We start from the raw sequence: 141828 nt of genomic DNA, 5'->3' as shown, positions 1-141828 counted from the left end.
TATGTGTGTGTATGTGTGTGTGTGTGTGTGTGTGTGTGTTGTGAACCAAATAGTAATGATTGAGTAAGCAGAGGATTCCATATATGGTTAAGGAAGTTGTTTAAATGTGTTTTTACAGTTGCGTTTTCTGACATCTATGTATATGGAAGGTGTTTCAAAGGAAGAAAAGCATCAGGGCTCATGGAGTTTGCTTCCTTTACCTTCTTAAGTTTAAAACAAAACACGTAGTGAGTGCTGCAGCTGTCATATAGGTGTGATACCGGGGGGCTGAGAAGTGCTATGTCACCATCAGAAGGGTAACAAAACAGATTCCCCCTTTTTTCATTTCCACAAAGAGGGAAATGGTTGATGATATAAAATAAATTAAATAAAGAGCTTATTTATTTTCCTCAAATAATAATGAACATGGTGTTGGATCTTTTTTAACAGTGTAAGTTTTGCAGACATCACAAGTTGTTCCTCAGTTTTACAGACCTGCAGTTTGGTTGGTTTTTCACAGACTTGAGTGTATACAACATGTTTTAAGTAAAAACATGGGATAATCTAGCCTAAACAAATGGATTGTGCCATTTTACCCCCAAACTACACAAGGTTTGAAGTTCAACAAGAGTATTTCTTTTGAAAAGTGGTTCAGCAAAATAGCAGTTGAGAGTCCCTGTCAAAGACTGATTGGGGTTTTTTTTGTTTACATATGGTAAAATTACACACAATTTTTATAACATCACCTCCTTACCACATAATAGTAATGGCATTATCAACAATAAGAAAGTATTTCTCTGAGATTCACATCTTGTGACGTGATCAGAACCCCTCCCTGAGCAGTTTATTAGTGGCCAAATGCTCATGAAGGGCCTATTTAAGGACATGTCCCATGGCAAGTGAAAACTTGTGCACATCGCATCTCTGCTTGTGTGAAGACAACACTTCACTAGACACCTGCTTACGCTCACTTCTCTACACTTTGTGGAAATGGCTCTTGTTTCTGGTAAGTAGGAACAGAACATTTTTCTTTTAAATGCTATTTAAGAAATTCTACTAGTGTTTCCAAAACTGTTCTGAGATGCCTAGAAGAATCCCAGGAGCGGGAAATTTCAGCAGCAGCTCTGTAAAAGAGACCACAGTTCTTAGGTAATGCATTGCAGACATTGACATTTAAACAATATTCCTGTATTGTCTATGAGACAAAGAGATGTATATATTTTGTATAACACAGAAAAGTTTGTGATTCTTCTGTAGAGGAGCAACATCTATTTGATGAGATCCCGTGCCAAAGGGACAACGAATGCTCTCGGCCTGTTGCTGTAAAGAAGAAATCTTCCCCCAAAACCTCTAGAAACTCTTGTAAGTATCTTTTTCTAAAAATGTGTGAAATTAAAACTGTTGTTTAAATAATTCTGTTTTAATTCCAACTTGTATCTATTTTTAATTTATTAACATATATTAAACAGGTGAATTTCTGTCGACGCCACGGGCATCAAAAAATAGACTGCGTTTACATAAAAGGCAAAGAGACGAATCATCACCAGAGTTGTTCCCACATACACCCAAGAGCTGTCACGAGGACTCTGATAGCCAGAACTCAACCATCCGAGAAGATCTCAAACAGTCAGTACTCTTTATCTAAAATGTGTGAAATAAAATATAAAACTGTTTCTCAAATAATTCTGTTTTAATTTCAACTTGGATATGTGTTTTGTATTTGTCAAACAGGAGAATCTCAGACAACACCATGGGCACCAAGCAACAGGAACAGACTGCGTTTGCATAAAAAGCAAAGAGGCAAAACAGTACCAGGAAGACTTGTACAGAACACCACACCACCTGCATCGCCAATTACGATCACAGACAGTCTAGACATAGGGGACATTGGCCATGAAGATTTGAGAGATGCAGCAGGAACAACCACAAATAATTTTTTTAATTCCGCCCCTGTTGCCGAGGAGTCAGATATCGAAAACTGGACGGAGGCCCAGATCCAGTGCTACGACGCATATAGTTTCAGCGCGGATGAGATCCAGACAGCAGCAACAAACAGTAAGACAAAATACACCACACCTTTGGTACAAAGAATTGACCCCCACTTCAAATTAGGACTTATAAATATGCTCAAAATGAACAGGAAGGTCTGGAGAGACGTAGTAAGGCTCAGCTACAAATATGCAGATTAACTAAGAGTATGTTAATTAGTGACACCAGAAAACTAGGTAATATTTCATTAAAACAAATGAGAAAAAGCCATAAAATTGAAACGGAAGTCATACATCTCAGAAGGGAAGTAAGGATGTTACAAGCAAAACACGATAGGGATACTGGGCTTCTCCACACTAAATTTGAAGACATTATTAAAAAGCTGAGCCCCTAGACTAGCCTACTCATTGATTGTGTCTGATAGTGCCACTTTATAGTATAGATTAATCATGTCTCGTAAATGCGTACGCAAATCAAAACATGGCAAGCGATGCACTATCATAATCACTGACAACGAAAGCGATAGTAACAATGATTCTACATTTTCCTCTCCTCTCAAGAGCTTTGTCAGATATAGAGGATGAAACCGATCAAATGTGTAATGATTCATATTCAGACAGTGAAGAAAACTGGCTTGAATATGAACCATCATCACCACTCAAAAGCTTATCTGATGTTGAACGTGAGTTTGATGCGATAGAAGAGGAGGATGTAGAATTCACCACAGCACACAGTCTTCATCTTTTGCAAAATTTGGGTATACTGAAAGGAAATGTCTCAGATTTTCTAGAGCCAGATCCTATAAATCCCACACCTCAGATGAGAGGTGTGGGATTTCACCTTTTCTGCGTCTCACAAAGACATGGCGGTTGGAACCAAAGATCTCAAATTTGGACTCATCAGACCAAAGCACAGATTTCCACTGGTCTAATGTCCATTCCTTGTGTTTCTTGGCCCAAACAAATCTCTTCTGCTTGTTGCCTCTCCTTAGCAGTGGTTTCCTAGCAGCTATTTGACCATGAAGGCCTGATTGGCGCAGTCTCCTCTTAACAGTTGTTCTAGAGATGGGTCTGCTGCTAGAACTCTGTGTGGCATTCATCTGGTCTCTGATCTGAGCTGCTGTTAACTTGCCATTTCTGAGGCTGGTGACTCGGATGAACTTATCCTCAGAAGCAGAGGTGACTCTTGGTCTTCCTTTCCTGGGTCGGTCCTCATGTGTGCCAGTTTCGTTGTAGCGCTTGATGGTTTTTGCGACTCCACTTGGGGACACATTTAAAGTTTTTGCAATTTTCCAGACTGACTGACCTTCATTTCTTAAAGTAATGATGGCCACTGGTTTTTCTTTAGTTAGCTGATTGGTTCTTGCCATAATATGAATTTTAACAGTTGTCCAATAGGGCTGTCGGCTGTGTATTAACCTGACTTCTGCACAACACAACTGATGGTCCCAACCCCATTGATAAAGCAAGAAATTCCACTAATTAACCCTGATAAGGCACACCTGTGAAGTGGAAACCATTTCAGGTGACTACCTCTTGAAGCTCATGGAGAGAATGCCAAGAGTGTGCAAAGCAGTAATCAGAGCAAAGGGTGGCTATTTTGAAGAAACTAGAATATAAAACATGTTTTCAGTTATTTCACCTTTTTTTGTTAAGTACATAACTCCACATGTGTTCATTCATAGTTTTGATGCCTTCAGTGAGACTCTACAATGTAAATAGTCATGAAAATAAAGAAAACGCATTGAATGAGAAGGTGTGTCCAAACTTTTGGCCTATATATATATATATATATATATATATATATATATATATATAGCAAGGGCCTTACTTTAGAGAGGTTGCCATCTTGCGCCACCATGTATGTAGGGCAGACCGAGCGGACAATCCAGCCAGCCAGAGAACGCGTTTCGCAGACAAGTGTGAAGGGGGAGAGAGAGAGAGAGGGAGTGACATACAGCGAAGGGCCACAGGCTGGAGTCGAGCCCAGGCAGCTGTGGCAGCAGCCTTGTACATGGGGTGCCTGCTCTACCACTAAGCCACCGACACCCCGACATCTATACATGTTAATAAAAAGCGTACCCCATTGTTTTCCCGAAGGATAAGCAGTCATGTCTTCAAGATCTGCCTGAAATTGTTGATCTATTTTATTTCCGAACACCCAGATTCTCTTAAAATGTATTGGGGCTGTTTTGTGAAGGGTGTAACATTCTGTTTTAAGAGCCAATTTTCTAAGTCAGAATCTGCTAAATGAATACCGGTACTTTCAAACACTGCCTGTTTTAGCCTTGGTATACTTCCATATCCTCCAGCGCTTTCTGGCACATAGTATATTTTTTTCATGACCTTCTCCATGGTTGGTGTTATAAGAATGAGTAGCAGTTGACAGTTTTTTAGGGCTTTTATTTTTTGTCATCCCATCATGCCTAGTAGGACACAATTGTGTCAAATTTTCAGAGATTTTTGAACAGCAGAGTGCAGTCTTTCGTTTTCCACTGGATACCTGTTAACGGAGAAATAGGGTAGTTGACCACTCCTGCAAAACAGCTTCCGCAATGTCTTGTATGTCTTGCTGAGAAGGCAGTATGTTACCAAGGCAAAACAATACACATGCTTGCGCAACTGCGTAATTTTCATTAAAAATCTCGTTTAATTTCTTCCAAATGTCCTTCCACACGATAGGTCTCTCCAGACACTGAACCTTCCCATTGCGCTGTGTACACGCCTTTCGAATTACTTAATTCCTTACAAATTTTGTTTCTGAAATGGTCCCAGTCTTTGGCAAAAAAACCCCGACGTGTGGGGTAACTCTCTGGTGTAGAGATACACCGCCCCCTGGTCAAACAAGTATCCGGAAACCCTGAAGTCTTTTACATCCCACTCATACTTGAGTGCCCATGCTTTTTGGTCCAAAAACTGGGCTAGATGTGTGGGAGCAGCCCTTTTCTTTTTAAGAGCTAAAAGCAGCTCAGCATGGCTTATAATTATGCGGCGTGTTGGCGTCATAGAATTAAAAGACGTACCTATATTTTCCATCTTTGTAGAGTATAGGGTCTCAGACAGGAAATGCAGAATACAGCGCCCCTTCTGTATAAGGTTCTTGTGTTTAAATCACAGATCATCAGCGTCCTCAGTTGAGGTTTGTTACAAACAGACACATGGTTGGACTATATAGCAGTGACAAACCACACCCCGGACATTACTATACACATCACTTCCTAAAAAAACGCCCCTCCTCAACACGTAGTGGCAACAGCTCCAAAGTGTGGAAGGAATGGAGCTCCAGTAAAATCGACAGCTGTCGGCAATCAAAACCCTTGTTTAGCACATGTCCAGACACGTTGTAATATAGTTGTACAATAATTAAACAACTTACCTTGACCAAATAGAGGAATCAAAACAGCAAATGTTCTATAGTTAGAGAGGGTTAGAGAGAGGTTGCTTTTTGAATACATCCTCTAGCAACATTTGCATCAGCGGCCTTGGGTAAGTTTTTGGAGCACAATGAATCCTTTATCCCGTCTGGTTCTTTAAACTTCTCAAACACTGTTTTGTTAAAATAACCAGCAGGATAAGGCTCCCATTGCATGTCCATAACATCATCGCTAGCACTGTAGTGTCCACTCTGTTTATCGGAAACCATTGGAAATTCTGCCGGAACTGTGCCGCAAAATATACAACCGCCACTGTTCGCAATCGGTATCTAGCACATGTCCCCCAATAGGGTTATATAGTCATACAGCAACAAAACCACTCAGTCAGTACCATTTGTTTCACAACACACACACACACACACACACACACACACAAAATCAGTACCATCTGTTTCACAAAACACACACACAAACACACACAAACACACGCACAAACACACGCACACACACACACACACACACACACACACAGATCTGCAATAAAGCAAAGTGCCATTTAAGACAACACATGCAACAATTAAAGATTCAAAGATGAAAGAGTTCTGCTCTGAGTTGTCCATGATTGTATCAGTGTCAAAGATTCATTGCTAGCTTCCTCGTTTTCCACTTGTACCGTACTTCCTGTAATACCAAGATCAAGGATGACAAAAATGTGTTAGACATTTCTTTTTGTATTGTTTTATATTTGCAGCTGCTCCTGGAAATATGGCTTCATTCCGCCGTTTTTATATATGCTGGTTGGGTCAGATGACTTTACATTGCAGTTAGTTATGGAATACAAATTACACAGCTTCACAAATATTCCTTTCTCTCTTTAATCATCTCAAAACATTCTCATTGCAAAATTAAGTGCATATTGTATATATGCTACTCTACAGCAGGAAACAGCACTTCAAAATAAAAGCATTGTGTTGGAAATTCACTGTACTTGAAAATAAAGTGTATTTTTTACAAACTTGACACATTTACGAGTCACTTGCGATCCATTCAGAATGGATTCGCGACCCACCAGTTGGGAACCACTGATCTAGGGGTAGGTGAAAGCACAAACTTTATTGGCTGCAGCTGTTACAGAGTGGTGCAGGAATGAGTCCGAAAACTGGGAAATGAGTGAGCATTTTAGCACTCCTGGTTCCCTCATCTTGAAGTCAGTGGGTTTTTGGTTAGATGCCTGAAATAAAGTCTGTTTAACACAAGCTTCAGAGACTTTGAGGTTTTGGTCTACACGTAAAATATGTCAGTCAATACCCAAATTATAAATTTTGAAGCCTTTATGCGTCTTAAAAAAGACAGTTGCTAACAAGTGGCTAAATGAGACCACAGAGCATCATCATGCCAAACTCACCCTTACAGCCTCGTTATGGTGAGGACATTGAAGTCACCCGACCATAGTGTTGTTTGTTTATAGCCCAGCGTTAGCTTTTTCCTCATGGTGATTGCATTGATGCTTCAGAAATAATAAAAACTGTGTTCCTGTATAAAGACTATCCTGCTAAACAAATCCTGTAAGTATCACAAACTTTTGTTTGTCACAGAGTTTATTTTCTGCAATTATCCAAAATCTTACTGAAAAATCCCACAGGCTTTTGTTGAGGGAACCAGGGCAATGTTAACTTCTGTGTTGGTCTACAAAAGGCCGTCATCTCTGCACTACTCTATGGGGCTTTCAACTGCATCACATGATACACACACACATACACACACACACACTGGCTGGAATGGTGGTGGATCATCTCATCATGACAGAGCATTATTGCCAAAGCCAAAGCATTATCAAATTGATGATCTCAAAACGTTCAGCAATGTTGAGCCGTTTTCTCACAGATCCACGGCAGTAAAGTTTTACATGACCGGTCATTCCACTCGCCGTTAAGTCTGATATGGGCACAGTCCTCTTCCCTCCACTCTGGATTTCCACTATCATTATCAGGCTGGTTGTTTCCCCAGTTGCTAACAGGTTAAATAATGAACAAGAGAATCATGATACTGTAAATGTCTGACACAATCACAGTTCCTGTATTTAAATAATCACCTGACCTCATAATAACTCATCAATTCACCAATTTTGGATAACAGTTTATATAACATGACATAATTTATGAAATCTATCAGCTTGGGTTGAGTCCCATTTCATTATCTATAATAAATCTGTGTACAATATTTATGCATGTGCAGCAGCTATGAATGAAAGAAATGTCTGTCACACCATCAAAGCAATGGTGACTTGTTTACTTTCGGTACTTCCTCAAATCTGTCAGTAACACACACACACACACACACACACACACACACACACACACACACACACACAGTACCTGCTCTGCAGAGCTGTCTATCACCACCAGATCTGCTCCTCTGCCTCTGCAGTCTCTTCTGCCTTCATCCCAGGAACCCCTCCCAGAAGAGAGGAGATAACAGGCACCACTGAACATCCTCCATCCTGCAGGACACGTTTTCTCTGTAAGATACAAATAAGAGACATTACAGATCAACAAGACTTGTGTCAACAGCAGGTAAGGACTCTCTAATGATGGTCATTTGGTTGGTGTAACCTTTTGGGACAGACTTCTTCAACTCTTCAGTCATTTCAGTGATTCTGGCTTTCAGCTGGTCTCTTTCTTTAGTCAGGGAAGAAATCTTTTTATAACTGGCGTTGAGACTTTCAGTCAGGTTGGCTTTGATCATAGAGAGATCTGGAGCTGAGCCATATGCTGAGACATGGTCTGAAATAACCAAGAGACATTTCACTAAAACACAAACCACCTTTTGCATTCACACGATGCCTAATGTATATCACAAGACTACATATTTCCTTATTTTACCCCATGATTGTGAAAGACTATCATACCAATCTAAACCAACACATGCCTCATGAAAGTGTTTAGTAAAACTGTGGCAGACTTCAGGAAGTGAAGTATATTTTCCACTGCAGTTTATCAGTAACATCACTTGGTGTAATTCAAGATAAACATCTCCCACAGAGTGAAAGATCTGTGTTGGGCTTTTAACCCATGCTGCAATCATAATAGACAACATTACACATACAAAAACCATGAATAAAAACACAAATACAAAAGGTATTGAATAAATAAAATTAAAGCTACAAGCAGCAATGAATGGGCCCTTGCACCCTCTCACATGTCAGGGGTCCCTGCATGTCGCTGGTCTGCGCCTACTTCCTGTGGCCAGTAGGTGATGCAGTTATTTTGGCATGTAAAAGTCCTCAGGCCAGGACTCAAGCACGAGCAATTTGGGGCCGATTGGTGGATGTACACTCAAGTTACAACAACTTTCTGTTTTATGGGGAAACACAAAATGGCTGCCACACCACACCACACCACAGCAACACTGTTTACAGTCTGTCAGTGTGGAGGTCAGGCACATCAAAGGCTGAGAGAATGTCCTGGCCGACACATTGTCACGAAGTTTGTTGTTTGTATGTGAATGTTGTCCGTGGCGCTCCCCCCATTCATGTTTTTAGGGTGGGGGTGTGATGTGCAGCAGCCTGTTCTCTCTCTCTCTGTCAGCCTGGTCTCCCTCCACCCTCTGCCTGCTGCGCACCTGAGGGCAATCTGCACTCAGGTAGAGAGAGGAGGAGGTGATAAGAGGGACAGGGAGTGTAGAGACAGGAGAGGCATGGCACATGGCACACAGACAGCCGATCAGGTACTGAGGAGTTGTTTTCTTCCTCCATCGTTTTCTGTCCCCCAAGCAGGTTCTTTTCCCCCATGCTTGTTTCGGTGCTGGGGTTTTGTTGTTTTAGTTTGGGCTGCAGATTGCCGGTAGTCACGTTATTCGTCTCTTTTGTTTTCTTTAGGTTTAATTCGTGTTTAAGATAGTTTAGGAGGAGACACTGGGAGCGACGGCCCACTGTGTGGTTGGTCCAGCGTCTTCCCTCCTTTTGTTCCTTTTGACCAGGTTCTCCAGTCCCTTTTGTTTCTTTTAGTTTGTTTGTGCTTTTGTTTAATGCTTTGGGGGTTACACAACAAAGCTGGTTGGTAAAATGTTGTAACATCCTCTTTTTATATGTTGCAGCCTCCTGCCCCTATTGAGCCGGGTTTTGTCACTGTTTGTAAAGGTATTTAGATGGCATAGACAAAATCTGAAGCTGATCTAATTGATTCACTCTCACAGAGAAATTGAAGAATTATTACAACCAAGACCTGGTTTTATATAAACTGTAGTAAGTATTTCAGGAGCAGAGGAGGAAGTGACAGGAGTAGTGAAGAAATGAGTCCTAAAATCCAGAAACGAGTCAGGAGGGACACTAACAACTCAAAGTACACGTCAAATAAAATTTCTCCAAACACGTTTCTTGTTATTTTAGGTAGTTATTATCACGCTAATGTATGTTCAAGTGTCCATTTCCCCCGATAAGTTGGTTTTAATTCGTTATTTGATTCTATAAACATTCTGACCATCTCGAGCTTTTATTTTGGTACTTCCGGTGACCGGCAGTGTGAATTTGCATATTAGCTAAATATTTAGTTTCACCCAGAACATTTAGATTTAACATTTAGATTTAGATTTAGATTTAATATTTAGATTTAACATTTAGATTTAGATTTAGATTTAATATTTAGATTTAACATTTAGATTTAAATTTAGATTTCACATTTAATATTTAGATTTAACATTTAACATTTAGGTGCCACATTTAATATTTAGATTTAACTATTTAATATATTTCTAAGTTAACAAATATTGCTGTAAATGTGGTAAAAGGTGACGTTAAAAAATTCACAACACTTTTTTAAACATTGTTTGAAGCTAAATGTGGCAAAATGTTGATGTTATTTTCAGCGTGAGCCATTTTACAAACGGCACCCCATAAACAGCCTAATTCATAAGCATATAGCCTAGTAGTCGAGATTAAATCATATAAACACATTAACAAATTAACGATTGTTTTCTATTTAAAATTAAATGCTACATTACCATTAATAGTGAGATTTGAAAGTGATGTGGGTATGTCCATCATAGTGGCATTTGAAGGATGGAGATTGACAGATTGAGCACTGCTTGTTGGGACATTTGGAGACGACAACATGTTGCTCCAGTCTCGTCTCTCCTGCGCTGATGGAGCCCAGTAAGCCTGCAGGCTGCTCTCACACCGATGTCCCGTGACGGTCATGATCTGACGAGTTTCCAGGTGTCTCATCTTCTAAATTATTTAATTCTTCCGGTGTCACCTCCTTGTGCCGTTTCTCCCTTTTCTTTTCATTCTCTAACCTCTCTTCTGCATCCCAGTCATCAAATTTATCAAATTCACCAAATAAATTTAACGATAAAATCACTCATGATGCCCATTGTAATCCGTTGCCTCTGCTCTGAGTCTCCGTTGCTATGGTTACAAACTAGCAGTTGAGCCAGCGCAATAATTGAGAACCTGTCATCAGGCAATTTGACCGGAACATCTTTTTAGCTGTTCTATAACACCTTTTAACGGACACCCTGCAGCCAATCAGAATTGAGTAGCCTAATTGAGTATTCACCCAGACCATGGTATAAATTCAGTATAATGTGCAACTTGAATTGCACATGCTGTGCATCAGCACTGGTATACATACACCTGTATACAGATACATGCTAAAAATCCCAGCATCCTGCAGATACAAAAAATCATTCTGACTTTTCGGAGTCCGACCATTTACATGTTGATGTACATGTTCTCTGTCTTTCATCTTTAATTCATTCCACTTTGAATTTTTATGACCTCTGCATGTTTTCAGCCAAAGATAGCATTCAAATGTATTTCATTTCTTTCAGTGTCAGTGGTATTGATACAATATTTTCAGCCCTTTTAGAGAGTTTGACAGTACTACAGTTTAGCTGCAAGCTGTAGCTGTCCAGCATTGCTAGCAATATCTTTAAGGTCTTTAAGTCCAGTTCAGACCAAAGATTCATGACGAGACAAGTTGAAACATGCAGCTACTTGCAATGCGCCGTTTTGCAACATTCTAAAAACCTGCCAGTTCACAGCAGTGCAACGAGAGGAGATGGTGTATCATCTCTATGCAACAGCTCTCTGTACTTCTGTTCTGATTTGCAGCTTTTCAGGTTTATTTTGTGGCTGAATATAATTTGTAGCTTCTTAAAATATGAATGAGGATAGTGATAGTGAGATACTGGCCACAGCTGCATTTGTAGTGATGAAACGAAAAAAAACGAGCATCAGATGGACTGTGTTCATAATAAACACACTACAGTAATGTAAATAACCAGTGCCAATTAAGTGACCCACCGTCCAACACCGGCACAGTGTGAGGAGGGAAACAGAGGGCTCATCAGGGACAGAGCACCTGCCGCAGCAAGCCAACATGCCATCTGCAGTCATTTTGACTTGACCAGCAGACTCTGCAACAAGCAAATCAGCTGTAGAAACAGGTGACGTGCTCTACATTCAAAACCAGCCGCCAGCGATTTGACCAGCGGAGTCGCGGGTGACCGGAGAGTTCACACCACTGCAACTTTTCTCTACAACATTCCGAAACGCTTTTGTCTTGTCACAAATCACTGGTCTGACCTGGGCTTTAGGTAATGCACCAACCAGGTAACAGGAGCTCACAGTGCAGCTCTGGTCAGAGAGGCTGAAATGTGGCTGGATTTTCAAAATAAAACCCTTCCGATGGTACCAGGAGTTTACCAAGGACCCTGGACAAGGCTGGATTTTCAGGATTTTTTTTTTTTTTTTGGTGGGCATTTTGCCTTTTTAATGGACAGGACAGGTACGTGTGAAAGGGGGAGAGAGAGAGAGGGGAATGACATGCAGCATAGTTTTTCACAGACTTGAGTGTGTACAACACATTTTAAGTAAAAACATGGGATAATCTAGCCTAAACAAATGGATTGTGCCATTTTACCCCCAAACTACACAAGGTTTGAAGTTCAACAGCATGTATCTGTATACAGGTGTATGTATACCTGTGTTGATGCACAGCATGTGCAATTAAAGCTGCACATTATACTGAATATGTATTACTATAACAACCCAATCATCAGATAAATGTTGGTACTGTATGTCTCTTCAAACCACAGATACATTACATTTGTACAATGTACAGTGGGAAGTGTAGTTAACATGTAGTTCGGTTAAGACACAAAGACTACTCAGTTGTGGTGAGGAAAACATCATGTTTTGGCGTAAAATATCTCGTTCTGTACAAAAATGTACAATCCCAACATTTTCTTCAGGCAACTGGGCTGGTCATGAAGTTTGACCCTGAGATGCACTTATGATCCTAAAAATGGCCGTCACTGTTTCCTCTAGTTTCTCCCATGAACTGTTACTTCCCCCATTTTGTTGGTACATTAAGACTTTACATTGACATTCACAGCTCTGGGCTATTTCCAGTCGTGCACCTGCAACGCACCTTACTAGTATAAACCCTCTCTCAAGTTTCCCTGTAGGTACCATGACATTACAAGTCTGTTTAAGCCAACTTCATAACAAATAACCATTTTATACAGTCTATGCAAATAACATGCATACACTATGTTTATTTCATTGTTGTTTACTTCATCATTTCACATAGCATAGAATTGCTCAAAAACTTCTCCTTTTAAGGAGAAGAAAAAAAGCATACATTTATACTTTTTCAAAAGATAAGAGAAACCACTGAATCTGACAAGACTCACTTTGGTCACTTGCATGTGACACACCCTGTGCTGCAGAGCCGACTCCTCAGATAGTCATTGGCATCAATGGAGGAAGTTTATGAGAATGTTGAATATGAGGAAGGTGTTGAATTCAAAGGAACCCCCAAAAAACAGACAGGTAAGAATGTTTAATATCATCATTAGTTCTGATTTATCATTTTCTATATTCACTGGTGTTCTCTGTGTTCAGGCTCCGAGGTTTCAAAGAGATTTCCTGGAGCTGCTGTCCTGTTTCTGGGGCTGCTCAGTGTTCTCCTGCTGGCTGGACTCATCGGCGTCTGTGTCCACTGTGAGTTTAATTTACATTCCTGTAAATGCTCTCCCTAGATTTCACACTCTTTTCACTTTTTCCCACTTTTTAAAATTATTATTATTTCTGATCTATTTTTGTTTGATTGACTTTCTTGTATTAATGCCTCATTTATGTTTGTTTTTTTCTGTTAAAGTAGTTTCATTTTCAATATCTTGTCAGTTATACACAGAAAAAAATCAAACCCTAGCAGCCAACTCAACAAAACAAGGACTCATTTTGGTGCCATATTCCAGTGGTTTCAAACTTTTTGTGCCCAAGGCACACCAAAGGGCAAGCCAAAGTCTCAAGGCACACCTGTATTTATATCTGTGTACAATAGCTTCTATAACGTGTAAAAGATATAAAAGCTTCAGAATTAACAAGTGGGGTATTCTATGTCGTAAACAAAATGAAATTCTCTTGATCTTGTGTTCACCACAGATCCTATTCCAAGCATTGAACAAAAACCCATTAAAGACTACTGACTTGAGATGAGGGGACTGGGAGTGCTGCAATTCTGACTCGTTTCTGGATTTTAGGACTCATTTCTTCACTACTCCTGTCACTTCGTCCTCTGCTCCTGAAATACTTACTACAGTTAATATAAAACCAGGTCTTGGTTGTAATAATTCTTCAATTTCTCTGTGAGAGTGAATCAATTAGATCAGCTTCAGATTTTGTCTATGCCATCTAAATACCTTTACAAACAGTGACAAAACCCGGCTCAATAGGGGCAGGAGGCTGCAACATATAAAAAGAGGATGTTACAACATTTTACCAACCAGCTTTGTTGTGTAATCCCCAGGGGCCTCATTTATAAAACCTGGCGTAGGATCCATACTAAAAGTTTACCTACGCTGAAAAGCTGAAAAGTGCGTAAGCAAAAAAAAAGTCGGATTTATAAAACCATGCCTACGCACACCTGCAAGCACTTTCCCTTTATAAATCACAGTCCAACCGGAAAGTTGCGCAGCAGGATTTGATTCATGTCCCTCCCTCTCCACACCCACAATTCACCATGTATGGTCATGCAAATTACCTCATGAATGTGTTTTGCATATAAATAGGCATGATGGATCCACGGCATTTCACGCTGAATCATGGCAGCAACCAGAAGAAAGAGGAACTTTTCTGAGACAGAGATCGAGGTGCTTGTGGATGAGGTGTCAGCGAGACGGGAAACTTTATTCGGCGGCCATTCAAGTGGCATTACCAACAAACGAAAAGCCACTGAATGGCACGCTGTGGCCATGGCAGTAAGCGCGGCTGGCACAGAGCGCAGTGTCGCCGAAATAAAAAAGAAGTGGTCGGATTTAAAGGTGGAGGCAAAAAAAAAAGTGGCTTTGCACCGCCGGAGCGTGGCGGCTACAGGTGGGTCCAGAAAACACATGAAACATGCACATGTGGTGTAAGTTCTGAAGCACTGAGGGATGGCTGTGATATCCCAGACCTATTCGCACAGGATTTATTATTAATTTCTATTTCCTGAATAGAACAGAAATCTATAAATTGAATTTATATCAATAGACAATAAAAGAAATAGGCATACCTGTCGGATAATTCCCTCTGAACGAGCCCGTTGCTAGGAAACCCAACGCTGTCAGCACTTTAATGTGTGCCGGTATGGCGCGGTTCCGTGGGTTGGTCGCGCAAAAATTGGACTCAATTCAACAATCAGATCCAAGAGCAAGGCTCTAGGTAGTCTGAAACGGCTCATTAGCCAGTCATCATCATGAGCCAGGAAATCTTCCCGATCTCGGAATACCCTCTCCAGTCGGATCCGTCCATTGGCATGGTCTTTGAGAAGTGCAAGTGCATCCATTGTGCCTTATTGCGCACGGCTGCCACTGAATGGCTATTTATATGCGCTCTTTCCATTAACCAATCGTTCTCACCTTGTCACAATTGTCTCCAAAATGTGCTTAAGCAAGGTCTGTAGTTTGCTTAAAGTTACGCACATTCCTACGCTAGTCTTTTTTTTATAAATCCCAATTCTTGCGTAAGAAGTTGCGTACGCACTTCCAAGCCCGGTTTTGTGCGTAAGCAAGCTTTATAAATGAGGCCCCAGAGCATTAAACAAAAGCACAAACAAACTAAAAGAAACAAAAGGGACTGGAGACCCCGGTCAAAAGGAACAAAAGGAGGGAAGACGCTGGACCAACCACACAGTGGGCCGTCCCTCCCAGTGTCTCCTCCTAAACTATCTTAAACACGAATTAAACCTAAAGAAAACAAAAGAGACGAATAACGTGACTACCGGCAATCTGCAGCCCAAACTAAAACAACAAAACCCCAGCACCTAAACAAGCATGGGGGAAAAGAACCTGCTTGGGGGACAGAAAACGATGGAGGAAGAAAACAACTCCTCAGTACCTGATCGGCTGTCTGCGTGCCATGTGCCATGCCTCTCCTGTCTCTACACTCCCTGTCCCTCTTATCACCTCCTCCTCTCTCTACCTGAGTGCAGATTGCCCTCAGGTGCGCAGCAGGCAGAGGGTGGAGGGAGACAAGGCTGACAGAGAGAGAGAGAACAGGCTGCTGCACATCACACCCCCACGTAGGCTGACCAAACGTCCTCTTTTGCCCGGACATGCCCACTTTTCACATCCTGTCCGGGGCGTCTGGGGGGTGTTTATAAATTGATGATAATGTCCAGTTTTCCGTGTGTGTGTGTGTGTGTGTGTGTGTGTGCGCGTAATCCCCGAGAGGCTGCCTTAGCGGCGGATCTCCAACACTCACAACGAGGAAGCAGCAGACACCCGCATTATTCTGAGCTTCCAAGATGCCAAAGCGTAAGTGCAGCTTCACAGATGAATTGCAGAAAAAAATCCCAACTTACTGTCCCGACCCGGTCGGGATATATGGGAGGCTAATTGCACCGTGTGCAAAGCTGGCACATATGTTTCCGTGTCTAATAAAGGTGCCGATGACCTCAAAGTTGGATTTTCTAATACAGAAGAGGTATTATTTAGAACATTATTTCATATTATTTGTTCATTAAGACTTGAAAAGATAGCTATTATTTTACAAGGTGATTTTTCTAATACAGAAGAGACATTATTTCATTATTTCATTCCAGAGATTTTACATTTATTTTACATTTATATTTAATTTTTGTACAATTGAAACTTGTAAAAAAGATTATTATTTTAGGCATAATAAAAGCAAGTTGAGTAACCTCTGAGAAGCCTATCTAAATTTCTGTCTTTGAGAGATATTATTTTGTAATATAACTGAATTTTCTATCCATACATTCATTCATTCATTCATCTTCTAACCGCTTCATCCTCTTGAGGGTCGCGGGGGGGCTGGAGCCTATCCCAGCTACATCGGGAGAGAGGCGGGGTACACCCTGGACAGGTCGCCAGACTATCGCAGGGCTGACACATAGAGACAGACAACCATTCACACTCGCATTCACACCTATGGACAATTTAGAGTTACCAATTAACCTAGTCCCCAATCTGCATGTCTTTGGACTGTGGGAGGAGTGCCCGGAGAGAACCCACGCTGACACGGGGAGAACATGCAAACTCCACACAGAAGGGCTCCCACGCCCGGGATCGAACCGGCAACCCTCTTGCTGTGAGGCGAGAGTGCTAACCACCACACCACCGTGCCGCCCTCTATCCATACATATAAACTTTAAATATATTAAAATTATAAGGCATCTTTGAGTAAACTGCGAGTATCATTTAAGTAGGCTATCGTGGCCGGGGCGAGTGTCCTCCTTTTTTGGAAATCAAAATATGGTCACCCTAGTGGTGTGGTGTGGTGTGGCAGCCATTTTGTGTGTTTCCCCATAAAACAGAAAGTTGTTGTAACTTGAGTGTACATCCACCAATCTGCCCCAAATTGCTCGTGCTTGAGTCCTGGCCTGAGGACTTTTACATGCCAAAATAACTGCATCACCTACGGCCACAGGAAGTAGGCGCAGACCAGCGACATGCAGGGACCCCTGACGTGTGAGAGGGTGCAAGGGCCCGTTCATTGCTGCTTGTAGCTTTAATTTTATTTATTCAATACCTTTGTATTTGTGTTTTTATTCATGGTTTTTGTATGTGTAATGTTGTCTTTTATGATTGCAGCATGGGTTAAAAGCCCAACACAGATCTTTCACTCTGTGGGAGATGTTTATCTTGAATTACACCAAGTGATGTTACTGATAAACTGCAGTGGAAAATATACTTCACTTCCTGAAGCCTGCTACAGTTTTACTAAACACTTTCATGAGGCATGTGTTGGTTTAGATTGGTATGATAGTCTTTCACAATCATGGGGCAAAATAAGGAAATATGTAGTCTTGTGATATACATTAGGCATCGTGTGAATGCAAAAGGTGGTTTGTGTTTTAGTGAAATGTCTCTTGGTTATTTCAGACCATGTCTCAGCATATGGATCAGCTCCAGATCTCTCCATGATCAAAGCCAACCTGACTGAAAGTCTCAACGCCAGTTATAAAAAGATTTCTTCCCTGACTGAAGAAAGAGACCAGCTGAAAGCCAGAATCACTGAAATGACTGAAGAGTTGAAGAAGTCTGTCCCAAAAGGTTACACCAACCAAATGACCATCATTAGAGAGTCCTTACCTGCTGTTGACACAAGTCTTGTTGATCTGTAATGTCTCTTATTTGTATCTTACAGAGAAAACGTGTCCTGCAGGATGGAGGATGTTCAGTGGTGCCTGTTATCTCCTCTCTTCTGGGAGGGGTTCCTGGGATGAAGGCAGAAAGGACTGCAGAGGCAGAGGAGCAGATCTGGTGGTGATAGACAGCCCTGCAGAGCAGGTACTGTGTGTGTGTGTGTGTGTGTGTGTGTGTGTGTGTGTGCGCACATTACTGACAGATTTGAGGAAGTACCGAAAGTAAACAAGTCACCATTGCTTTGATGGTGTGTAAACGGAATATGTGCACATTTGAATCAGGCCCACAGGAATGCTGCTCAGCCTTGCTTTCAATTCTAACAGCTACTTCCAGTTCAACCCTCCGCTAACTGAACAGAGATATAATCATTTGATCATGCCGCTCTTCTAGACCTCCAAATATTACAGGACCAAATAGATCAAATCCAGATAGTGAAATGAGTCATTTTGTGATGTCACACTGGGCACTTTTTACCTGCCATACTTGCCAGCTTCTCAGCTCATTCAGTAGTTTGCCACTCTCCCCGCCTCACCACCACACCTACCTGCCAGCCTATCACCTGTCCACACATTTCCTGCTCCTGCCCGTCCATCGCGCCCACTTCATCAAGCCTCTCACCTGTGGATCATTACCTCCTGGCACTGTAAGGACTCCCTCGTCACAGACTCTCCTTGCCACATTGTTCTTTTCCCTCACTGCTTTGTTGGAACTGACCCTGCCTGTCCCTCATTCTCCTGTTTCGCCTGCTCCCTGGTAAACCACTCTGCCTTCTGTCCTCGACCAAGAGCTCTGCTTCCACCTTCCTGGTTCCTGTTCGCTTGTCTCTGTAGCTGTTTGGAGGGACCATCATCCAGTTCATTGTGCCTGCTAGGGTGGTCAAGCAACAGAACTCCAACAAACTGATCACAATTAACAACATAGATCTGAACTCCAGACCCTGATGCGCTAGTTCCACTCACATACCTGGATATTGAAAACTATCTTGTTTTTGGGCTGAGTGCACAGCACATCCCTCAAAGATTGCACCCACGTCTCACACGGCATGACATACCTTCATATTCTCTGTACCAGGCCACCAGGAAGTGTGGCCAGGAGTGACCTGATATTTAATTATGATTATCAGATTACAACAAAGTTTTGTGTTGAGATAAATAACTGTAAACTGCACACACATACATTGTGGTTAAAACTAAACTATACTGTGGGTTTCTTTATGTTGAACAGGAGTTTCTCAAAAAGTTCACCCAGACATATGCTTGGATTGGTTTGACTGACAGAGTTAAAGAAGGAACCTGGAAATGGATAGATGGAACTCCACTGACTCTGAGGTAAGGCCTTGCTTTGGTTGAAGACATTAACATATGCAACTTTAATTTTGTATAACAATACTAGAATTGGCGGCACGGTGGTGTGGTGGTTAGCACTCTCGCCTCACAGCAAGAGGGTTGCCGGTTCGATCCCGGGCATGGGAGCCCTTCTGTGCGGAGTTTGCATGTTCTCCCCGTGTCAGCGTGGGTTCTCTCCGGGCACTCCGGCTTCCTCCCACAGTCCAAAGACATGCAGATTGGGGTCTAGGTTAATTGATAACTCTAAATTGTCCGTAGGTGTGAATGTGAGCATGAATGGTTGTTTGTCTCTATGTGTCAGCCCTGCGATAGTCTGGCGACCTGTCCAGGGTGTACCCTGCCTCTCGCCCGATGTAGCTGGGATAGGCTCCAGCCCCCCTGCGACCCTCAAGAGGATGAAGCGGTTAGAAGATGAATGAATGAATGAATGAATGAATACTAGAATTTGCTTGATTTGCATTTGCAGCAGACATTTCTTTCATTCATAGCTGCTGCACATGCATAAATATCACACACAGATTTATTATAGATAATGAAATGGGACTCAACCCAAGCTGATAGATTTCATAAATTATGTCACGTCATATAAACTGTTATCCAAAATTGGTGAATTGATGAGTTATTATGAGGTCAGGTGATTATTTAAATACAGGAACTGTGATTGTGTCAGACATTTACAGTATCATGATTCACATCTCTCATAATTTTACCTGTTAGCAACTGGGAAGTGAACCAGCCTGATAATGGTGGTGGAGATCCACAGTGGGGTGAAGAGGACTGTGTCCATATCAGACCTGACAGCGAGTGGAACGACCGGTCATGTGAAACCTCAATGCAGTGGATCTGTGAGAAAACGGCTCCACATTGCTGAACGTTTTGAGATCATCAATTTGATAATGCTTTGGCTTTGGCAATAATGCTCTGTCATGATGAGATGATCCACCACCATTCCAGCCAGTGTGTGTGTGTGTGTGTGTGTGTGTGTGTGTGTGTGTGTGTGTGTGTGTGTGTGTCATGTGATGCAGTTGAAAGCCCCATAGAGTAGTGCAGAGATGACGGCCTTTTGTAGGCCAACACAGAAGTTAACATTGCCCTGGTTCCCTCAACAAAAGCCTGTGGGATTTTTCAGTAAGATTTTGGATAATTGCACAAAATAATCTCTGTGGCAAACAAAAGTTTGTGATACTTACAGGATTTGTTTAGCAGGATAGTCTTTATAAAGGAACACATTTTTTATTATTTCTGAAGCATCAATGCAATCACCATGAGGAAAAAGCTAACGCTGGGCTATAAACAAACAACACTATGGTCGTGTGACTTCAATGTCCTCACCATAACGAGGCTGTAAGGGTGAGTTTGGCATGATGATGCTCTGTGGTCTCATTTAGCCACTCGTTAGCAACTGTCTTTTTTAAGACTCATTAAGGCTTCAAAATTTACAATTTGGGTATTGACTGACATATTTTACGTGTAGACCAAAACCTCAAAGTCTCTGAAGCTTGTGTTAAACAGACCTTATTTCAGGCATCTAACCAAAAACCCACTGACTTCAAGATGAGGGAACCAGGAGTGCTAAAATGCTCACTCATTTCCCAGTTTTCGGACTCATTCCTGCACCACTCTGTAACAGCTGCAGCCAATAAAGTTTGTGCTTTCACCTACCCCTAGATCAGTGGTTCCCAACTGGTGGGTCGTGAATCCATTCTGAATGGATCGCAAGTGACTCGTAAATGTGTCAAGTTTGTAAAAAATACACTTTATTTTCAAGCACAGTGAATTTCCAACACAATGCTTTTATTTTGAAGTGCTGTTTCCTGCTGTAGAGTAGCATATATACAATATGCACTTAATTTTGCAATGAGAATGTTTTGAGATGATTAAAGAGAGAAAGGAATATTTGTGAAGCTGTGTAATTTGTATTCCATAACTAACTGCAATGTAAAGTCATCTGACCCAACCAGCATATATAAAAACGGCGGAATGAAGCCATATTTCCAGGAGCAGCTGCAAATATAAAACAATACAAAAAGAAATGTCTAACACATTTTTGTCATCCTTGATCTTGGTATTACAGGAGGTACGGTACAAGTGGAAAACGAGGAAGCTAGCAATGAATCTTTGACACTGATACAATCGTGGACAACTTGGAGCAGAACTCCATCTTTAATTGTTGCATGTGTTGTTTTAAATGGCACTTTGCTTCATTGCAGATCTAAATGATGTGGACGCTGTGCCAGACTGTGGTGGTAAAGAGGGGACTGAGCCTTTACCTCCATTAACGTCCATGATCGGGACGGTCACTGTTACAGTTTAATGACGCAGGGCGGTGCATCGGGGGGAAATGCAGCAGGACAACAAAGAAATTTAAGGGGTGAAAGTCCAAGTTGGGCGGGTGGGAGATGTAGTGGATGGGTCCAACAAACACCGACTTTCACCCAGGAGAGCAGTGTTTGCATCCGGGAAGGTTAAAAAGCCAAACCCTGTTCTTTTTTCCTAAACCTAACCATGTGTGTTAGTTGTTGGAGGAAAAAAACAACAACCCTCAATTCATGTTGTACTGACGTAGTGCTTTTATTTTGAAAGAGACTGTATGTAAAGGTTAAATTTCCTGTGAAAACGGAAGTGTATTTTAAAAGAAGACAATGCATGTAACAGGCAGAACTTGACACAGCGTCTCAGGACGTCAACAACCAACACACCCAGGGTACCTTTCACATCGTATCTGGACGTGGAAAGTCCATGACCAAACATCAATATGTGACGAGGCAACTGAGAAGGTGGGGCACTTATATTTTATTTTATTTGCTGGATTTTTCGAGCACAACCAAAGTTGTAGAGGTGTTTGAAAGGTTTAATTTATTTAGAATTAGACTTTATTTGCATAGAGACATATAAAATGACAAGTAAGACTGGTTCTTACTTCTATAGTGAATCAAAGGGTGAAAATATACTATTCCCATTTTTCTGGGGACCCCCTGGAACTCCCTTGAGAGCCACCCAGCCAGCATTTGTATGTGTTGGATTGTTTATGGGTGCCATGCCAATTGCCCACATGGGTGGGTTTACTTAAGTGGGCCCCAGGATGAGATGCCCATTTTGGACCCATACCCACTTAGTACCCAGGTAGCCCTATCACAACCATGAGGGGCCCACATAGGTAAAGTCATTGATGTGGGCAGTTGGCATGGGGCCAATACGGAGCCCATGGACAATCCCATACAGGGCCCAAATTCCAGCTCATTTACTACCCACATGGGCCCCACATGCAGATGCTGGCTGGGCAGTGATCTATCCACTGCAGCTATTTTAATAAAGTTCCAGTTTCAGCACTGGGTAATCTGCACAAGATATTTTCGGCAATTATCTCTGACGCTCATCACTTCAGCAGAAGTTGGAAAAAGGAGACATTATAACCACTGGAGTTTCATCACTTACTGTACAAGAACTGTAATCGGTTCTGCTGAGCTGACCTTCTCCTAAATAGTTTGCATTACCATGAGCAATGGAGAGAATCAGTGTTGAAAATTTTACACCCGTCAACCCAAGACCTTCAACAAATCAGACGGGCAAGACATTGAGCAGACGTGTATTATCAGCTGTCATTATTTCTCTTGTATTATTTGGCCTTCTCTTTGTGTTTAGGTCCCAAGGGCTCAGAGAGGAGATTTCCTGGAGTTATTGTTCTCTGTCTGGGGCTGCTCAGTGCTCTCCTGCTGGCTGCGCTCATCAGCCTCAGTGTCCTGTGTGAGTGTGATTTATATTCAGAAGATCAGGTCCTTCCACTCTGAAAGATGTGCATGTTTTCCCTACAAATGTGCTTCACTTTTTCAGTTTTGTGTCCAGTGTTCTTTCTGATTCGTTTGATTCACTGTCTTGTCTTGATTTTGCTCCTGGAACCTGCTGACGCACCAACTCTCTTTATCCTTAATGTTTTTGAAACCATTGCCAAAACTTCTAGAGTGCTACCTTTGATTCTCCTGGATGGGTAGACTTCTCTCGACACAATGAGTAGCATTGTTTCTGCATATGGGTGGATTAGTCTGTGCACATCAACATAGGAGGGAACCCCCCCAAAAGAATCAAGGTGACAGGTTGTATACAAATTTAATCAATACAATTATTTTCTGCAACTACCAATAATTTCTGCACACTTTTCATCTGTAACCGCTTATCCTGTTAGGGGTCACGAGGAGGCTGGAGCCTATCCCAGCTGACACTGGGTCAGAGGCAGGGTTCACCCTGGACAGGTCACCAGACTATCACAGGGCTGACACATAGAGACAAGTAGTAAATAAAGACTACTTACAGCATTAAGATGTGCACACGTGTGACAGTGTGTGTGTGTGTGTGTGTGTGTGTGTGTGTGTATGCGGCGCATGAGTGTGATGTGCGTGTGTGTGTGTGTGTGTGTGTGTGTGTGTGTGTGTGTGTGTGTGTGTGTGTGTTGTGAAACAGATGGTTCTGATTGTGTGTGTGTGTGTGTGTGTGTGTGTGTGTGTGTGTGTGTGTGTGTGTGTTGTGAAACAAATGGTACTGACTGAGTGGTTTTGTTGCTGTATGACTATATAACCCTATTGGGGGACATGTGCTAGATACCGATTGCGAACAGTGGCAGTTGTATATTTTGCGGCACAGTTCCGGCAGAATTTCCAATGGTTTCCGATAAACAGAGTGGACACTACAGTGCTAGCGATGATGTTATGGACATCAATGGGAGCCTTATCCTGCTGGTTATTTTAACAAAACAGTGTTTGAGAAGTTTAAAGAACCAGACGGGATAAAGGATTCATTATGCTCCAAAAACTTACCCAAGGCCGCTGATGCAAATGTTGCTAGAGGATGTATTCAAAAAGCAACCTCTCTCTAACCCTCTCTAACTATAGAACATTTGTTGTTTTGATTCCTCTATTTGGTCAAGGTAAGTTGTTTAATTGTTGTACAACTATATTACAACGTGTCTGGACATGTGCTAAACAAGGGTTTTGATTGCCGACAGCTGTCGATTTTACTGGAGCTCCATTCTTTCCGCACTTTGGAGCTGTTGCCACTACGTGTTGAGGAGGGGCGTTTTTTTAGGAAGTGATGTGTATAGTAATGTCCGGGGTGTGGTTTGTCGCTGCTATATAGTCCAACCATGTGTCTGTTTGTAACAAAAAAAGAAAAGGGCTGCTCCCACACATCTAGCCCAGTTTTTGGACCAAAAAGCATGGGCACTCAAGTATGAGTGGGATGTAAAAGACTTCAGGGTTTCCGGATACTTGTTTGACCAGGGGGTGGTGTATCTCTACACCAGAGAGTTACCCCACACGTCGGTTTTTTTTTTGCCAAAGACTGGGACCATTTCAGAAACAAAATTTGTAAGGAGTTAAGTAATTCGAAAGGCGTGTACACAGCGCAATGGGAAGGTTCAGTGTCTGGAGAGACCTATCGTGTGGAAGGACATTTGGAAGAAATTAAACGAGATTTTTAATGAAAATTACGCAGTTGTGCAAGCATGTGTATTGTTTTGCCTTGGTAACAATTTTAAAGCTATTTCTCAAGACAAGTTCTGTAATTACCTTGTCCGCTTTCATTCTGTTTATGTCTTAACAGGATCTGGCCACTACCACGGTGCTGAAACTAAATCAATCGATGTCAGGCACATCGATCACCCACCACTTTATCACTGTCCCCATCACTGTTTCAACATCTCCTTGCTTAGGCTAGTGTAATATTAATGTGCCTGCCGCGGCTGGATCTGTGAGCGTTTGGTGGCTAAGAAGAGTGTTAAGAGTGGGTCAGCTCAATCTTACAACTCCTTCTTAGTGAAAGATCTTCTTAAGCTAAGAGCGACCTGGGAAACGCGGCCATTATCATGTCAACATACAGGGAAAATGTGTCCAGAGTTTATGACATCTACCGGGAGAGCTAGAGCCATTTGACTAAAGCTGACGTTATTACTGCTGCAGCATGATGTTATTAGGCTAAATATTACATTTCTAACAGTGTCTGAGCTGATTTATTGACACAGCATGCTTGTAGGCTGCTGTAACGTTACAGAGGAAATAACGGGATGTGACTTAATGAGGTGAAAATATCGTTACTGAAACAGAAACAAGCGTTAGTTAGGGGACAAGAGTCAAGAGTCACAAAGACTCACGTATGTTAAAAGTTACTTAGGCTATGTGTCCGGGGTCCTTCGCCTGTGGAACGAGTAACGTGACCACTAACTTCTCCCCAAACGAACGCATGTGTTTCACTAACATTCTATATGTATTATGAAGGATGTCAGACTGGCCAATCAGTGGCAGAGTTGGGCCCGGAGTTTCGACTGACACAGAACCGGCACGGTGCCGTTTCCCGAACCTAATTAAGTAGGCTACTTACAACGACATGAAAGACAATCTGACATTCTGTTTGTTGTTGGTTATTTCCTTTAAAACTACGACTTTATTCTCGTAATATTATGACTTTTTCTCAGTTATGACTTTATTCTTGAAATATTACAAGTTTTTTCTCGTAATATTTCGACTTTATTCTTGAAATCTCCGATTTTTTTTTCTTCAATGTGGCCCTAATACTCCATAATGGAAAACTCTGTTGTGTAATGCTATTAAAAATATGGTGTATGATGCCAACAGTTGACGTTGCGCTATGAGACAGATAGACTGTGTCAGAGAACTAGCAGAGGACTGGTCCTCTATGGTGCAAACGGTTGCTGACAAATATACTGACGTAACATCTACTCTTATTGATATTCTTAATTGTTTTCCTTTAAATGATGATGAATTTCACAAAGGTCATGTAGCTTATTTTTGTGCTTTTAGTATTGATCTGTGTGTATTGACGTTAAACAGAAAACAACCCGTAAATGTTAGTAGTGTGAGGCAGTGTCTTGTAGAATCGCTGATTAGAAAAAAATTAAATGCATTAAATGTTTTGATTTTATAAAATATGTATCAGTGTACAGACATTTTTCAGACACAATTGTGTCCTACTAGGCATGAGGGGATGACAAAAAATAAAAGCCCTAAAAAACTGTCAACTGCTACTCATTCTTATAACACCAACCATGGAGAAGATTATGAAAAAAATATACTATGCGCCAAAAAGCACTGGAGGATATGGAGGTATACAAAGGCTAAAACAGGCAGTGTTTTAGCCTTTCAAAGTGCCGGTATTCATTAAGCAGATTCTGACATAAAAAATTAGCTTATAAAACAGGATGTTACACCCTTCACAAAACAGCCCTAATACATTTTAAGAGAAACTGGGTGCTAGTAAATAAAATAGATCAACAATTTCAGGCAGATCTTGTGGACATGACTGCTTATTCTTCGGAAAGCAATGGGGTACGCTTTTTATTAACATGTATAGATGTGTTTTGAAAGTACGCCTGGGTTCAAGGTTTAAAAAATAAAAATGGAAACATGTCACTGTTGCTTTTAAAGACATGTTAGACGAAGGTAAAATACCCAATAAATTACAGACAGACAAAGAAAAAGAGTTCTTGATCAAAGAGTTTAAAGACTTAACTAATAATATTATTCATTTCACCATGTCAAATGAGACAAAGGCTAGTGTTACTGAACGTTTCAACAGGACTCTTAAAATCAAAATGTGGAGATATTTATCAGCCAATAATTCTATACGTTATGTGGATGTTTTGCAAGATTTAGTAAGTGCCTACAACTCGAGTTATCACCAAAGTATTAGAATGAAACTGGTTGAAGTAACGAACGATAATCAGCACATAGTTTTTGATAATCTATATAAAGCAAGGAGCAGTGATTCGCTTCAATGGAAATTTATAGTACGGTGATTATTTCAAAATTAAGACAGCCTTTTAAAAAGGATATGAGCAAAATTATACTGATGAATATTTTAATGTAACAGATTGCATACCAAGAAGACCCCCTGTTTACAGGCTAAAAGATTACGATGGAGAAACATTACAAGGAACGTTTTATGGATCAGAGCTGCAAAAAAATATTGTGGATAAAGACAAAACTTTTAAAACAGAAAGGGTCTTATCTAAAAAGAAACACCAGGGGCAAAACATGGTGTTAGTCAAATGGGTGGGATGGCTAGATAAATTTAATTCCTGTATTCCAGAAAAACAGGTCATTCAGCTGTCATAAGGGGATCTCGTACGTATTGACAATGACAATGTCTGCAATGCATTACCTAAGAACTGTGGTCTCTTTTACAGAGCTGCTGCTGAAATTTCCCGCTCCTGGGATTCTTCTAGGCATCTCAGAACAGTTTTGGAAACACTAGTAGGATTAGAACCTCTTGTAACATCTTAAATAGCATTTAAAAGAAAGAAGTTCTGTTCCTACTTACCAGAAACAAGAGCCATTTCCACAAAGTGTAGAGAAGTGAGCGTAAGCAGGTGTCTAGTGAAGTGTTGTCTCCACACAAGCAGAGATGCGATGTGCACAAGTTTTCACTTGCCATGGGACATGTCCTTAAATAGGCCCTTCATGAGCATTTGGCCACTAATAAACTGCTCAGGGAGGGGTTCTGATCACGTCACAAGATGTGAATCTCAGAGAAATACTTTCTTATTGTTGATAATGTCATTACTATTATGTGGTAAGGAGGTGATGTTATAAAAATTGTGTGTAATTTTACCATATGTAAACAAAAATGTCTGTGATGTCTGCAAAACTTAAGCTGTTAAAAAAGATCCAACACCATGTTCATTATTATTTGAGGAAAATAAATAAGCTCTTTATTTAATTTATTTTATATCATCAACCATTTCCCTCTTTGTGGAAATGAAAAAAGGGGGAATCTGTTTTATTACCCTTCTGATGGTGACATAGCACTTCTCAGCCCCCCGGTATCACACCTATATGACAGCTGCAGCACTCACTACGTGTGTTGTTTTAAACTTAAGAAGGTAAAGGAAGCAAATTCCATGAGTCCTGATGCTTTCCTTCCTTTATAATGAAAAGATCTGCAATGAAGCAAAGTGCCATTTAAAACAACATATGCAACAATTAAAGATGGAGTTCTGCTCCGAGTTGTCCATGATTGTATCAGTGTCAAAGATTCATTGCTAGCTTCCTCGTTTTGTTCCAGTTAGTTATGGAATACAAATTACACAGCTTCACAAATATTCCTTTCTTTCTTTAATCATCTCAAAACATTCTCATTGCAAAATTAAGTGCATATTGTATATATGCTACTCTACAGCAGGAAACAGCACTTCAAAATAAAAGCATTGTGTTGGAAATTCACTGTACTTGAAAATAAAGTGTATTGTGTGTAGAGTCCGAAAACTGGGAAATGAGTGAGCATTTTAGCACTCCTGGTTCCCTCATCTTGAAGTCAGTGGGTTTTTGGTTAGATGCCTGAAATAAGGTCTGTTTAACACAAGCTTCAGAGACTTTGAGGTTTTGGTCTACACGTAAAATATGTCAGTCAATACCCAAATTATAAATTTTGAAGCCTTTATGCGTCTTAAAAAAGACAGTTGCTAACAAGTGGCTAAATGAGACCACAGAGCATCATCATGCCAAACTCACCCTTACAGCCTCGTTATGGTGAGGACATTGAAGTCACACGACCATAGTGTTGTTTGTTTATAGCCCAGCGTTAGCTTTTTCCTCATGGTGATTGCATTGATGCTTCAGAAATAATAAAAACTGTGTTCCTTTATAAAGACTATCCTGCTAAACAAATCCTGTAAGTATCACAAACGTTTGTTTGCCACAGAGTTTATTTTGTGCAATTATCCAAAATCTTATTGAAAAATCCCACAGGCTTTTGTTGAGGGAACCAGGGCAATGTTAACTTCTGTGTTGGCCTACAAAAGGCCGTCATCTCTGCACTACTCTATGGGGCTTTCAACTGCATCACATGATACACACACACACACACACACACACACACACACACATACACACACTGGCTGGAATGGTGGTGGATCATCTCATCATGACAGAGCATTATTGCCAAAGCCAAAGCATTATCAAATTGATGATCTCAAAACGTTCAGCAATGTGGAGCCGTTTTCTCACAGATCCACCGCATTGAGGTTTCACATGACCGGTCGTTCCACTCGCTGTCAGGTCTGATATGGACACAGTCCTCTTCACCGAACCGTGGATTTCCACCACCATTATCAGGCTGGTTCACTTCCCAGTTGCTAACAGGTAAAATTATGAGAGATGTGAATCATGATACTGTAAATGTCTGACACAATCACAGTTCCTGTATTTAAATAATCACCTGACCTCATAATAACTCATCAATTCACCAATTTTGGATAACAGTTTATATGACATGACATAATTTATGAAATCTATCAGCTTGGGTTGAGTCCCATTTCATTATCTATAATAAATCTGTGTGTGATATTTATGCATGTGCAGCAGCTATGAATGAAAGAAATGTCTGCTGGAAATGCAAATCAAGCAAATTCTAGTATTGTTGTACAAAATTAAAGTTGCATATGTTAATGTCTTCAACCAAAGCAAGGCCTTACCTCAGAGTCAGTGGAGTTCCATCTATCCATTTCCAGGTTCCTTCTTTAACTCTGTCAGTCAAACCAATCCAAGCATATGTCTGGGTGAACTTATTGAGAAACTCCTGTAAACCCACAAGTATAGTTTAGTTTTCATTTTCATTTTTTCTACTTGTAAAAATGTAGCTTTTCATCATTTTATTAATCCGTCATCTCCAGTTTGCTGTAAGCTAAGGTGAATGGCCATTCAGGTGCAGTAGAAGTGTTCAGAGCGGCTCATTAAGTGCGTTACTCTCAGCGCAGGCAGAGCACAGCCCGAGTTTGGCTGACTGGTGGACAGAGCGCACACATCACCAAAACCTCACAGGCAGGTTTCCAGAATGTCAGGCACATTAACAATGAAATAAATACCCACAAAAAACACTATTCAATGCAACTATCTGCAATCAGCACATAAATGTATATGTATGTATGTCTATATCGACTGTCCCGTCACATCTGATGTCAGATCAAAGGGGATTGGCACCGTTTGGCACGTTTGGCACACGTAATGGAAACCCAACCTGATTTGATTAACACAGCTGCAAACTAATGAGTTCACATCCCTCTCAGCCAAACACAAACAGCCACAGCATCAGATAGGGAGTATATATTCAGCATCTGTCATCTTAGAAAAGCCAAAAGAAAAGAAACAGAGTGAGACTGCAAGAGAGAGAAAGAGAGAACGCGTTCGCACCAGAGAAACACTGTCAACAAATTGTAAGTTATGTTCAGGGTCTTAAGGGTTTACGTGCTTCATGTGATTGCCTACAAATGTTAAAATGTTCTTGCTTAACGTGATCTACAAAGATGGAGTACATTATTGCAAAGAGGAGGAGGAGGACGCTGCTGCACTCCTCTACCATGGCGAATTGAGTAAACACTCATTACGCCTTCGCGCCGCACATTTAAGGGCGAGGAGAGGGGCTCATTTGAATGGTGTGATGTGAATCAGCTGTGTAAAACCCACTCCACGCCTTCTCTCCTCCCTCTTTCCAACTTGCGCAGGTAGGAGGGACAAAGGTGGGAAAGAGGAGTAGCTGTGCCGGCGCGCACAGTGTGCCAAACTTGCAAAATCTGCCTGGCCGGTCACACCAAGTGCAGGTGCGCCGCGCCTCCGCCTCGCCCGGTCTGCGAAACTAGAGGTCACTGTATTTGAGCCAGGGAAGCCAGACTGCTGAGGCGCACAGGGAGAGCATCATTTTATTCCCCCCTCCATTAAAAAAAAAAAACAAACAACTCGGGTTCAGTCGGGCTCGGACCCAGTGTTGTATGTGATGATGTTGGGCAAGCCGGTTTCGGGCTTCAAGTCCCTCGGGTCATTTCGGTTTCGGGTTGAATTTTTGGGCCCGTTGAGAACTCCAGTGCTGTGCACTCAGCCCAAAAACAAAACAGTTTTCAATATCCAGGTATGTGAGTGGAACTAGTGCATCAGGGTCTGGAGTTCAGATCTATGTTGTTAATTGTCATCAGTTTGTTGGAGTTCTGTTGCTTGACCACCCTAGCAGGCACAATGAACTGGATGATGGTCCCTCCAAACAGCTACAGAGACAAGCGAACAGGAACCAGGAAGGTGGAAGCAGAGCTCTTGGTCGAGGACAGAAGGCAGAGTGGTTTACCAGGGAGCAGGCGAAACAGGAGAATGAGGGACAGGCAGGGTCAGTTCCAACAAAGCAGTGAGGGAAAAGAACAATGTGGCAAGGAGAGTCTGTGACGAGGGAGTCCTTACAGTGCCAGGAGGTAATGATCCACAGGTGAGAGGCTTGATGAAGTGGGCGTGATGGACGGGCAGGAGCAGGAAATGTGTGGACAGGTGATAGGCTGGCAGGTAGGTGTGGTGGTGAGGCGGGGAGAGTGGCAAACTACTGAATGAGCTGAGAAGCTGGCAAGTATGGCAGGTAAAAAGTGCCCAGTGTGACATCACAAAATGACTCATTCCACTATCGGGATTTGATCTATTTGGTCCTGTAATATCTGGAGGTCTAGAAGAGCGGCATGATCAAATGATTATATCTCTGTTCAGTTAGCGGAGGGTTGAACTGGAAGTAGTTGTTAGAATTGAAAGCAAGGCTGAGCAGCATTCCTGTGGGCCTGATTCAAATGTGCACATATTCCGTTTACACACCATCAAAGCAATCTGGTGACTTGGGTTTACTTTTAACTTCCTCAAATCTGCAATCATAATGTGCACACACACACACACATACAACACACACACACACACACACACACAGTACCTGCTCTGCAGAGCTGTCTATCGCCACCAGATCTGCTCCTCTGCCTCTGCAGTCCTTTCTGCCTTCATCCCAGGAACCCTTCCCAGAAGAGAGGAGATAACAGGCACCACTGAACATCCTCCATCCTGCAGGACACGTTTTCTCTGTAAGATACAAATAAGAGACATTACAGATCAACAAGACTTGTGTCAACAGCAGGTAAGGACTCTCTAATGATGGTCATTTGGTTGGTGTAACCTTTTGGGACAGACTTCTTCAACTCTTCAATCATTTCAGTGATTCTGGCGTTGAGACTCTCAGTCAGGTTGGCTTTGATCATAGAGAGATCTGGAGCTGATCCATATGCTGAGACATGGCCTGAAATAACCAAGAGACATTTCACTAAAACACAAACCACCTTTTGCATTCACACGATGCCTAATGTATATCACAAGACTACATATTTCCTTATTTTACCCCATGATTGTGAAAGACTATCATACCAATCTAAACCAACACATGCCTCATGAAAGTGTTTAGTAAAACTGTGGCAGACTTCAGGAAGTGAAGTATATTTTCCACTGCAGTTTATCAGTAACATCACTTGGTGTAATTCAAGATAAACATCTCCCACAGAGTGAAAGATCTGTGTTGGGCTTTTAACCCATGCTGCAATCATAAAAGACAACATTACACATACAAAAACCACGAATAAAAACACAAATACAAAGGTATTGAATAAATAAAATTAAAGCTACAAGCAGCAATGAATGGGCCCTTGCACCCTCTCACACGTCAGGGGTCCCTGCATGTCGCTGGTCTGCGCCTACTTCCTGTGGCCAGTAGGTGATGCAGTTATTTTGGCATGTAAAAGTCCTCAGGCCAGGACTCAAGCACGAGCAATTTGGGGCAGATTGGTGGATGTACACTCAAGTTACAACAACTTTCTGTTTTATGGGGAAACACAAAATGGCTGCCACACCACACCACACCACAGCAACACTGTTTACAGTCTGTCAGTGTGGAGGTCAGGCACATCAAAGGCTGAGAGAATGTCCTGGCCGACACATTGTCACAAAGTTTGTTGTTTGTATGTGAATGTTGTCCGTGGCGCTCCCCCCATTCATGTTTTTAGGGTGGGGGTGTGATGTGCAGCAGCCTGTTCTCTCTCTCTCTGTCAGCCTTGTCTCCCTCCACCCTCTGCCTGCTGCGCACCTGAAGGCAACTCAGGTAGAGAGAGGAGGAGGTGATAAGAGGGACAGGGAGTGTAGAGACAGGAGAGGCATGGCACATGGCACACAGACAGCCGATCAGGTACTGAGGAGTTGTTTTCTTCCTCCATCATTTTCTGTCCCCCAAGCAGGTTCTTTTCCCCCATGCTTGTTTAGGTGCTGGGGTTTTGTTGTTTTAGTTTGGGCTGCAGATTGCCGGTAGTCACGTTATTCGTCTCTTTTGTTTTCTTTAGGTTTAATTCGTGTTTAAGATAGTTTAGGAGGAGACACTGGGAGCGACGGCCCACTGTGTGGTTGGTCCAGCGTCTTCCCTCCTTTTGTTCCTTTTGACCAGGTTCTCCAGTCCCTTTTGTTTCTTTTAGTTTGTTTGTGCTTTTGTTTAATGCTTTGGGGGTTACACAACAAAGCTGGTTGGTAAAATGTTGTGACATCCTCTTTTTATATGTTGCAGCCTCCTGCCCCTATTGAGCCGGGTTTTGTCACTGTTTGTAAAGGTATTTAGATGGCATAGACAAAATCTGAAGCTGATCTAATTGATTCACTCTCACAGAGAAATTGAAGAATTATTACAACCAAGACCTGGTTTTATATTAACTGTAGTAAGTATTTCAGGAGCAGAGGAGGAAGTGACAGGAGTAGTGAAGAAATGAGTCCTAAAATCCAGAAACGAGTCAGCATTGCAGCACTCCCAGTCCCCTCATCTCAAGTCAGTAGTCTTTAATGGGTTTTTGTTCGATGCTTGGAATAGGATCTGTGGTGAACACAAGCTCAAGAGAATTTCATTTTCTTTACGACATAGAATACCCCACTTGTTAATTCTGAAGCTTTTATATCTTTTACACGTTATAGAAGCTGTTGTACACAGATATAAATACAGGTGTGCCTTGAGACTTTGGCTTGCCCTTTGGTGTGCCTTGGGCACAAAAAGTTTGAAACCACTGGAATATGGCACCAAAATGAGTCCTTGTTTTGTTGAGTTGGCTGCTAGGGTTTGATTTTTTTCTGTGTATAACTGACAAGATATTGAAAATGAAACTACTTTAACAGAAAAAAAACATAAATGAGGCATTAATACAAGAAAGTCAATCAAACAAAAATAGATCAGAAATAATAATAATAATTTTAAAAAGTGTCAGAAAGTGAAAAGAGTGTGAAATCTAGGGAGAGCATTTACAGGAATGTAAATTAAACTCACAGTGGACACAGACGCCGATGAGTCCAGCCAGCAGGAGAACACTGAGCAGCCCCAGAAACAGGACAACAGCTCCAGGAAATCTCTTTGAAACCTCGGAGCCTGAACACAGAGAACACCAGTGAATATAGAAAATGATAAATCAGAACTAATGATGATATTAAACATTCTTACCTGTCTGTTTTTTGGGGGTTCCTTTGAATTCAACACCTTCCTCATATTCAGCATTCTCATAAACTTCCTCCATTGATGCTAATGACTATCTGAGGAGTCGGCTCTGCAGCACAGGCTGTGTCACATGCAAGTGACCAAAGTGAGTCTTGTCAGATTCAGTGGTTTCTCTTATCTTTTGAGAAAGTATAAACGTATGTTTTTTTATTTCCACAAAAAGTTTTTGAGCAATTCTATGCATTGTGAAATGATCAAGTAAACAACAATGAAATAAACATAGTGTATGCATGTTATGAAGTTGGCTTAAACAGACTTGTAATGTCATGGTACCTACAGGGAAACTTGAGAGAGGGTTTATACTAGTAAGGTGCGTTGCAGGTGCACGACTGGAAATAGCCCAGAGCTGTGAATGTCAATGTAAAGTCTTAATGTACCAACAAAATGGGGGAAGTAACAGTTCATGGGAGAAACTAGAGGAAACAGTGACGGCCATTTTTACGATCATAAGTGCATCTCAGGGTCAAACTTCATGACCAGCCCAGTTGCCTGAAGAAAATGTTGGGATTGTACATGTTTGTACAGAACGAGATATTTTACGCCAAAACATGATGAAGTCCGCGAAGTCCATTAATTCCTGATAACGGACACCTCGAAGGGCATGAACCCGCTTATACCATGGTCACTTACCAAAGAAACGAATATTAAATCAATTATTTATGCTTTAATGTGTTTTACAGTTAAAATCATGAGTTTTTCACAAGCCACAGCTGAGCGGACTATTTATTCTCTGTAGCTGACAGGCGTTGCCATAGAAACCCGCTGTGGCCGCAGCGTAGAGAGCGACTCTGATCAGTGAAGGGAAGTGAGATGATGGATAAACGTTAGCTACGTGATATTATTCAGAAGATGATTATTTCAGAAAGCCAGTGCACTTCTTACCGCTTGTGTGTTACAGACTCTGAGGACGATGTGCAAAAAAACCTTGAGATATTACTTTCACAAATTCACTGGTGTTCATTTATAGGCCCAAGGAAATTTGTTTCAAATAATCAACATCCAAATAGTAGGCTAAATCATCAATATCGTTTTTAATTGCAACAGATAGCCTAATTCATAAGCATATAGCCTAGTAGTCGAGATTAAATCATATAAACACATTAACAAATTAACGATTGTTTTCTACTTTCTGACAAATTCAGACGCTGAAAAACTGGTTCACGCATTTGTAACAAGCAGACTCGATTATTGCAATAGCCTCTTTTCCGGACTCCCTCAAAAATCCATCAAACGACTGCAACTCATTCAAAATGCTGCTGCACGTGTTTTAACCAGAAGTAAGAAATATACACACATCACCCCAGTTCTTCAATCCTTACACTGGCTCCCACTGAATGCCAGAATTGAATTTAAAATTATTCTTTTTGCGTATAAGGCACTGAATGGCCTTGCCCCAAACTATATTAAAGAGTTACTTGTGCCATATGAGCCAGTGAGAACTCGCAGGTCATCAGCTAATGGTCTCCACGTTGTTCCCCGTGTGCACACTAAAGCTGGAGAGGCAGCACTTAGCTGCTGTGCTCCTGGCAGGTGGAATGCCCTTCCAAGCAATGTCAGAAATGCGCCAACACTGAGCTCTTTGAAAAGTAAACTTAAGACATTTCTATTTGCCACTGTTTTTAACTAGCCTGTTAATTGGTATTTTTTTTTATTTTTTTTGTCACTAAATACCAGAATCACTATGCACTTTAAATAAGATGCATCCATGTATGCTTGCATACGTTCATGTTCTTGTTTGTCTGTCTGTCTGCGTGCTTGTAAATATGTGCTCATATTTTATGTTTTTATAAATAAATAAATATAAATAAATCTTCTTCTTATTATTATTATTTAAAATTAAATACTGGGCCTACATTACCATTAATAGTGACATTTGAAAGTGATGTGGGTATGTCCATCATAGTGGCATTTGAAGGATGGAGATTGACAGATTGAGCACTGCTTGTTGGGACATTTGGAGACGACAACATGTTGCTGCAGTCTCGTCTCTCCTGCGCTGACGGAGCCCAGTAAGCCTGCAGGCTGCTCTCACACCGATGTCCCGTGACGGTCATGATCTGACGAGTTTCCAGGCCGGCGTCAGAGAGCCAACCTACAGCTGTGCTCCGCAGGCTGTGATTGGTGTAGACCCGCGACTCCTTGTGCCGTTTCTCCCTTTTCTTTTTTTCTTTTCTTTTCATTCTCTAACCTCTCTTCTGCATCCCAGTCATCAAAATTATCAAATTCACCAAATAAATTAAATGAAACGATAGGGTTATGGTTATATATGGGGTTAATATGATTGAGAAAACATTTGAGGTGAGAAAAAGGCAATGCAGTCAAACAATCTTGATCCATATTTAATCACCCTAATTTGACCGCTGGTCACAAGCAGTGACTGACATGACCGACAGCTGCATTAGAGACTCTTCTTGGTTTTGTCTACATGCAATAATGGCATTAGACGCAGTACGAGAAGGCAGAGGAACATGATTGTGTGGACTGTGTGGATACAGTGACAGCTTCAGCAAATATGACAAAATGTTATTTTACCAACTACAGGCTTAAATGCTACGCCATTTTCTCACAGATCCATGGCTTAGAGGTATCACATCGCAAATCATTCCAGTTTTCTCTCATCTTCTTGCCAGCTAAGATTTCTACACAGTCCTCTTCATGCCAGTTATCAGGCCAGCCTCTCCAGTACCTAAAGGAGGTCAGTAAGCAAGTGAATTTTTACAGGAGTTTTCAATTTTCCACAGGAGCCCAAAAACAAAACAAATGCAGCTTAAAGTTTTTCTGGTGAAATAAAAATGTGGGTTTTTGGCTTCCAATAAATGAGTTTAATTTTTCATGTCAAGAAATATTACAGTTATTATTTAGACCAGTGGTTCCCAACTGGTGCAGCCACGGGGTCCAGATTTTTTCCTCAGTCATGAGTTCAAGGTCCACACAGTTTAATATATTCAGTGTCATATTTGAGTCGAGCTAGTTTGCTGTCTCTGTCATGTAGCTGGCTGTTAGTCACTCACTCTACGGCAGGAAACAGCACCTCAAAATAAAAGCTCTGTGCTGAAAATTCACTGTCCTTCAAAATAAAGTGTGTTTTTAACAAACCTGACACGTTTATGAGTCACTTGCGGTCCGTTTGGTATTGGACCCATGACTCACTTTTGGACTGCGACCCACCAGTTGGGAACCACTGATTTAGACAGTCATAAAATAAAATAATAAACTTGGTATCATACATCAAAAGTTGCACATGCATCTGTATTAATATAAGGTAGTGTAAGCCTTACGCAGCAGTCAGTGGAGTCCCATCAGTCCACATCCAGGTGCCCTCTTTGTCTCTGTCATTCAAACCGATCCAGGTGTTAGTCCTAATGATCTGAGTGATGAATTCCTGTTCAAGATAAAGGATATGAGAGTGCTTAAATCTTAATTTAAACTATATCATGAATGCAGTTTGTGGGGATTAAAGTGCTCAGATTACTCTGTTAGTTTAACATCTTATTTTGTTGACTACATTTTAGAGGTTTTTATGTCTTATTGCATCTTACAGATATCATGTTGATTTAGTTTTGTTTTCTACATTTACAAAATACTTTCACAGTGCACAAATTTTATAAAATTTTAGTTCAGTTCAAGCAATTGTTTATTCATTGTCTCTTATTGATGTTAAGTCAGTCTACCTTAACCTTCATTTTACTTGCTTTCCTTATTTGGGGTGAGATCATTTCTTTATTATTATTTATATTTATTTATTGATTGATTTATTTATTTGTGTGTGTTTTTCATTGTTGTTTTAACGTTGAAATTATTACCCGTGTACCTTGGTAAGTTAAGTTTTTAAATTAAAAGTAAAGCGGTTAAATTCAACCTTTTCTCTCCTGGTAATTATTAAAGGGACAGTGTGTAGCATTTTCAGTTGTTTATTGGCAAAAATCAATGTCTGCATTCATAAATATGTCATCATTGGTGTGTTATTACCTCCACTAATAATCTGACTTCTTTTCGTAAAATGAGAATTTCGGATTTGTTTGTACATTGTTGGGGGGTTCCTTGACGTACCGCCATCTTGAAAATACATCTTCCAGCAAGAGGCATATAGCTCTATCAGGGAATAGCCCCGCCTTCTGTGTTTTCATTGAGAGCCAGGCCAGCGCTGTTTGACTGAGAAGCTGAAGGAGAGGCGCAAGAGGCGCTTTGCTACTATCCCAGCGAATTTGAAAGCCTGCACTACTGCAGCATGACAAAGTCCCACTCTTTGAGCATAATGCAGGATCATGTATATGCAGCATCACGGGAGACGGAATCCTTCGTCGCCAAGAAAGCGCAAAAGGGAATCAAAAGGCAGTGTGACCGGCGACTTCAAAAAACGAGGGTCAACATCGGGGTAGCCTTTTCCCAGGTGGAGAGAGCTGCTGAAGGAGAAAGGTTTTAAAAGGGAAGCTGAAGTCGTCATGGTCTTGACTGTCGCTCTCCTCCTCCTCCTCCTCCTCCTCTTCCTCCATGCCTAGCTCCTACCAATCCTCTGCCGCTCCCTCCCTTTCCCTACTGATGCAGATAAAGATCAAAATATAAATGAATAATGTAACCCGACTAATTAGTACATAGTTCATGCTTGCACACTCTGAGGATCACACAGTGTCATAGAGCAATATTATCACTTTGGGAACATTTGTTTGTGTTCGTTAGCAAGTTAATTCACTACTAACTTGTATATAATATAATTATAATTCACTATCTTGCTTTTTGGTACACAGCGGCTACCGTAGTTGCAATATGCGTTTGAAAAAATGAAGCGCTAGAGTGCGCTATTCGTTTGAATGCAATATACGATTTCAACGTTAGATGGGAGAAATTCCTACACACTGTGGCTTTAAAAATGAATTTCATTATCGATAGTAATAAATGGACCTGCACTGGTATAGCGCCCTTCTAGGCTTCCGACCATTCAAAGTGCTTTAATACTACATGTCACATTCACCCATTCACACACCCATACACTGGTGGCAGAGGCTACCATACAAGGTGCCACATGCCATTCAGCTTAAACGCACGCATACACCGACTGAACAGCCACAATTTGGGGTTCAGTATCTTGCCCAAGGATACTTCAGAATGCGGACTGGAGAAGCCGGTGATTGAACCACCGGACTTCTATATCTATATCTATATCTATATCTACATCCATATAGACTGATTGGAACATTTTCCTTGGGATAACATTTTTGGTCAGGGGATAAAGAAGCATACACACTACCTGTTCTTCTAAAGTGTCGATGACGACCAGATCTGCTCCTCTGTCTCTGCAGTCCTGCCTGCCTTTCTCCCAAGAATCAGACCGAGTGGAGAGGAAATAACAGACACAGCTGAACATCCTCCACTCTGCTGGACAGGTTTTCTCTGTAACATGCATCAAACAAAAGACATTAAAGATCAGACAAGACCCACGTCCTACGTTCTATTAGAGAAGTTGGAGGCTGTGTGACTTCTGCTTAGACTCATGTCGCTCTCAGTACACATATACATGTAATTCATCATGTTTATATCATAGTTTATTCATGTTGCAATTACTGTCTGCCACAAACATATTTTATATTCTATAGACATTTCATGCCCTTTTGCATGATTTTCTTTTTACACATATTTAATGATTTTTGTTGGAGGGAGCCTACATCAGCTTCTCTGTAACTATTGTGCATATGACAGTAAATAATCTCCCCTCACTCTGCCTCGTTTGAAGGATCTGTAGTGACTCCTCACACTACATTACCTCTCAGGTCACTCATTAAATAAAATGACCATTTACTTACAGTATTACTAATGTGACACATTGGAACAAAAAGGAAGGCGATATGAAAAAAGAATCCCGCAAAAGTGAAAATAGTGGAACTTAGAAGTCACAGTATGAAGAAGTTGTACTGTCAATTTATCACAATCATAAAAGGAAGTGAAAGTCGTTTGAGTATAGAGAGTTTTTTGGGGAACTGTTCAAGCAAAGATGTTTGTTCACACTGAAAGTTAAGACCTAACTGCATACTTTAACAACTGTTCATGCAGAGACAGTAGCCACATAAAGGTCCAGTGTGTAGGATTTACAAGTATATATTGGCAGAAATGGAATATAACATAATAAGTGTGTTTTCGTTGGTGTATAATCACCTGAAAATATGAACTTTTGTGATTTTGTTACCTTAGAATGAACCGTTAATATCTACATAGGTAGCAGTGTACCGCCTTGTTCATACAGTAGCCCAGAAAAGATAAATGAAACACTGGATGTAGACAGGGAAATTTGTGTTGTCACATCGGCTACCATAATTAGAAGCCCCTACGTGTTGAGCAGCGTTTGAAAAACACTGACGTTTTAATGTGAAACTGCATTATGCAGCGTTTTTTCCTGATTTAAATCCCTGGGTCTGTCTGGATCTTGAGTTCTTAGAGAAAAATAGTGCGCACACATTAGCAGCTGCCAAGTTAGCTGCAGGTCTCTGATGAACTGAACAGGGTAGGAGAAACACTGATTTGTAATGCGAAACTTCTTTATTCAGTGTTTTTACCGTATTTGGTCACCTGGTCTGTTTGTTTTATAGTGGACGTCTCAATGTCTGGATCTTACGTCATCAGAAAAGATTGAGCATAGCGTCAGTTCAGGCAGGACACGATGTCAAGCTCAGCTCACATTCCAGCTACATCAGCTGATCTCAAACAGTCCGATCAGCTGATTGATGGAAGGGAGTCAGCTGATAGATCACATGATTCCTGTCTATGCAACCAATTGGTGAATCTCATTCAGGGCGCCCTATTTAAACTGCTCTGGCCTGCCTACTGTTGCTGCTTCCTCTGCAAGCTGCTTTGCAACCCACCTCCACCCCAGCTCCTCCTTTTCTTGTTGTGTCTGACTTATCACTGTCATTTCTGTTTGTCATTGATGCTGCTCTGTTCTGTTCCTGGTGGGTCATTCCTGCTGCTCTCCCTTCCTTCAGCTTTCCATGTAGGCGCATGGAAGGGCAGGGAGGTGTGCTCTCTCCGCCTCAGGCTTTCTGTGGCCTAGGGAAGGCAGAGAGGCCCCAGAACAGAGCCATACTGCCACATATATTACTGCAAATGGAAATACTTTTCTTTGACTGAAGTGGTCCTGACTTAAGTAGAGTTACCGCCTCACAGTTGAATGCCTCCAAGAACCCATCAAGTTGCAGTTATCGTTTACATCTATGTCTGTGAAAACATGGATGCTTTGACCTTCAATTACCTTATTCTAATCAGCTGATTCTTAAGTCCAAGTGGACGTTTGCACCACATTTGAGGAAATTCACTCAAGGCCTTCTTGAAATATCGCGTATCACAGGTCACAGTGGCCTTTGACCTGTGACCACCAAATTCAATTCAAATTACTCCAGCCAAGGCTGTTGCTGGCTCAGAGGCATAAAAAGGTGAGCGCACATTAGCAGGTACTGGGCTAGCGGTAGGTAGGTCCCCGATCGGCCAAACCGTGGAGGAGAAACACTGATTTGTAACGTGAAACTGCTTCAGTCAGTGTTTCAACCATTTTTAATCATCTGGTCCATTTGTTTTGGAGAGGAGGAGACCTCTGCAGATAGTTCAGCTGATGGTTAAAACGTCCTGAACAATGAACACTGAAGGAATCCTAACAGGGAGTTCCCACTTGGCACATGAGAGAAGTTTCAGCTGGTTACAATCTGCAGACCTCACTGCTAGATGCCATTAATTGCTACACAGTGCTTCTTTTACAACATAACATGGACTAAACTCTGGCTTTTAGCGTTAATACAGATGCTTACAAGACTAACGGACTGTACATAGAGTTTACAGAGTTAAAAGTAGAATATAATCATGGTTTTCTATACATGACGCTGTGGTGGCTCTTGACCTTCATGCAGAACACACACAGGCAAACACTCACTCTGCTTGGACAAAGTCTGGAGCCTGTCCAACTCTTTAGTCAGGTTTGTGAGGGTGGCATTCAGCAGGTCTCTCTCCTCATTACTGGCCCGGAGACGCTCAGTCAGGTTCGCTTTGATAGAAGATAAAACTGCCAATGAATCACGGGCGAAGTCAAAGTCTGAAATAAAGCAAGATTTGTATTGATGTTAGTCAAAACATTTAATAATTCTGCCCTAAGGTCATAAAAGATGTTGATTTGGGTTCAGCTAGTTTTGGGTTGTATTTAGCTGTAGTTTCCGTTCATTTTGGTTACTGCTTGGTCCTTAACAGTTATTAATGAGAGAGGACAGGATGGTGCAAAATGATGGGGGCATGTCAAATAATTTTTTAAGGGACTTGCTTTTCATTTTGGTTTTGGGGAGGGACGTACAACTTTAAATGGGTGTATTTTGTATTTATTTCTCCCTGAACCCCAAAACCTGACAGCATGTTTAAAAGGCACGTCGTCCTTAAAAGAATCACCAAAATTACACCCTTCATCACAGCCAGAAACTGTAAAAACAGAAGTTGTGACTGTGACTCTAAATTGTCCGTAGGTGTGAATGTGAGTGTGAATGGTTGTCTGTCTCTATGTGTCAGCCCTGTGATACTCTATCAGTTTACATATTGATGTAAAATAAAAACCATAATAGCGAGAGCATTCATTCTTTTTGCAGCAGAAAACTGTGGCTTCTTTCTTTTGTGTCATGGTTCACGTCATTGTGCTACGTTACAAGTCGTGCAAAAACGTGAAGCAGCGCAGAGGAATGATTGATAAATCCATCACAAGGCTTTTTCACTCTGCTCATAAAAATGAGCATATCCCAAAAACTAAATAATGCACATGGTTCAAATAAGTCATGGAGTGTTAAGAAATATTTTGTTTATGTTACTACATTAAAAAATCTTTTGGATCAGTGTGTTTTTATTTTGTAAAATCTAATGAAAAAACATGTCAGATTTTTGTATATATATTTTCAAAATGGCACAATTTCAATACTTTTATTAACTATTATAGTTTACTGACTTTCACAACCTTTCAGCTTAGGTTGTACAAATTTCAGAGTCAGAAATCAGAATGTGAAATACTTAACTGATCCTCGAGGGAAACTGTGATTTGTTACAGTCGCTCTGATATAAAGAATAGAGAATTATGAGAAATAAGAAAAAGAGTATGAATAAAAAGTATGTGAATATAAAGCAATAAAATAAAATAGAAATGAAAATGTGCATTATGCTACAGTGTTTAACAAGCACCAGGCAGAAGAAAATACTGAAAACCCATCTCTAAAGTAGAATTTAAAGTAAATAATCTGCTGGAAGCAAGCTGCTTGACTATGACTTTTTATCAGGCTGGAAAAAATCATCTTCATGACAAATGTATTTACAAAACAAAAAATGAGGTCAATATTCAATTATATTTTGTGATGCTTTTCAAGACAGACTCTAAAAAGGTAAGTAAAAAAATTGACAAAAATCAAGAAAGCTGACTAACATTTGGGTGCATCTCTCAGAGCAGAATATTGCTCCTGAAAAATCACAACTTCAAACTGACATTAACTTGAATAAAAAAAAGCAGACTCACAGTAGACACCGAGGCCGATGAGCCCAGCCAGCAGGAGAACACTGAGTAGCCCCAGGCAGGGAACAACAGCTCCAGGAAATCTCTCTGAGCTCCTGGTGGCTGAACACAGAGAACACCAGTAAACACAGTCAACAATACAACAGTAATGATAATAAACATCTGTTCACATTCTCACCTGTCGTCTGCGCTGTTGAAGGTCTCGGGTTGGCAGGTTTGGCATTTTCAACATTGGCATAGATTTCCTCCATCGCTCACGAGGATGCCGGCTCTTTCCCTGAAGGTCCGCTCTGCAGCACAGAATACAGAACATGTAAATGATGACACTCTTGTTGGTTATAATGTCTGTTTTTTTAAAAGAGGAAGTCAGGAGTTTTGCTGGTGATGAATGCAGACAAAAGTCATCCACCACTGAAAGTTCTACACCAGGAACTAAGAAACAAGATCATATTTCTCCTGTTTTAGCTTCTCTGCACTGGCTCCCTGTGAAATCCAGAATTGAATTTAAAATCTTCCAGTACTTTATAAAGCTCTAAATGGTCAAGCTCTGTCATATCTTAGAGAGCTCATAGTGCCATATTATGCCACCAGAACACTGCGCTCTGAGAACGCAGGGTTACTCGTGGCCCCTAAAGTCTCCAAAAGTAGATCAGGAGCCAGAGCCTTCAGCTATCAGGCTCCTCTCCTGTGGAATCATCTTCCTGTTACGGTCCGGGAGGCAGACACCGTCTCCACATTTAAGACTAGACTTAAGACTTTCCTCTTTGATAAAGCTTATAGTTAGGGCTGGCTCAGGCTTGCCCTGTACCAGCCCCTAGTTAGGCTGACTGTCTCTGTCTCTCTGTCTATTGTCCCATATGTATACTATCAGATATTAATATATACTTTCAACATATTGTACCACAGCAGCCAGAATTATAACTATAATATTATTACTTTCATTAATGTTGTTGTAAGCTACTGTCATTACCGTCTGTCCTGCATCTGTCTCTCTCTCTGTCTCATTGTGTCATACGGATTACTGTTAATTTATTATGTTGATCTGTTCTGTACGACGTCTATTGCACGTCTGTCCGTCCTGGAAGAGGGATCCCTCCTCAGTTGCTCTTCCTGTGGTTTCTACCGTTTTTTTCCCCCATTAAATGGTTTTTGGGGGAGTTTTTCCTTATCCGCTGTGAGGGTCATAAGGACAGAGGGATGTCGTATGCTGTAAAGCCCTGTGAGGCAAATTGTGATTTGTGATATTGGGCTTTATAAATAAAATTGATTGACTGATTGACCACTGCAATGATCGTCACATAAACAAATATGATAGAGACACTGTAATCACCTTAATCAGTGAAGACTCTCAGTCATCCAGGTCGTAGTAATCTTATCAGAGGCAGCTGGACTTGCTTGAGTTTCTTGAAGACGTCTCACCTCTCATTCAAGAGGCTTCTCCAGTTCTAACGGACTGGTGCAGAGTTGCAGGGTTTAAACTCTGTGCAGGTGTGAACCCTTAGAGTCGTTGAGGTCACATGTAACCTCTGAGCTTGTGTCTCTTCCTCTCTGTCTGTTCTTGGTCTGTTTGAGGTCTTGGTTAGGGTAGTCACAAGATTTTTTAGCTCTTCCCTGATGTGTTTCTGTTCCTTCACCTTCCCCTCTGTCCTCATGGACACGTTTTCAGCCCGATGGTTCAGGGTTCTGATGACCCCCAGCTTGTGCTCCAGTGGGTTGTCCAGTCAAATGACAGGTACTGGTCTGTGTGTAAGTTTTCCATTTACTCCAATATTAAGGCTTTTGTATTCTTCAATGTGCACTGCATGGTCTAAGAAGGGTAGACTGTCTCCTCTGACATCCTTCCATGTGAGATCTACTTCTGTTTTCTGTTCTGGTGTTGCAGCAAAGTTGTTAAGCTCTCTGTCTGATAAGTTTTTCAACCGCTTCTCATGTATGTCCAGATGTGCTGTGTTGCTGTACTAATTTCTCCAGGTTGTGGTTGTTCTGACGAGACTATAGTGTAAGGAATTTCCGTGTCAGTCGTTCCTTGCCCTTGTTGTGTTGCAACGTCTGTGCCCTCTCAACAAACTCAGAGACATCTTCAAGGACTTCACTGGGTAATCAGTTCTTCAAATATCTGTTCAGTCTTGGATTTAAGTGCATCAATGGTGAAATGAATCTGTCTCTCTCTCTCTCATCGAGCAGCTGGTGCTGAGCCCTCTGAAGGATAGCTGCAGCCTTGTGTCCTTTCATGATGAAACCCAAGGATGTTAGGAATGATCCCATGTTGCCTGCATTTCAAATTGAAACACAGGTGGTTCCTGTAATAGATATTCTTTCGAATTCCTGTACCAGTCGAAGGGCATTCTTCCCAAATTGTTTAGCAACATGTTGGTGAAGATTCTCAGTCATCCAGGTCATGGTAATCGAAAGTGCTATATTGTAGGTAACTTGAGTTTCTTGAAACTGAACTGAGCTGAAGAAGCCTCTTGAATGAGAGTTGAAACATCGTCAGGAAACTCAAGCAAAACCGGCTGCCTACGATAAAGCGCTACAAAAAAAATCACTCAAGTTCTTTTCAAAATGCATCACAGACTTTAAATGACCTCTAAACAGGAGCAGGTGGAAAACCACCAGGACCCCTATTAGAGTCCCTAAGATAAATAAAAATCAGGCATTACTTGTCATTTCATATTTATTTACATTCCCAAATTTAATTTACCATTAAATGCAAGTACTTCTAAGTCAAATTTAACTTTTCAAACACCTCTGCAACTAAGTCTGTGCTGGAATAATCCACTAAAGAAAAAAAAAGTGTCTTACCTTATGGAGATCGCAGTGAGCTCCCAGGTAAGAGAAAACACATAGGAGTGTGCTTGGTTCGTCGTTATAGAGGCAACAGAAGGATGATTCGTTGATTAGTCCATTGAAAGAAAATTAATCATCGACTATTTTGATAAGCAATGAATCGTTTCAGTCACTTTTCAAGCAAAAAAGTCAAACATTTGCTGGCTACAGCTCCGTAAATGTGCGAATTTGCTGCTTTCTTGGTCGTTTGTGAGAGGAAATTAAGAGTCTTTTGGGTTCTAGACCACTGGTCAGACATGAGGAGCAAAGTGAGAATCTCACTTTGAGTTCTGGGGATTTTTTTATTTTACATTTTATTGATGAAACAATCAATCCTGAAAATAATGAGTAGATTAGTTGATAATAAAGTAATCGTTAGTTGCAGCCTTTTTGGTGATCGCTATACATTTTTTATGGCGCTGCTAAAACAACTAGCAAGACCTTTTTGGGAAATGCAACTTACACTCTTGCTGACAGTTTAAAGAGAAGTTAAGTCTATTTAATGGCAGCACACCAATCAAATCCCATGTTAGAAGAGGGATGTGTGGTTTTTTTTTTTTGTTATCATTGATTGTGATAAAACAATGGTGAATACCTATTATCAGACTAATCATGATAAGGACGAAACAGTTACTGGTTCCACAATAAACCAAGTTTAAATTCATGCCAATTAGCGCGACATGTAGGTCACACACCTGCCAAGCTGCAGACCACTGTTTGAGACCAACAAACAGTAAAATCTGTTTTTTAGCGAGTGTTGTGTTTTTAGGGACACATCGCTGTGTTCCCACCAGGGAGAGTGCCACGAAATGCGGTACTTTTTTTAATTGAGACATTGCTGTGTTCCTAGCGAGGACTGTGCCACCAAAAAACAGGGAATTTTAAGTCAAAATATTCATCCGTCCATTTTCATCCTCTTATCCGGGGCCGGGTCATGGGGGCAGCAGGGTGAGCAAAGCACCCCAGATGTCCCTCTCCCCATCAACACTTTCCAGCCCCAAGGTGTTCCCAGGCCAGATGAGATATATAATCCCTCCACCATGTCCTGGGTCTGCCCCGGGGCCTCCTACCAGTGGGTCGTGCCTGGAACACCTCTAACAGGAGGCGCCCAGGAGGATCCTGATCAGATGCCCAAACTACCTCAACTGACCCCAATTGACGCGAAGGAGCAGCGGCTCTACTCCGAGCTCCCGCCAGATGTCTGAGCTCCTCACCCTATCTCTAAGGCGGAGCCCAGCCACCCCACGGAGGAAACTTATTTCAGCCGCTTGTATCTGTGATCTCTTTCTTGCGTTCACTACCCAGAGTTCATGACCATAGGTGAGGGTTGGGACATTTCAGCCAAAACGTTTTCAAATGAGTTTCTCTTTTTCCGAACCACAAGTTAACCACAGCATTGCTGAAATGCAAAGTTTCAACATGTCCACTACATAATACAAGTTCAATTGTAATGTATTCATGGTTTGCAGAAACGTATGACGCCAATATTTTTTCCAGCAGCTGGGCTGGGAAGAGAGGCAAAAGACAACAAAGGTTTCATGCAGAATGAATTTATTATGCTGTTGACAAAAAGAGAAAGTGACACAAAAAGAGAAGTGAAGGCACTCCAATAACATTTTTAAAGATTTTAATTCTGTTCATGATTATACACACACACACACGCAAAAACAATATACCTTCCACCATAACAAAAACATGTGACACCTGATATAGAAAGCAACCTAAGGCCGTGTGTCCACATAGCGTTTTTCTTTGGCACAAAAGTGATCACAGGACTTTTTTTTTTAATGAAGCCCTGCACGTGGGTTTTGTTTATATCCTCCTGAGACCCAAACTCTTATTTGTTATGCATTTTTGATTTCTCCTAGCTCTTTGGGATCAGTAGGACCTGATAAATATAAACGATAATAAAGTCCCAGCGTCTTCAAATGAGTACTTCCTAATTATCAGTGTCTTATCTTGTTACTGTTGCTAAAATTGGTCAAATTTGTTGCCATATCAAACTATACTACTACTCCTATTAAATAAACAAATTTCAATCTCAAAATCTGATCAGGATTTGGACCTTGTTCACTTTTGTGTCGGGATCAGCTGCAGCCTGACTTGGCAGAGATGGCTTCCATCTTGTTTTTACATGGATTAGTGAATTGTGCTCTTACTACACGAGATGGCACAAAAAGTGTCCACGGACGAGGACAACAGGTCCAAGTTTAACATAATTAAGTATAAGGTCAAATATTATTGTATAATCGTTAGCTAGGCAGCTTACATAACGCTACCTTAACTGATGGTTGACTATACAGTTACAAACACAGGTACACACATACAGTGATAAAAGAACATTAACCATCAGAAACATTCAGTGTTCACCGGCTGATGTGCTCCCACAAATGGGCTTTTCTGTCTTTGTAGTGACAGTAGCCTGGCTAAAGAAGCATCAGTGACATCGCAGTGCCTCTCTGAAAAGTTCACAGATTTTCAAATAGAAGCATTTAGAGTGGACGCACAAAAAACCCCCAAAACAAAACAAAACAAAACAAAAGAACGGACAGGCGCTAGGCCGCTGCATATGCTCTCTCCTCATTAGTAACGAGTGAAAAAGACACCAGTGCCAAGAAATAAACGCTATGTGGACACAGGCCCTGATAGTTCAAATCTGTTGTGTGTAATTAGCTTCTGTATTTTTTTTTTCTCAGACAGGCTCTGTCTGCTGCTGGTTTTTACACATTATAGTGGTTTTCACAGGAAAAACAACTGAAGCAGTGTGAGGAAAAAAAAATAGAGAAGTGGTGAACCAGTTCTTGAAACAGCAATATGTTTACGTTCAACAGCTGTATTTTCTAAAAGCACATCTCATGCACATGCAGTATGTTCCAGGTGATTATGCTGAGAAAAGATTTAAACAAATTGTGACCAGCCAACATCAGAAAGATATAAAATAATTTGATAAAAGACCTGCCATTGCATGAGCTAGTTATATCTTAGGTGATAGTATGCAGATACTTATCATTGTTCTCACTGACACTTCGAGTTCACACAACAGTCTGGTCATACTTTCTTCATTTTGAACTTATAGCTACAATAAAGTAATCAAAGGTGCTGAAAGGCAGTGACATATAGATAAGGCAAGGTACGTTCATTGGTACAGCACCTTTAAAGCAAACAACACATGCACTCAACAAGGAATTTTATCTATTTTTGCCTGTATGTCCGTGTGTGAGACACTGGGAGGAAAACTGTGTTTAAATTCAAAGGGTCAGAAGTTCAGAGGAAGCAGACTTCTGCTGTGTGAGCCTCAGTTTTAATCTAATTTTGGACCGGATTATTCTGAGCTCTCTGACGCACTGCTTCTCACCGCGACCTTTCCTTTTGTTCCTGCTGCTCTGCTCTCACAGTGATACTTTCCCTGTCTGAAGGCTTTGTCATAGACATGTGCACATATAAAAAGATAATTAGAAACACGATTATCAGTATATATAGCCAGGAAATTGGTTTTCCCCGAGGAGAAAACTATCAAATCCCCTACCCTAATTAAGGAAACTGCATTACTTTATTTCTATATAGTTTAAAAAGTTAGGTTACCACAGAGCGCCAGCTGTATATGGACATTTAAGGGCATTTTAACTCAACAGCTAGGGATGGGTATAAAGAACTGGGACGAAATTGGTACAGTTGCTGAAATAACAATAAGCTCCTGGATAAACAGTGCTTCTGTAGGTATTCATTTACAGCTCTGTGATTCCCCGCCTCTCACCTAGTGTCAGCTGGAATAGGCTCCAGCCCCACTGCAACCTTGAACAGCATTAGTGGTCATGGATAATGCATGAATGAATGAACAGTTCATTCTGACATAGTCGGCATTTTCCTAACTGTCCCCTAATGACGACGAAGCTGCCAGTCAAAAGTGTGGGCTCTATTTATGAACGCTGTACCTAAAGTCTGGGTTAAGTAAAATTAAAGATTTGTTTCTAAAAACATTTTTACATGTTGGAAAACGTGAAAAGACTGAATTGTACAGTGCTGCATTTTGGGGTTAGACTGTTTAATAGTAAGAAAACTTGGAGGGGAAAGGAAAACGTTCCCAATTTCCAACCAGTCGTATGTCAACCCTCCCTCTGTGCTACAGCACATAGAGCTCCCCTGGCTCACCTACCAACCAGCAGAGGTTTTACATCATTTGGCAGACCCCTGCCAAGAGACTGGGGAGCTTCAGATGCTGCAGCACGGAGGTAGGTTGAACCAAACACTGTTCATTTGCTGCAGTGACGCAGAGCTGGTTGAAAATCCCCACAGTTTCCTTTTAATAACTTACTCAGAACGCTGCTTTGTCATTTTGTCACACTGCATGTACTGCTTTGGCTTATTGCTGCCGATGTCGCTGCCATATTGGGCAGATAAAACTGGCCTTCAGTGGACACACCCCCAGTGTTTCAGTACAGAGACTACTGCAATTTTTTCATGATTTTGAAACCTAATTTTTACACTCAGGAAATTTAGTCATTCAAATTTGTCTGGGAGGTTGATAACACATTGTTCTGTGGTGTGACAAACCCACAACATATATCTATTTTTACCTTATCTTATCTTTGTCTGTTAACTTTTGAGAAGCTCGAGGACTAACAGTTCTTTAGTAATTCATAATCTTGCTGAAGTTTATCTTCTGGTAGTAAAGCAGCATTAAGGCACATCACCACCAGACATCAGTTGACCAGACATTTGTAGCAATAGCTTCTCTCTCATTATATATACAGGAAACTCAAGGAACAATTTCACTTGTTAAAAATAACCACGGAGGGGGCGTCCAGGCGCTCACCTCGTAGAGCAGGCGCCCCATTAACAAAGGCTGTGTCCTTGCCGCAGCGACCCAGGATCGATTGGTACCTGCGGCCGTTTGCTGCATGTCATCCCCTCTGTCTTCCCCATTCCGCTTAATGTGCCCTGTCAAAGGTAAAAGCCAAAAAACAGTCTTTAAAAAAATAACCAGGGTTCCCACACATTTACACAAACCAAATTTCAAAATTTTCCTATGATTTTTCAAGGACCCATTTTAATTTTTTTTCCTTGCCCCACTTGCCTGTCATTTTTCAAACATATCAGATTCAAACTCTATTCAAACATAATTTCAGAGAGATGGATCCCTCCTCAGTTGCTTTTCCTGAGGTTTCTATTATTTTTTTCCGCCTTTGAGTTTTTCCTTATCTGCTGTGAGGGTCAGAGGACAGAGGGATGTTGTATGCTGAATTCTGATTTGTGATATTGGGCTTTATAAATAAAATTGAATTGAAAGTGAGAGATGGAATGCAGGGAGAAAATGAAGAAACGTACCTGATGGTAAACAAGACGTTACATATCGATGCATATTAGAGCTACTATATGTTACGTCGACAGCTACAGAAAATAAATTTGCCTCCGTCACATTACGTGGAACTTTATCTATGGGAGATTACTGTAACAGTTTCAAGAATAGCTGCTGCAATGCATGAGCTTATGAGGATCCTAATAAACTAAACCTGTTTCTATCATGCGTTTCCAGCTGACCACTTGTGTTCAGATTTTGTAACTGCGGTCAAGACCCCCGTGCACAGTTATTGTGTCCACACTTTTGCTAGCTCCTTGCTAGTCATGCTAGCGCTTGTGTCGGTACAGCTGGAGATATCGCTGTCGGCAGAATTAAACCTGACTTCTTCCATAGGGCAAAAAACGACGAACAGTCATGCAACACGTCCTGCAATTTCTCGTAAAATGGGCTAGTGAGAGTGTTAGCATACGGTCAACAAAACAACCACCACATCCTACATCAATGACGTAGTCCTTGTCTTAGACACATCAATACCAATAAGTAAGTATAGGTATCCATAACCAGTATTAGTATCTATATTATAAATAAAACCCAGTGATATCCATCCCTAGTACTGTCAAACAGTTCAAGCTGCAAACCAAAGAAAAGTGCTCGTATCAAACCTCTGCAGGTTCAGACCACAGAGAGGTGAGTAGGAAGGAAGGACTTCGTAGCCCAGCAGCTGACGGGTGGAGGATTCCCAGCTCCAACCAAACTCCAGCCGGCTGTAGACACACGGGTACTGGCGGTCAGCCCAGCAAACCCAGTCCACCGCCCTTTTCACCGCCTCCCACCGCTCAGGCCTGGAAGAAACACTCAGTCATTACCAAGAGAGGTAGCCACTCACAGCGGTTTATAAAATCATCCAGAGCAGGAAATCACAATAAATTATGAAACTTCCACGAACATAAACAAAAGGTTAAATCAATCAAGTTTAATTTCAAGAAGTACTTTAAAAGTCGTTGGTCATCTGAAGGTCATGTTTGCATGAAAAGCTGATTGCTTCCTCTTACAGTTCCTCTTCTGACGATGCAAGCCTTTATGCTCCATCCTGGATTTATCATGTCTTGTGTTTTTGTTTTGTTCTTTAGTTTTTATATCTGTTGTAAGTTGTAACTGACCAATTTAACCTCACGTGAGGAAGACTGAGAAAGACCTGCTTCATTAACATGAGACATCACACCTGTTTTGTCGTGTTCTGAACATGTATCATGGATGCAGTATGTGCGTTACAGTTTAGATGGTATCGACCGATATTCACCTTGCCGACTGCCAGTGGCCTAACAGCAAATTAAATGACATACACTGATGGCAGCGGCTGATGTTTTTCTGTTGTTTTAGCAATTTTGCGTGGACTAAAAAGCAGGACTCCAGACCAAAGAACACAAACTTGAAGTGGGTGCAAGAAGAATATAGTGACTGTTTGTTAAATGGGCTCTTTGATCTCGAGATGGCTGGTAATAGTTGGCGTCCCGATGTCCTGGGGTTAGTGGAAAATGTGTTTGGGACAAATAGAGATATTCCCCAGGACACCTTTGTCACAAAAGGACACAGAGAGCTCTCCTATTGTTTCCCTGATAATGCTACATTGGCGGGAGGAGAGCTAGTTAACGTTAGCTGTTAGCAGCCGGTGGCCGGAACTAACAGCTAAGGGAGGTTGCATTGAGTTACATTACGGTGCGTTCAAGCTCTATTCAGTAAAAATGAGTATTAGGCAAAGGCAAATTGTAATGTTCTCATGATGTGTTCAATATAATCTTGTTAAGTGTAGTTTTTGGCAAGAAATTTGACTAAATACAACTGTTTGAAGGAGACATTTGTTAATGTTTAGATATAAGAGAGGGAATTATTATACAGTATATTATATATAGTAAAAAGCTTTTGAAGCACTTTATGAAAGAGGTATTTTTCACGTGAAAGGATATATTAAATATTGTTACATAAAAATGTATGATTGATGTTCAGTTGAAGAAGATCAGTTGATGTGTTTTTATAAAAATACCAAAAAGTCAATTATATCAGTGTCTTTGCATTGTTTGTCTCGTTTTGGACTGACCTGGGCTGAGTGGAGTCGTCCAGGCTGAAGAGGGTGCGGAGCAGTTTGCCCTCCTCCAGCTTCTTCTCCCTCATCATCTGCAGAACCAGAAGAGTTGCCACCAGCCTCAGGATGTCTGCGTGGGCCTTCACACCTGCACCACACACGGACATGCACACTTTTAACATTGGTGGGAACTAGCGAGAACCAAAGCTCAAATCCTGGCTGAGATATCTGCACTGGTTCCACAATGACAGGATGTTATTTGCTGAAAGAGATGTGAATGTTGTTGTTTTTTTCTCTGCTTTTTGAGCAAGGAGCAGTAGAAAATCCATTCACGTCCATTGTATTGGTGTCAAAGCAGAGGTTAATCATAAAGCTGGATATACGAGAACATCTGCCTCCAGGTTGTAAGCCTCTGCCAACCAGTTAAGCTGTAGTTTACAGTTTTCGACGGAGTTTGGTGACTTTGACATAACGGCTACAGTACCCTGTCGGAAAAGGCCGTCTGATGGCAAGGTTAAGTGGTGAAAATACTCTAAATATAGAGCACATTTACACTGATATTAGTTTTTTTTGGTGGGTGTTTTTTAGGTGGCTAAAACTAGCAGTTTAGTGCCATTTAATTTTATGTACATGATGTGAGAATTTTCTACCCATGTTATTGTAAATAAACATTGGGACACCTGTGTGAAATTTTGGCACAGTTACTGTGTGAATTCTTGAATTATCAGTTAAGACGGACATAATTGTATTTGGACATGGAAAGAAAGACAGACCTCGAATCCCTTTCTTTTACAACTAAGAGACGAGCAGGAAACCTCGGTGTTATCCTGGACTCAGATTTAAATCTGCAGTGCCACATGAAATCCGTAACGTCACCTGCCTGCTACCATTTAAAAAACACTGCTAGAGTCAGAGGAATAATGTCAAAGCAAGACCTTGACAGGCTCACACACGCCTTTATTTCCAGTAGATTAGATCGCTGCAGTGGTCTGTTTGTAGGAAATTCAAAACAAGCTGTTTGGCAACTTCAGCTTATTCAGAATGCTGCTGCTAGCGTCCTAACAACAACTCAACTCCTGTTCTAAAATCCTTACACAGAGAATTGATTTCAAAACATTGCTGCTTGTGTACTCTGTGGCTCAGCACCCAAACATATCTCTGACATGCTTGTGACGTATGAACCCTCTATTTTTCTCTTTACTCTTTTCTGTATCCTCTGTTATGTTTTATATTTTATTGCTCTGTAAAGCACTGTGTATCGCCCTTGTGTATGAAATGTGCTGTACAAATAACGCTGCCTTGCCATTATAGCCAAAATAATGTTTTGTGAGATCACAAAAGACCTTGACCTCCGACCACCACAAGTGGAAGTTTGTGCCGAATTTGAAGAAATTTCTTTACGGTGTTTCTGAGATATCGCATTAAGGCGGGCAGGTATAGACTGCAGTTGACCTTCCAACCCTGGATACAAATTGTGACCACCCCAAGGTACACCTGTTCAGTGATGGTGCTGTTTAATGAGCATCTTGATATGCCAAACCTGTCAGGTGGATGGATTATCTTGGGAATAGAGAAGTGCTCACTACCACAGATATATAAAAAAAAAATTGACTAACCAATTGACCAATATTTGAGAGTCTTCTGTGTGCATGTATAAAGTCCTAGATCTTTAAATTAAACCCATGAAAGTAGGAGCAAAAACAAAGTGTTGGGTTTAGATTTCTGTTCAGTGTATTTGTTTATGTTTTACATTGTGTGATGCCAGAATTGGTGAACATTATCTGAAATGATGAAACTGTTTCCACTCTAAAGGCCTGAAACAGGTTCTGAGAGTTCTCACCTAGAGACTGGATGCCCTTGCTTTTCAGGAACACGTTGGCAAAGAGGTCCACGTCGAGATTCATGAGTTCTCCCAGTTCTGGGGTTAACTCCCAGTAGCCCTCCTGCAACACACAGAAACATTTTTTTTTTTTACTTTTTCATTTCCTGTACAAAGTGGGAACAATGTATGACTCGGAAAACTCAGAGCAAAATGTAAATTATTTTTTTTGTCCACCTGCCACTGCAGCTGATGGATATCAAAATCTACCAGCCAATCAATAGATTAGCATTGTTGTTTTTGGCTGGTGACTGAAGCAAAACTAGTAGCCAGTAGCGTATTTCCCTTGACAATGATGGGTTACTAGCAATCAATGGACCAGAATTGATAAAACAACACTTACTGAATGCTGCATCTCGAAGATCTCTTTCCACTTGATCTCCTGCTCTTTAGGAACTTCTGCCATTCTCCTGTAACTATTTGATCACAGAAGGACACTCTTAGGGAATACTGACAATAGTGAGACAGCTGTTACACATTAAAAAACAAGTACAAAATGGAAGCAATCCAGAAAGTGTTTGAAATATACTATAAATCATTATACACACAGCCACATAAGGCAGACTGACTAACAACTCAAATTCTTGAGCTCATTAGACCTCCGTTGGGTTGGTAAACATCAAAATGAAAAACTGGTATCTGAAATCTCACTAGAGGAAACTGATGGCGTAGTTTTAGTGCCAACAAATGTGCAGGCTGTGATGGATTCCATTGCTCCCCTTTCTGAAAGACTCTTTTAGGCCTGTCATGATAATTACTTTGGTTGGATGATACATTATCCCAGAAATAACTGCGATGAACAATGTTATGGTCATTTTGCAACTGTTTTATGACACTGATATATGATATAATAATAATATAAAACCATAATACTCCGGGGCGGATCTTTGCTGTCAAACCACAAAAAAATGTGATGGCACAACAGTCTCCTTCAGTACATTCTATGCTTTCTTTTGATTTTCACATTGGCTAGTCATCCTGTTTAATTTGTCTTCTGATTAAATTGGAACCGTTAAAACAAGTTGTAGGAAGCCTCTGCAAGTAATTGGTTGCTGGCAGACACTCTGTGCTGCAATAAAATGGTTAATCAGCAGTGCCGTGCACTGTTGAGCCGATGCGCTGCTGGTTCTGCCGGCCTGAATAGAATATAATGTCTATAGCCTTATTGTTGTGTACAGCCTTATAGACTGAGCTGAGTAGTGATGCGTGGGTCGACCCGTAACCCGCGGAGCCCACAAATGGACCTGCAGGTCGGGCAGCAGTGATCGTCTGTTAAATCGGTCTGTAAATGATATTTTGACATTTTTGGCTATTACTGTCATGGCATCCGAAGGTACTGATACGTTGAGCAGGTGACAGTCCGCGGTCGTTTTCAAAACACGCTTGTGTCACGCACTCCAAAAGAAACTTGCTCAAACTTTAAACAATAATTTATTGTACAAAACGGGGGAAACAAACGTTGACAAAAACGGTTCCATAATTCATATTAAATTCAAAAGATAACGAAAAAACAGCTACAAGTTAGAGGGAATAGTGATAAAGTGGTAAAACTTGGCATTGATCCACAGCCTCAGACGGATGCGCTCAAGCGTGCCGCGCGCACAAGCTCAGTTGGTAGGCTATACTATATTTTCACATTTTTAACAATATAATTTAAAAGTTTTGATTTTTATTGATAACCTACATTTACCAACAACAAAAAGACTACATTTAGCACCAAAATAATATGTAAAAAAAAAAAAGTAAAAAAAAAAAAAAAAAAAAAAGAATATCGAATACCAAATTTTCATAACGAATACCTACCCATAGTAACGAATATTCGAATATCCGAATATTTGGGTACAGCCCTAGCAGAAAGATGCATATACTTACATCTATACCAACAGTGAAAACAAAGATAAAGGGCTGAGGCATTGGTTTTAGTCAAGAGGTAGAAAACCTACAACTACCAGAATGCACTCCACCCTACCGGTTCAATGAATGACGTCACTATGTCAACAATCTGAAATATCGTGAGTACCACGGTATGAATTTTTCAAATGATATTAAAAATTATACTGTGAACGAGATGATATGGCACATCCCTACTTCGGAAACAATATGGCGGCCGGCTGGTAACTACTGATCTCATATGACAGTTAAATGGTGCATTAAAATATCTTTCTTTTAGGCATGCAATACACAACTTACTGACAGAATCTTGGTTTATATTTGGTCAGCACTGCTTAGATTTACTGTTTGATCTCATTTTTTCCAGGCTCTTTATTCACAATACAGGAAACATTATGTCGCTGTTAACAAACTCGGTTTACAGCCAAACAGTGCACTAAAATATGTTTTTAAAGACATTTTAGGCAAAAAATAGGCAATACTGTAACAGAATCTTGGTTTATATTTGATCTGCACTGCCTAGTTTAACTGCTATTCGGCATTTAGTCTGAGAGGGAGAGAGGGAAAGGAGAGGGAAGGGCGGCTCCTCTTGATCTGCTTCTACACTCACAGTCAGCACTGGGCAGTCCCAGCAGAGTTAATGAAGCACTCCAGTGCCAAAATAAATGGGATGCTTTTTCAAAGATAAACGGTCTGAAATGGTAAAGAGATTTCAGATCCACAGAGATTAACTGTGAGCTGCCTGACATATGATGAATTCTATCCACCTTATTCCTCAGGGCACTACTGTAGAAATGATTATGGGCGCAACTTCCAGTGAAATAGCGGAAGTAGCAGTAAGCTAGTTAGCCCCATAGACTGTCTGTGGTTAGTCCCAGTGGCTACTCTTAGTGGCTAACTGCCAACGCTGGTTCTTTTCAAAAGTAATTTGCCTCCAGTTTAGCAAACACTGATTTATTTTTTAACAAATATTTAACTAATGTTAACTCAGCATTTTCTAAAATGTCTTTACGTAGCTCTGGTACCTGTTGCACTGTCTGTGTCTGTAATGACTAACAACCAGTCTAAGCTAAATTTTTGTCTTCAGCAACTGTTTGTTAAACATGTAGCCACAACAAAAAGGGACTGTTGTTGTGCAGAAGAAAATGACACGAAGACTGACAAGTCCGTCACTCAACGTCAGTACATGATGTCCCTGTCTTTCCCCGTCTGACTTCATTCTCAACCTACATTAGAAATTAAACTCAGCAACATTAGGGCTGAGAATGTGTCACTGCTTTACCGTACCTCCTTTATATCATATTAAAAAATTAATGTCAAAAGTTATTTCTTTTACTACTACTTTATATTACTATAACTGAAGTCTGAATTCAGCTTCATGTTTCACTCAGAACAGTTTTAATAAACCAGAAGTTAAAAAAAAAACCTGTAAACTGCTTCATTAATGCAGACGAGTGAAGGATTAGCTGAGAAACATCACCTTTATTCACTTTACATGGAGCTACAGTTAATACTGAATTATGTTAACTGTGGCAGATGTTTACCTTAAGCTAGCTCGGGCCATGTTAAAGTTAACAATACTTTAATAGAGCCAGGCGAGCTAATTATGAGCGTGCTCTGTTGATAAGGGGAAAAAAAAACAATGCTTTGAGATGGCCGTCAGAGATGGCAGAGGTGTGATCACATAATCCTGTTTGAGCTATAACAGGTGGTGTGTTACATGTTTTATTTCCCAATTGCTCTTGGAAAGAAGAATAGAGGACTGTAAACAAACTAGAAACTGCCGGTTTCGGTTCAATGCCGGAAGTTGCACCTATAATAATACAATACAATAACAATAAGTAGACAAAACAGGCAAGGGGGACACATACTTGTTGTGGTCATAGGCAATAATTGAGATGGATTACCTCTCTATGAGTCTCTACTTTGTTTTATAGAAAAATCCTGCATGGTATAACTGTATTCTATGAGCTGGGTGAAAAGTGTTTTTACCCATTTCTACAGATCCATCAATTGTTTTTTAAAGGAAATGAAGTTCACTGATTCTGCTGAGCCCTCAAGAGTAACTCACACACATATTGAACATCACAACATAACACTAAAGGCATCATTGGTAACCCATGCAATGGCTTCACCACAATGAATTTAAATTCAACAAACTACATAAGGAGGAAATACTGGAAAGACCCCAAGATCACAGGAAATGTAGCTTCATGTATCGGCAGCCCAGACTACTTCCACCAACTCCTTGTTTTGGAGGCATTTCTGAGGACTTTTACTCTTAGACTCAAAGGAGAGGGGGGAGAAACACTGGGAACATGGTTAAAACCATCTAGACTAAACATTTTTTCGCATGGTGAAATGTACCTGCGTGCTAGTCTTCTCACTCCTGTCAGTCTTCTCAGTGATGTTTCACTGTCCAAGATCTCCACTGGTCTATGTTCACACAAAAACAAACAAAAGTATTAAAAAAACATACATTCAGTGATGTAAACATAAACAGGCTTGTGTGCTGCCCTCCTCTTCCATCCATGTGCATAGATGCAAATTTTCTGAGGACATGTGCAAATAACTTTTAGTTAAAGGAGCAGTGTGTAGGATTTAGTGGCGTCCTGCAATGAGGATCGCAGATTGCAACCATCTGAAATGTCTCCAAGGTGCTGAGCATGAATTATCTGAAAAGTTTTTTTTCCTCTTCAAAACAAATGGACCAGGCGATTTAAACGGGCAAAAACACTGAATAAAGCAGTTTCACGTTAAAATCAGTGTTATTCAGAAACCTTTCGGCTCGGCACAGCGGGGCTGCTAACTACTGTGCCTGACGTGAAAATGCAAATGGCCCCATCTAGAGCCAGTGTTTGGTTCACCCATTCTGAGCTAATGGAGAAAAATGGTGGTGCAACATGGCAGACTCCAAGGCTTCCTCTGTAGATATAAGTGGCTCATTCTAAGGTAAGGAAACGCAACGATTCTCATTTTCAGGTGATTATACACTTAAACAAACTTATCATATTATATTCCATTTCTGCCAAGATATCCCTGCATCCCCCTAAATCTTACACACTGGACCTTTCACATACAAATTTAGTCTGTTTTCATTCCGTCAACCAAAGCCTTGCCATCATTATGTTTATTTTGGCAACACTTTTTCATAAGGATAACAACCAGGGTTTTCTAATTTGAGGCATATCTAAAAAAATGTATTGGGACTCACACGCCCTGTGGAACTGGAGATGGACCATGAGGGAGTCTCTTGCCTAAAGTCTTCTCATCGATTGACTGTACTGTGCAAATTCTCTTCTTCTTCAAAAGAGGTATAGGTGCACCTTGACCCTCTTCAGTGGAACAATAAAAACCTGCTGGTGGAGCATCTGTTTCAGGCAATGAGTTTAGACCAAATGCTCTATATGCAATTGGACCACTACCTGAGATTTTAAGAGTTTGTTGACGGACTTGAGCTTGAGGCAGAGAGCCCCCGAAACTGGCATCTGACTGTTGAGCTGCAGTACCTCCAAAAGGTCCTCTTGTTGTGCTAATTTTCTCAGCAAGGGAGAGGAGTTGAGAAAGAGAGCCCCTGGAACTGACATCTGACTGTTGTTGAGCTGCAGTACCTCCAAACGGTCCTCCTGTTACGCCAATATTCTGAGCAAGGGATTGGGCTTGAGGCAGAGAGCTCCCAAAACTGAAACCTAACTGTTGTTGTGCTTCAGTAACTTCATAAGGTCCTCCTATTGCACCAATATTCTGAGCAAGGGGCTGGACTGGAGGCAGAGAGCCCCCAAAACTGAAACCTGACTGTACTGAAGCTCCAAAACCGATTTCCCCCATCCCACTCGTGGGTCTGGGTCTAAATCCAAAAAGTATGGGCTGTACTTCTTTTGTCGCAGAATCAGTCAGGATTTCCTCCCCAAATCCTTCAAACATGTCCAGAAGATCAGATGAACTCTCTTCTAGGCCATCAGACTCAAGGGCCATCTGACGCCCTAAAGCCTGGGAAGCCAACTGAGGTGTGCTTTGCAAGTCAATATCAGATGCAAGGGAGAGGCCAAGTGCCCTAGGTATCGCTAGGTTCCCTAAACTTCTGCCTGCTCTCAGGGCTCCAGGAAGAGGATGAGGACTTGGAAGAAGAGGAGCATGGGGAGGAGGAGCACCTGTAGGAGGAGGAGGAGGAAGCACTAATGTACAGGGTATATATGGCTGTAGCCTCCGTGAAGAGTCTAGAGGAACACCACCACGGTGAGGAGGAGGAGGAGGAGGAGGAGGAGGAGGAGCAGAAAGACGAGCTAGCTCACTTTTAAACTTAATGGGTAAGCCAACAGATAGAGAGTCGAGGCCCTTGCCTTGCCTAAGTGAAGCTCTGAATGGAGGAGATAGGGGTTGGGAAACTTCCTTGACGGGAGACTCATCAAATCTGTCTTGTACAGAAAGACACTCTGCCACTTCCACGGAACTTGTGTCCTTGAGCCTCATTAGTTTGGTCAGTTTTTCAGGCATGCTTCTGTGAATGACCCTTGCATATTGCTGAGGCTGTACCATAGCTGACGAACGGGGACTCTACAAAAAAACAGAGAAATAAAGAAAACAAAAAAGAAGTCAGAACCTGTTTATACATTCACAAATTTCTTTTTGACCACTTGAAGTTCATTGTAGTTCACACAAAAAAATCAAGTTTGAGATATGAGATATGAAGCAAAGTTTTGGTCAATAACTTTATGCAACGGGCGGCACGGTGGTGTGGTGGTTAGCACTGTCGCCTCACAGCAAGAGGGTTGCCCTGCCTCTCGCCCGATGTCAGCTGGGATAGGCTCCAGCCCCCCCGCGACCCTCAAGAGGATGAAGCGGTTAGAAGATGAATGAATGAATGAACTTTATGCAACAATTTAGCAAATGAATGGAGCAGTATGCATTGTCCTGCTTCAACAAAAACATGTGTATGATACAGGATTGTAATGATGGATCGTTCTCGATTGATATATCAATTAAATGATCAATGATCCAATATCATCAATGCAAAGTAAAAACATTGATCCATATCATTATTTTTAGGATACGCCTTTATTTTGAACAGCACCAGGCAGATAATAGCAAGCAGCCAAGAAAACGATGATGAGGATACATCAGCGGCGTGGAAATATTTGGATTGGGGAGAAAATATGGGTCATGAGACAAAGCACATTTTATTTGTACAATGCCCTTATGAGAATAATATATAATATAAATAATATAAATTACTCAACACAACAACACTAGCTGCTCTGCTTCAACGATGTTCGGCTGAATAGAAGTGTATGCAGGCTAAAATTTAACAGTGCTGTTCTGTCGGGAGACGAAATGACTTGAACCAACAGTGAGTAAGAAAATTTTGAATAATACATAATAATAATACACAATAATTACAATACAGTAATTTGTTTAGCTATGAGTGGAAAAAGTGCACTAGCTGCTAGGCTAATTTATGCAAACTTTGTGATATGGGCAAATATCGTATCGTTGTCCAAAGAATCAATATCGCATCACTAGGGATTTACAGCGCTTGCATGATGTCACACAAATAGTAACTCTATCTACATGATGTATTCGTTGTCCCCAAAAAACAGCAAATGTGCAGCTGCAGTTTGGGCATAAAGGGACTAACCGTGGGTGAATACTGTGGAGAGGCTGATTTCTTTTCCAGTCCTTGCATAACATATTGGTCCATTCCTTCGTCTGAAGACCAATCCTCATCATCATCCTCACTTGCAGACTCATCATCATCATCATCCAATCCCTCTTTCTATAACAGAGAGACAAGTGACAATTAGTAAATCACAACAAGTGAACTTGCACTATCCTTCCCCGATGACTACACAAAAACACAGTGTGATGTTACCCTCGTAGGAGAAGCAAGACCAAGATCCTCATCTTCACACTCTTCCTCAGCCTGTAACAGAGAGACAAAATGCAGCTCATCAGAGTGACAATTAGTAAATCACAGCAAGTTAAGTTGCTCTGTCCTTCCCACATGATTACACTAAACACAGTGTGATGTTACCCTAACAGGAGAAAAAAGACCAAAATCCATATCATTCTCAGACTCAGACTCGGGCTCGGGCTCGGGCTCACACGCATCCTGTAACAGAGAGACAAAATGCAGCTCATAAAAGTGACAATTAGTAAATCACAGCAAGCTAAGTTGCTCTGTCCTTCCCTCATGATTAAACTAAACACAGTGTGATGTTACCCTTACATAAGAACTAAGGTTAAGACTCAAACTCATATCCATATCTTCATACTCATGCACATCCTGTAATAGAGAGACAAAACGCAGCTCATAAAAGTGACAATTAATAAATCACAATAAGTAAAATTGCTCTTTCCTCTCTCTGTGATTACACTATACACAGAGCAACATTACCATAAGAACACGCTCTTCCTCAGGAGAAATCCAGCTGATGTAGGGGAGGAAGTCCACATCTTCCTCCAAGATCAAGTTGGGGATGTCCATGACGCCCTCCTCGGTTGATATCTTGTCCTGAAATGAGGTTGATGAGTTTGGTTTGGCGTTGCGAAACCTTCAAACCTAGGCTAAGCAGGTAGGTGGGAGAAATTAATACAAATAACAGTACAACAAACCCTCTCCTCGATGGCCACGAAGCTGGTGAACTGAGACAGGATGGAGTGCTCTTTGCTTAACTCGATGATGAAGCGCTTCAACTCTGCTTTCTTCCCCTAGAAAAGCCAAAAAAATAAAAAATACAGGTCAACATAACATGTTCAGACGGGACATCTAAACCAAGCTAAACACACACACAAACACAAACCTCGTGTTCGGCTTCATTGGTATCCAGGCTTCCGTCTTCGTAATCCCTGATGATGGCCCTTGCTGTGAGCTTGTGAAGAAGCTGAACACACACACACACACGTCATGATCATCACCTTATGATCCTCATGATAATGACAATCACCAACAACATGCATCAGTATCGGCAGGGTAAACTTGCTGTGTGAAAGTAGCCCCTTTTGGAGCCTTTAATTTAACTTTTAAAGGAACAGTGTGTAAGATTCAGGGGGATTTAGTGGCGTCTAGCAGTGAGGATTGCAGACTGCAACCAGCTTAAACAGTGTTCATTGCTCAGGAGGTTTTTAGCGGGAGCCGAATCATCCGCAGAGTTCTCTCCCTCTCCAAAATAAACTTACTCTGTGAATTAAACCAGAAAAAAAAACACTGAAAAAAGCAGTTACATGTTACAAATCACTGTTTGTTTCATCCCAGCACCTGCTACTGCGTGCTCATCTTTTTACTCCAAAAACTAGAGATCTAGGAATTTCGGAGGTTTTTACAAGGAGCTGAATTATCCACAGAGGTGTTTTCCTCTCCAAAATCAAACAGACCAGGTGATTAAAACCAGTAAAAACACTGAATAAAGCAGTTTAACTACGACGCTGCTTGTAGTGGAGGGGATGCTAACTGTGGTGGCCGACATGAAAACTCAGATTACTGTTGCCATCAGGGTGGAGCTGTGGATGAGCAAAGGATGGATCTGACTCATGGACTGTGGTGATGCCTCGCAGACAGCCTGTCACTCAAGCAGCCCTTAGTTAGACACAACTTCAACCTTTAATAAAATGTACACTGGTGAGTTACATAAAAATTCACCCTGTTGTCATGACAGTTAAAATTAGCTACAGGGACGATTTTTGTACCAGACTCTATATGCTCTGCTGTAACGCTGGGCATTTTAACATGGGTGTCATTAGCAGGACATGTTGAGACTGCTCAGTGTGAATGTGAGTGTGTTCTTACTGTGCCCCTGGTCTTCTGCAGCTCACTGGTTGACACCATCGTTTTGAGCTCCTGACCACTGAGGTTTCCATGGAGGGTGGCCTGTGTGAAGTAACAATCATTTGAGTCATTTATCAGCCAAAAAATATCTGCTAGTTAACAGCTCCTTAAAAATGCTGCTTCTGTATGTTTTATATTATTGTAAATTCAACGCTGTTGATTTTAACTATTGGTCAAAGAAAACAAGCAATGTTAAGATATCACCTTGAGCTCTGAGACATTGCAACAGGTATTTTTACTAGTGTCGGATATATTTTGTGGACTGAACAGTTAATCAAAAATGAAACTAGAATTACTGCCTTGCGTAAGTATTTTCATTGCAGTTTACATTCATGTCTGTGAAAATATGGCTGCTTCACACACATATTCCCCCAAAAGCGCAAATTTTAAGGTGGGCACTCAAGATTAGTGTCACCAATTCAGTATCTGACCAAATGTCTTCCCTTCTGTTCCTGAGATATGAGGCTGAGTAATGGCCAAAAAATGGCTTTACACAGAATATTATGATGTCACAGTGAAGCTGACCTTTGACCTTTTGGATATAAAATGTCATCACTTCATCATTTTATCCTGTTAAACATTTGTGTGAAGTTTTGTCCAAATTAGCAGAAGTCTTGAGTTATGGCCAAAAACATGTTTTGTGAGGTCACACTGACCTTGACCTTTAACGACCAAATTCTAACCAGTTCATCGTTAAGTCACATGAATGGGATGGATGCAAGGTCACAGTGACTCCAAGTGGATATTTGTGTCAAAGTATGTATTGCGTTCACAAGAATGAAACAAACAAGGTCACAGTGACCTTGACCTTTGACCATCAAAATCTTTAAGTTCAGTTAAAGTGGATGTTTGTGTCAAATTTGAAAAAAAATCCCTCAAACTGTTCTTGAAATACTGCATTCACGAGAATGAGACGGATGCAACGTCACAGTGACCTTTGACCACAAAAATCTAATCACTTTATTGTTGAGCCCAAGTGAACGTCAGTGCCAAATCTGGAAAAAAAAAATCTCAAACTGTTCTTGAAATATCACTTTCACAAGAATGAGACAGACAAGGTCACAGTGGCCTTGACCTTTGATCAACAAAATCGAACTAGTTTATCGTTTAATCCAAGTGAAAGTTTGTGCCAAATTTGGGGAAAAAAAAAAAAAAAATCCCTCAAACTGTTCTTGAAATATCACTTTCACAAGAATGAGACAGACAAGGTCACAGTGACCTTGACCTTTGACCACCAAAATTGAACTAGTTTATCATGTAATCCAAGGGAACGTTTGTGCCAAATTTGAAAAAATAAAATAAAATTTAAAAAATCCCTCAAACTGTTCTTGAAATACTGCGATCATGAGAATGAGACAGGTGCAACGTCACAGACAAGGTCAGAGTGACCTTTGACCATCAAAGTTTTATCAGTTCACTGTTGAATCCAAGTAGAAATATTTGCCAAATATGAAGAATTAGTGTAGCTGTAGTGAGCTATCATGTTCATGTGAATGAGATGGGTGCAAGGTCACATTAACCTTGACCTTTCACCTAAGACCACCAAAATCTAATCAGTGCATGACTGAGTCCAAGGGGACACTTGTGCCAAATTCTTGAGATATCGCATTCACAAGAATGGGTCTGATGGACAACCCAAAAACATAATGCCTCTGCTTATGGCTATTGCTGGGAAGGAGACATAACAGATCTATAGCGTATACATATTCATACCATCAACAAGCTGTTTATTCTGTATATAAGGTCCACTATGAGCATTACTTGTAATTCCACTCTGCACTTTATATTTTATACCATACAAGAACTGCCTACTATGGTACTGCTGTATATATTTAAGTGTATTCATACACACTGTTAATACTGTTTGTCCTAATCATACTGTAATCATGTCGTGTGTACCTGAGTGCAGTGAGGCACAAAGCCATACACCAGGGTGTGACAGTCATTGAACAGAGCATGGAGCTGCTTGGGGGCTTGCACAGGAGAGGGCGCTGTTGGGTTGAACTGCTGCCACTTCACTGACACTGAACTGCAGCCAGGAGACGCCATACGCTTCACCTGCCGTACCACCTGCAGCCAAAACAGGCAAAACAGACAAGTTAACAGAGGTTTTTTCAGTCCATGTGATAGTGTGTTTGTCATATTTCATGACATTAGAGCTGCACTAAGATTGGAAATATCCTCCTGGGAAATTTGAGGATACTTTGCATATTTACAAATGACTAACAATATGAAAGGTAAGTAGACAAACAGATAAAGCATGAATGATTACCCATTTGAAGGTATAATAGTGCAACAATACAAAGCCTAGATGAGCCTATTTACAGTAGTTGTGATTTATTACTCCTCATTTAGGTGAAATGCATTTATTAACCTCATTTTGGATTACTGTTTCCCCCCTGTTGTGATTCATTAAAATATGATGAACAATCAAAACAAGCAACAGTAGGCAGGCCAGAGCAGTTTAAAGAGATTTCCCAACTGGTTGCATAGAAGAGAATCATGTGATCTATCAGCTGACTCCCTTCCATCGATCAGCTGATCCATTAGTTGATTAGACTGTTTGAGATCAGCTGATGTAGCTGAAATATGAGCTGAGCTTGACATCATGTCTGGCCTCTACTAATGCTATGCTCAATTTAATCAAAGGTAGCCAGCCTCACCTTTTCTGTCCAGTTGTGTTTGGTTTTAGTGTCGAAGAATTCATAGGCTCCGCCCCCTGCCTGAGCCAGGATTCTGAGCATGTGCCGATTGGCTGTCGAGCTGAAATGAGAAAGAAGACTATTAAAATGTTTGTCTGTGATCAAAGATGCTCAGTGTGCAGAGCATGGTAGCTACTGTTCTACTGTAAATGTTAATGTGTTTGTCTTGACCCATTCAGACCTGAGGCCGCAGGTGAAGAGGCGGCTGTGCTGAACGTTGTCTCTGAGCAGCTGCAGGGTGAGCTCTGTGTTCTGGATGTGACCGTCCGACAGCAACAGCAGGTTCCTGGTGCTGCGGGACGGAGGCAGCAGGCTGAGAGCTCGCAGTGGCCGCCACAGCTCAGTGCTGCCCCCTAGTGGAGTAGAGGACTGATAGGAGGCAGAGGAGCATAACCATAGAAACAGTTTGAAATGGTCATTTGACTAGTTCAACAGAAAATTGCGATTGATTGTGTTGCTTATATTACCATACTTTCCCTGTTTATTTATGTTGCCATGTTTGTTCAGACCAAACTCTTATCGAACTGTAAAACTAAGCAGCGCTGATCAAATATGAAGATTCTATTATTGTGTTGCCTATTCCTCCCCTCACCCACCAGCAGGAGCATTTATTAGTTCAGTGCGATGCGGTTCATTCTGGTAGTTGTAGGTTTTCTACCTCTTGAGCTAAGGCAAATGCCAGCACTTTTCTCGGTTTTCTCTGGTCATGTAGCGCTGATTTCAAAGGTCTTTGTGTCTTTTTACTGCGCACACACAACCCAGCTTTTGAAAAGAAACAGGTGTAAGAACATTTTTCTTTCCTTTTGTAAGTTCACTTTGTTTAGTAGATAATAATATTATAATAATAATAAATAAGATATATATGAAGGTAGTTAAATCTCTGCTTGAACACCTTTCCCAGCTGAAAAAATGGGGGCAGGGTAACACAAAAGTACTTCAAAGGCCCTGAAGACCAAGGTGACTGTCGGGCGTCAGTCAATGTCGGGCCATGGTGAGCGTCCTAGTTGCTGCTGTGTGCATGTTCAGCATAGCTGTCTGTGAATGGAATCACCTCAGTGCACAAGAAGAGAAACGGAAGTGAGGAAAGTAAACAAACAGCTAAAGTCGAGAGGGAGTGAGACCAAAAAAAACCTTGTCACATAGGGTTATATTATAGGAAACATAAGGAAATTACATTTCGTGGTGGAATGTGTTATTGTCCACTGGTGCATGGTTGTGTCGTTAATGTGCTAACTGGCTAACTAGCATCAAGACGGTCTTCTCGTTTCCCTTTTTGAAGATGAATACAGACAACTGCCGTCTGCTGGTATGAAGAGTTTCCTCTCACAGAGGCTATTCTCAGTAGGTGAACGCTGTGACCTAAATCCAGCAATTCTTGATTTTTCTCTAGCAGCAAAGCAACAGAGATAGTGCACAAAAGATGCCTCTCTGTGCTTCTATGTTCCACTGCTCAACAGCTTGTTTGGGTCGTTACTCCAAAACCTTACCTCAGTAAGTTTGCAACTTGCTTTCGGTCTGTTTGATTGTCCAGACATTGGCCTGCTACAAGTGTGGCAATGGCAATGGTATGCTTCCACGTTGAACGACAGAATGAAAGAATCTGCAAGTCATAACTTACCTTGATGAAGCTCTTGGCGTCCTTACGAGCTTCAGTGAGTGGCTGCGCTGTCAGGAAAGCGTCGCTGTGATCTGACAGACAAAGGCACAGTAAAAGTCAGGAAAATTACTTCTGACTACTGCAGTACTTTTGCAAAATATTCACTGAGACGATGATCGATGAGAAACAGATTAAACAGGTTTAAACTACAAACAGAGTTTGGCTTATTCAGAAGAAACTTTAATGTAAAAGGAGACTACAAATGGTGAAAAGTCTCCAGTTCCACTTCTCTTGCACAGGTGGGAATAATCTTTAAAATCACATGATGTAAGGTGAAGTGCTGAAACACTGGTCTGCATGTAAGAGTGTATCACAGATTACCAGAACCAAAGACATGGTGGTTTAATTCCCTAATTTCATTCCCTTTAATGCATGGATTGTGTCCTGTAGTTTTTTTTTCCAAAATGCCTCGAGGATTCTCTTCAGTTTTTATTTATTTAAAGCTGTCCAATAATTCCTTTCACTATCTGTTTTTCTCAGATCTAACTTCTTCCTTAACAGTGAGACAGTTTTACTTTTGTCCCACCTTTCACACTTCACTATCTTTTTAAGGTTTAATCACTATATACACAAAAACATAAAATGATCAAACTGACCTGTGCCGAAGAAAATGACATTGACTCTGAGGTTGTCGCTGAGGGTTTTGAGGACCTGCAGCGCGATTCTCTGGGCCATGCTGAAAGGTTCTCCGTTCATGGACTCAGACGTGTCCAGCAACAGGACGACTTCATCGGATGCCGATGTGGAGTCGGCTTTAAAATCTGGATAGAAAACCAACATGCAGGCCTAGTGGAAGAGGGCGAGAGATGGTTACGAAACAAGAAATAAAGTAACACAGGGTGAGAGAAAGAGAGGAAGACACACAGACACACCTCAGTGTCCTCATCATGGCTTTTCTCTACCCACATCCTGGGCAGGTGGACCTCAGACATAGTGACTGACAGCTGGAAACCTTCTTGACCCAGGACCTGTCCTGGCAGTACGCTCACCACCGCCTTACAGTCTGTTCTCTGTGGGATCACACACACACACACACACACACACACACACACACACACACACACACAGAAAAGAAAAAAGGATACATATGAGAAGGGACGAAGAACTGAGTTCTGACGTCAAAAATCTGCATCGTAAGAAGCCAAAACTCGGAATAAAATATTCAAAGTCTTAAAATGACTTACACACTCTAAATAGCAGACAAAATTGAATTAAAAAATAACTTCTGATATGATGAAGCATAGAAGAGCAGGTAGATTGTTATGAAGCTGTAACACTCAGCACTGGGTTGCACCAGCTATGTGTGCGGTCAGTCGTAGCCTCGTTGAACACTTTCTAAACTTGGTTTAATTTTACACTACAAACATTTTAAGGGTTGCACCAGCTGAAATATTTCCAGTGTTGGCATTACTTGCAGCTTCAATCTTACAATAAGCCCTTAGAAGGTGTAAAGTCCTCAGTTAAGTTGGATAGCTGTTGTTATGGCACATAAGTTTCTAATTTGTAACTACTAATTTATGCTATGGTGGTGCGACCTAGCGTAGTTCGTTTTTAGCCTAACGGTAGCTTTTTACCTCTGGCGACTGCATTCTGGCTTCAAAAATCATAGAAGAGATGTAAAGATTATCTTGCTGAACAACATGTGTAAGTATCATAAATGTTAGTTTGCCACAGAGCTTAATTTCGGGAATAATGAAGGAACCAGGGTGACATTAACTTCCTTGACGGGCTGCAGAAAAACGTCACCCCTGAGCACTCTATGAGACAGAGGAAATGAATGATAACCATGTAACAATATCTGCATATTCTAAATATTGGATTTATAAAATGTGAAAATACCCAAATTACCTTTATCTTGATTTTGTGAGTGATGCACTGAAGGTTGGTGATCTCGTAGGGCATCTCAACAAACATGTCCAGAGTGAACTCTCTGTGGGAAAGAAACGCATTGAACTCTGGCTGCAAACATTTCAGTGTGCAATAAATAACATTATATGGAAGAACACACAGAGGCGTCATTGTTTAATTATTTGTGGATCAGCTAGTCGATAGATCCACTGCTTCACCACATTTCAGCACTGAGCACTCAGCACTAAAGATGGAGTCCGAATTCAGGGAACAAGAATCTCATGGGTTTAAAATTACATTAAACATAAATTTTATGAAAATAGTCAAAACAATATTAAGCTCACCTTGCTTCGTCAGTCACACACACCTTCTCCACAGAGACCTGTTGAGCAATGGAAAACACACAAAAATGCAGACGACAACAGTCATTTTACATTCACAAAACTAAGACAGAAAGAAACAAAGTAAAAACTAAAATTCTGATGTGTGATTTTTTTTAGTTTTTGTTAGGCCTCCCATCCAGGTCTTCGTTACCTGCGTGGTCTGGTTGAGCGCTGCATTCTGCTGCCACGGAGCCACGCTCCCAGGAAGAGAAAAGTGAATGCTCCCGTCCCTGACGATCAGCTCGGACACATAGGTGACCTTAATGAGGACAGTTGCAGCAGGCGGCAGATTTCCCACACTGATGGTGAACACGTCCTGCAGAGAAAAACAAAAATGATGTCACAACTGGCGTAGAGACAGAGACTCAAAGGGGCAAGAGCTTTTTTGGGCAACCCCTGGATATGAAATTCCCAGCTCAAATTATACCCAAAACAAACAAAAAAAATATGCTGTGATGGAAGTGCCAAGAAACACAAATACACCAGTGCATGTACGCAGAAAAAAAGTATTTCAAGTCCTGTGCTACACTGATTGATCAGTCTTATATTTCAGAATTAGAGACTGTGAGATTAAGAGCTCAATTTAGCATGATGAGATGTGTTCAGCTGAGTGCAGAGGGCGGACATACTGGGGCGTCCTGGTCCATGAGGTAGGCTCCATGGCCTTTCGCAATGGCCTGCTTGTACTCCTTGCGAGCCGTCTCTTTCTCCTTTACCTGAGATCCAAACAAACATACAAAACAAGTCAAAATATTTCCAGTCACTGAGCAGTCAGTCAGAAAAGGACAAAATGCCAACATTTGCTCACAATGGGCCTCATTCACTAATATGTGCGTAGAAATGTTCTTACTTTGCGCACAAACTCAGATTCATGACATGTGCACCGGCCAATTTCATACTTGCCAACATTCATATTTTAGTGAATCAGAATCATTCTAAACTGACTGACGCACTATTTTCAATCCACATACTGCCACACCCCCATTTCTCTACACAAGGACAATTGTTCCAGCCCGATCTGTTATTTGAAACTGGGAGGGTATCCAATGACTCAGATGCTGTTCCAGGGAACTGCATAGCTGCAGCAAAACTTTTCTTGGCAGTAGAAATAGCTAACAGGCCACTCTGTGCTCTCTCCTGAAGGCGCGGCTGCACTATCTTCCTGCAAGGCTAAATATCTGAACGCCTGCTTAGAGGTTAATCAGAATGTTTTATATTCAGTAGTCAGCTAACAACTAACACAGGCTGGCATATGTATATAGTTACTAATAATATAATTACTACTTAGTTAGGTTACCTGTCCCACCACATGTTTCCCATTGATGAAAGCTTCAAATCCACACACTGCTGCAGAATCATCCAACGGGAAGACATACTTTGCCTCAATGGGCACAGAGCTCAGATTGGTGTAATGTTGGAAAATGATGACCTAAACAGAGGACAGAAGAGAAGACATGTTTTAAGGACAGGTGTGAGACACTTTCATGCATTTTAGATGACTGAATCAAATCAAACATCAGATCACCGAGCTGCAATCAATCTTACACTGAAGAAAAAATTCAATGGAGACGTTTTAATTTCACCTGAGTGAGCAGATCCCTCAGTCTGCACTTCACGTGGACACCCTGCAGAGGGAGCTGCTGACCAGAGCTGTCCAACAGTCCAGCCGTCACATCCTCCAGTGGGTTTTTAATGTTTTCAATCCCATCATCCTCCAGCAATGACTCCTGAGCTACACTCACACCAAGACAGGCAAAATACTTCACTACTTCACTACTATCACAACAAACAGGACATCTCTTGACAAAAAATATCACAATTAAGCATTACAAGTAGATTCAAATATATTGAATACGAAGTCTTTCATGACATGCATGTGAAAATAAAAACAGTGTCTGTAATACTTAGTAATCCTGAAACATGCAAAATCTGAAACAGTGATCACAAGACTCTATTTTAAGGCTTCATGCTGTATATGAAAGATGCTATGCGGCATCAATAGAGTGTATCTCGTCTTACACCCTTTGAGACTTCAAGTTTACATAATTTACAACAGCTATAGACTTGCAGATTTTCTCGGGGAACGCCATCAGTTCAGTTACTTCTGCATAGAAATGTGATGAATTACAATGAGCTGCTGTGATGTGACTTGCAAGACAAAACACCCTCTCTGGCGATGAGAGTGGACTCCGAAATGTATTTGGAAATAAGAGACCGACTTGCATCTGTTGACAAAATAAGTGCAGAGACAAGTTTTGTTTGCACTTATTTGTGAATTTCAGTTTCAGTTCAATTTTGAGTTTTTAAAGGACTACTTCACCCGTAAAATGACCATTTATATATCAGTTACTCGGCCTGTATTACCTTGAATTTGTGTGGAAAACTTTGCTCGTCTTGCATCCCTCCACGGTGAACACAGAATCCAAAAAAGGTGATCATTCTCAAACTGTGGCTGCGTTTAACAGAAGCAAAACTACCTGTACATCAAAACATCCATTTACAAAGTCTCACACATCTCCTGCAGTATAATAAAAGTCCCATTTATCCAGTCGTATGCTCAATACTTCCAAAAGAACATGCATTTTTGCTAAAAACATGATTTAAAACAGGTCAGTGCATACAGTCTCAAGCTAGGGCATGTGCATGAATCTGTTCAAGGGGAGCTCAAATGCAGGCTTGTACTCAGGCGCGCTCAGGACGTGCTTCTCATTAATGAAAGTATTTTAAATTGTGAGGTTTTAGTGAAAAATGACTTCTATTATACTACAGGAGTTGTCTGAGACTTGATGTAAATGGATGTTTTGATATAGTTACGCCGTTGTTAAATGGGGTCTCCAATCACTCAAATTCATTAAGAAAGTTCATCTTCTTTGGATTCTCTGTTCACCCTGGAGGCATGAGAGAAGTCAAGGTAACATACCAGTACTTTATGGGTAAAGTATTCTTTTAAGCAACACGTAGTAGGTTAACTTTTAACGGTCAGTAATGATGTACAGCCAAAGCCACTGACGAGTAAAGTGAGTAACACTGATCATCTTATTACAATGCATTGTTCTGCAGGGAAACCTTTGGTCCTGGCATTGCATTTTAATGAGATGATTAATGTTACTCACTTCACCTGTAACTGGTTTTCATGTTGTGGCTGATCGGTGCAGATATATTTAAACAGAAGTACGCTCCTTGATCCTCTTACTCCAGCGTCTCCTTGTAAAATCAGAACTGTCCTCTCATCAGGATGTAAAAGCTTTTAGAGCAGCGTTTAAACCAACACAGAAAACTAAACTCTGCATTTTCATTTTAGCTTTCCTGCTGTCCGAAGTAAAAAGAACTCCATAATTCAGCCGAGTGGACCAGAGAATTATACTTTGATAAAATATATTTTGGTAACAAGACAACTTCATAAGTTTATCAAAGTGGTCCAAAATGGCTTCAGGAGCCAAAAGATTTCAGAAAAGTTTTTCAATCACCACAAACAATATGATGTGTTCTTATGTTATTTAAACTGCTGATTGTCAGGAGAACTATACCATTTGTCTTTAGGGGCCGCAACAGCTCAGCTGAGGTGTCGATGGCAGGACTGAACTCCTTCAGTTGGTCGTTCTTCATGGTGAACTGAACCACGTACTTCAGTTGGACCTGATCAGGACTGTACACCACATACTCGTCATCCTGGAGCACAAGTATAATGATACACAGTACGTTAGAATGCACACAGGCACAGACATATAGATGTGTTAAAGCTTTATAGATTTACACAAATGATTGTTTTCATAAATAGTAAATTTAGATATGATAACAAATAGGTAAATTCACTTATTGGGCCTCATTCACCAATATAAGTTTCTTCTTAGATTTGTTCTTCAGAAAAGGTCCTAGAAAAAGTCCATGTCAGATTAACAACGTGTTCTTACATGGCAGAATTGTTTGCTCCTGTCTTCTTATTGAAGAAACGTAACTGCTGATCCTAATAAGCATAGGTAAACACCCCATATATCCCCATAAACGGACATAAGACTGCAGGGCCATGTGCAATCACAGAAACTGATAAATAAGAGGAAGTTGAGAGATTTGAGTCAAGAATGCCCAAAAGAAAGTCCGAAGGTGGTGGAGCAACAGACCCCAAACACACACACGCACGCACGCACACACGCACGCACGCACGCACGCACACACACACACACAAAAAGGAATTCTGAGGTGGAGGTGCCTCTGCAGAAAGTGAACACCAAACCAGCTGTCATATTTAGTAGCGTCAGAAGAGGATATAAAATCACACAAAATGATGCACAGGATGCTAAAAATATGCGTTAATCAACCACCCAGTCTGCAAACCACTAATATGCATTACAATTGAACAATTGTCAGGACTAAGGACAGAGATGAGCAGCAGGGTGCTCTTCAAAATTGCGTGTGTGTGTTAAGAGGGAGACAGACAGGTGGAGAGAATGTAAAAGCGGACAATTTCATGCAATATCTCTCTTAAAACCGACTCATAATACTCCCTCTATGTCACTTTTTGTCCCATCCATCCATCCATCCATGCATCCATCCATCCATGCATCCATCCATGCATCCATCCATGCATCCATCCATCCATCCATCCAGAATTCAAATTGTTTGATCTAAATCAATTTGATTGGTTCACATTATCACAATGAACAACTAATGTGTGTCTGATACTAGCACTGAACATCTAATTAGAGACGCTTAATTTAGCAGTACAGGCAAACACTCCTACCTGAAAGTCAGACTTAATGTGACGGGTGCGGCGCACCCCATGCACGCTGTCATGTCCCTCAGGAGCCTGCGTCAGTGTGAGGTCTCTCTTGTAGACGTCCTTGCACCGTCCCAGCGCCACATCACACACCAACATCAGCCGGGAGCCATCAGTCTCACTGGGCTTGGAGTATTGCAAACTGGTGCTGTGGATGGAGATGGAGACAAAGAGATGTGCTTTCCAGAGATGGCTTTGTTGTTGCCATCTGTGCTCCCAGATGATGAAAAGATGTAAATGAGGATCTCAGGCTCACTAGCTCAATTTTATATTTCCTCATTTTCAGACATGCTATTGAAATTACTCTGGGCTTACTTTGTTTAATGTTTTAAGGCAATAAAATGGCATTATATAGACGATGGTGATATATGTTAAAACTAATCGACAATATTTCTGCAATAAACCTGATCAATACCAGATTTTCTACTGACCTCATAGCATCACTGAAGTAGATTCCACTCCCCAGATTACCCATGTCTGTTCTCTCAATCCCATGATACTCCACTCCGACACGGGGCAGCAGCAGGCCACTAAAGGAACAGCGAAAACACTCAGTTACACAAAAAAGTCCAAGTTAGATTTCTTAAGTTTTCAGTTAAAGATGAAAAGCTGCTCTGTACTGATATTACATATATCATCATCACTATTTAATATATGCATGCATATAAAGAGGACTGTCAAAACACTAAGTACATACAGCATCTTTGCACTAGAGGGATGCTGCTTGAAAACTCGAATTTAAATGATGCATAAATCCTGTAGGTTGACGTGGGGAAAATGCTCGTAATCAAACTTCAGGGTTTTCCCAAGAAAAGTTGTCAGGCGTGATGGAGGCAGCAACATTTGGTGTCATGTGCATATAAAATTTGATGCAGATTTAGTGTGTATTTATTGAATTAAATTCAACTGAAATGGGAAAGTGGGGGGGTTGCCCAAAAAGCTACAAACAGCCCTGCTAGCTGGAACGTCTGCTGGACAAGATGCAGCTGCCGTGGGAAGAGGAGCAGCACGTTGCCAGTGACAAAATGCGTTGGAGAGATCTCATTGTAGTCCTATGTCCCACAGGAGGTGAAGAGGAGTGAGTTTTAACTCCTCATACGTTACGTTATTGTCAGCTCACTCTCAATAATTGTAAACATTGGCTGCTGACCTGTTAACTTAAATTAACAGTAACATTTGTGTTAACATCAAACAGTCCAACGTTAATTCCCGGTTGCAGAAGTTGGCGGCTCTCTGCTGTGTGTGTGTGTGTGTGTGTGTGTGTGTGTGCTTGTATGATATCGTTTATCACTGTTCACTGTAACATTTGCAGGGTGTTTATCTTTGTGTCTGTTGCTATACTCCCTAGGCTACTGCAAGTTAAAAAAACATCTTAAAAATATATTATAAAACAATTCCCAGATGCTTAGGCCGAGCAGGCTGCCTAGCGGACATCTTAAAGTTACAGCCAATGACCCAGTTTTTTTCATGAAATTCCTACTATTTGGTGTACTTGTAAGTGTGTGTATGTCTGTGTGTGTTTGCGTGTGTAATCTCACCGCGACAAGAGTCCCACAAAGTTGCTGGGGCTGGAGCAATGGAAGAGGGACTTAATGTTTCCCACCTCACTCTTAAACGTCTGAAGCTCCACCCCTCTGGTGACACGCAGAACCTGTCGGACCTGCACCTCGTAGAAACTGGTTAAAAGTGGAGAGAGAAGTGCGGCAAAGAAGGTGCGCCATGTCGAAAAATCAGCAAGTGCATGTGTTAAACTCTAAGTTGTTGTTCTAAAAAAGTTTTACATCAGCATGCTTTACTAGGCTGTTTCAAGAAAAGTGTAAATCCAGTGCCTCTAAAACAGGTACAGGACCCGATGGTACACCTGGCGCAAATCTCATTTGGCTCCGAACTGATGCAGTTGTCATTTTCACAGCCAGCACCCATGTTCGAGTAGAAAATATACTCAGTAACACAATTAACAGGTGTCGTGCTTTTATATCTCGAACAGGTTTTGAGGATAGACGTATTTATTGGGCGGGTTTAGAGGCACTGCATTGTGGCTAATAGGTTCTGCACTCCTCCAGGATATCAGATGTAAAAGCATGTCTGAGGCGGTACGTTACCTGCTCTGCAGCAGAGAGGTCAAAGCCTGAAACTCGGAGGTGCCTTGGGGAACGCTCTCGATGCTGCACCTCAGAGCGCGGTACTTCCCCAGAGAGGAAAGCACCGGGGTTCTCAGTGTCATCTCAGTCACGTTCAGAACATCTCGGATTAACTTGGAAAAAGAAAAAAATGTTTTGGGGATTTTATGGGCATGTTTTAAACAACAGGCAAAACAGTGTATATTTAAAACTTTTCCAAAACAATGTCAGGTCTGGAAAACTTTTTTACTTTTAGTACACTTACTGACTGTTTTGAGTATGCTTAATTTGGTCACTATTCCAAATTAAAACCTGCTTAGATTTAGTGTGTGGCATGGATTTAGGACATATGAATATTTGGTTCTCTGGGTTCTCTGTACATTTGTATCTGTTTTCATGTATGTGCTTGAGTTCATGTGTTTGTGAATGCATGCATGTTGTTGTGTTACCTGACAGAGGTCCAGTTTCTGAGAGATGAGCTTGGCAGAGGGAGGGGAGTGGTGGGGCGTTACATGCGGCAACAGGGTGTAAATCTCGTCAAAAAGAGACGCCACTTCAGTCTGATCTGCCTCCTTCAGCTTCCTCTGAGCCTGAAGCAACAAGCCCTCGACCCTGCTCACCTACACACACACAAACACCAACAAAGCATGGAGCACAGGCATAATCATAATGAGATTCATGATTAGCCTGTCTTTTCCTGGAAGGTGAGACAAACAACAGGCTGATGGGACAGCTGATTTAAGCAGTCTGAGGGCAGACTGAGATTTCGCAGAACAATCCACAGAGAGAACCTTACATCATTGAGGCTGAGCTTATTGATCGGAACTCTGAGGATGTTGCCGAGGCAGCCCAGAGCCTCGGTCCACAGCAGCTCCACAAATACGCCCACCTCTTGTGATAAGCTTCCTGTGTTCAGCTTCTCCTCCAGCAGCAGCTGCAAGTTAAAAAAGGCACGTATAAATCAGCTGATCAGCTCACTAGATTCAGCTACGCAAATGTCCAGCAGCAGCTACTCTCAGGGGCCAGACATCATAATGACACAAACATAAGAGCATAAAATGTGTGCAGAAAATACTGTAAACCTTACATTTTACTGTAAGACACACCTCCCTTCACATTTTAATTCTAGGGTCAAAGAAACACAGACATTCGAGTGTATTGTGATGACGATTATAAATGATTATGATCATGTAACTTGTAACTAACACAATTACTATTATTGAAATTCAAATGGACACGTTACTCGTTAGTTTTGTCGTCATCATAGCAGACAAACAGCCTATACCCTGGATTTTTTCCTTGTTATGATGTAACGTCACCTGTAGTGACCCTGCTCTCAGACAGATTAGACCTGTGTTCTTAAATTTCCTGTATGTTATTAATAACTTGACGTTATTTAAAATACTGCAGGACCCACTGGTCGATAACTAGACCTGGCCTTACGGTGGCACATAAATAACCTGGAACAATCAATTGTTATTAGACTGTCACTGCACATAATGGCCGACAGGTAATGAGCTTGCTGTCCTGGAAATATGGACATCATTTTTCCTTCCTCAAGATCAAAGACAAACAGGTGAGTTATAGTCTATGTCAAGGATTTAAATTTCTGTTAAGCTTAAAAGGATAAATGTCAGCATGTTTATGATTTATATATCACATTTATTTAGCACCTTTATTTGCTATTGTGAGAAGAAATCACTATTAAATGTCTGAGGAACAGTTTAATTTCATTTTATTCTGCCAAAAGCATTTTTAAAACTGACTTGTGTCGCTTGATTTGAAGATCTGACCAGGCCACAATGAATAGAACTGTGAAAACTTATCTACTGTGTTTAACTGTTCTACTGTAGACTCTCATCATAGTAATGAATAGGTAATAAAATGGATAAAAGTTGTCTTGTTGCACATTGTTCCACAGCGACGCATAAACAATACAGTGTGCACTTATGAGAGAGTTGAAGCAGATTTTACAGTAATAATCTTTATTTCTACAGCGCTTTTCTTAACAAGAGCTACAAAGTGCTTTGACGTACAGTACCATACAATATGAATGAATAATTCAACTACTTTTGGGATAAGTAACTAGTAACTGTAACTAATTACTGATTTTTAGTAAGTTGCCCGACACTGGTAACAGATATGTAAAGCTTCAGACGATCATATAGTGTAATGCATTATTATAATTCATAATTTGTTATTATGGTGACTATGAATTAATAACCATAAACATACTATATACCACTGGTTTTCAACTGGTCCGGCCACAAGGTCCAGATTTCTCCTTAGTCATCAGTTCAAGGTACACACCGTTTAATTTATTTAGTGTCATCGAGTTAGTTTGTCGTCTCTCCTGAGTAGCTTTACGTTAGTCACTCACTCTACAGCAGGAAACTGCACATGAAAATAAAAGCTCTGTGCCAGAAATTCACTGTACTTAAAATGAAGTTTGTTTCTTTTACAAACTTGACTTGTTTCGAGTCACTTGTGGTCCATTCAGACCCACTTTTAGACCGTGACCCACCAGTTGGGAGCCACTGCTTTGAACAATATGTGTCATATTACGCAACATTTAGTGAATTAACTAACTCAGCATGATCTAAAAAAATAAATGAATAAAATAAAATAAAAACCTAAAAGTTGGCCAGAAATTTTATTTAATCACATTCTGGTTGTTCAGATTTGAAGAAAATACAGCTACTTGAACATTGACTTGAACAGTCCCCACAATGCCTTGCAGTAAACCAGTATTTAACCCTTCACATTATTGTGTGCAGCTTTATAAAATGTCTATTAAATGTGTAAGTGATGTACAGTGAGTGTGTCAGACCTGCTGGAGGGGGGTGGAGCCCAGGTCCACTGCCTGTGGAGGGATTTTGATCCTCAGCTGCAGACCAGCTGCCTGCAGGGTCTCTCTCAGGGCCTTGTACACCTCCAGAGCGTCCTCTGAGGTGGACAAGAACACCATCGCATCCTTTTTCGCCGCCTTCTGTTGGCACAAACACAGAGAGTTTTCTAACCTGAAAGTTATTCTTCGTAAGTCTGACTTGCATCTGAAGCCTCTGATGGGGCCAAAACTTGCGACTCTCACTTGATAACTTGGGCGTCTGGTTTCATTGGTCAGTTTCGTGTCCTGTGATAGTCTAAATGTTCAGGAGCTTTCTCACACTAATTCCACACTGGTTTAACACTACTGCAAACACCTTTTAACTTCAGTTTACTTTCACAGGATAATACAGAAGACAACATGTTTCAAGACATAAAGGAGAACATTTTGTAAACAGGTCATAAACGTATATCGATAAAAGGTCAAGCACTATGTGAGTGTCTAAAGCAACATGAGACACATTTAATGGCTCAACAAGGACTTTGATATGAGTGTCATGCTGTTATCTAAGATGTCACCAAGTTTCTTTTCTTCATGTCTGATGTGGAATTTTGGGCTGGTTCATAACAGTCCTTGTGTGATACAACTGGGGATCTCAGAGTAACGATGGCTCAAGCCTGATCCCTCTCAAAGCCCCATTAAATATCAAATAAAATGGTATGGCACTTTTATAAGGTGCTTCCTGACTGTCTATGTATTTGCTGCACTAACTGTGTTAATTACCCTGTTGTCTATAACACCACGTATGACTTCTCCTTGTCCGCCTCACAGTACTCGTTTCAGTGCTTGAAACACTTCTCAACAGCTGGAGTTTCTACCTCGAGGGTTATGCACAGGTGTGTCGCTTACTGTCAATGATTATTATGGGATTGGCTGCTTTTACCTGCCTGTGCACTGTTGACTCATATACGCTCTAATGAGGCCTGATGGACCAAAAGCTCAGAATAAAGTGAAACAATGCAAGCAGGGCTGTCCTGAATAGCATTTTGGGGGCTTTGAAGATTCAGTGATAATTACCTACGAATATTTAAAGGTGTAGCAGAGAGTGGGGGTGGGGGGTTGAGTTGTAGTAATAAATCACGTTCATATGCAATATTCATCCAACAGTAGGTCCTAGCGCCAATTTAATGGCTTGGAGCAAGGGTCAATGACTGCACTGAGGACACTGGTCTCACTAGTGTCTTGACACTTGCCACCCCCTTTCAGTTTCCTTTACCAGTTTACTAGTAGGAAAAATAAAATAAGACAAAAGAAAATTTTGAATACAGAGTTGGATGTCCATTACCATGGCAATGACTGACTCTTCGAAGCATTCGGATCAGCCCTAAATTTAAGAAAAGGGTCCAAAATGACCACCCAAGCAAAATGTGGGTAGGGTTTAGGGTTAGCCTACCTACCTACCTACTGTAGAGATTAGCTAACAGGATTCTTATGCCTGGTCACCATTCTGCCTTTACCGGTTGATCAAGTGATGTCTGACTGAAAACATGGAATGTTATTTGCAGCTGCATAGATCCAACATTATTGCTATAAGGATCTGTGCAGATTTATAGACAGCAATTAAATGCCTGCATCAGAAATACTGACATCCAAATCGAGTACATACCCATCTATATGACTTTTGGCCATGTGACCAAATGACTTTTTTTTGTTTTCAGTGTCAAGCTCTCCAAAAAAGAATGACATTGCCTAATTTCTAACAAGTAAATAAGTCATTTGTGAGCTGAGACACAAGCAGTGACATAAATAGAGTTCATACCTTGGACAGTATATCGTCCTTCCAGTACTTGACCACACGGTACTGCCATCCTTCCTCTCCTTTGCAACTCTGCAGCTCCAGCACACACCAAGTGTTGCTGTTTGCCTATAGACAGAAATGTTTCATATCAATATTAGTGACTACAGTGCCCTCGTTGTCGCAATAGTAAAAACAAAAAAAGCTAAAAATAAATTGTAGCTTTACCTTTTCAAAGATGGAATACTTGGCCACTTTGAAATTATCCGGATACGTTGGAATATCAGAATCATTTTCAGTATAAATTCTGTGACATAACAAGTGACAACAAAAATGCAAAAGTCAATGCAAGTTTATACATGTTATAATACAGTTTTCTACAGAAATGTTTATGTCTTGTGGTGGGTTTCATCCAGCTCTTTCAACCCTGAACCAACTGCATTTTCGAACGGAAAGCCACTCTCTGCAGAAAATGCTCAAAGATAATCAGGAATAGGCTACAAATCAGCTTTATAAAGGCCTCTCCTGCTTATTGTAACTATGCCACAAGTGTTACGCCATATTTACAATGCTACATAAATGTTTTTTAAAAAGACTTCAAGGTGCAAAATGTAAGATTTTGGGGGATATAGTGGCATCTAGTGGTGAGGATGGCAGATTTCAACCAACTGCAATTTCTCCCAGTTAGAGCTCCTTCAGTGTTCAGGAGGTTTTTACTGTGAGCCGAATTATCCACAGAGGTCTCTTCCTCTCCAAAACAAACAGGCCAGGTGATTTAAACCAGTAAAAACAATAAGTAAAGCAGTTTCACTTAGATATCAGTGTTTCTCTGACGATGTTTGGGCATGTCTGAGATGGGCCGCTAGCCTCGCACCTGCTAATGTGTGCTCATCTTTTTTCTTTGACAACTTAAGATCCAGACTTCAGGAGGCTTTTACTGCAAGCCAAATTATCCACAGAGTTTTCCTTCTCTCTAAAAGAAGCGGATTCAAGGTCTCATTTATAAACACTGTGTACGCGACAAAACAAGGCCTGAAAGCGGCGTTCGCCATTTCCCACACAAAAGTTGTGATCTGTAAAAGCAGACTTGATGGGAGAAACGTTGACCCACGCTTACAAACACTTTGGAGACTGGAAATTGGTGACGCAAATGGTGAGGTGGAAGCCTGATTGTAGAAACTGCTGAATATTTTTAGGTGCATGCCATTTTTTAGCATTTGTCTGTACATAAATTTCTAGTATGGATCCTACACACAGTTTTATAAAAGAGGCCCCTGGTAATTTAAAATGGTAAAAACACTGAATAAAGCAGCTTCACATGACAAGTAATTAGTTTCCGAAGCGGCTTCGTTTTCGTGTTGAAAATGCTAATGGCCCTATTTAGAGCCAGTGTTTGGTTTGTCTGCTCTGGGCTACTGTAGAAACATAGTGGTACATACATGGCGATCTCCGTAGAGGAGGACCTACTGCCTAGGTAGCAATAAACGGGTCATTCTAAGGTAACGAAAGATTTTTATTTTCAGGCGGTTATACACTAAGGAAAACCTACTTATTATGTTAAATTCAATTTCTGGCAACATTTTCCCCTAAATCCTACACACTGGACCTTTAATATTTAACCATCTCTGCAATTAGTACGAGTGTACTGTGTGTCATATTGTCTCCTTCATTACTCATCCTCCAGTGCAAATGCAACACACAACTGCGCACATCCAGGCTGTCGAGTCAGTCAGCGTTGTTCACACCTGAACTTTTCCAGGATGTTTCCACTTCTCCCCGGAGTCTCTGCCTTCTGAATCACACTGACAGAGTTTACAGGCTTGGCTGGGCCCTTGGATGGCTTATTCACAGCTGCTTTGCTTGTTGGCACTTCAGAAGCTACAAACACAAGACAGAGCCAATCACATAAATGCCACTCCTCATGTCACATGTTCTACAATACATGCATTAAAAGTGGTATGCATTTAAACCTGAGTACACACAGGCTGTGTAAACTTAGTGACATATTGACTCTTTTAAATACACTTCACAAAGAGCTCGTTACACAACACTGCTGCAGGTTTGAATGAGCTCTAAAGCAAATCTGTGTGACAAAGTACAGAGGTGCAAACACACCTGATGAGCAAACACACCCCTGATCTGACCCAAAGGCTGCTATGTGGTTAAACCTGCTGACTCAGTCTGCACTGTATTCTTAAATCACAATGTCCATTTTTCAATGTGGAAACAGAAGTGGGAGGAAACAACTACTGAACAACAATAAACTCATGACTTCTGCCTGAGATGAATCATGAGTGGTTGTGTGGGGTGCAGGCTGAGTCCTAACACTGATTGTGTTACGCTGCCCTCAAACTGGCTGAGACAGTATAAACAAAGTGATTGATTAACATTTTTCATTCCCACATCACTGACTGCACACTGCACAAACCCCCGCTGCACATGTTTAAATGTAATTTTAAAGTTTAAGCGCAAACTGTTAAATAATGTGCATTTACAAATATCAGCGTGAGGGTTTGGGAGGATTCTTCCATTTACTGCAGTTAATATTCATTTTTTCGTCCAACAGGGATCAATAAATCTGCACTACATCCTATTTCAAAGGCAGAATCCTTGATATCTGCATTTTTATTTAAAGATCCTCTCCAGACAAGTTTTAAAGTATGTAAAAATACTCAGATATGATTAATATTTTGTTGAACACAGTTTGCCAAAAGGGGATGAAAGCATATCTACTCCTTCAATCCGTAAAAGAGAAATTCTCACTTTCTGTACCGACAAGTCAGCCCTGCACTGGAGGTTTCAGGCCAGTTTTGGGTCGAAGTCTGTTTCCTGTATTAGACAACAACTGGCTTTTGTGTGGAGAGGTGCAGAGAAGACATGTTTTTGTTGGCCAACCTGGAAGATAATATTATCCTGGTTTCCTCTGGAAACAGCAAACAAGGCAAACCAGCATTTTTGACACACGTTTTGTTGCATCTGTATTCATTTGTTTCAGTATTTCATGCCTGTTTGGTGCCTGTTTCGTGACTTTGATCAACTGCAGTTGTTTTTAAATGTGCTGTACAAAAAAGTTAGACTTGAGTTTTGCTTTTGTTCTTTATATGGATCCCTGACAGAGGCAGCCTGATGAGAGTATTGTTGTTGTTAAAGCACGAGTGATGCCCATATAAAATTAAAATAGAAGTCACAACAGTTTGAAGTTTTAAGCTGTTTTAAATGTTCATACTGTTTTTGTTGCACAGATGATCTGCTTGGTATTCATCAGTATTTATGTGCTTTTCTAGGACAGTTACTGCCCATAATAATGATTCAATACCTTGCTGTGAGAGTGGCTTCGATGAGAAGAGAGGAAGAGGAGGTGAAAAAGAAGGAGATGAAGAGGAAGTATCCAACTTGTATTGATCCACAGGCAGAAGATATCCCCTCTCCACACAGCTGTGCACATAATCCACCCCGACCACGGGTGTTTGGTATTTCTGGATGCTGCGCAGCCTGTTGGAGCTCAGGTTGGATACATCACTGGTCACTATCAGAGAGCACTGTGGGTAATGTGGGCAGATATCAGAAGATTTTTGTTACTGTATATGAACATTCATGAAAGCTGCATCTACATTAATCATGTTGGAGAAGAATACTTAGTTTTTAATAAAGGCCCTTAACCGGTGAGGAGTGAGGAGTGATCACATCAGCTGACCTGTTTATTGACCACAAAGGAAATGTGGCCTCCATTCTCTGTTATTGCTGATTTCAGCTTCTTCTTCTCCTTGTAGGGCAAAGTTTTCAGCTCCAACAGGATGGAGCAGTTCTCAAACACAGCCATGCCTGTAAGGAGAGGACACACCCACAGTGATGGGAAGTAACTAAGGACAAGTATTTCCATTTCATGCTTCTTTATACTTCTACTCCACCACATCTCAAATGTAAATATTACAACTAATACTTCACTCCACATTAATTTGACAGCTTTAGTTTTTAGATTGAGACTGTCCATATTCTTCCTGTCTTGTGTAAACCATGTATCTCCAAATGTGATTAAATCCAGCTACTTCTTAAGTTTGATAAATTATTTGAAAAATCCTCTTGGATCAGCCGGGGAATCCATCGTCACAAAGCTGAAAACAGCTGTTTTTCTGACTCCATAACATGTTGACTTTTTGGAGATCAGAGGACAGCTACCCTACAAACATATGATGATATTATAGATAATGGTGCAGCACTGCTGTAGATTAAACTACCCAACAGTATATAAAGGAGTTATACTATTATGTGCCTACACAGAAAACAACTGATGAGCAAAGTCCTTCATTTCCCTCTGCTATCAGGCCACTAAATGCTGATAGTAACCAAGCTGCAAATATCTATGCCAACCCTCTACACCATGTTAATTTATTTTATGTCTATATTTTCTATATATATCTATATTTTTTTCCACCTGGCTCCTCATGTAAGGTTACAAATACACGGCCTCTGGAAAGAGCCAGAGTGAGATCTTGGTTTCTGTTGTTGCAGCCTGTTTATCTGTGCAGTTGTTGTCACTGGCATGTTGGTGTTGATGTTGATATCTGATTGCTGTTGTTAGTTTATGTATTTGTTTATTCTATCTTACATGGATGGCATAGGTGGAAAAAATGAATTGCCCTTTTGGGACAAATAAAGTTTTCTGAATCTGAATAGTAGCACAACATTAAACACCTACAGCAGTAAAATACAACATTTAATGCGACTGTAATATTGTTAAAAAAATCATAAAGGTAAAATACCGACAGGCGACTTTTTACTGCACATTAAGTACTTTGCTTTTGATACTTTAAGCTGATAATTACCTACTTTTACATACACATAATTTTCAAAGCAGGACTTTTACTTTTAACAGAGTATTTCTGCTTCAACTTTAAGATTTAAATAATTCTTCCACCACTGCATACTCAACTAATTATAGTTATTACAACATACAAGTTGTTTCAAGTCATACAAGTACTTGTGTATATGGATAGGTGACAAGCTTTCATTTCATGTGCATATTGCTGCTCTAGTCAGGAAGCTTAAAGTGAAGATTGGCTTTTGTTTTAGAAATAAATCTTTTACTTTCAGTGCTAAGAAAGAAACGTGTAGACGCTACTTTCCTGTCTGTGATCGATGACAGTGACATATTGTATATGCTTGCAACCCCCTCTATGTTACATAGCCTTGATTCAGTGTACCATACGTCTCTATGATTTATTACAAATGCAAAGACACATACTCATCACTCCATTTATGATTTGGTGGGTTGGACGTCACTGACCACTCACAGACAACAGCACTAGTGTATTTTTATCTATAAGCAATATTGGGCAAACTTCCAGCTGAACTCTGCACCCTTCTGTGTGTCAGCTCTGGCAGTTACCAGCTCCTCCAGGTGTTTGCTTTTTAAATTAGCTTGGGTTTTAACAGATCTGGGGGAAAACTGCATTCCCCTACTCTGCACTTGGACACGGATCAATTTAATTGACGAATTTAGGGGTTCATAAAGAATGTAGTGACAGAGACATGCGCTTGTTTTTCCTAAGAGGCCACTATGTTTGAATAGTTGTTGTTTTATTGTGGGATTTTTGTATTATATGTTGTATTTGTTGCATTTTAATGTGTTTTGATCGGCTGCTACCTCGACTAGGTCCCTCTTGTAACAGAGATTTTCAGTCTCAATGGGACTTCCTGGTTAAATAAAGGTTAAATAAAAATAAATAAAATCATTGTTATACATCTGATGTTTTAAACTGCTTATTGTGTTAGCTGTTTATCTCTCTTTTGATGTGAAAAGCAGGATAATAGCTTTTTGGTGTACTTTATATATCCTGATTTCTGTGTGTTATTGTTACAGTAATTGGCGTCATAATGACACACCCACCCACACACACACACACACACACACACACCAACCAAGAGTAATTGAACTGCTGGGAAACAAACACGGAAGCATGAACAAGTAAGCTGTAAACAGGTATAAAGGTGCAACGTACAGGCTACAAGCATCTGAATCAAAGTTTAACGTTACAATCACATCCGGATGCACTGACGCAGCACTACTTGAAATAGCTTTCAAATTTGTTTTCTATGTTTTTCATATGGCGAATATGAAACAAAAAATAATAAACAAAGCAATGAACAAAGTAGGCAAAGTAAATGTGCCCCTTAAATGTTTAATAAACTGTGTAACCTACTTTACTAACCGCAAAACAAGCTAAGCTCTTTGACAGTTTGCATTACAGTAAGAGTTAGCTAGCTTCGTTGAGTCATGGCGTCACTAACGTCTTGTTAATTAATAAAAAGAGAGGTTTACTTTACTGTTAACATCCAGGCGATACTTCTGCGGCTGTTTTCAGAGAGTAACGGCTGGCGTTGGGTCTTATAACAGATGAAGCGTTGAAGTAAAGTCCTGACCTGTCAGTGTTGCAGCGTATATCAGCTTAGCATCAAGCTAACGGCACGACCGTCTCCATTTCCGGTGTGTGTGTGTGCTTTTCAAAATAAAAGTGGTGACGTTAAAGCGGAACCACCAAAATGAAGAACTCCAGTATTATATATGTTATGATATAAATATATTTTCATGGCCTAAGAAAGTTCACTGAATATTTGTGAACACGAGTTACTCTCTTTTAAAGACAGAAACTTGAGAATTAAGTCTCAAACTTGTGACGTCATAGACAATGAATAGGAGCCTGATTTTGTGGACCAACAAAATGTTGTAGCTGTTGTAGTTTTCTCATCTCTGACACAGAAAATGTACCTGTATACTCAGAGCATTCCCCTAGGTCAGGGGGTGGCAACCTCTACTATCAAAAGAGCCATATTTGACCAAAAAATAAAAAATAAAAATCTGTCTGGAGCTGCAAAACATACCTTATCAGGAAGGTAACACAGTCTAGTAAGTGTAAATTATCCTTTTAACATTACTAACAGGTCTTGATGAGCATTCATACTGTTTTACAACAAGATGGCTGCTCTTTAGTGGGCTATTCATGTTTATTTTGTACTTCAACTTTGCAGCATTGGTGGTGAAAGTAAATGAATATGTCCATGTACTATGAAATTCTCTATTTTCCTCCATGACTTTTCTTTTTTTGGATATGGAGTCTATAGCTAGGCTAGCTAGGGAGACTCAAGACGAGCCACTGCTATTGAGGTTCGGCAAAATTTAGAGGAAAAGGCGCCAGGCCGCAGACGAATGATGAAATGTTTAAACAGTTTTTTAGTTTGGTGTACAGGCTACATATCTGTACAACTGAAGAATGTAAGAACCACTTTAGACCAACAACAATGGTATATTAACATAATTTGCCTTTATTCATTTTCGTATAATTTTTCCAGTCAGCCTGTGTAGTAATCCACCCATATACCTCTCTTTCTCTCTTATTGATTACACACTGATATGTAATACTGACTGAAGAAATAATATAAATTAACTGTATGTAGATTGTCCCAAAATGCAATTTCCAGGGAAAAGATATTTGCTCCAAATGTGAACTCTTTTTTATCTGACTTTTACATTGAAAGGAGACTCACAAGAGTGAAAGTAGTCTCACTTTCAGTTTCTGTGACTTGACAGAGCTAATCAGTGGCTAACTTCCTGGTTAAAAGCAAATTGTAGTTATTCATTTGATTCTCCACTTGAGCTGCTTTACTTACAGTACAACCAGAAGGCCACGCTGCCCTCCTCTGGATGAAGAGTACAACAAAAACAGTATGGAAACCTGGGGCCGTGTTCACAAAGCTTCCTAGTGCAAACTGTTGCTCCTAGTGTCAAAATTCTTGATTCAAATTTCCCCTTAAAGTTAAGACTAGGTCATTGTAAAGATAAGAGTTATTCACAGAGCATCTTAGATCTTAAAGGAGCTGAAAAACTGTTAGGAATAGAGAGGAGGACTTTTACGAGGCTTTAGAGGTTCTTAATCAGAGGAGAACATGGCAGAAACACAAAGAGGTCAGAGAAATGATATCCCAATACTGGATGACAGGGAGTAAATGCAATGCCACAGATTATATTGTGGAGGGATAATATTTGTGGTTGATCTCATTAGGGACACACACACATTTTTCCACCCAACGCAATAAGTTATCACAGTACTAGGATAGAAAACTGGGGAAAAAAATGCCACAGTGCAGCAGTGATGACTTGAGTCTGTCTCAACCTTCCATCAGCAGAGTGATCACACTAACAGTGACACTTTCACAGTCAGCAGTTCATTTCATTTCCACTGGGTGTCCACACCTAGGGTGTGTCTGTGACAACCAATCACACCTGTTAAAAGAATGCACCAGACCTAGCAGGGGGGTCAACCACACCTCCTCACTGAAGTAAAAGTTTCTGTCCCTTTCTCGAGTTGCTCTGAGAACTTCCTAAATCACTCCTAAGCTAGGACTCCTTACTAAATTAGGCTAAATTAGGAGCTTTATGAGAGTGTTCTCGGGATGATTGTGAATACGGCCCCAGGATTATTGAAACATGTGCAGCCACGCCTTCTTCACAGGAACACACTCACACACGTGTTATATGGCCCACAGTAATGATTGGCTGACACTGAGCAGCTGCAGTAAAAGAGTTGTGTGTTGTCTGGTGTGTAAATTAAGATGTTATTTTAAGCAACAACCTCAGGTTTCACACTAACACTGGGGCTTTATTTTTCTCATAAGATGTGATATTACGAGTGGATATATTTATGTACGTTGAAAACAGCAATCCTTCTATAGAGCGGCAGGATACATTTCTCCATCATCACAGTCAGGAGACACCAAGAGCCGTACCAAGCCAGTTATTAAAACACAAAACTAAACTGACAGCCTGAACCTCCTGCAGTGAAGTAAAATAAAATAATCTAATATCTTACAATGGGAACGCAAAGTTTGTCCAACCTTTGATTCAGATACAGTGCAGTCTGGTGCCTCAAAGTGACAGTGAGAGTCCTCAATAAACAGTAGTTACTCTTATTATTATTTATTTTGTTTGGCAAAAAAAAATACAGAAAATGACTGAAGATACAAAATGGCAAATGCAGATAAGTGAAGAACTTAAGGAGAACAGTAGAGGACCAACACCTTAGAAGATATATACTTGAGACTGATGTCCAAAACTGGCATTTTTAAAGGTACAGTTCACTCCAAAATCAAATATACATACTATTCCTCTTACCTGTAGTGCTGTTTATTAAACTAGATTATTTTGGTGCGAGTTACCGAGTGTTGGAGATATCGGCTGTAGAGATGTCTGCCTTCTCTCCAATATAATGGAATTAAATGGCACTTGGCTTGTGGTGCTTGAAGCGCCAAAAATACATTAAAAAAAAAACTCAACAGCAATGTCTCTTTGCAGAAATCATGACCTGATTACTCAAGATAATCCACAGACTTTGTTGTAAGCAGTTTCATGTAGGGACTGTTTTCTTTCTGCCAAACTACACCTGCCAACCATATCGCCACGAAGCAGGAAGTGTGCATCTACTGCTAGCTCACCTAGCACCACTGAGCGTTACAGCTAACGTTACAGCTCAGCCGAGGAGGCCACTACTGTTTACATCTCACACGGTCACGAGCACGAGCCTCTTGTCCATGAGTGGATGCACTCTTCCTTCTGCACAGTGACACAGTTTACAGGATGTGAACACAGCTCTCTTGGATGAAAGTCTCTGTTTGTTGGACCCATTCACCACCTCTCCGGCCTGCCCCACTTGGACTTTTGCCACCTTAACTTTTGTCTTTGTCCCACCACATTTCCGCCATTAAACTATCAAGGCAACTAGCCACGTATCATGCCGACGTCAAAGGACACCTTTATCGTTGGTCTCTGACGCCGCAAGTTACTGCTTCGATGACTTTAGACCAGGCTCTTTCTACAATAAAGTTATATGATTACTTTACATAAACTATAAAACAACAAATAAACCTATAAAAACAATTAATTAAATGAATACTTTCTTATTTTATTTGGTATTTTTGTCATATACAAATATGCACTGATGATTGCTCAGCAATATGTACGTTGGTGTTATCTAATGTCAAGCCGTAGCTAGTATGCAAAATCTTGCATTGGAGCCCATCATAATAACGTGCACTGAGGCCCGTCCTAACTACCGTACGCCACTGATACTCAGAAACATTGTGATTTGTACTGGATTAGATTTTTCCCTATCATTCTTTTTGGCTGGACTGCAACGACCATACACTAGATTTTGACCTAGTCTTGTTTCTATACATTCCAAACTCATGCTGGATACTCAGGCCCCTGTGCCATGACCTCTTAGTCTCCTTACGTGCCTTTGCCTCTTGGATCCATGCTTTAAACAGCGACACAGAGGTGACATCTTTATAGGTGCATAAGGACTGATTGCCGATTGAAGAGTTGTGAGAAGAAGTTTCACAGAAGTTTCACACATTAGAGGCTCATAAATATGCAAGAATTTTTCATCAGCTGTGAATAGATGTCTCCCAACACAGTCAGTCCAACAGAGTTTGGGATATTTCAGTGAGATCTGTGTGAACTGTTGTGAGAAAGGAAGTAATAAAACGTGTGAAACCAGTGACAATGAACACATTTGAGACGAGAAGAGATCACATGAGTCCCTGTTCATTAAGTGTGCCTGAGCAATTGAGAACAATTGTAATAAATAGATGCGTAAGAGGAAAAATATATCTTTGATTTTGGGGGTGACCTGTCCCTTTAAGCCAGTACTGTACCTTCACATAGTTAAATATTGCACCAGAAAAGATGTTTGACATACATTTCTCCCTGAGTGTCTGAACACCAGATATATAGTTTTGATGTAACTGCTCTGTTCCTTTTTTAATTTCTAAGACTTCAGTATCAGCAGTGCCGTACACAGACATTTTGTGATGCAGGTGCTCAAGTGAAAAAGAAAGCATCCCTTCCACAATTTTCTTTTGCATGTGGGCATGCAGAATTTTTTTGTACACACTGCAAGGAGATTTCTAAATGTCTGCTGGCACCAGAAGAGCTCTTGAGGTTGGAATATATACGGTACATTTGTGCACAGGAATGATCAGATGTTTCTCTGAGGTGTCTCAAGATCTACACTACATACACCCAGCAGCTGCTACATGTAGACTTTCTACATTTATGTATGTTTATAACAGGCAACAACAAGGGCAACAACGCCAAACTGTGCTCACTTCGGTGCACCATAAAATAAATAACCATCACAATCAAATAATCTTAACACAAACTTAAAAACGCTGTTCTCTGAATAAATAAAATAATCAGCTGAATCTGCCCTCCAGACAAGTGGCCTGTGGTCAGTTACAATAATCAGGCTTCAAGTGCGTTCTGTTCTCCTCATTTACTTCTCCTCCTCCTTCCTTTATAAATAGTCACATACTAGCTCTTATAAGCATCTTCTAAATAAGCTTTAATCAAATAATCTTAGAGAACAGACACGTGCAGCTTCGCGCTCCTCTGTTGAACCCGAAACTGCCAGAGAGGTGGTTATACGGCAGACTAGTTTACTCGTTAAACTCAGTGGTGGGTTATTGGTTAAATTAGCCTGCCTGTATTGTTATGTTTTTACGGTGGATTAATTTCATAATGGTGACAAACAATGCCGAAACTCAGGGCAGTCACTATAGTCACCTGGCTGTCCTTGAAGGCAGGTCAGGGAGACGTGATGCTGCTCCGCAGGGTGCCAGATTTGCCTTGGTTAACTGTGGTGACTCTGACAAGGGATGTGAAAGAGGGAGGGGCAGGGGCTCGACCCAAATGCAGTCATTGGACATACAACACACTTTTAACTGAGAATTGGAGCCATGGGCCAAATGTAAAAATTAAAATGTAAAATGATTAAAAGAAACAGCAAAATAAATAAATAAAAATAGAATAAAATAAAATAAAATAAAGAAATAAAATAAACAAAATATAATAAATAAAACAAAATAAATAAAATACAATAAAAATAAAATAAAGAAATAAAATAAACAAAATATAATAAAATAAAATTAAAGACATAAAATAAAACAAAATAAATATATAACAAATAAAGAAATAAAATAAAGAGAATATAATACATAAAACAAAAATAAATGAAATAAAATAAAGAAATAAAATAAAATAAATATAATAAAAATAAAATAAAGTAAAATAAATTCAGAAAAAAAAAGTCTTGCAAAAGGACCGGTGCCTGAGCATCACCAGGGGTCTATCTGTGCATGTGACTGAGTATAAGCATCTGCTTTATGAACACACAGTAAATTAAACACCCCACACAGTTTTTTACTTTACTGCTTTAAAGTACTTCATGTTGTGAGCAAAAGAAAAAAATATCAGTTGTTGCCAACAATCTTTGCAAACGTTTTAAATGCCCTGTTTCTAAAAATATTACTAAATAAAGTTGACCTTTGGTAAAGTAACATTACTACTATGTCTGCTGGTACTACTATTACTACTGCTGCTAAAACTAATACTATTATTAAATGCTACTGAAAGCATTTCTCTGACTCTTCAAGGTTGCCACTGCCAAGGTGGAACTGTCAATGAATCTGATTAATAAAAGAAATTATAGCACAAGCATGCATTAATTATCAACTGCAGACAGTGTTTGTGGCACACAGCTAAGCTTCTGACAGATCCATGATAGAAATCATTAAACTATTGTGGGATAGGATTCAGGAGGGACTCTAAACAAAGCCATGGAGTTTAATAATGCACCAATAGTCTTATGACAGATGTGATCCACAAGGGGGCAGGTAAACTCAATGACTTCCTCACAGTGTGGAGCTTCAGCCATGTGGAGCTGTCCAGATGTCTCAACAGGTTGAATGTGCGTCATTCGCTTCTCTCCTGTATGAAATGGCTGTGATCACGCTGCATTTTTATAAACCACGACCATGCAGCTATCATTCCTCCTCCTGTCCTTGCAGTTGTCATGCCTGTATGCAGTATTCCTGACTGTCATTCACTGCTGCTGCTGAGGACAGACAGTATAGTGGTGTTTGGGTCTGTACAAAATAAAAATCTGTTTTCATTCCAGGCATGGTAAGACGAAAACATATCTGGTGATAATTTTAATCTAAATCTATCTATCTAGATGAGACTATTAATTGTTGCTCATGAAACCATCCGTCTTTGTTTAATTACTCACCACTGACCCGTTTCAGCTGTTCATCTGTGTCACATCAGGCCACAGAATGGATGTAGTAACAGAAAATGTATCACTGGGCCTCATGCAGCAACATTGTCTTCAATTCATCTTATATTTTCTCTTAATTTAATGTTAAGAGAAAAAAGGGATGCACCAAACATTCTTAATCCTCCAAATTTGCTTTTACCCAGGCATGCTGACTAATGAATCCTACTAGATCATATGTAACTGATTAGCATAACGCCCCTTCAACACTACTTAAGGGCAGGTGTTGTGTACTGTGAAAGTACTCTGGCACATGCCTGAGAATGGGAGAGATGCCACCAAAATAAATACATGAATTAAAGCTGTAAGAAGGAAAAAGTGTAGCAGTAGTGCAGTCAACGTGCTGTTAAATAACCTTAACCATGTGATTTTCCAGACTGTCAGTACTGGCAATGGCAAAACTTCAGTGATGCTGTAAATGATGTGTCAGCTGCAGTGGTGGAGGAAGTGTTCTGATCCTTCACCCACCAGATCAGCCAACAGCTAAATTAAATTGCAATAGCCAGGTTTCAACCTGTAGAGGGCAGTCACTGTGCATATTTGTAACACAATATGTAGAATATATGGATACTAGTCTATACCCACTGAGTGCACAGTTGCCCACGTACAGTTTCACATGGTGTGTGTTTGGGATACAGGTCATAGGAAATTGAATAGTCAAGTTAAATAGTCAAGTGAACCCATTAAGAAGAGCAATGTATTCAGACAGAGTTTTTGTGAACTTGATAGTACGATTGCTTTATTGAAAGTACAGTAGCACCATTGCCAATAGTGGGATAGTTAGTGCGCTAAAACTGTACATTAGTAGCTGAGGTAGCACGTTGAAAGGCAGATAGTTAAAGTGTTTATATGTTGTATTGACTTAAAAGTGGGGCGCATTTTGTTTGATGGGGTCAATAATGGAGGGGTCCCCTCAGATTATGTGTGGTCATACGCCTACAAAGTTGCGTGGTGATGGGTGAAACCCTTGAGATGTTATACACCTTAATGTGATGAGCCACGCCCTCCGCAATATTCATTGCCTTATAGAAGCTCAGTTTTAGTAAGTTTTCCAACTTTTGCCAAGAGGGAACTTTAGATATTGCTCCCTAGATTATGTTCACCTAGTTTCATGCAGATCGGTCAAACTTCCTAGGAAGAGATCCATTTGAAGTGTTTTTCAAAAAATTCAAAATGGCTGAAAATCTATATCACTGGAAGTTATGGGTTCTTGAGGCAAATGTGTTCCTCATGTGGAGAGGCATCCCTGTGCAAAGTTTCATGTCTCTACGACATACGGGGCATGAGATATGCTCATTCAAAGTTTGCAATTTCAATCGGTTGCTATAGCGCCCCCCTTTGGCCTATTGATGTAATATTGCTTCATTGGCATCCTCCCATGACCCTCTACCACTGTGCCAAATTTCACATGGATTGACCAAGTCAGTGAGGAGAAAAACATGGAACAGACACACAGACAGAGTTTTCGTCATTATATAGTAAGAATATGTTGCAATCAAATATCAAGATTTGGACCTGAATCTATCAATAACACTAATAAATAAACATCTATATTGGTTTTCATTGTTGGGGGCTCAGTAAAGCGTACTAATAAATCAATGTAAACACACTCTGTTACTAGGAAAAGTCCTGCATTGAAAATATTACTTAAGTAAATATATGAAAGTACAATTAAGTAAATGTATCCACGTATTTCAGCATATTTACAGAAACATTAACTCAGTTTCTAAAAACTCTAAACACAAAACTGAAAAGAGTCAAAACTCCACATATCTAATGCAAAATGAGACAGCATTCTAACCATGTTCTCTCTTCTCAAAACTGGTTCTTTCCACCAAAACCATACACACATCCGTCATATGAATATCTCTTACAGAGCATCAATTAAACACTGATGTGATACATTTAAAACACTACAATAAAAACACCATCTATATGTGTTCTGGCTTATAACTGTATAGGAATAGTTTCCTTTTTCTCCTTGTTACATTAAAGTTGAGCTTTTGTTCATCCCAAAACAGGCTGCATTGTTTGGTACATAGTATTAGGACCATTGCCATATTGTAATATAATACTGTAAATATATCAGACAAATATTGCATTGAAACAATCTGTGTATCAGCAAAGGATATTGAATGAGCTCCAATCGGACTAAAGTCTTAGATGACACTGCCACAATATCTAAGTTCTAAGGATACCCCCCCAAAAAAGGACATTAACACCATAAATTGGGTCAGAAAAGGTACAAATTTGTGCATAAAAATATACCAGTTTGCACAAAAATGAAATGTTTAATGCTCAAAGTTTTCTGGCAGAGTGTCCCCACCAATGTTCAAAGGAAACCTACACCCTTGAGAAAAGGTTTGATACATTTACACATATCAACTAGAAGGAACCAACACTGTGAAAGGAACTGGTCCACCCATCACTAGCAGTAAGTCGTCATATTTGAGAAACTGAGACCATTAAATGTTTTCGCATGAAATATGACTCTAATTATTAAAATATCTCTGCCATTTGATCAATCAACTAATAATTTCAGCTGCATTTGTATATTTTCTTGTGGTATTTGTGCATAAATCTTGATTTGTAAAGTAATTAGTGTCATCACAGAGTGATAGTGGAATTAAAAGTACAACATGTCCCACTGAAGTGTAGTGGAAGATAAGTAGACAGTCGCATGAGATCAATATACTCAAGTAAAGTAAAAGTACCTCAAATTAAGTCAGTAAAAAGTCTATTCTTGAGATAAAAAGCATAAAACATATGGTTTCTTGCGTTGGACAAAGAATTTGTGGACTGTGGAAATTAGATGTTTTTCTCTGATTCATTCTTAAGAAGAAAAATGACCCATAAAAAACTAAGACACACAGGGCTGACACATAGAGACAGACAACCATTCACACTCACATTCACACCTATGGATAATTTAGAGTCACCAGTTAACCTGCATGTCTTTGGACTGTGGGAGGAAGCTGGAGCACCTGGAGGAAACCCACGTTGACACTGGGAGAACATGCAAACTCCACACAGAAGGGCTTTCTCCTGGGATTGAACCAGGAACCCTGGATTTGAACCGCAAACCCTCTTGCTGTGAGGTGACAATGCTAACCACTGCACCACCATGCATAATAGTGTTATTAATTTTAACATTACTTCTTCGACTACAACTACTACTTCAACTCCAACTACAACCACTACTACTGCTACGACTACTACTACTACTACGTCACCCAGAAAAGCTTGCCTTTGGTGCCGAATGTGCTACATCAGGTACTGCTTTTGTCTTAGTGAGAGTGCTTCCTAACACTTATAAAGTTTTCTCTTCCCTAAGAGAGGAGCAAAAATAAGAAAACACTGATGAATCCCAGAACTCAGTAATCACTAACAAAATAACAACAAATCATGGATACGAACATAAGTAAGAGAATACTAGCTTGTATTTCACTTCCTGCATGAGGCCCATTGTTATGTGGAGGATAGTGTAATGTTTACTGATGCCCACAGGATCCGAACACTCCTATGTGAATACTAGAAGTCACACTGAAGCCTGGAGCAAGCCCATTTGCCCTTTTCTAACATAATTACTGTTCTATCCCAAGTGAATTTGTCTGCTCGAGTCAGCTAATTGCATTGACGGAGCTGTGAAGCACAACAAGGCAGCACCAAAAACAGAAACAGTAACTGGTGTTAATGCATGTGGACGTGTGCATTACTCACATAATAAAGTAGGACTGTAGGACAGGATTTTGGCTGGGAAATGTGAACACCACTAGCTTGGCAAATATTGATGGTGTGAGCTGCTGAAGATGTGGGAGTATTTGTGTCCAAGAAAAATTTCTGGATGACAAATTGGACCAGCATTCATCATGGTGGAAAGGAAACGCAACGATTGGATTGACGGAGCGAGCAGCAGGAAGCAAGTTCATCACAATCAGGGCTTCCTTCCGTCCTGTGATTGCTAAACGTCGAAGAACAGAAATCAACACTGAATGCCACACACACACACACACACACACACACACACACACACACACACACAAGATCCCAGCAGGGATTTTCACAGCTGCCATTTCTGCCTGCCAGGACTTGCATCATCAGGTACCAGAAACCTCCAAAGCATCTATAAGCTGCAGAGAGATGAGAGGATCACTGATAAAAGAAAAGAATATTCTGAATCATCCACAGACCCAGCGACAAAAAGTGATGGATGGAGCAGGAGGCTGTGAAATGATTATATTCCCAGTGTAATTTGATAAATTTCCCCAACCCTACATAATTATCTGTATACAGCCTGTGGGTTTCCATACACATAGATGCAAGCTTTTCATGTACCAATCATGCCTCAGCACTATAATAGCAGCTATCTCCCTCGGCTCTCTGACTCCAGCAGCTGCAGACAGCACCTTCGTCCATTTGTTGTCACAAAGCGTTTAATTGGAGTATTACTTCAGAGAAAGCAGATCGCAGACTGGCTTTGATCCCCTGCCCTCTTCTCTAACCCGCCGTCCAGACTGTCTTTGAGTAGCCTTGCAGGAGCGACACAGAAAGTGAGTCAGCTTTTATTCAGAGCAAGGGCTGAACAGAGATATGAGTCAGCTTTCTCATTACTGTACGCTCCCCTTTGAGGTCTGCACAGCAGTTACCTGGGTGTATTTACTGAGGGAACATTGTCACAATATTCATTCATTGTCCAGCTGTAATATTTTAGCTGTGTACCATGTGGCTCAGAGCGCCACAGTCATAAATCAGTTACAATTGACTCAGAGCTCTGCTGCGTGAGTGTCGACTGGGAGCAGATGGAGAGCACATATTTTTATGTCTTTACATTGGTCTTCAGTTCTTTGTATTGCTTTTGAAATTATTTTTGACCAGTTCATAAAGAACTCGTCTGACGTGCTTGCAAGATATGAACCAGGGACTTAATAAAAGCAACTTACAAGTTGACAAATGTTGTACGTTTGAAAATTGTGGAAAGAATTGCAAGTAGCCATCTTCAGGTGAGTCCTTTGGTTTGAGCAGTTAAACGTGTTGAAATCAAAGCGGGGGTGGGCAGTTTATTATGGCATCATTGGGCAAAAATCCCATGATAAATTTTTAGCCTATTATAATTCAAGTAGTCTGAGAGAAAACTAGACTTCTGCACCTTCTCTTGGCTCTGTTTTCAGGCTTTAGAAAATCTAGACCATGACGGGAGACTTTGGCTAATCGCAGGTCATTTCAGAAAGAGGGCGTTCCTATCCACCTTATTTTCAAACACGGAAGTAAACAGTGATCAACTTCCGTTTTTTTGTGCGTGACTTCCGGTCAGCCACTTTCCCTCATGCTTTCCCTTACCGGAGCTAACGGTGCAAGCTTTTTTTTTTCAATTTTCAGTTGTTTATGTTAGTCAATCAGTTAGTTAGTTAGTTAGTCTGTGTATTTTGTATAGATAACTGTGCCCACGTTTCCGTTATAACGGAAATTTATTCCCTCTAAACGCGAATAAATCGCACGCCAATCATAAACTATGAACCAAAAAAGCACAATCTATCCCGAGTGAGACAAACTGCTTGATCCCCGTCTCCAGTGTACCAGCAGAGAACCTGCAGAACCAAATCAGCGAAAAAACACACCGGGCTACACAGCCTCTCTACCTGAGCAGCTGAAGCTGCGGCTCGCACCCTCGACACACAGACGGTGCTTCTGCATGCCAGCCAAACGTGTGCGCAACTGTGAGAAATAAATATGTGAGGTGTACGCTGCTTTTTTAAAATCTTTTTTCCCTTTTCTTTCTTTCTTTCTTTCTTTCTTTCTGTCAGCGACATACACTCCTAACACAGGACGGGTTGTTTTAATTGACTGAGTTGATCATTAAGCCATAGTGACACGCGGAATCGGCTCTGATAGCACCTGAATCAGCATGTATGCATCAACCATCCAGCCGTTACAACATGATTGAGCTAGCAAAGCAGTTTTGTGTTGCTATGTGTGATATTTATTCAGTTTTTGTCTAGAAAGCATCAGTGGCTGCAGCTGACAGGGACAGCTAACGTTAACACTATGTAGCACGTTTGAAACACACCACAAAATCACCACGACACCACGGCTCTCTTTTACTGAATGAGTCTGTAATGATACAACATGTGACAGGGACTGCATCAGTTCACATCCTTCTCTCCTCTCAGAATACTGTCTCTCTCAGCTCCAAATGCAGACTGAGCACAACAAAACATTTATACAATTTCTATAGAACATAAATAAAATGAACAGCATGATCAACATGATCAAGCATGAACTGAAATGATCGTATAGTGGTTATATATTTTTTTCCATTCATACCTGTAATGATACAACATGTGACAGGGACTGCATCAGTTCACATCCTTCTCTCCTCTCAGAATACTGTAAAGGATGCATAAAATAACGAAGTAGAACAAATGACAAAAATAAATATGCCCTGTCTCACATGTCTAATTCATCACAGAGTAAGCACATTGACCTTGTGTGCACTTACACACACATACTCAACATTAGACAAGTAAAAATACACTTTACATTCATTTTATACAAATCCCAGAGAAAAACTACATTTCCCATAATGCCTTGCATCGCCAAGCGCAACTTGATGCGAGCAGCGGCACTTCAAAGGAACACAGTTAAAAACAACACAACGCTAGCTTCTGAGGTAACGTCAAAACGCTTTACAGTACGGACTTGTGCTTTATGCATTACAACTGTCTTACATAGCTCTTCGAAATATCATTACAATGCTGTGTTTTAAACACTAGGACAACTTTTAGAAGCTAATTTGCTCCGTCAACATACCTGTCTCTCTCAGCTCCAAATGCAGACTGAGCAGGAGAAAATATTTTTTTCACAGGCCACTTTGTGAGTTTAGTGAGTTATTACAGACACGGCTAACGGCTAACAGCCAACGGTTAGCCCAGCTAATCTACGATAACCATGTTATTAATTACACACAGAGAAAAAACTGTTTGTTCAGTCATTGTGTTTATAGACTTTACAAACATCAGATTAGTCTAAACGGTGATAGAGTGATGTGAAAAATGTGATATATACATATATATAGCTAAACTCAGCAAGGCAAACAACAAGGCAATTCCCATTTACACAGTGGTAACAGTGCTGGACCGGAAGTGTCGCACAGAAAAACGGAAGCTGGCTGCGTTCTGTTTTGCCTCTGTGTTTCCGTGAAAAATAAGGTGGATTGGCTGTTCTACAAAAGCAGATGTGTACGTCCCGTTAGTGAAAGTCTGATTCAATGGTGTAGAATCCTGCAGAGAAAAGTTGCTATCCCAGCATTGGTAACAACTGCCAACACTGCAAAGCAACCCAAAAAAGGAAGATAAACTTATCAAAGAGAGAGAGTCTGACAACAATATAAAACACGTCAATATCAGCCTTCTGCTGACTGGAGCCAAAGGCTCACGGCAGCGACTTCAAGTTCATGTTTATGTAGCTATTGTTAGCTAGAGCCTGAAATCACAGTGCATTCTCTGCCTCACTCCCTGCCACTACGGACCACCCCGCCTGGAGAAGAGCAGGCAGCCCTGACTCCCAGCTGAATTAGCAAACTTTCTGTTGCTGCCCTTACCAACGAATTCTCACTCTGACCTCGTCACATATCGATGTTTGGTCATGGACCTTCCACGTCCAGATACGATGTGAAAGGTACCCTGGGTGTGTTGGTTTTTGACGTTCTAGGAAGCTGTGTCAGGATCAGCCTGTATTGTCTTCTTTCAAAACAGAGCAGTTCCGTTTTCACAGGAAAATTTACTGTTTACATACAGTCTCTTTCAATTGAGGTTTTTTTCTTCCAAAACTAAAGCATGTGGTTAGGTTTAGGAAAAAAGAACAGGATTTGCCTTTATAATCTTACAGGACGTGAACACCACTCTGCGAAAGTTGGTGTTTGTTGGACCCATCTGGCAACCCTCCACCCACCACACTCGGACTTTCGCCGCTTTAACTTTCGTTCTTGTCCCGCTGCATTTCCATCGGACGACGCTGATTGCGTTAAACTGGCAACCGGCTGCTATCATGCTGACATTTAAGGATGGCTTTTTTCATCAATGTCTGATGCCGCTAATCACTGCCCAAGCGCTGGATTTCAACAACTTCAGAGTGAGACCAGGTTGCCGTTACACAGGTTGGACCTGACAACCAAACCACTGCAATGCCTGCCGCTGGTCAGTGTGCTGGCCAAATTCGAGCCGCTACAGCCAACAACTGAAGGTCTATCTCATGAGGAGCTGGAGCCTCATCAGAGCTAGGAGGTGAAGGGAAGGTGGAAAGTGATGAGCTAATTCTTGTCACATTTGTAGTCTGATGAAAACAGCTCTACAATGATGTAAGATTGAATCAATCAATGTTAAATTTTATGTTGCAAATCATACATCGCATGTTGTTATTGAGATGAAACGCCCCCGTCCCTCACCCCCAGGTCCTCTCATACAAGTCTTTCAGTTATTCAAAAATGCAGGAAAAACATATTAAATGAGCTTCTAGTTTTTGTGCTTGGAGCTATTAGAACAGCCTGCCAGAGGGTGTATGAGAAGCTGAAAGTGTTGGTATCTTTAAAGATAAACTTGAAAGCTACCTCTTCAGCCTGGCTTTTGCTTAGACTGTTTTAAGGCCATTATTGGATTCTTATCTTTTATGATTTTGTTTTTAAAGCCCTTGAAAACTTGGCTTTAGATCTTAATTCTTTGTCTCGCACCAGGCCGGCTATTAGGAATGATGGACAGGTGGACAAATTGGGCCTCTCATTCACACCCACTCCAGCACCACCACCTCCCACCTTCCTCTTAACTATAAAACCAACATGAGCAAATTTAAATAAGCTCTTGGCCATTAGCCTTGTCGTGACAGAAATGGAGCCTCTAAGAAGACTCGTTCAGGCCACTGCTTGTTTTGCACATATACACTTCATATAGTTACAAAGCACAAAAGGTCAAGTCAGTTATTTGAAAACACAGAGAAATGTCTTTCAAAAAAGACGGTTTTATTCCACCTCTTCACTTAAAATAAAACGAGATAAAAAGAAATGCCCTTCAATCAGTGCTTACAGAAAAGTAAAATCAAACATCAACTGAAGAAATTACTGCGACGCATTCAATGGCAAGGTCAAATCATGACTGAATAAACAAACTTTCTCTTTATTCATTACCATTTCAAAATCTAAAGTTTTTGATGTTTTAATTCATGCAATGCCAAAACTGTTTTCAGAAATAAATGCATCTTGGAAAAAATGGCAATGCCACTTTTTCCCCTCTTCATAATTTAGCTTAACTTTGGGGTGTTATTTATTCCCTTTGCCTGAGGTTGTCAATAGCAGTATCTCCACTCTAGCTTTAAAATGGAGCCTGCAGCAGTGGGTTTTATTTGCCAGTCTTCCAAGCTCATCACCTTTGCCATGTTCAGCTTCTGCCAGTCATACCTGGGGTTGAAACTGGACCGCACCATTTTACAGTATATTTAATAATCAGTCAAATACACATAACTTGTATTGACGGTGATATAAGTCAGTTAACTGTTGTAATTGATCCCATTGAAGGGTGAACCATTAGACCTTTGCATGGGTCCTCTCTGGGCTTGGAGCCAGGGTCATCTGTACCCTTTGACCCTCCCCCAATGGCACGCCTGTCTATGACTATAAATGAGCTTGACCACTAAACAAGCAACAATCACAATAAAAGAAACAATGTCTTTAGGCACAGGTGAACATGTGCATTCGTCACCCCAAATAAAAACATGAACGTAGCAGAGGACTTTTATTTTGAAAGAATTTAGGACATATATACTATAAATTGATGCAGAAAAGGCACAAATACGAGCATAAAATATTACCAGAATGGAAGAAATAAAGTGTTTGATGCCCAAAATTTTCTAGCAGAGGAAACCCAAACCTCCCCATTTTGTATTAGCTCTCCCCAATGTTAAAACGAAACATGGAAGCGAAACATTTATTTATTATTATTATTATTTTTTGTTTATTTTATATTTTTATTTTTTATTTATTATTATTTATTTTATTATGTTTTTATTTATGAGGTATTTTTTAATATAATTTTGTCATTTTTATTATCATTATTATTATTTATTTTATCATTATTTTCTATTTTATCTATTTATTAGATATTTTCTTATTATTATGATTTATTATTATTATTTTTTTTTAAAGATATTTTTTGAGCATTTTGCCTTTAATGGACAGGACAGGTAAGCGTGAAAGGGGGAGAGAGAGAAGGGGGGATGATATGCAGCAAAGGGCCACAGGCTGGATTCGAACCCGGGCCGCTGCGGCAACAGCCTTGTACATGGGGCGCCTGCTCTACCACTAAGCCACCGACGCCCCATGATTTATTATTTTTAACACTTAAAAATGTCGCTAATCTGCCTCATTTGGGCCGTATACATTTATCAGACTTGACTGACAGTGGCCAAACAACAGACTGTTTCAATCCAAACATGGCTAAATCTTGATTTGCACACCAAAATAAAACCACAGATATTTTTATTCTAACTTTGGCAGACAATAGTGTGTCCTAAGTGCTAAGTATATCATAGGCGACTGGACTTGCCTGAGTTTCTTGAAGACGTCTCACCTCACATCCAAGAGACTTCTTCAGTTCACTTCAGGTCTTGGATGAGAGGTGAAACATCTTCAGGAAAAGCAGGCAAGTCCAGTTACCTATGATATAGCACTTGGAATTACCATGACCTGGATGACTTCACCAACAATTAAGTGTTGATGTAGTATCTCATCACTAAGAGAAGCAGTTGACAAAATAAAGTCTTAAATACTATTTTCTATTTTTCCTACTGTATTTTGCTGTCTAAATGATTGTGTTTGAATGAATTTTTGATTATTTAGATTTCCATCTTAATCTTACATCTCTACTGTGAGCATGAAGGAGAAAGTGATATTGCCGTACACATGTACTTGTACTGCAGTGCCGTCACCCGCCAGCAGGAGGAGCTCTGGCTCCTGCAGTCGACACCACATCACTCAGACCACTGTCACTGAGGATGGTGGTGAGTGTGAGGATTTCATCCCTCTCACATTCCTTCTTTTGGGAGCCACATATGGTCATAATTTCCCTGAATACTAGTCACCACCTCACATAGCAGACATTTGTCCTCCCGATTGATTCCATTCATGCAAAAAACAAAAAAAGGAGCAAAGCACATTAAAGCTCCTCCTCCCTCATCTGTCCTTTCTTCCTCCTTCTCTGCCTCCTCTCTTTATGCACCCTGTGCTCACTGCCACCTGTCTGCTCTCTTTCTCTCCTCCACTGATGTCAGAGTCCAAAATGGAGGAAGCTATTACTGTAGCTTTTTAGCTGTGTGCCACCGTCCGCTTCTATTTAACCTCCTCTGCTGGAGTATGAACCACCCCACAATAAATGATTGTTTTGAGACAGGAGTTAATGATACAAATGCATCTTTTGAATTAACTGTGTGAACTTATCGTCCGTTAGCGGCTGAGCTAATGAGCTCGCTAACTGAGCTTTTATCCTTGTTCAAGCCCAGAACAGAGAAAATAGAAGGAAGCTCATTTGCATTTATTCATTTGGAGCTATTGTGACTGACTAGCATCTTTCCGGCTGGCTTGAATATTAGCTCGTCAGCCACGGTAGTTTGCCAACTAGCCAATGTACCAGAACCACATATTTTGCTGTGCCAATTTCTGGTGTAAATGACCATTACCTGATGTTGCAGCCCTGTATGAAAGTCTAGTTTTAGGAGCCTAATTATACCTTTGATTACATCCGTGCTCAGATGACGTATCAGTAATGTGATAAATTGTGTTTAATTACATAAGCATGAACGATTGTTCCAGCATAGGAGGACTGTGATATTCTCATGTTGCACAGGGAGCACAGGGGTAGCACCCCTCCGCCCCCTGCAGCATATTTGTGCCCCAGGGCCCCCTAACAGATTTATCCTGCCATGATCCGTACAGACATATATAGAAAGACAAACAGTCCCTATGTTTGTTTCTGCTTTTCACCATGCCTGCAGCAGATTGCTTTGCACAGTACAATGATCATAACAGTCAGCATTAATATTTTTGTGCTTGCTCTGCTCCCGGAGAGAAAGAGACAGAAGAGGTGTTACAAATAAAAGGGAAACCTTTTATGTTTTGAAGTAGGAGGTCGTTGTGGAAGCGGGGAACAAGTGCTGCAGGTTCAGTTTTAAATCCTTGTTGACATCCATTTTCATTTTTGAACACAAGTGCCAAATGGGAACAGACAAAGTGTCCAGTCAAGATAGATGATGTAAACAGATCCCCACAAAATGTCCTTTATTTTAACTTCAGCTTAAGCATGAGAGCACATCTACGCTTGGTTTAATACCTATATGTACGAACAATATGATCTTGATCTGTCAAAGTGGCATTTGCAACAAGCAGCAACCTCCGGGGCTGAAAAATAAAGTTAACAAGGAAATCCAAAAAACTGCAGTTCCTGAAGTGGCCACTTGAGGCTGGCCCCAAAAGCAATCAGGCCTCAAGGATGTACGCTGAACTTTGCAGCCAATTTGACACTGTGGCCAAGCTGTGTAACTACAACTACCATCACATGATGCTATAGGGCCCCCCAAAAAATTCTCATAGACTTACATTGGGAAGGAGATGTCTGTATATCAGTGGATACATTTTCTTTAGCTTCATCACCCTCATGAAGTGACTCCCTTCACTATTGGGATTTGATCCATTTGGTTCGATCACATATCCAAAATCTAAATAAAGTCACAATTTAATCATTTTATCCCCATTCTAGTTAGCAGAGGGCTAAACCAGAAGTTAGCTGCTCGGCCAGCAAAGTCTACAGTGCAGAGGTCTGGACTTGAGTCACATGACTTGGAATTGAGTCAGATTCGAGTCAAAAATGGGATGACTTTAGACTCGACTTGACAAAATCAAAAATGACATTCAACTGAATTTGGACTTTAACATCAGTGACTAGGACTTGACGTGGGCGTGAGCCTTTTGATTTGAAAATACTTGATACCTTCCCCCCAAACCAAAGATTTAAAAGTATGTTATTTAAAATGCCACAAATAAGTTCATGTCCCTTTATTTCCTGAGCCAGCTAACATTAACACTATTCATTCCCAGCAAGTCAACACTTAATTCCCCAGATCCACTTTGTTAGGACCAATCTGGCAGCATCTGATAAAATTGCAGGAGAGAACCATGAAGAGCGAACATTACGTTACTGAGCAGCAGTTGGAAAAAAATGATACCAAACATACTTTCATTTGCGTACAAAAGGTTGATCAACAGAAACAAATTTCAGTGGTTGAAAGTAATAGATGCAGCAACGTCCAACAAACCTTTTAAACAGCATTCATGATTTTTGTCAGTTTTATATATTTGAATTCTGTTGTTAAACTGGCATTACATTTGGCAAAGAGCACATTTTCACTAGTTTAGGACTCGAAACTTGAGTTTAGGACTTGGGACTTGGCTTAGGAATTGACAGTGGGAATTGAGTGCAAAGAATTGAGACTTACTTGTGACATGCAAAACAATTACTTGGTCCCACCACTGCTCTAGCCCCATGAGTCCAACAATGTGGAAGGTCCAGGTAATTTTACACCCTAGTAGCAACTTCTTTGGCTCAATGCACCACAGAGAAACTTTCACAGGAATGAATGGAGCCCCGCCTCCAACACTGTATCCAGTTTTTCTTACACGTCAATGCCCATCTCTTACATCCCTCTCCTTTTCAGCTGCAGAGACTCTCATTACCGCATTCATCACTTCCAGACTTGATTACTCCAATAGTCTCCTCGACTGTTCATCATCAGAAACTCTCAAGAAACTACTATCCAAAACTCAGCTGCTCATCTTCTCACGCACTCTCCCACCTGTGGCCACATCACCCCCGTCCTTCATAACCTCCATTGGCTCCCCATCCCCCAGAGTATCCACTTCAAACTCATCATCACCTATGAAGCCCTCCACAACCTGGCTCCCCCCTTCCTGTCTGAACTCCTCCACTGGCACGCTCCCTCCCACACTCTCAGATGTGTTGATACCAACCTCCGGCCCCCCCACCAGGACTAACCACCACACCTGCTGCTCCCACCCTCTGGAACTCACTCCCTAAATGCATCAGAGACCCCCCTCACTCTCCACCTTCAAGAAATCCCTCAAAACACACCTCTTCCAACCTCTAAAAAAACGGTGTACTTCTTCTTTCTCTCTTCATTGTTTCCCATTTTATTTCATTTTTGTTTAATTTAGTTTAGTTTAATTGTTCTTGTTCTCTGAAAAGTGTCTTTGAGTATCCACAAAAGCACTATATAAATCCAGTGTATTATTATTCTTATAATTATGGAGTCAGTCCTCATAGACCCCCATGGGGATAAACATGGTCACAGCCAAAAAACGGTTTTGGTCTAGTTGCTAATTTCCCTGTTCATACCAGCTGTACGTAGGTGAATTTTTATATGGTGTGTAGCGTGGCCAGTTTGAGTGACAAGTGTTCTGCAAAGCGTCAACAGAGTCTGCGAGTTGTGCTACTTCACATTTGTAAAGTAGTACTTTACATTTGTAGAGTAGCAGTCGGAGATGAAAGTGATGTCACATCAGCATTGTGCATTATGCTGCATTTTGCGCATACGAACACAGTAGCAACACATGTACAGTTCGGGGTTGGATAGTACTATGGTTTCGACTGTTTTAAGGAGACACAAATAAGGCAGAAGCGCTGATAAACACTAGACATTACTACAGCTTTCACTACTTCTGATGCACAGAGCCCCATCTTGGATTTTGAGATCTGGGTTGGTGAGGTTCCCACAACTCTCTGAGTAAGAAATCCAACTTCAGGGGGCCGCTCCAGTTGAAATTTCCAACATGGAACTTCTGACTTTCCAGTGCATAATAGAGCGCATCATCAGATCCATCCAGCCTTTGCTCTTCCACATCGTCTCAACCAAATTGGTCACTTCTGGCTCCAAATATCCAAGACGGTGACAAAAAATGCCAAACTCAAAGCTTAAAACTGAGAGTCCTGTGGGTGATGTCACGATCTGCAAACTGCATCACATGTATATTATCAGGGCAGTGAGTCCAGTCTGAAGTCTGCTTTTTGTGATATCAATTTCTCCTTGTTCTTGACTTCAAGCGAGTCATATCCCACAGAGAACTTGGGTTATTTAATACAAGTCCAATCTTTGCTGAAGCTGTGACCTCTTTTAATGAATTTTCATAAATTGTAGATGACTGGGAATTATAAAAGGAAACAGCATCACTGATAATGTGCGTCATTCCTTGGGTTCGTTCATGAATTAGATGTAAAAATTGTATTATTTTTTGTGGTTTTATTACACATTTTTCCTCTATTCTCATCTCTCCTTTTAAAAGTATCACAAAGAACATTTGAGCCCCGACTGTGATATTTTAGTCTCCCTTTACGGTTCACAGGTTTTAAGACAAAGTCATGTAAGGCTCATTTTGCTTCCACTTATTTGCTTTTCAAGTCAGTTTTGAGAGGTCATTTGTGTGCAATAACAGCACAGATATCTTAACAAAAAGCAGATTACTTAAGCACCTGTTTGTTGAAATGCTGGCACTTTCCTAACCTTCATCCACCTTTAGAGCAGAATAAAATGAAAGGAATGTTTGCGTGACTGCACAGCTGAAATCAAGGCTGTTGTTTGTAACTGAAAAGTGTTTGACTTAGACACAGAGCATGTTAGCAGACAATGAGCTCCCTTGTCAGGAAACAGAAAATTATCCCAACGCCCATTGCAGTTCTGCATCACAGAGCACTAATGAAAGCACTGTCGCTAAAATTAAGGTACAGGTGCAAACACCTCGGGAGAATGAGGTCGCGCAAATTCATTTTCAGAGATTCCCAGTCAGACAAAAGCCCAGCGAGCAGTGAAATCTGACTCCTCCTGCCAAACAGTATTAAATTGGCTCATTTTGTCTTCGCTCTCACTCGCTTGCCAGGTTTCTGATAACATATTCAATATAAAGCTGGCAGCAAATTAATGGCTCCTGACATAATAAACAAAACTCGATACTGTTTGCCTCGCCTGTGGGTGTGAAAGCAGTTCACTTCATAAATGTTGGCAATAGACGTCCAATTAATTAACAGACTGCCAATATCTGTAGTTAACATGAACAACAGGAAAGATATACAATAAGTATTTACACCTTTCCTTTATGTTTGACCAAAAATGAGATAACGGTATTGAGAGAAATATTATATTGTTTTATTCCTGTGAGTCAGCTCAGACCTGGAGCCTAGACAGCACAGTTGTCTGGCTCTCTTCCGGTTAGCGGGCTTCAGTGAGCTGAACGCTAAAGCTGTATAATGAATGTGGTTATCAATCTGGTTCTGTTAACTCTGGATTACCCAATCCAGCTACATGTGTGTACATGTGAGAAAGGCAGTGGAGGAAGTATTCAGATATTTCATTACATAAAAATTGCAATACTATATTGCAAAAATACAACCTGGTCATGCCCCTCATCATCTCATTGCACCTCACAGGGAACCCTTTAGCGTCTCTAAGTGACGCACAGCTGAAATACGTCGTTAAAGTTGTCAAATGATTGCAGTTAGGTTAAGGCAACAAAACTACTTGGTTATGTAGCACCTCTGTTCTGAATTAGAAAGGATAGCTACACATCAGTTACCAAGGTTCTGGGTGGAGTGTGGAGTTGACAAGACTCACAAGGCAGGCTGCTCTAACAAACTGATCGTATGTCTTCCTATAAAAAGTAATGCACCCAAATTCTGCATATTTTGAAAGGCTGCAATCGTGTGACCAATGCACTGATAGGAGTAAACAAGCAGTCCCCAGCAGTCTTGTGAGGAGGCAGGTCAAGATGATGGATGGGCCACAACAATGTGGACTTTCCCCTGGAGTCGCATGTTCGGAACTGTGTGAACTTGGAGTCATTTTAAGGTACATCATCACCATGTTTCTTTTCCTAAACCTAACCACAGCAACTTTAGTTGCCTGATCTAACCTCCATAACTTTATATTAATTACATAACTGTACGTTAAGGACATGATGTCATTCGTGGGGTGCTTATTTGTAGATACCATATTATCTGTTCTATGAGAATGTGTTGCACATGGAAATTTATTGCAGGGTTATTGTGCCCTGGAAATCCAGAGTTCTCGCGAGAGCACAATTTGAATTTTCTCAGCAAGTCACTCTGGCAATCAGTAATGATGCTCATTACCCATGCTGTTGGAGCCGAGCTGCACCAATCACATCTGTGTATCTGATATAGGCGTGCCAGAGGCGAGCTAAACAGATGACGACAGCGCTGTGACAACAAAGTCCGGAATCAGTCAGTAAACATTGCGAGATGGCTATGGATGAACACCAGCTGTTTGAAACGGCTTTGGCCGCTACAATGAACGAGTTAGACTTGGCTTTTTCTCTGAAAGAGGAACTGAAGACAGCACTTGAGTCTTTCCTTTGCAAGAAGGACGTTTTTGCTGTTTTGCCTACCGGATACGGCAAGAGTCTAATCTACCAGTTAGCTCCGCTGGTAGCTAAGCGTATATGTCACCCCGTGTATTGTTCTGATTGGTCGTAGTGTTATCCAATTGCGTGCAGTGATATTTACAAATGCATGCTTGGTGCCACTCCTCGAGTTGGGCCGTTTTCATTACTCATGGCCAGACCCTAAATCTTTCTAGATTTGGGTCTGGGTTTCCAGGCTAGGGTTACTGCACAATCTCTGCAACAAATCTTTAAAAAAAGTACAGAAAAATAGTGTAAATTATCTTTTAGCCTGTGTTTGTGAAACAAGATAAAGTTAATCTACCCGGGCAGTAAAACAAAATACTTCTCACTGTTCCCTATCCTGGATCCAGTGTCCGAAATCCTGATGCGAATCAGTTCAATCACGCCCAGAATGGAATCTGACACAGCCGGCCATGCTGCATCAAAATGATCCTTCGGTTGGGACAGGCTCGCTATCGAAGTCGGCGTGGTATGGAACCAAACTAAATCCAGAATCAAAACCAATCGCTAACAGCAAGAAATAAACACGGTGGAAATCAACAGAAACCAGGCTCTCACAATGTAGCACTTGAGTTGTTTATAGTGGAAGTGCACCCTCTGCTGGCATCATGTGATTTGTCGCTTAGTTAGTTAACCCCTTAATGACAGCATATTCTATGTTGGTTACAGTTGGGTTTAGAAAACTCTGAAAACCTTGAGTTAAAATGTTGATTTTGGTTTCACATGGGACACAAACTGCAGTCTCTTGGGTGAAAGTCTTTCGTTTGCCATCTGCGGTCATTTTGACTCAACCAGTGGACTTCACTACAAGGTGATTGGCTGTTGAAACTGGTGACCTGCTGTATGTTCTAAAACCAGCCCCCGAAGATTGTTGCAGGTGACACCATCAGCCGGCTTGAGTCGAGCTCAGACGGTCAGTTCACACCACTGCAACTTTTGTCTGCAACGTTCTAAAATGGTTTCATCTCATCACAAATAAAGATGGCAAAGGGAGCCTTTTTATTACATTTTGTATCATTAATCTAAATCTGCAAGGTAGCTAAAGCTGTCAAATAAAAATAGTAAAATTAAAAGTCCAAAATGTAGAAGGGTTGAAATATAAATCAGTATAAAATCCAAATACTCAAGTAAAATACAAGTACCTTGAAACTGGACTAAAGGGGAGAACTTGAGTAAATGTACTTGATTGCATTCCACTACTGGAGGAGGCAGAGTGGTTAAATAACAAGCGATGCCATCAGAACCTTGAGTGGAAAACTTAATATGAAATAGCATGAAATGGGAACACATGTGAAACAATTTGGCTAGAGTGACAGCAATAAATAACATTCACTAAGGTAAAATCTCTGAGTAAAACAAGAAGCTGTGGAAACACTAGAAATAATTTCCATTGAAGTAAGCCTATAAATAAGTGTGGGAAATATTATAATATACATATAGTGAATATTTTTTCCTTTTTTGTCTGATAATGAATAAACTACTACAAAAATGCGACGCACATGAAACAAAAAGTTAAAAGTAATGTCACTGCGACTGCCAGAGCAGACATAAGAAGAAAAGCAGTGAATACCTGATGAGGTCTCTCTGAGAGACATGTTGCATATACAATCATGGGAAATATTTAACATTGTGCATGTTATTTTTCTAATAAAAAACACCAGACGGTATAGTCTTTATATCCAATTATCATCTCAAAGTCGCCTCGAGTTATTCTGAGATGCTTTGGCTGAAAAGGAGTGTAAAAGCATCATCACTGTCAAGAATCCTGTCAGGAATGAAAAGACTCTTCGCATAGAAATGCATCTATTATTGCTGCTATGTATTTAAAAATTCTGTTTTAAAAGCAGAGTGACACGAGGGAAATATGGAACAGCAAAATGATTTGAATGATCCATAGAATATCAGTTGGCTTCTGTTCGTTGTCACTTTTCTGGACACTGTTTTGTTCTTCTTTGGGACACCGTAGAACATGAGTTGAGCCCAGAAACAGCTGGCAAACCCAATAATCTCGGTTTGTGGTAGAGGCCTGAATATCCCAGTATTTTTCAGATATTTAAAGATTTTAGAATTTGAAAATACACCCTCCTCCTGCAGCTCTCCCCTCTCTGTCCTAAGCCCCTCCCACCAGACGACCATGGACATATGCACATGCTTCATTCAGTAACCCAGTGTTTTCCATACAACAGCAGGCTGTAATGCCTTGAATTCGCCCAGCTCAAATCCCAAATGCAAGGTCTAACCTAACCTGTGTAACGGCAGCAACAGAAAGTCTGCTGATCTGGTGGGAAGTCACTGCCACTGTCTGATCCCCTAGAACTGGGGTTTGCACTGGCTGGATTTCGGATACTGCGGTCACAGATGGGAGGTCAGACTCCAGAGCTGCTGCCCACTCTCCTCCTGGCAAGGTGGTCGATAGCAGTGGATCCCAACTGGTCCAGCAAGGAAGTCATTAGTCCAGGTCCAGATCTAGATCCACACAGTTTAATCTATTCAGCGTCATGCTTGCTGTTAGCCATGTCACTGACTTAGTTTGCTGTCTCTGTTAAGTAGCTGTTAGGCACTCATGTTTGTGAGTCACCTATGGTCCATTCAGAATGGATCTGCGACCCACTTTTGGACCGTAACCCACCAGTTGGAAACCCCTCTGGTCTATAGCAGTGGGGAGTGAGGTGGAGAACACACTGCACTTCGAGGCTCTAGCTAATGTGAGCTATATGAACGTGAACTTAACGCCGCAGGTGCAAGCCTTTCGCTCTGGTAAGCAGAGGGCTAAACTATTAGCAACATTTACTCTCCATCTCTGAATATATTTGCTGATACTAACACGCTTTATTTGTTTATTCACCTGCATGCACATCTGTAAAGCAGCCAATAGGAATCTCCCATCACAGGCTAGATTTTCTAAAGTCTGAAAACAGAGCCAAGAGGAGGTGCAGAAGTCTAGTTTTCTCTCAGTTCAGTTGAATATCATATGGTCAGTGTTTATTATGTGATTTTTGCCCAGTGACACCAAAATGAAACTGCCTACCCCAGCTTTAACAAGTATTCATTTTATTAGTATCTCAGAAATTCTATTTATTAAAAAAAAAAAAAAAAGTTTATTGATATCTACTTTTATTCTGTGGGATATGATGGACTCAGATTTTACATCAAAGCTTAGTAAAACCACAATAAATACAAGTGTAGCTGCTGGATAGAAATCTCAGAGATCCACATTTCAGACAGTGAGAAAAGCCATGTTTCCACTTCCGTGACATCAGACCTTATCCAAAGAGCTTTTTCTGTCTTTGCTTTTTTCCCCCTGTCTTCTTGACAGCCTTCTTCCCTTGTGACAGACCATGAAACAAAAGCCTCAAAAAGATGTCCTATAAGGTGAACGTTCCTCGTATTTTTCTCTTGTGCCAGAGATTGTGACTGAAGCCAGTCACTTTCACTGGTGCTGCCTCCCTGAAATCTAATTTCATGCTGCTCTCACCATGCACCATCCTCTGGTTACGCTACTGATCTAATATCTCAGCCGTTAGATTGATTTACATTGCCACAGCCTCTCTTTGGAATGCTTCTGTGTTAATGTAACAGTCTTTTAATGTAATAACCGAACATGCATGCTTTTTATATTAATGTCACAGAGCTTGAACCGTTTGGGCTTAAACTTAATTATATATTGTACCACCACAGTGCACAAACTAGATTGACCAACACAGTCTAAAGATTCTCTTTAAATGTTAATTTAAAAAACTTTGACAGAAGAGAAAAACTGAAACCAACTGAATTTAGTTTCAACCAAATAACTACTTAATAATTGACCTTTCGCTAAGCCCCGCCCCTTTGTGATGGTCCAACAAGCTGTCGCAGTAAGCATGGAGCCCACACTGTAACTAACTGCACTCCCTGAAGAAATGTTATCATATTTTTGGAAAAATGAAAGCGTGATTCCACAGAGAAGCAGACAGAGGGGTCTACAGTCTGTGTTTGAAGGATATATCCAGGATGTCAAACTGACTCAGCAGCAACAACAGGTTAAAAAGACAAAGATAGTTAGAAGCTAAAGCCGAACTATAGGCTACAGATCACAGTGTAAAAGTGAACCACCACATCACTGCTGATCGCCACACAAGACAATGAATATAAAGGGAAACTTTGCTGATACTGAACCAGCTGTGTGGCATCGCAGTGTGTACAGATGAACAGTGTTTGGTCCTCCACCACCTGACGGGCAGAGATCTCCAGGGGTGAAGTCAAACAACGTTCATCTGCACACACTGTGATGAGACACAGCTGGTTGAATATCAGCAAAGTTTCCCTGCTTCCCTTCACTGGTTCCTGTACAGCAGGGTCGGTCTTTGTTTCACTGTTATAATCGTTACAAAGCAAAAGCAGCATGTGTATACATTCAGTAGGCTATATCTTCAGTAGCTAGCTAGCTAACCCTACACTTTTCAGGGTTTGATTTTGGTTTTGGAACAGGGAAGAAACATATATCTTTTTCCAACCTTCTCCAGGTAACGAGTATCATTAATACACGACGTGCCCCAGGCACAACATTTAGCTCCAAATCCACAAAACCAGCCTGAAAATGAAGGAAATCTGAAACGACTGCATTAGAGTCAATGGAGCACAGCTGTGTTGTTGATGCCACGTTATGATTGGCCAGTCTGTGTCCAAGGGCGGGACTTAGCGAAGGGTCAATTGATAAATAAAAAAATGTCTAAAAAGATGTAATCTATGTGCCGTATTTTAGATTGTGCTCAGACACAGTGTGAGGCTAATTTTAGAGGTTATGACTGCATACAAATTCAAATGGAAAGATGGGATTAGATGACTTGAAGACACATCTATGGCTGAAAAGAAGTGCAAGAAACTACAGTTCCTCTAACGGCCACTTGAGGCTGGCTCCAAGAGTGGGTCAATCCCCATAGACCCACATGTTAAAATGCCAACTTTATATTGTTCACCGATGATTTGGATTTGCACTGACAAACATGTCATGGTTATGCACCCACAACACTTGGTAATGTATGGGTAAAGTTTTTTCTTTTCACACAGATGTGTAAAATTCATTGACATTTCACAGAAACAGAATATTCCCCTGACCTCAACCAAGGTCAAATAATTCAGGCACCAATTACATTTTTCTGCAAAACATACTTGGCAGAGCAAATTAGTAGTATACACACGTCAGGGTTGTTATGGTGGGTCCCAGTAGCTGCTTCCCATTTTATATCCAGCTTCAATTTGGCAAAACACAACCTTAACAAATCTGGCTGTTGGCCTCTCTGCAGACAAAACGAGATGCAGCAGGATTCATATTTTGCATGCAAATTCAATATTCAGTTTTGAAAAATAGTTTTGAACCACAACTATAAGCCTTTAAATCATTTTCTCCCGTATTTCCTGTTTCATTAACCAAAACAGCACTGAGAGTCCAGACAGGTCAGGAGGAAAAACAAAGCAGCTTCATATGGCACAGTATCCTATTTCTCCCCTTTCTCTCCATTAACAGCATGCCACTTTTCAATTTGGCCCATACCATGCCCAAAATAAAAGCATTTCAGTGGATTGATCGATATCTATTGATTGCTACAAGATATTTAGTTCATCTATCCTCTTAACTCGGGCTGAAATAAAAGCAGCACTCTGGACCAAGTTGTTTTTGTTCTTTCACAGCTCAAACTGTATAAACAGACCCTAAAGAATAAGCCAGTGGTTTGGTGTGAAAACTGCCCGACGTTTCAGTTCAGCCGAATCGATTCAGCCTGAATTTCTCTGTAAAACACATTAGAGCACTTTGATTTTTTTTTTTTTCTTTTTCTATCTGTCAAACCACAGTCTCTGCAGACACTCCCGGGTCTCTCCCCTCTCTTTCATAGAAAGCATTCTGACTCGGAGTAAATTTAGAAGACAGGTTTAGTTCAGCCTTATTGTGCCTCAAAATATCATGAATTTAAAGTAAACTTTGGATAGGTGGATTTCTGAAAGGTAACACTTATTTTCCACAGCTGTGTTCAGACAGTAACTTTCATTATATCATATAAGTCACACAAAAACTAAACTAAAAGCTCAGCAATGCTCAAATAAGCAGGCAAATATGTGAAATATATGAGAACACAATTACATCCTCTTAATCCTGAGTGATCAATTCTGTGTGAACACTCACAAATAAATGAACCAAGAAACTAAACATAAGTGTCATGGACTGATTCATGGTCATTTATTTGATAGTCAGATCAATTGCTGTTGGTATTGTATGTTTCTGCAAACAACGGATACGTTACATTTGTACATTATTATGTGGTGGATAGATTGAAACTTCCTTTATGTTTGGACAGCACTGTGGTTAACATGTGCTTAGGTTTGGACACAAAAACTACTTGGATATAGTTAGAAAAAGATCATGTTTTGGCTCAATATACCAACTATTGGTGGCACAATCCTGACTGGAAACGCAGCAATGTCTCTGTAGAAAAAGGATTGCTTTTTGTGGCACTATCTTGGCAAGGAATGCAGCTCTGTCTCTGTAAAAAAAAAAAAAACAGGTCATTAAAAACACCTGTTTAGTGACTAAAAATATTTAAAAAGCTGGGTGTTGGTCTCGAACAGTAGTCTGCGGTGGATTGCAGATTGGCAGTCCTTTACCATTCCCCTGACAAGACGAGAATGGGACAAGATGAGACGACGAGATGAGACGAGACGAGACAAGATGAGACGAGACGAAAAGAGAGGAGAAATAAATGTGTGTTATAGCTTAGATCGGGCCCAAAAAATCCTGCCTGGCCTGACCCCACCCGAGCCTGTGCATGTTCTGTGCATGTTCTGTCCAAGCCAGGCCCAGCCCGTCCCTTTAACTGTAATTATGAGCCCAAGCCTGGTTTAAACCCGACATTTTTTTAAGGATATGAACGTGGACATTGAAGGCTGACTCTCGTCTTTCTTTCCACGGCAAGCCTTCGCTATGTGCCTCTTTAGTGTCAAGGTCCCCGTCTTTTTGCTGTCATATACCAGCATCGCGCTGACGAAGTCGACACACACGTTGTCACCGTCGACAACTCACATGTGCGTGGCCAGTGGTGCCGTCAAGGGGGGGGCCGCGCCCCTCCAGGTGTGATAAGTAGTTGGTTCCATAGCCTAGGTCTATTATGAGTAGCCCGGCCCTGCCGAGCCCGAGGATAGTGGCGGGAAATTACGGGTTTGGGTCGGGTTCGGGCTCGAGCAGAGAATCTAAGCTCTAATGTGTGTATATATAAAGCAATAAATAAAATAAAGTAGAAATGAAATGTGCATTAAAATAAAAATAAATGTGCATTATGCTACCGTGTATATTAAAATGAAATATATATTGTCACTGTGCTGAGGATAAAACTATAAAACAACAGTAAAATAAGAGTAAACATAAGAAATATGTACAATTGTGTGCATTGTATATCGACTTAATATTTACATTCAAGAGGTGAAAAATACTTCACAGTTGAATAATTGCACAAATTATTGCAGCAGTTGATCTAATGCACCCAACAGAGAATTATGAATTATAAATGTAGGTTAAAAAATCCAAATGCCAGGCTATTGACTCAGAGTGGCTGGCACTCTGAGACACGAGTGGTACACGCTGATAGCAAGCGACAGGAATGACTTCCTGTGGCGCTCTGGTGCATTTTGGAGGGAAGAGACCATCACTGAATGTGCTCCTGTGTCTGACCAGCACATCGTAGAGTGGGTGGGAGACATTGTTCAATGTGTCTTAGTGAGCATCCTCCTCCCTGACACTGCCACCAGAGAGTCCAGCTCCACCCCCATGATGTTATCGGTCTTGTGGGACAAGGGTACAAATGTAACATATTGATGGCTTGCAGAAACATTTAATGCCAACATTTTCTTCTGGTGACTGGGCTGTAACAGTTCCACAGGGCTGTGATCCTGCATCGTCGTCTTTATTCTTATTCTGCACTTTGCTGTGCCGTTTAGGTTTTTTTTTATTTTCTCTGTTGTCACACGGCGCACCAAGACATGATGTATTATCAAGTCTGCAACGGGACCTAATATGTTGTAAATAATGACCCACAGTTATAGTAAAAGCAGGACAATAAAAATAAAGGTGTGTCGTAAAAAAGGGGGCGGGGGAGACATGGAGAAGGAAAAACACAAGCTGAACACACCTTTGTTTTAAAAATAGCAGATGGATTTCAAGTCAATGTAATCCAATTCAGTTTTATTTTTATAGGCCAATACCACAAATCAAAACATGCCTCAGAGGGCTTTACAACATATGAAACCCTCTGTCCTTGGACCCTCAAAGTGGATAAGGAAAGGTAATTTTGATCCCCTTGGTATACTAAAAAACTCATGAAACTCGGCACACACATCAGACCTTGTTGACTCTGGAAGAATATAAAGTGACTGGGTTCACGCATGTTTAGTGGGCTCCATAGCTCCCCTAATGCGTGAAAAGGTTGCTTTGATATTCCTGGAATTTGGGACATATATTCATCTCATCATTTTGGGCCTTGTTCTCGTACGGTCTCATTAGCTACGCCCATTTGGAGGTCATTCGTCATGTATTTTAAGCAAAATTTTCAAGCTCCTTCTCGACAGTTTATCGGATTCATTTCATATTTGGGTGGTATAACCCTCCAACTAATGTAAAGCTAAACTGTGAAGGAAAATTTAATAATAATAATATAAAATGACTTCATAAAGCGCACAGAGAAAGGTCCATGGCATGCCACATAAAACAGACAATCATCTGTGTACAAAAATACAATATAAAGACAAGACATATTTGCTTGCGCATACAACTTGTGACACTGTATGTGGATATCTTTATGATCAGATGAATCACTGACAGTTTGAACAATTATAGTTTACATGAGAACACCCTATTTTAGGCACTTGACAGGTATGTAACCTTACAAAACTCCTCCTAAAGTGTTCACAGATCCATCTCAAAGTTAGGCAGAAGAATCTCAAGACTTTCATGATACCAGCTTGTGAAGCGTTTGTGATTTCATGGAACGGCATTGCCGTTGCAGCCTGGTGAATTTCAGTGTTCATAGCACAGGAGGCTGTCGTAACTTCATTTTGCACTGTCCAATCTGCCCCAAATATCACACGCTGGATACTGAAAACAGGAAGTCAGTCTAATCTTTAACTGACTGGAAAACGAGAGGTCAGCGCTGGGTGCTACTTTTGTAACTTTTTTGTGCCAGCTTTCAAGAGCATTGTGGTAGGTCGCGATTGAGGTTGCTAAGCAACTTTAACAAGCACCGTATTGTAGTCTTTATCTGAAATCTTGAGTGCAGAGCTGATCTTCTCCCAGGCGCTGTTTGTGTGTGGCCTATCATGCGTGGGACAGATGTAAAGCTCTGACAGCCCTGCACCAAAGTGATCAACCTTTCCATATTTACCACAGACTGAAATTTACGGAAGAAGGGAAAGATATCTGTTGGCTGTGATTGGTTGTCCCTCGTCACTTGACATGCGATGCCCACTGCTGCATTCCAAAAGCTGAACTCTGAATATCTCTGAAAAATAGGTGTTCGGGAACGCGTGGAAGCCGGTCTGGCGTGTTTGAAAGCGCCCGCCGTACATCCTCATTGAAAACAATGAATATGAGCACGCAAAAAACGCAGCATGTGTACAGCCCCTTATGTGACAGGGATCATCTGATTTACATGACATCTACACTGAGTGGTCTACACATGATATGCAGCAACACCACATAAAATTAGTGTGTGTTCTCTTGTGCCACCTCCTGAAATGTTTTGCAATAGGTCATTTCCAGAGCCATGTATTCCAAGCCAGAAATACCATCTAACTCTGAAATGCATCCCCCACCCACATGTGCGACGGTGCAAGGACCCGCTTGCAGCTTTAATTATTGGAATTCATGTTAAATCACTTAATCAAACTTAACGGACAAATGCAGCAGAGTTCGGTTGAAGATGACAAAAAGGTTGTAAAAGCACCCTAAGGCTACAGTAAATGAGCTGAAAGGTTAGAGTCTCCCCCCCCCTTTTTTTTGGACTCTCCAGTGTGTCCCACCTCTTATAGGTCAGCCCGGTGCACATTCATCATCAGAGTGGCCCATATAGACAGCACTGATGCGGTGTTAATATCAAATTCAAGGTCAGTATTGGCCAAACAGAGCAGCAATCCCTCACTGATTTAAAACTACAGTATAGTGCCTATTAAACAGCAATGTGAATGATACAGTCAGCAAATGGGAATAAAACAAAAGCACACTGGACTGTGTTATTTATAGCAACTCGAGTCCTGTCCTTGTGTCCTGTACAGTATATCAGCTCTTTTCACCGAGCACACACTCTCAGGCTGTTGAGATGCGTAAGAGATAAATCCAACATGTTGGAGAGGAGTGCTCGGCGCTCACGGATCTTTCCCTCTTCATACGCTCTAAAAAGAAAGAGCTAAAAGAAGAAATGTTGCTCGCCCATCCGCAGCCCCCTCACCTACAGAGCATACCTCCTTTAAACAGCCCTCCTACATACACACACACACACACACAAAACTTTTATCTTTCAGCGATAGATGTGTATCTGCTATTCAACTGCTTATAGCAACAAGGCTTACATGCACAGCTGCAAGCACAGTTTGGTTTCTGTAGACCCTCGTTTGTTGTCAGAGATGCCTTTCCTTTGACTAGTGTGTCTGAAGTGAGTTCAAACCTTAGTGAAAATTCATAGAAGACATCCCACTTAAATGTTCACCATGGTGTATGTGGATCATCTGATGAGTCCAAAGAGACTGACGACATAAACAAGAGTCAGAGGACCGCCAAAGTAATGACAGTTCATCCTGCAGAAGACAAGATTATTTTTTAGGCGATTTTGCCTTCACTGATAGGACAACTAAGATGGACAGGAAAGGTGGGGAACGAGAGGGGGGGTTATGTGCAGCAAGGAGCTGCTAGTCAGGGGGCACACACTCTACCCGGTGAGCTAGAGGTCGCCCCATAAATCTTTGATGTCATGGCGATCCATCCAATAGTTGTCAAGATACAGACAAGACAAGATACATCATCTGGGAGCCATTAATGTCGGGACTAAATTTTGTGTCCGTTCATCAAATAGATTTTTAGATACGGTATTTAACTAGATATGTGAAGTTTTGTGACTCTCTTGCACGGTTGTGGCATGAATAAAATCTGTTCAAAAGGTGAGACATATAAACACCTGGAAAAATACTCAAAACTGCAACTAATTGGTGTCATCATATAGAGGTAGGGAGGTAGGTAGGTAGATGGATAGATAGATAGATAGATAGATAGATAGATAGATAGATAGATAGATAGATATTTGTTTTTTTAATATACACTTCTGTTTTCACGGGAAATGTACAGTTTGCTTACAGTCTCTTTAAGAATAAACATACTATGTCGATACAACACTGCGAATTGACGCTATTTTCCTTCCACAACAAACATACGTGGTTACATTTAGCCAAAGCACACATGTGGTTGGGTTTAGAATAAAGAGGAGGGTTTGGCTTCATATTCATACATGCCTCCTGGGTGAAAGTCGGTGATTGTTAGACCCATGCAACCCCCCTAGTCACGGTAACAGTTGTGTCACTACAGCTGGAGATATTGCTGTCAGCAGAATTCAACACATCTCGTTCCTTAGAGCAAAGCAATGGTTGTAACACTCCGTCCAACTCATTGTAAAGTAGGTAGGTTTGGCATGCTGTCATCAGAACCACCACCATGTCTTGCATCAACGTGTTCTCCTACAACAGTTGGTATGACATCCTATGAATTTGAGCCCCACGAATGATGTTATGTCCTTAAAGTACAGTTACGTAATTAACTTAAAGTTAGAGAGATTAGGTTTAGGAAAAGAAACATGCTGAGGACGTACCTTAAAATGACTCAAAGTTCATACGGATCCAAATACGCGACTCCAGGGGTAAGTCCTGGTCTGCTTTTTTGTGACCCATCCACTGGCTCAATCTGCCTCCTTACAAGCGCTCAGGACTGCTTCCTTGTTTACTGCTATCAACATACGCAACAGGAAGCATTAGCGTTTACACTACAAAAGATATGTGGTCAAATGCATCCCAGACCACCACAGCAAGTGGTTTGACTGTTGGGATCAAACTGCGTTTTGGTGGTTGTTCACAGTTGTATTTAGCGCTGTCCTCTTGTGGTCAATCACCAAAGACGTTTGTTAATACCAGGTGTAAACAAAGCCAGAATGACGGCCTGTGACTGTTCATGTGTCTGGTTGTTTCGGCGAACAGTGGTCAGTAGCACTGAGGGGAACAGGTTGTGTCCAGGATGTGAAGGATTTGTGGTGATGCGCCTTCCCATTACCTAATTTGAATGCACAGTAGCTGCTGAGACATTTCTGATAACGTGGCTATAAATATTAACCTATAAAAATTCCCTGCCTAAACACAATCACTTTGTCTTCTCCCAGCGTTACCAACTTATTACAAACTGATTTGGGAGCTGTGCGTTCCCAGACTCTCTATGCACAGACACTATTGTTCCTGTAACTTTGATTTGCCTTTAAAGCAAATATTCCCTACAAATCTGTGGTAAATGACTCTACAGAGGAATTCCTCCTGTTGATTCCTTTTAATTCTTTTACAAAGGTTTGAGGCAAATTGAATAAAGAACGACTAAACCCTGTAGTTTCCAGTGGGATTTTACCTCCAAAGCTTCTTTTCAGGAGAAGCAGAGCGTTGTAGAATAAAGACGGTGAAAAGCACTTTGATAGTGTTCTTCTGGGCTCATAAAAGGTACACTGTAAAACAGTTCAAGCTGGTTCAACTTTAAGACACGAGTTCCCTCGCTGCTGTAAAAACAAGAGTAAACTCAAATTAAAGGTAACCTTTTTTTCAACTCGAAAAGTAAAGTAAAAAAAAAAGTTGATTTTCTCTGACTCATGTTCGGTCATGCTTGGTTTTCAGCTGGCAGTTTGTTTACCCAGATGCGCTTGGTTTAGATTTTCCTCTCCACTTGTACCTGATCTCATGTCTTTTATTTGGTTTCTCAGATCAGATTTCACTTTTCAGCGATTCTCCAAAGGGCTGATTTTTCCCTGCTCTGTTTCTTACTGCACTGTGTACGTCTTTACATCATTGATTCTGTTTCAAACCTTCCTGCTTATTCTGAAGGTCCATTTATAGCTGCCAGAGCTTTCAAGCTAACAAAAACAGCATTTGTTGTTGGCCCAAAAGCCCAGTGTTTACGTTCTGCCAAGTCTCTATAGCAATGTCTGTCTGTCTGATGGACTGGAAAACTTGATGGATAACCATTAACTTCCGTAGGGACAATCATGATCCCTCCAGATGACTCTGACTAACCTGCCTTTATCTGGTGCACCACCATGAAGTTAATATTTTTGGCTTTTACTGATATGTCTCTACAGCTATGAGGGTTGGAAGAAAATTAATTGATAAAAATGGAGGTGATGCGTGTGCATGTGAACTGAAAAATAGAGCAGTAAAAGGGACTTTTCAACTGCTGTGGGAATGATGAGCATGTAAAGCCCAGTTCAGACCAAAGAGTTTAAACAGGCAACTACTTGCAATGCGTCATTCTGCAACGCTCTAAAAACCTGCCGGTTCACACCAATGCAACTAGATGAGATGGTGTATCATCGCTATGCAACAACTCTCTGTACTTCTGTTCTGATTTGCAGCTTTTCAGGTTTATTTTGTGGCTGAATATAATTTGTAGCTTCTTAAAATATGAATGAGGATAGTGATAGTGAGATACTGGCTACAGCTGCATTTGTAGTAGTAAAGAAACGCAGAAAAACAAACAAAACGAGCATCAGATGGACTGTGTTCATAATCAATACAACACAATAACATATGTAAGCAGCGCCAATTAATCAGTCAGTCAGAATGTGTGTGTGTCGGGGGCATGAGCACATACAGTGGGCAGTAGCACATCCACCCTCCGACACTGGCACACTGTGAGAACAGAAACACAGCGCTTGGCAGGGACAGAGCACCTACTGCAGCAAGCGAGCGTGTTGTCTGCGGTCATTTTGACCTGACCGGAGGACTTTTCAACAGGCCGGTTGGCAGTGACGGCACTAGATAAACATGTTGCTTGCTGCAGCTAAACAGTCAAAGTACTACACATGTAGTATTACCAAAATGGAAATAAAGCATCTAGCTAATAAAAAATAAGATAATATGATATTTGAAATATATAAATCAATAAAATTATAAAAACATGTCACAAATCAATAAAAAAAATGAATTACAAATGACATTGTGAAATAATAAAATGTACAAAGTAACTTTCTAATTGAGCTACAGATGCACCGATTTTGAAATTCTGGACCAAGTGTTTTTATATTGGCGTTTCTTTTGTTTTTTGTTGTTATTTATTCTTCTTTTGTTCCAGAGAAACACAGAAATCAACATGATAAAAAAATAAGCTGTTTTAAGCGTCTTTCAGTCCTTCATTACACAGCCTTTGAATGAGTACAAATTTAATAATACACATTTAAACATTTGGCTGTAGAAACAGGTGACGTGTAACCTGGAAATCCAGATGCCCTGCCCCTGGCAAATTCTAATTTGCACTGCACAGGGATCTGGCCCCGACGAGCAGAGCCTGCTGAACCACCTGTCGGATCAATCAGATCAGTCTATCTGACAGATGCGGGCTCTGGGCAGGCGTAACATGATGAGGACAGCGCTGCGCTGTAGGAGTCAAAAAGTAAACAGCCAAGATGGCGGCTGCCGAAGGACCGCGTCCATTCAATTTAACTTTGGAAGAAATGCTAAGCCAACTACACTTATCTTTTTCCGTGAGAGAGGAACAGAAGACTGCCCTAGAAGCCTTCGCTTCCAGGAAGGACGTTTTTGCCGCTTTGCTGACAGGATACGGCAAAAGCATAATACATCAGTTAGCCCCACTGTTTGGCAAACCAATGGGGCTTAGTGCAATGAATACATCACCTTGTTTTTTGCTCTGATTGGCCATCGTGCTATCCAATTGCATGCAGCGGCATTTGAAAAGCCTCAGTTAGTGCCGCCCCAGTGTATCGGTGAGGGCCAGACTCAAAATCTTTCTAGATTTGAGTCTGGATTTCCAGGCTAGGTGACGTGCTTTACGTTCTAAAACCAGCCACTGGTGATTTGACCAGCTGAGTTGCAAGTGACACCATCAGCCGGCTTGAGTCGAGCTCAGACCGGCCAGATCACTCCGCTGCAACTTTTTCTGCAATGTTCTAAAACGGTTTTGTCTCATCGCAAATCTTTGGTTTGAACTGGGCTTAAGAGTCTGTTTATTTTTAATTACAAGCACTGTTTTTGCTTTCAGTGTTTCTGACATTGTAAGCTTCTGCAACCACAGATACATTACATTTGTACATGGAGCCGATACACTGAAACGCTACATTTCAGCAGTGCTTTGGTTAATGTGTGGTTATGTTTAGGTACAAAAACCGCTTGGTTATGGTCGAGAAAGGACCTGATTTGGACTTAAAAATACTGTTTTTTGTGTCAAGATTCTGGCAGGAAATGCAGCAATGTCTTGGTAAAATACAACAGCTTTTTGTGGCACTAGTAATGGGCCGCTAAAAAATAACCGGTTAAGTTGTTTGTTGGTTTAGAACAGTGGCCTGCAGCGTCACAGGTGTCTTTTTATGTTGTTCCCTTAATTCATTTAAATCTCTTGAACGTCTCCCTGAAGTCTCTGATCACGGTCTTACTGCATGATAAAGGTTTTGATTAAAAAAAAAAGTCACAGCCAGATTAAAAGTGCCCTGCTGTGCTGATGAACACACTAACTACATTAGAGCTTTATTCTGTGAACGTGATTGACACATAATAAGACATACTGTAATTTCCACACAGTATTTCATGAGTAGTGTGAGATAGGCTGTGAGCTTAAATAACTCTTGCTTTGATAATTACTTTGGATTCATTAGGCTGTATCATTTTAATCATCTGGGTATCTTGTGTTTTGACATAACAGGTTTAAAGTGATGGATTATGTGTTTTAAAGTGGTGAGTCACAAAAGACAACTTTCCGACCTGACCCTATACATCTGTTCCTCTCTTCACACTGTTTTGCACTCCTGCTTAAAATTTAAAATCTATACAGCACCTCATTCTTTTTTTACTTTTCATTAGTGAAAATGAAAAAGCGTGTCAGCTCAGCGGGGCTTTAGCAGCGGGGGATGGCAAATGGAGTTTTTAGATTTTATGGTCCAAATGTACAGTATGTCTGCAGATTCAAGACAAGACCATTAGCAAGCCGCGCAGCTATTTTTTCTCTCCATATTATAACTGGAAGGGATATGGAAATGTCCCCCACCACGACCATCATCAACACTTGCTGTTATCAGAAGAGCTGCATAATAAATAGAGGAAGAACCATACTGGGAAAGAATTAGGAGTAAAACATGAAAGGAATCACGACCAACAAGGCTCCATTACTCTGTGTAGATAAAAGCACAAGACTTTCTAAGTCAGATCAATAACGCACTGGATTACTTTGCTTTGTTTTTGTTCATATTTTAGCCTTCCTGTCATGTTTTTGATGTGAGGACTCAAATGCAGATCAGATGAAGTTCAAAAAGGCACTAAAAAGCTACAGAGCGCAACAGATGATCTGGTTGAATGAACTGGGGAGGAGGGGCTGGTATATGTACTAAATGACTGATAAGAGAATGAGGGGCAGGTGCGTTGGTGGGTGTGGCTATCAGCTGACCGGAGAAGGCGAGAATACATGATGTGCAACTACTGGACGGGTGGAGGATGGCAGTGACAGGAGAAGATGGTGACAGCCAAGAGGAACTAACATTGTGATAAATGAGTAAATCTGAGGTTGCAGATGTGACTATTTCTTTCAGCTATGTGAAAATATCCACACCTTTACATTTTCATAAACATAACCAGAAAACATTAAATGGAACAGTTACCATTGACTTAAAGCCCCAGTTTATTTTTTAATATTTTAAGACAGGCTGTTCACATTCGCTGTTTCTACTTCGACCTACTAAAAGTAATAGGGCTGCCCCCTAATAGTCAAGCAAACTTTAGTCAACCAGAAAGGTCATTAGTCATAAGATTTTATTGGTTGCTTAGTTGCAGAAAAAAAAGCTGGTTAAAGACACAGCATGTGTGCTGCAATTTCCAGGGCTGGTACCTGCGGTTATTCCACAGGCTAGTTAATAACATGTCGGGCAGGAAATCCAAAGTGTGGGATCATTTTGAGAAGGTGAAGGACGAACCCAAGGTGATATGTAAACTCATCTTCATTGGTCGACTACAAACATGACGTATCATCTGAAACATGGAAGTAGCTACATGCCCATTAGCCCACAGCGTCATTAACAGGCGGCTCGCTCAGTGTGTGACGTGCACTTGGAGATAAAATATAGGCCTATATTAATGAAGGTTCATTAGTACGGTTTTGTATTTCTCTGTAATGTAGCACAGTGTTAACAATGTTACTGATACTATTCTTTCTCACACCTTCAACTCAAACCACCAAAACATATCATTTAATAATTAAATTAATATCATAAACATGCGGGAAACTAGTCGACTAATGGTCCTAAATGATGACTATTGGTCGACTAGGAAAATTCGGGGGCAGCTCTAAAAATGAATGCAATATAATCTGCATAAAACCCACATAATCACAAGCCAGGAAGCTATGATCACATGATCTATGTGCTGCAGGCTCCCTCACCTGGTGAAGAAGGAAGTCAGGTGCTGTGGTATAATAAGCAACAAAGTCCGCAAAGGAGGGTAGTCAGGGTGGATGGATGAGACAAACAAACACAGGACTGTGACCCAAAGGCAGCCCAGAAGGAAATGTTGGCATTGTAAAGGAGTCTTGCACGAGTCTATTTTTGAAAACCTGCACCTGCCCATACCCTTAAAGCTCAGTACCAGATTTGACCTGTTACCTGTCATTATGTCTAAGTCAAACCCACACTCACCTGCACTGGTTAATAATAGTCCCGCGACCCGACCCGCACCTGTGATTAAACACACACACAGGCTACAGTCACTCACATTAAGCTGAGTTCCTCTTTCTTGAAGTACAAATCAAGCAGAGGAAAAGTCTCTTTCACTGGCTGCACTTTATGCCAGGATGGTGAAAACATTCTGTGCAATCACTGCCAGGTTAGGAAATATTTTAGCATGCTACTCCCAATGTTTCAACGCTGGAGTCCTCCATGTCGGTGACAAATGAGACGACAGGGTCTAAGGTTCAACTTGTGTCACTGACTTTCCTAATAAAAAAAATTGCAGCTTCATAATAGTGATTTAGATGTCAAAATATTACACATATACTGCACATCTTTTTTCTTTGTTTTATCCTGAAAAATAAAACTTTTGTTCTTATCTGCTGCCTGTCCGCGTGTAGTTCATTTTTACCCGTGCCCGTACCTGTCAATTTATATATGTATACACATATTTTTACCAGTTACACAGCTTTTTGCCGGTTACCGGGTGACCGGCAAAAAGCATTATACCTTTCTGCAATCCATTTGTATGCTTCATACTTTTCTTATCAACATTTCTAAAGAGACATAGTATTTGAGTTGATAGGTGGAGGAGATGATGGATGGTGTGACACCAAGACAGGATACCTACCAAGTTTCAGCCCACAGTACTGTTTGAGACCAACAAACGAGTCTTTTCAGATGAAAAGTGGATTGTATACCAACCCATTATTGTGTTTCCAGCTAGGATTTTGTCACCAAAACTCTGTATTTTCAGACCTAATATGATCCTTTTGTTAACCATAAGCAAGTGGCTTTTGTACTTAAACCTAACCACCAACCATGTTAATCACATTGCTGTTGAAATGTAGAGTTTTGATGTGATGATGATCTTCTAAGGGAGGTGGTTTGGGTGACAGATTGGAAAAAAACAAGCACAGGACTGGGGTTCATGTCCTGTGTGAAACTAAAAGTCAACGTTGTTATTTAAAGTTATGTACATATATAACATCATGTTGTCATGTTACTGTCACATTGTGCACTTCGAATCTGCCATAAATGCCACTCTCTCAGATAAATTTCCACTCATCCCGCCTCTCCACGACACCTATCTGCCATCTTATCACCTGTCCACACATCTCCCACTACTGTCTGTCCACCACACCCACCTCATCAAGCCACCTGCTCTCACCTTTGCCTGTGTCTTGGAAGGCTCCAAGTCAACCTGCCTGCTCATTCCGTGTTTGACAAGCAGTATATTAAAGCTCATTACAAACTGACTTACTTGTCTTTGGCGCTGCTATTGGGTTCAAACCACACCTGTTACAGTTACGTTAAATATATAAGGTGACCACGCCAAACCATGATTCTTTTCCCAAACCTAATCTAAATGATAGGGCTGCTTCATAAGATACTCAAATCACTGTATGGGGATAAGTTATTTAAGGTTACGTATGATCCGTCTAGCAAATGTGATGTAGCTAGTAATCTCAATAACTTGCCTCCCTTATCATTTCCTATGTTTTTCTCTGTCCCCTTCAGTAAATTGTAGCATTATCCAAACCAACAAGTAGCGTCTGCATTTTTACTGGGCTTTGACATTATGAAAAACCAGAGACAGCAGGGTTTTATGTATGCAGGACCATATTTACATTAATATTCACATCCATATGTCAAAACACATACAAACTAGATGTTCACCGACTAATTCAAAAGCAAGTATTTTTATTACAATATTATCGTCATCGTGATATTATGAAGGAAAAAAGGGACAAGAAGGAAGAAAGAGGAGCTTTAGAGGGAGGTGCAGCTGGATCGGAGGAGGAAGTGTAGAACTGAAAGTTTGTTGGAGTTCAGAAAACTATGGAGAGAGATGAGAGAAGATGCAGAGGAACAGCAGGCAGGTGTGGAGGAGGAGTGGAGAGATGGAGGGAGGAGCAGATAGCTTTGGTTAATGATGATGGGATTATAATATGCAACAGTGAAAAGTAGGTAAGCTTCTGCTGTTACAGTCACTTTAACTGGTGCTTTGCATTCACTTTTATGAATATCATTTACTGCCACTTTCATTTAAATGCAAAGCAGGTAAAATGTCTCACTGGCATTATTCATAATCAGTCTTCAATACCTGTGTGATTAATGAGAGGTGATTTGATTGACTTTGGCATCTTGTTAAAAAAGGAACCTGATCGTGACTCTAAATGATGTAACAGTGTGACATCTTATGTGAGGTGCTGTGCCGTAGGACTGAGGGTATTATTCCACCACCCCTCCACCCACATTCACACACGACACAGGAGTGCACACAAAGCTTTAAAGCTGGGGTAGGCACAAATCTGGAAAAGGGAAAAAACATGTTTGAAAATACAATCTCCTGCTGGAGCTCTCCCTCTCTGTCCTTAGCTCCTCCCACCAGATGACCACAGTCATTTGCACATGCTTCATAAAGTAACTCAGTGTTTCCCATACATTGATTTATTAAGTCTTGTTTCATTGTAGATTTGCACACAGCTGATTCGCAGTCGCTCCTTCCCCTGTGCTCTCTCCTTTATCAGACGTCAAATGAGACAAGAATTAGCAAGCTAGCCCCCCCCCCCGTGGTCCCTCCGTCATGCTCCCTGCCGCTGTGAACTTTTTCCCTGGGAATGGAGTAGGCTGCAGCTCAGGAGATGGATCTTCTGTCGGTGGGGGTAGCAGCTTGAGTTCAGTCAGCATAAACTCCCCCAGCTTTGGGTGTCACAGTGGACTGGTGGCCAGCAGCAGCACTGTTCTAACCCGTGTAACAGCAACAACAGAAAGTTTGCAGATCAAGCAGGGAGTCAGAGCTGTCCCATCCGATGGAGCTCAGGTTTGCACTGGATGGATTCAGGTTGTTGCTGCTGCTGATAGAGGGTCAGTCTCCAGAGCTGCTGCCTGCTCTCCTCCATGCTGGGTGGTCTGTAGTGGCGGGGAGTGAGGGCGGAGTGATTTGAGCCTGTAGCCTGTAAATGAACATGTACTTGAGGCTGCAGCCATGAGTCTTTGGCTCCGGTTAGCAGAAGGCTAAACTTTCAGCAAAATTTTGTTGTCTCTGAAAAACGCTTCGCTAATATTGATACATGTTTTGTTTTTTTTGTTTATTGTCAGACTCTGTTTTTTCATAAGTCCATCTTCCTTTATGGCGTTGCTTTGCAGTGTAGGCAGTTGTTGCCAATGCTGGAATAGAAACTTTTTTCTGCAGAACTTTTCACCATGAAATCTGGCTTTCACCAAAGGTATGTGCACTCGCCAAGAGGAGGTGCAGAAGTCTAGTTTTCTCTCATACCACTTGAATTACAATATGGTCAAAGATTATTATGATAAATATCTGCCCAGCAATGCCAAAATAAAACTGCCTACCACAGCTTTAAAAATCGTCTTTAACCAGTTGAGACAAATATAAACTAGTGCCTAAGGCATTATTGTGGGCCATCAAATAGCTTTTAGATGCATTTTTTGTTTTGAGTACTCCATGTCCGCCCCCTCCGTGACATTGACAAGCACAAAAGTGTTTGAGTAGTTTAATGTGTTTATCTTTGTGTTTCATACCTCCAGGTAATGGAAAAGGACAAACCATCCTCGAGATAATTTAACTGACATAAAGAAACAACACTTTTTAAAATCACCTGCAGCAGTCAGTTCCAACAAAATCCCCAGCTGCATGGCCCTAAAAGCCAGGCCCTGTTCATGTGGAGCTGCAATCCTGCAGCTGAGCATTCCCTGCTCAGTTTGCTTCCCTCATTGAAGGTGTAGCCAATGGAGGGGTAGGCATGAGTGTCTCTGCCAAAATTCATGGCAATCCATCTGGTAGTTGTAGAGACATTTCACTGTGAATCAAACATGTCAGCTTCATGGTGGAGCCTGAGGAAAAGTCAGGGGATCACAAAAGTCTGCAGGATTCATCCTCTGGGAACAATGAACATCTGTATTAAATCAGTTGCTGAATTACAATATCCACATAGTAACTAAAGCACATTTTTATCGTTGTGTTTAGGCACTCACAGCACCTGCTTGATTTAAAGGTTGAGTGTGACATATGTATAAGGATATATTGGCAGAACAGAATATAATTTAAAAGGTGTGTCTGTTGTGAGGACTGTTGTGGTTTCATTTTCTTACAATGAGCCGTTTGTATCTGCATAGGGAGCAAGACCTTGTCTCTAGAGATCGCCATGTTGCACTGCTATGTTTCTACAGTAGCCCAGAATGGACGAACCAAACACTGGCTCTAGATAGGGTCACTCCCGTTTTCGCATTGGCCACTGTAGTTGGCAGCCTCTCTGTGAGGAGCAAAGTTGGAACAACACAGATACTTCAATGTGAAAATTCTTTATTCAGTGTTTTCACTAGTTTAAATCACCAAGGATCTCATTTCTTAACATTGCATATGCACAAAACAAGACCTTTAAGAGGCGTACGCCACTTCTCACACATCAGGTGTGATCTACTGTATAAAAAACAGACTTGATAGGGAATCTTTGACAAATGCTCACAAACAGTTTGGAGACAAGAAATTGGCAATGCAGATGGTGAGCTGGAAGCATTTTTGGCATTTGTTTGTACGGACATTTTTAGTATGGATCCCACGCACTGTTTTATAAATAAGACCCCAGGTCCGTTTGTTCAGGCAGTTCTAATTCCAAACCTGTCAAATACTGTTGTTTCATCAGTTATCGAAGTGTTAAATACCAATGCACGAAGGCACCTTTTGTGGCAGTATAATACACACCAGGCAGCAGCAGCTGTTGACTCAGCAGCCACCAACCTAAGTCGTCAATTACTGGCACTTTGTCAGCGGTCGTCCACATACGATACCAACACACAAAGGCACCTTTCGCAGCATTATGAAATGCACCAACTAGTGGCCATTGATTATGCTGCAAGTACATAATATAAGGAGCTGGAAAGTCCCTATAGAGCGAACGGGAGGGAGGTGGATAGGTTCACCAAACCCTGGACTTTCACCGAAGAGTCCGCTGTTCACTTCCTGATGTTTTTTCTAAACCTAACCACGTGCTTTTGTTGCACAAGAAAATTAACGTAAATACAAGGTGTTTTACAGACCTCCCGGTTGAAATAATACAAGTCTGGATGGACGGTCTAATGCAGTTTATTCTGTTCTCAATTAACTCCATCGACCAACGTAAGAGCTGAGAAGAAAATTAAACAAACAAAATAATGCATTAAACTTGGCTCAGAGGTTAGCAATTACACCATAAACTCAAAAGAATTAGGCAATTAGACACAAATAAGTGCGGTTAAAACCTTGTTGCCCTCGTTCGTCATTATTTCTTTATTTTCCGTGTCGTTTATCTCTGTCTTATTAACGTTATTGCACCATTTACCTTTGTCAGTATCGGTCAGTAACCTTTTTGTCTACTGTCTTGCCAAAATAAAAGCACTTCCTGGTTCATGGGAAGTAACAAAATGGAGGCAACGTAAATACGATACAACTGCAAATTTAAAACATCAACTACTGAACATTGGGGTCATTTACATTTCACAAAGGACTGTATGCATCTAACGAGCAGAAACTAAATTCCCTGTGAAAATAGAAGTGTAGCTTGACACAGTGTCCTGGAACATAAACAACAGCTTCAGGTGACCTCGGCGATAATTCAGCTTACACTAAAAACCTCCTAAAAGCTGAGCACACATTAGCAGGTGCTGAGTTAATGGCCATCTCCCACATGCCAAAGTGTCAAGGACAAGTTGAAAGGTCAAACTGCTTTATTCAGTGTTTTTACTGGTTTAAATCATCAGGTCCTGTTGTTCTGGAGAGAAAGAGACTTCTGCAGATGATTCCGGTCCCAGTAAAAACCTCCTGGACAATGAGCTGGTTGCAATCTGCAATCCTCATCACCAGATGCCAGTAAATCTCCTTAAATCTCCTTAAACACCGCCCCTATGAGGAAAAATAATGTTATTTTGGTTAATATTTAACTCAATTTAACTGAAACTACACCCTCTAACCTTAACCATGGAGTTTTTGCTTAAATTTAACCCCACGTGGGACTCAGCAGGATGAGTTTGCACAAATGAGGCTCTGTTGAGTGAGTGTACTGCAGCATTGGGGACAGACAACAGCGAGGCTGCCACTCACTCTCTATCTATGATTGTATTTTAAAAAGGGCACGCTGTCTAGAAATGAAGGGCACCCTTTCAGCAGGCGGCCCACACAGGCCTCCCTGAAGCCCACAGCTCGGCTGACTCTGGCTGGCCTTTTCCCTCAAGGCTGCTCCTATAAACTGTGAAGGTGAGAGCTACATTAGTCTATTACCAATGTGACCTCACTGAAAACTACAAGTGTCCTTGAGATCTTTTTATCGTCCCACACCTCCTTGGTTTCATTTTCTCAACAGTCTTTTCTTTTTACGCATTAAATCAGGCTTTGCTTATATAAATGCATACGCACATGGTGGATTTTTTCTTTCTTTCTTTCTTTCTATTTGTATTCCATCCATAGCCCCATTCGAATGGCTGTAACATTACAGGGGGAGGTGAGGGATAAAATATTCTCTGTGCCCCTCTGTGATTTAACTCATTATACCGGGCGGCATTTTAACCACCTTGAAATATGGTCTGTAATAGACATGGACACTCTGCCTGGATCTACCTGTAGCCCACATTACAGCAGCACATTGGATCAGCTTTTACGAGGTCCTGCTCTCCTGATGGCTTTAATTTTTTCCCCCTATCATCACATCAGGTCCAAAATAGGCCTAAATCTCGAACATGCTTCCCTCAGATAGGCAAAAATTATTTTAAATTTTAAAGGTATACTAGGCAAGATTTGCCAAAAACACAAAGCTCGCACAAAAGTAATCTCTCTCAATCATGACATACGCCCCATTTAAAGTGTGTGGTGGTGTATCTATCTGCACGCACTTTGACCTCTGCCTGTATTTTCTTATTGTCATCTTACTGTGCTGTGGTCAGGATGTTTGTGGGCGTGAAGTCTGCAGCCAAAAACATCACACAAGCAAGGCTGGTATTTTATAAAAAGGTAGTGATCAGCTACCAAGAGGAAGCTCCAAAAATTACAGACACTGTGCCAAAAAACACAACTACAGAGAGGCAAAACGCCAAGTGGACAAGGCCCATTCCAAAACGAGAGTGAATCTTAAGTTGGCTTTTACTTTCACCTTTGCTAGTGAGCACTTAAGGAAAGGAAGTGGGAAGAAGAGCAATACAGAGATGGTCTGACAAGCAGGTATTGTTAGCTTAAGCCCCGTTTCCATCAAACACTTTCAGTATGGTACCATTGGAACCAACAGTAACCCTTCAGACATGGTACCTAGACCCTAGCGTTTCCACTGCAAACAGTCCTCTTAAATGTGGGCGGGGTTGCTGTCACTCACTGCTCCGTCCAGCACTCACTGTATTTCCTCATAAACAGTGACACAGAGGGAAGTCTGCACCTCGTTCATCATCCATAGAACAAGGCCGAAAGTCCCTCTCTCTAACAGCAGGTTTGTGCATTTAGTCCCTCTCAGGCAAGCTCAGGGGTTTAGTGTTGCTGTAGCCCAAAGCTCCGCAAATCTTTTTTTTTCTCCAAGTGAGGATTAGAATATATGAAGTTCACATAACCCGGCCGAAATTAATATATAATTGGTGGAAACAGGGCTTTAGGTAACTTGTTAAGTATTGGCTTTTCAATGTAATGTCATGTTCTGGAAACAGTGGCTTTAATGACGCCCTAAAAACTCACTTTTTCAATGTTGTATACCTAATGCTTGTTGTCGTGGCTCACGGTGGGTCGTCTCTGCACTTTCTGTTAAGCTAGCAACACTATACTCTTCAAAGTTCTTTATTAACTTAATCTTTGCCTTAACCTGAAGACCTCACACCTAGCTGCAACAGAGTTTCTGCAGGTATCAGCAAATCTAATTTAATGCTTTTTCATGCCCTTTTTAATGCCACTTTAAACAAATTTAATGCCCATGTCCAACTGCAGATACAGTTTTTTATTTATTTATTTTATTATTTATATATATATATATATATATATATATAGATAGATATAGATATAGACAAAACTGTAAGCATTTGACAATGCTAATCCTGAATATTTGAGAAAATCTAAATTTACATTAACTGTCACTCTATTGTGAATTAGAAATGGCTCACAAGACGGTTCACAGTCTCAGAATTTATTTGCACATTTCAAAAATAACAAAACCAGCCTGAAGAATGATGCGAAAAACTAACTCTAACCTGAAAAGGCTGGAGGCGGTCACTGTAGTGGCAGGTGTGGTGGTGGTAGCAGAAGTTGCGTTGCTGGTCACGGCAAAGAAATTCGGCACAGTTAACTGCTGCCTGCCTTTAATCGCTGACTTGTGACTATCTGACAGCATGTGTGATTTCACCGCATTGACGCCCACTGTGCAAAGTTTGAAGATCTTTTTGCACACGCTGCAAAATGCCTCTCCAGGTTTACCGTCGACGGACTTTAACCAGGTTGTGAATAGTTCCTCATCCACCCACTTCTGCTGAAACTTGCATTTTCCCATTTTTCCGACATTTGCTAATATTCCCTCCACTATTTCGCCACAGCATGAGCACGCTCACAGAACATTGCATTCCAAGCATCCAGTGTTGTGACTTCGTGCACCAGCCGTAAACAATAGCCAATTAAAGGGTTCCGCCTGTCAATCATCACATTATACTTCTGATCAAAGTTATTAAATGTTGATATAATCAAAATAAATCATGAATAACAATGTTTTTTTTTCCATCAAGTGTATTTAATTTTTTTAATGCCTCTGGACATCGAATTTAATGCTTTTTAATGCCATTTAAGACCTTAATTTTCGCAAAATCTATTTAATGACTTTTAATGCTTTTTAATGACCCGCGGGAAACCCTGTGTAACTTCAAACCAAAATGATTTTGTATTTTATTGTGACTACCTAGATTTTGTTCCTTTTACTGCTGCTTGGCTGCAGCCGGGACTAAAGTTAACCTTCAGGTTTTCAAATTACTTTCACCTGAATTCTGACAAATTCTCAAATTGACCTTCATAATGTTATACTGTACAATGTGTAGAAATACACAG

General features: G+C 40.8%; 3 protein-coding genes across 8 annotated transcripts; 1 reads left to right on the top strand and 2 right to left on the bottom strand.

The window, feature by feature from the left end:
* The first annotated feature begins 12823 nt into the window (after positions 1-12823).
* LOC125900215 (CD209 antigen-like protein E) lies at positions 12824-21336 on the top strand. The gene is made up of 6 exons (XM_049595120.1): positions 12824-13178; positions 13251-13349; positions 17732-17902; positions 17997-18139; positions 19220-19323; positions 20059-21336. Exons 1-6 carry the CDS (start codon positions 13106-13108, stop codon positions 20210-20212), a joined length of 744 nt encoding a protein of 247 aa, XP_049451077.1. The 5' UTR covers positions 12824-13105; the 3' UTR covers positions 20213-21336.
* A 6837-nt stretch (positions 21337-28173) lies between these two features.
* On the bottom strand, positions 28174-48520 carry LOC125900217 (CD209 antigen-like protein E). Of its 3 annotated transcripts, none has more exons than XM_049595122.1 (8): positions 47018-48520; positions 44394-44505; positions 44219-44317; positions 42614-42772; positions 39950-40092; positions 37983-38086; positions 34480-37390; positions 32386-32430 (listed from the first exon to the last, which is right to left on the bottom strand). In XM_049595122.1, the coding sequence occupies exons 2-7, from the start codon at positions 44464-44466 to the stop codon at positions 37255-37257; spliced, it is 714 nt and encodes a 237-aa protein (XP_049451079.1). In that variant the 5' UTR covers positions 44467-44505; positions 47018-48520; the 3' UTR covers positions 32386-32430; positions 34480-37254. The 3 variants fall into 3 exon arrangements, with proteins under 3 accessions (XP_049451081.1, XP_049451079.1, XP_049451080.1); XM_049595123.1 differs by lacking the exon at positions 47018-48520 and adding an exon at positions 45546-46664; XM_049595124.1 differs by lacking the exons at positions 37983-38086; positions 39950-40092; positions 42614-42772; ... (1 more) ...; positions 44394-44505; positions 47018-48520 and adding exons at positions 28174-29479; positions 29819-29922; positions 32074-32216 and having other exon boundaries at positions 32311-32430; positions 34480-34578; positions 34651-37240.
* A 274-nt stretch (positions 48521-48794) lies between these two features.
* parp4 (poly (ADP-ribose) polymerase family, member 4) lies at positions 48795-90581 on the bottom strand. Of its 4 annotated transcripts, none has more exons than XM_049595071.1 (41): positions 90437-90581; positions 87812-87939; positions 87434-87656; positions 85863-85995; positions 84346-84424; positions 84142-84246; positions 82326-82484; positions 80292-80429; positions 79945-80115; positions 79478-79629; positions 78914-79051; positions 77807-77905; positions 77340-77523; positions 76129-76270; positions 74185-74333; positions 73899-74030; positions 73231-73317; positions 72753-72917; positions 72563-72600; positions 72219-72300; positions 71243-71380; positions 70967-71156; positions 70332-70402; positions 68895-69082; positions 68675-68774; positions 67911-68081; positions 65973-66053; positions 64990-65070; positions 64802-64897; positions 64584-64700; positions 64416-64472; positions 64221-64298; positions 64059-64109; positions 63825-63962; positions 61404-62743; positions 60557-60625; positions 56643-56715; positions 56261-56363; positions 54436-54568; positions 53003-53182; positions 48795-51979 (listed from the first exon to the last, which is right to left on the bottom strand). In XM_049595071.1, the coding sequence occupies exons 2-41, from the start codon at positions 87935-87937 to the stop codon at positions 51970-51972; spliced, it is 5967 nt and encodes a 1988-aa protein (XP_049451028.1). In that variant the 5' UTR covers positions 87938-87939; positions 90437-90581; the 3' UTR covers positions 48795-51969. The 4 variants fall into 4 exon arrangements, with proteins under 4 accessions (XP_049451028.1, XP_049451030.1, XP_049451029.1 ...); XM_049595073.1 differs by having other exon boundaries at positions 82326-82481; XM_049595072.1 differs by having other exon boundaries at positions 90442-90581.
* Positions 90582-141828: the final 51247 nt, after the last annotated feature.

The sequence above is a fragment of the Epinephelus fuscoguttatus genome, linkage group LG13 (genome assembly GCF_011397635.1).
Source record: "Epinephelus fuscoguttatus linkage group LG13, E.fuscoguttatus.final_Chr_v1".
NCBI lineage: Eukaryota > Metazoa > Chordata > Actinopteri > Perciformes > Serranidae > Epinephelus > Epinephelus fuscoguttatus.
The sequence above is the reverse complement of the archived record's forward strand: the minus strand, read 5'-3'. Positions and strand labels throughout refer to the sequence as shown.

Bases quoted from the DNA above. Each gene is read 5' to 3' on its own strand.
- LOC125900215 (XM_049595120.1), top strand. From the start codon at position 13,106: ATGGAGGAAGTTTATGAGAATGTTGAATATGAGGAAGGTGTTGAATTC. The intron at 13,179-13,250 runs GTAAGAATGTTT...CTCTGTGTTCAG, and splicing joins AACCCCCAAAAAACAGACAG to GCTCCGAGGTTTCAAAGAGA. The intron at 17,903-17,996 runs GTTACACCAACC...TGTATCTTACAG, and splicing joins GAAGAAGTCTGTCCCAAAAG to AGAAAACGTGTCCTGCAGGA.
- LOC125900217 (XM_049595122.1), bottom strand. From the start codon at position 44,466: ATGGAGGAAATCTATGCCAATGTTGAAAATGCCAAACCTGCCAACCCG. The intron at 44,318-44,393 runs GTGAGAATGTGA...CTCTGTGTTCAG, and splicing joins TTCAACAGCGCAGACGACAG to CCACCAGGAGCTCAGAGAGA. The intron at 42,773-44,218 runs GTGAGTCTGCTT...GCTTTATTTCAG, and splicing joins CATCGGCCTCGGTGTCTACT to ACTTTGACTTCGCCCGTGAT.
- parp4 (XM_049595071.1), bottom strand. From the start codon at position 87,937: ATGGCTGTGTTTGAGAACTGCTCCATCCTGTTGGAGCTGAAAACTTTG. The intron at 64,299-64,415 runs GTAAGGGTAACA...TCTCTGTTACAG, and splicing joins GTCTTAACCTTAGTTCTTAT to GATGCGTGTGAGCCCGAGCC. The intron at 64,110-64,220 runs GTAACATCACAC...TCTCTGTTACAG, and splicing joins GTCTTTTTTCTCCTGTTAGG to GCTGAGGAAGAGTGTGAAGA.